This window comes from Taudactylus pleione, unplaced genomic scaffold, assembly GCF_031769625.1.
Source record: "Taudactylus pleione unplaced genomic scaffold, aTauple2 ptg000019l, whole genome shotgun sequence".
Lineage (NCBI taxonomy): Eukaryota > Metazoa > Chordata > Amphibia > Anura > Myobatrachidae > Taudactylus > Taudactylus pleione.
In genome coordinates, this window is record NW_028284421.1 from 22,248,230 (window position 1) to 22,370,489 (window position 122,260).

Sequence of the window (122,260 nt, forward strand, 5' to 3'; positions counted from 1 at the left end):
GCTTAGTAAATAGACCCCTATATGTGATCGGTGAACGGGTATCTATGTTACAAACTAGTATATGTAACCATATACAATTCAGGCGCAGAAAAAAAGTTACTAACCTAATCACCTTAAGTATAACATAAAAGCAGCTCCTTACAGCGGTAAGATCTCTCTATCCCTCCCGCTAAACATGTAACATTGAATAGTTTGGAAATACTTCACTACTGTATGATCGTGTAATGAAAGTGGAAATACAAGTGATAATCCAAACAAGGAGCGCTACACATAGAAATATAACAAATATAAACATCAATTTAATAAATAAAACATCATAATACACATAAACACACATATAATAGATGTCAAACTGATGAAGAATATAGCTAGTTCAGAAAAAATATATATTTATCCCGTAGAGGAGATCACCTCTGCAGTAGGTGTCTCCCAATGAACATCAAAGAATAAAAAATGATGTACATAAATCATGGAGTACAGTTATAATGGTAAATTGAGTCGGGGTTTAGTAAGTGCTGGAGCTGATCTATGTTGACCTGTAGAAGGTAGGAAGCAGTTTCATCCTTTGAGAACTTTACATGTTTCCCTGTTACAGAACCCATTTTGGAAGGGTTAGGAGTTGCCACCTATTGAATATGAACTACCTTTTTGCATATTGCCTCTAGTTTAAAACTATTTGTAACCATTGGGGCGTCTGACCTGGTTGTATGTGTAAACTACTTCTCCACACAACCCTGGCAAACTGACTATGAGCACAAATACAGCCGCGGACTACACTCACTCACTGACTACTGTCAGGGTCTGTCACTGAAAAGTTGCACAACTCGCGCTGAGGTGATCCAGGTAGCGCTAGAGACTGCACTGATGAGCAGAGCAGAGGATCAGCAGCCAGCACACATGGACCACACCGCATTTCCAGGTTGCACCTTGGATTTTGTACACTGGTCCATCCCGTGTGCGACCTGGCTGGGAGCCCCCCTTTCAGACTGGTGGCCTGACCCTGCTTATTGCCAGGTCAATGACGTCAACGCCATCATGTGCCAAGCTGTGAACGGGTCCTGGGTCACATCGACCCGTGTTACCCGTTTGCACTGCTCATTACCTAGGTTGAAATTTATTTCAACTGTGCCCTTTCACACTGAGCAATACCCGGGGTTGCTGCGGCAGTGTGACAGGGGTATGAGTGACAGTAGCAGTATTACTGAGCAATGTGAGCACACTGAGAGTTGATTCAGAATCGTGCACACTGCCGATGTAGGATGCTGTTGAGCGATTTTATTTCTACAGGGCATGCGTCTAAATGGCACTGCGCATACTTCCAGAGTCCGTGCTCGCAGTTGCGATTGAGATGCACAATCTCTGAAATGTGTATTGGTTGTTCCTGTGCAGGGACAGGAGGTGGCTATGTGGATGCACAGAGATGGTCCATCTTATGGGCGTGTTATAGGAGTATTGCACTGAAGTGGTTGCAAACTGAAATGCATAATCACTCACATTGGAGGAAATACACTGATGGAGAACCTGCACCTAGCATGGGGCTGGTGTGAGTTTTGATGGTGCAACCGATGATTGCATTCAAAAACGTGCCAAGCATAATTGTAGCATATGATGATGCCAGGGGCGTCTTAAGAGAGGAGGGGGCCCATGTGCACTCCCCATGCAGGGCCCCCACCTCTCTCCTTAGTGGCCGGCAGCCAACTGACGTGGGAGCATTAGCAGACTCCGGGCACTAGAGTCTGCCCGGAGTCTACTGCGCATGCGCAAAGCGCCAGAAAAATGGCTGCGGCGGCCATTTTCCGACGTTCTGTGCATGCACAGTACACTCTGGGCACTAGAGTGTGCCCGGAGTCTACTGCGCATGCGCAGAACACCGGAAAAATGTCCGCGGCAGCCATTTTCCGGTGTTCTGAGCAGCGCTGACACCCGAAGTGGGACCACGGACAGGTGAGTTTAAACTAATATGGATGCAGGGTGTGCGGTGAGGGGCCCCCCTGGACCCAGAATACCATGTGCCCCGCTCACACTGCACTCATTATAGATACGCCACTGGATGATGCTGAAAGTGGGCATGTCAGTCCTTGCACATTCAGACACACGGCTGTACACCTAGGAAGGGCTTGTATAGGTATTTGTGTGCAGACACAGACGCTGTGTATGACGCATAATCAGGCCATGAGAGATGACTCAGATTGAGAGATGGACTATAGACAAAGGAATAGTTCAGCGACTTATTATAACTTATTTGGATGTTGTTTTTTTTTCTTTCAAGTAAAAAATAAGAGATATGGTAAGAATTTACCCTTGTTATCTCTATTTCTACGAAGTCCATAGGGTTCCACAGGATACCTTGGGGTATAGGCGATGGCGGCAGCATCGGGCACCACAGAGTTAAAACTTTCAGCCTCCCAGGATGCACTTGGGTCCCTCTCCTATACACCGCCCCCTAGCCAAGGCCATCAGTTTCGTAACAAGCCATAGGCCGAAGGAGGGGAACAAAGAGAGGGAAGAAAGATCTGGAATACACAAGAATCACATTCTCACCAGAAGGAGACGGAAAAACCGGTGACCAGATTAAAGCCCATCTGCAGTACAGGTGCGACAGGGCGGGAGTCCTGTGGAACCCTATGAACTTCGTAAAAATAGCTATAAAAAGGGTAAGTTCTTACCATATCTCTTATTTTCTACTTTAGGGTCCATAGGGTATCCACAGGATACTTTGGGGATGTCCCAAAGCAGAATCCTTTTAAGGGTGGGAATGCTCCTGTGCTGGAAGGAGACTCTGCCGCCCGAAGGAAGCATCCTGAGAGGTGAAGGTATCAAATGCATAATACCTCACAAAGGTATGGACAGAAGACCACGTGGCTGCCTTGCAAAGCTGAACAGCCTAGGCACCACAGCGAACTGCCCACGAAGGACCCACAGACGGGAGTAGTGAGGTTTAAGAGGGGATGGTCCAGGAAGGCCCTCATGAATGTAAGGCTCAGAAATCTCCATGCGAATCCATCCTGCCAAAGTTTGTTTAGTGGCAGGTCAACCTTTCTTATGGAAACCATAGAGGACAAACAGGGAGTCTGATTTCCTAAAGGAACTGGTACGGTCAACATAAATCCTTAGAGCACGTACCACATCCAAAGAGGCCTCACTAGTGGAGAGGTCTGGGGAATTAAAGGTTGGTACTATGATTTTCTCATTAATGTGGAAACTAGATACCACCTTAGGTAGAAAACCAGGGTGAGTGTGAAGCCCCGCCCTGTCTCTATGCAAAATCAGAAAGGTAGGGCGACATGAGAGAGTCCCCAAATCTGACAACCTTTTGGCCGAAGCAATGGCCAGAAGAAACACAGTCTTAACTGTAAGCCATTTTAAATCCACTGAGCCCAGCGGTTCAAACGGCGGTCCTTGGAGAGCCCTCAGGACCACAGCCAAATCCCAATTAGCCACTGGTGGCATGAAGGGAGGCTGAATACAAAGTACACCTTGCATAAAGGTGTGGACATCAGGATGTGTAGCAATCCTACGCTGAAACTAGACTGACAGGGCAGAAACTTGCACCTTCAGTGAAGCAAGGCGAAGACCGTGATCTAAGCCCGCCTGAAGGAAAGCCAAAACCCTGGATATCCTAAAGACCTGAGGATCAGAACCTCTATGGTGACACCATTCAAAGAAAGTATGCCACACCCGGTGGTAAATTCTTGCAGAAGTAGGTTTCCTAGCTCTGAGCATGGTGTTAACAACAGCTGGAAAAACCCCTGGACCTCAAGAGGGCTGTGTCAACAGCCACGCTGTCAAAGACAGACGACCCAGGTCCGGGTGCCGGAAAGGACCCTGAGACAACAGGTCCGGACGTAGAGGCAACAGTATCGGAGTATCTACTGAGAGACCCCGAATATCTGAGAACCAGTGCCGTCTGGCCCACGCTGGAGCTATCAGCAGACGCGTGTCACCTTCTTGCTTGAATGTGCGACTAACTCGAGGAAGAAGGGAAACCGGAGGGAACAGTTACGCAAACCTGAAGGTCCACCTGACCGACAAAGCGTCTACCAGAAGAAGCCCTGCGTCTCTTGTTCCTCACCCATACATAGGCAGCTTGTTGTTGTGTCGGGAGGACATGAGGTCTATCTCTGGAAGGCCCACAAGTTTACCAGTTGTTGAAATACCTCCTGGTGAAGAGACCATTCCCCTGGATGCACGTCTTGACGGCTGAGAAAGTCTGCTTACCAGTTGAGGACTCCTGGTATGAACACTGCTGATATGGTAGGGAGATTGGCCTCTGCCCAAGCCAGAATGCGGGACACATCTGTCAGAGCTGCCCGGTCTGACTGTACCTACACGGACCTTCCGTGGAGGACATGTGTTACTTGTTGGAGAGCCTTGAATACTGCACGAAGTTCCAAGAGATTTATTGGAAGTGCAGATTCTGTTGGCATCCACCTTCTCCAAAAGAAGTGTGGACCAGTTACTGCTTCCCAGACTCGGAGACTGGCATCCGTCATCAGAAGGACCCAGTCCGCAATCCAAAAGGGGCGCCCCCTGTTCAGGTGAGCAGTCCGCAGCCACCAGGCTAGAGACAGATGTACCTCTGGGGAAAGCACAATTGTTTGTGTCTTTATCCGATTGGCAACCCATTCCATCTGTAGAGGATCAGCTGCTGCAGAGGTCTGGAGTGGAACTGGGTATATTCCACCATGTCGAACATCGACACCATGGAGCCCAGTAACCTCATTGCTGAGTGCACAGACACTTGTCGGCTGCGAAGGCAACTGCTTATTCTTGCCTGTAATGCAGAGATCTTGTCCTCTGTCACCAAGATCCACTGGTGTTGGGAGTCCAACAGGGCTCTGAAATGGAGCATCCCCAGTGAGGCTTTCAGTATACCAGTCAGCCGTGATTCTGCAGCACAGATATTGTTAGTTGCAGATGGCGCTGAAGGATTACTGGAGACCCTGCTAACAACAGGAGGTCGTCCAGATAGGACAAAAGGTGGACCTCCTGCATCCGCAGGTGGGCTGCCATGACCGCCATGACTTTGGTAAATACTCGAGGCGCAGTGGCCAGACCAAAGGACACCTGAAACTGGAAATGGTGGCTTAGCACGTCAAACCTGAGGAATTTCTGTTGCGCCAAGATAATAGGGATATGCAGGTAGGCATTCTGAATGCCCAAAGACACCATGAAATCCCCAGGTTCCATTGCCAATATAACGGAGGGTCTCCATCGTGAACCGAGGAACCCTCAAAGACATGTTTAGGGACTTGAGGTTGGGCCGGTAAAACCCATTGGGTTTCTGTACCAGAAAGAGATTTGAGTAATATCCCGTTCCCTGCTGGGATAATGGAACATGATGGAAGGCCTGTAGTGAAAAACTGGCTGGGAGGCCTTCGCAGAAAGAAGAGGGCGTACCCCAGAGAGACCACTTCTCTGACCCAAGTGTCCACGGTAGTCAGATACCAGCACTGGGCGAACTGAAGAAGCCGGCCTCCCACTTTGGGGTCCCCTAAGGTAAGGCCCGTCCCGACAGGCTGAAGGCTTATCGTCTGACTTGGGAGTAAGACGTCTTGTACTCCAAGCCTGCTTCTTTGGCTTGGTAGATTTCCTGGTTGCTGACTGCCTAGGAAAGGACTGCCCTTTGGACCTACCCTGGGCCCTATAGGGCCGAAAGGACGAAGCACCAGACCCTGATGGGCCCGTAGCCGATGGCAGACATGCAGACTTAGCTGCTGCCAGATTAGCCACAATTTTGTCCAAAGTAGGGCCAAATAGGACCTGTCCATTAAAGGGCAAGCATTCCAAAGCCTTTTTGGAATCTGCATCCGCTTTCCAAGAGCGCAACCATAGGGTGCGGCAAGCTGCCACGGCTGCTGAGGAGATTCTGGAAGCGAGGAGACCTATGTCTAAGGCTGCCTCATTAATATATACGTGGCTGAGAATCTGAGATTTCCCACCAACTCAGGCGACGAGTCATAGTCCAGAGACAATTCCACACTATGAGCCCAGCGCTCCATGGCTCTGGCCACCCAGCACACAGCCATAGCAGGTCTGGATGCCCCTCCAGCAAGGGAATAAATGTATTTTAGGCATATTTAAACTTTACGATCCGTGGCATCCTTTAAGGAGGCCATGGAGGGCATGGGTAAGGTAGCACTCCTCACTAGGCATGTTACATGAGAATCCACCTGCGGAGGAGTTTCCCACTTGTAAAAATAATTATCCGCAAAGGGGTATGCGACAGCCAAACGTATCTGAGGCTTGAATCTTCTACCCAGATTTCCCCACGCCTCCTGTAAATTAGCGACCAACTGACCAGATAGAGGTATACAGTGGCATCACCGTTAATATCTTTAAAGAAGGCATATTTAGGTTTGGCCACGGGGGGGTCATTATCTTCAATAACCAAGACCGCACGGGCTGCCCGTATAAGGCCTGGTATATATATTTTTGCCCTAGACTCCACCTCCTTAGTATGAAGGCGTTCCTGGTCTGAAAGGTCAAAAAATCTCACTCTCATCAGATGTCATCATCATCATGCAGAACATTCTGAGACACTACAGGCCGCAATGATGACTCCCCCTGTAACACGTCAGTTAGGTGCTGTACCGTATTGGACAGTGAACCCACACACGCAGGCTCCTGCAAGACCTGGATGGGCGAGAGCGGGAGACACTGAGGTACCACCCCTGTATGGGTGAGGACCCAACCGACTGCCATGATAACCCCATTTGGGGCAATGCAGGGGGTGTGGCCAGCTGACCCAAGCGAAACAAGGCCAGGGTGTTCCTGCACAGGCGCAGACACAGTTGTAATTGGGCGTGATATCAGAAAAAATGCCCTCCATAAACCACCAGTGTTACATCACCCTCCGCTATTAGTACATTACATGTGGTACACTTTAGCAGTAGGGGAAATTCACGTTCACTCTCAGACATGATGAGTGTAACAGAGTGTATGTGACTCCCCTCACAAATAAATACTTTTACAGTGAGGCAATGACTACCCTGCAGTACCGCTCCGCAAGGGCTTTAGCAGAGGAAGAACAGGGATAGTAAAATGGCTGACAGTCAGAAGTGAAAGTACAGGCAGACAGCGCTAGCAGTAAGTCACATACAATGCAGAAATAAATCCCTGCACTACCAGCGCTGAGATCAACTACACAGACCAGAGCCTGGTAGGAAACAGTGCTTCATACACTGACCTTAGCTTAGCTCGAAGGAGAGGTATGCGGGGGGGACCCGGACCAAACAGCCACCAGCTTCAGCGTCCAGCAGCGCTTGCACATTAGAATAAAATGGCCATCGAGGAGCAGAGAGGAGGCGGGCCCCGGGAGAGGAATGCTGAACACAGCCCGCCAGACTGCTGTGGAGAGGCACTGTGCAGTGGGGGAGGCGCCGGCTGTAAACAGGGAAGGCGCGCTCCCCTGGTATGCATTTAACCCCAGGAACGCTCAGCCGCGGCCCTCTGTCCCTGGGGCTTGTGGAAGCGCAGGTTAATACTAGGGGTGAGCGGGTTCGGATTTCTGAAATCCGAACCCCCCCGAGCCCCCCCGATCCGAGTCCGATCCGAGTCAGGCTCGACTTTTCCCGCCTGACTCGGATCTGAAATCGAGGCAAAACGTCATCATCCCGCCTTCCGAGTCTCGCGGGTTTTGGATCCTATATAAGGTACCCGCGTCGGCGCCATTTTCTCACTCGGCTGTGGACAGTGAAGAGGGAGGGTGGGAGTTAGGGCTGTGTAGTGTAGTGTAGTGCTGCTGTTGTCCACTACTTCAATGTCCATAGGGGCTGGCTGTGTTGTGCTGTGCTGCTGTTGTTAATAGGGGCTGTGTCCACTACTTCAAAGTCCATAGGGGCTGGCTGGACTGTGTTGTGCAGTCAGTTCTCCATAGGGGCTGTGTCCACTCCAAAGTCCTGTGCAGTGTCCCAGTCCTAAAGGAGTGCTGTAGTGTTGTCCAGGGGGTGCTCTGTCCATCAGGGGTGCTCCCCCCAAGTGCTAAAAAAATAATATATTTTCTGTGTTTGTGAATTGTGTGCGCAGTAGCCGCACGTGCATCAACAAAGTAGTGCCAAGCGTGCGCCTGTGTCACAAGTAAAGGGCCGGCTGGCTTGACCGTTAAAGGGTGCTGTAACCCCCGAAAGTACACTCCAGTCCAAACCAAAAAAAAATTATTTTCTGTGTTTGTGAATTGTGTGCGCAGTAGCCGCACGTGCATCAACAAAGTAGTGCCAAGCGTGCGCCTGTGTCATAAGTAAAGGGCCGGCTGGCTTGACCGTTAAGGGTGCTGTAACCCCCGAAAGTACACTCCAGTCCAAACCAAAAAAAAAATTATTTTCTGTGTTTGTGAATTGTGTGCGCAGTAGCCGCACGTGCATCAACAAAGTAGTGCCAAGCGTGCACCTGTGTCATAAGTAAAGGGCCAGCTGGCTTGACCGTTAAGGGTGCTGTAACCCCCGAAAGTACACTCCAGTCCAAACCAAAAAAAAAATTATTTTCTGTGTTTGTGAATTGTGTGCGCAGTAGCCGCACGTGCATCAACAAAGTAGTGCCAAGAGTGCGCCTGTGTCATAAGTAAAGGGCCAGCTGGCTTGACCGTTAAAGGGTGCTGTAACCCCCAAAGTACACTCCAGTCCAAACCAAAAAAAAAATTATTTTCTGTGTTTGTGAATTGTGTGCGCAGTAGCCGCACGTGCATCAACAAAGTAGTGCCAAGCGTGCGCCTGTGTCATAAGTAAAGGGCCGGCTGGCTTGACCGTTAAGGGTGCTGTAACCCCCGAGAGTACACTCCAGTCCAAACCAAAAAAAAAATTATTTTCTGTGTTTGTGAATTGTGTGCGCAGTAGCCGCACGTGCATCAACAAAGTAGTGCCAAGCGTGCGCCTGTGTCATAAGTAAAGGGCCGGCTGGCTTGACCGTTAAGGGTGCTGTAACCCCCGAGAGTACACTCCAGTCCAAACCAAAAAAAAAATTATTTTCTGTGTTTGTGAATTGTGTGCGCAGTAGCCGCACGTGCATCAACAAAGTAGTGCCAAGAGTGCGCCTGTGTCATAAGGGCCGGCTGGCTTGACCGTTAAAGGGTGCTGTAACCCCCAAAGTACACTCCAGTCCAAACCAAAAAAATATATATTTTCTGTGTTTAGCCGCACGTATATATCAAATCGATATAACATAAATGGAGGACCAAACTTTCTCCGATAAAAATAAAATAGAGAAAGATCAAGAACCACTTCCTCCTAGTGCTGAAGCTGCTGCCACTAGTCATGACATAGACGATAACATGCCATCAACGTCGTCTGCCAAGGCCGATGCCCAATGTCATAGTAGAGGGCACATACAATCCCAAATGGCAAAGTTCAGGAAAATGACCTTGAAAAAGACATTTAAATCAGCTGAAGAGAAACGTAAACTTGCCAATATGCCATTTACGACACGGAGTGGCAAGGAACGGCTAAGGTCGATCCCTAGTATGTTCATGACTAGTGGTTCAGCTTCACATGACGATGGAAGCCCTCCTCCCACTAAAAAAATCAAAAGAGTTAAGCTGGCAAAAGCACAGCGAAGAACTGTGCTTTCTAAGAAGATATCACAAATCCCCAAGGAGAGTCCAAGTGTGGTGGTGGTTGCGATGCCTGACCTTCCCAGCACTGGACGGGAAGAGGTGGCTCTTTCCACCATTTGCACGCCCCCTGCAAGTGCTGAAAGGAGCACCCACAGTCCACTTGCTGATATGCAAATTGAAGATGTCACTGTTGAAGTACAACAGGATGAGGATACTGGTGTAGCTGGCGCTGAGGAGGATGTTGGCGAGGAGGATTCTGATGGTGATGTGGTTTGTTTAAATCAGGCTCCGGGGGAGACAGTTGTTGTCCGTGGGATGAAAAAGCCCATCACGGTCATGCCTGGGCAGAAGACCAAACATTCCACCTCTTTGGTCTGGCAGTATTTCTATCCAAATCCGGACAACAACTGTCTTGCCATATGTACCATATGTAAAGGTGAAATAAGTAGGGGTAGGGACGTCAACCACCTAGGAACATCCTCCCTTATACGGCACCTGCAGCGCGTTCATAAAAAGTTACTGTCAAGTTCAGAAACTTTGGCTAAGACCGTAAGCAGTCCAGGGACACCTAAATCCCGTTGTCCTGTTGTATCCAAGCGCCTGCAAACCACACCGTCAACTCCCTCCTCGTCAATTTCCTCCTTAGTCAGGATCGGAAGTAGTCCTGCAGGCCATGTCACTGGCATGACTGACTCTCCTATCCGGGATTCCTCCGGAGGATCCTGCATTGCTACGCCTACTGCTGCCGCTGCTGCTGTTGCTGCTGCTGGGAGTCGTTCATCATCCCAGAGAGGAAGTAGGAACACCACTACTTTTACTAAACAATTGACCCTCCAACAGTCCTTAGCGAGGAGGATGAAGTACGACAGCAGTCATCCTGAAGCAAAACGTATAACTGAGGCCTTGACTGCTATGTTGGTGTTAGACGTGCGTCCGGTATCCGCCATTAGTGCAGTGGGATTTAGACAATTGATGGAGGTAGTGTGTCCCCGGTTCCAAATCCCGTCTAGATTCCACTTCACTAGGCAGGCGATACCGAGACTGTACAGAAACGTCAGAAAAAGTGTCCTCAGTGTCCTGAAAAATGCCGTTGTACACAATGTCCACTTAACCACGGACATGTGGACAAGTGGAACAGGGCAGACTAAGGACTATATGACTGTGACAGCCCACTGGGTAGATGTATCACCTTACGCAGCAACAGCAGCAGCGTCACCAGTAGCAGCATCTCAGAAACGCCAGCTCGTTACAAGGCAGGCTACGCTGTGTATCACCGGTTTCAGTAAGAGGCACACCGCCGACAACCTCTTAGAGAAACTGAGGGAAATCATCGCCCAGTGGCTTACCCCACTTAGACTCTCCTGGGGATTTGTGATATCTGACAACGCCACCAATATTGTGCGGGCATTACATCTGGGCAAATTCCAGCACGTCCCATGTTTTGCTCACACAATAAACTTGGTGGTGCAGAATTTTCTGAAAAGCGACAGGGGCGTGCAGGAGACGCTTTGGGTGGCCCGAAAAATTTCTGGCCACTTTCGCCATTCAGCGACTGCGTGCCGAAGACTGGAGCGCCAGCAAACACTCTTGAACCTGCCCCGCCATCACCTGAAGCAAGAGGTTGTGACGCGGTGGAACTCAACCCTCTATATGCTTCAGAGGATGGAGGAGCAGCAAAAGGCCATACAAGCCTATACATCCACCTATGACATAGGCAAAGGAGGGGGTATGCACCTGACTCAAGCGCAGTGGAGAATGATTTCCGTGTTGTGCAAGGTTCTCCAGCCCTTCGAACTTGCCACACGTGAAGTCAGTTCAGACACAGCCAGCTTGAGTCAGGTCATTCCCCTCATCAGGCTTTTGCAGAAGCAGCTGGAGAAAGTGAAGGAGGAGCTAAGACGGAGCGATTCCGCTCGGCATGTGGGACTTGTGGATGAAGCCCTTCATTCGCTTTGCCAGGATTCCAGGGTGGTCAATCTGTTGAAATCAGACCACTACATTTTGGCCACCGTGCTTGATCCTAGGTTTAAAGCCTATGTGGTGTCTCTCTTTCCGGCCGACACAAGCCTGCAGAGGTGCAAAGACCTGCTGGTGAACACACTGTCAGCTGAAGCGGAACGTGACACGTCAATGGCTCCTTCTTCATTTTCTCCCGCAACTGGGGCTGCCAGGAAAAAACTTAGGTATCCTAAGCAACCCGCTGGCGGTGATGCAGGGCAGGCAGGACCAAGTTTGGACATCTGGTCCGGACTGAAGGACCTGGCAACAATTTCTGACATGTCTACTGTCACTGCATATGATACTGTCACCATTGACAGAATGGTGGAGGATTACATCGGTGACAGCATCCAAGTAGGCATGTCAGACAGTCCATACCTGTACTGGCAGGAAAAAGAGGCAATTTGGAGGCCCCTGTACAAGCTGGCTCTATTTTACCTGAGTTGCCCCCCCTCCAGTGTGTACTCCGAAAGAGTGTTTAGTGCAGCCGAGAACCTTGTCAGCGAAAGGCGTAGGAGGTTGCTTCCACAGAATGTGGAGAAGATGATGTTCATCAAAATGAATTATCAGCTCTTCCAGGCAGACCAGCCTCCAGAAGGTACAGAGGGACCTGTGGTGGTGGATTCAAGTGGGGACGAGTTAATACTTTGTGAGGATGAGGATGTACACACTGAAGAGGGTGAGGAATCGGTGGATGAGGAGGATGAGGATGACATCTTGCCTCCGTAGAGCCAGTTTGTGCAGGGACACATTAATTGCCAGCTTGTTTTGTGGGGGCCCAAACGAACCAATCATTTCAGCCACAGTTGTGTGGCAGACCCTGGCGCTGAAATGATTGATTTGTTAAAGTGTGCATGTCCTGTTTATACAACATAAGGGTGGGTGGGAGGGCCCAAGGACAATTCCATCTTGCACTTCTTTTTTTTCTTTGCATTATGTACAGTTTGGGGCCTAGTTTTTCTAACTGCCATCCTGTCTGCCACTGCAGTGTCACTCCTAGATGGGTCACGTGTTTGTGCCGCCCACTCGTGTCGCTTAGCATAGTCATCCAGCTACCTCGGTGCAACCTTTTGGACATGAAAAAACTATTGTGAGGTGTGAGGTGTTCAGAATAGACTGGAAATGAGTGGAAATTAAGGTTATTGAGGTTAATAATAGCATAGGAGCAGAGAAACCAACAAATTCTGTGATTTTAGCTGTTTTTATGCTTTTAAAAAAAAAATACAGATCCAAAACACAAAACCAAGAACCCAAAACACGGAAGGGTGGTTTTGGCAAAACCAATCCAGATCCAAAACACGAAGAAAGATCCAGATCCAAAACCAAAACACAAAACACGAAAAGTGGCCGGTGCACACCCCTAGTTAATACCTGGCTGAACTCGCAAGCCAGTCCTCAAGAAGCCCCCTGCCACATCGGGCCCCGCCGCTTACCTTGTCTCCTTGGATCCGGCCACAGTCCGGGTGGTCCAGGGTCACCGCTAGCCATGACCCCAGACCCCCACCAGCATCCCCGGATCGGTACTGGCGTTCTGGTACCGGCGGGGTGAAGGAGTGACAGCGTGGACGTCTGTACAGACTGTCCATGCTGTACTGCTCTAGATGTGCAGCAACAGCTGCCTTGGAAAGATCTTCAGGGGCCTTACAGCCCCACTCTGCTACAGGTGCTCCGACTCCTTGCCGGGCACCAACGAAAACGATGGCCTTGGCTAGGGGGCGGGGTATAGGAGAGGGACCCCAGTGCATCCTGTTTTAACTCTGTGGTGCCCGATGCTGCCGCCATTCCCGATGCTGCCGCCATTGCCTATACCCCAAGGTATCCTGTGGATACCCTATGGACCCTAAAGTAGAAATCAATATACAGTAACCAATTTGATAATTAATTTTCTGTATATTTACTAACCAATTTTATAGTTCATTTGATTTTTTTATATCAATAGTAAAAATATCATAATAATGTTTTTTTCCCCCAATTCCCATCCCTACACTGAAGCTGGAGAGCTATTGCTGCAACCACGTGGTGTCTGACACGGAGACCATATTGAAAACCGTGCAGAGGATACAGCAACTTTTCCACAGCAGGTGTCAGTTTTGGGTTATTCATATATCTTAATTGTCCCCAAGTGTCCTATTCTCTTGTATGTGATCTCAACGTGTAAATCACATATACATAAAGATTTGTTCATAAATCATTGTCTCCCACACTGAGTACTACAATAGCCTCCTTACTGGTCTTCCTCCCCATACCAGAATTTCACCCCATCAACATATTTTGAATGCGGCAGCTAGACAGATTTTCCCCGCAAATCAATTTTCTACTGCTGCTTTTCTCTGTCAGTCCTTACTCGCACAATGGTTGTCTGTAGTTTTCTCAATCTGAAATAAAATACTTCTACTAACTTATAAGTTCATCCACAAAGTACAAAAATGTTCTATAAATTGAGTGCGCCCAAGGCTGCCTGGACTAGTTAACACCAAGGGTTACACACAACTCCACCAAGGTTTACACACAACTCACAACACACAATCCAAAAGTACAGACAGGACAGGCACAGAAAATATAGTCAAATACAGTCAGGTCCATAAATATTGGGACATTGACAGAATTTTCATATTTTGGCCTCTATTCACCACCACAATGGCTTTGAAATGAAACAAATAAGATGTGCTTTAACTGCAGACTTTCAGATTTAATTTGAGGGTAATTACATCCAAATCAGGTGAACGGTACAGAAATTACAACGGTTTCTATATGTGCCTCCCACTTTTTAAGGGGCCAAAAGTAATGGGACAAACTAAACAATCCTAAATCTAACTTTCACTTTTTAATACTTTGTTGCAAATCCTTTGCAGGCTATTACAGCCTGAAGTCTGGAACGCATAGACATCACCAGACGCTGGGTTTCATACCTGGTGATGCTCTGCCAGGCCTCTACTGCAAATGTCTTCAGTTCCTGCTTGTTCTTGGGGCATTTTCCCTTCAGTTTTGTCTTCATCAAGTGAAATGCATGCTCAATCGGATTTAGGTCAGGGGACTGACTTGGCTATTGCATAACATTCCACTTTTTAGCCTTAAAAAACTCCTTGGTTGCTTATGCAGTATGCTTCGGGTCATTGTCCAGCTGCACTGTGAAGCGCCGTCCAATGAGTTCTGAAGTATTTGACTGAATATGAGCATATAATATAGCCCGAAACACTTCAGAATTCATTCTGCTGCTTTTGTCAACAGACACATCATCAATAAATACAAGGGAACCAGTACCATTGGCAGCCATACATGCCCACACCATGACACTACCACCACCATGCTTCACTGATGAGGATCATGAGCAGTTCATTTCCTTCTCTTCTCTTCCCATCACTCTGGTACAAGTTGATCTTTGTCTCATCTGTCCATAGGATGTTGTTCCAGAACTGTAATGGCTTTTTTACATGTTGTTTGGCAAACTCTAATCTGGTCTTCCTGTTTTTGTGGCTCACCAATGGTTTGCATCTTGTGGTGAACCCTCTATATTCACTCTTGTGAAGTCTTCTCTTGATTGTTGACTTTGACACATATACACCTACCTCCTGGAGAGTGTTCTTGATTTGGCCAACTGTTGTGAAGGGGTTTTTCTTCACCAGGGAAATAATTATTTTGTCATCCACCACAGTTGTTTTCCGTGGTCTTCCGGGTCTTTTGGTGTTGCTGAGCTCTCCGGTGCGTTCTTTCTTTTTAAGAATGTTCCAAACAGTTGATTTGGCCACACCTAATGTTTTTGCTATCTCTCTGATGGGTTTGTTTTGATTTTTCAGCCTAATGATGGCTTGCTTCACTGATAGTGACAGCTCTTTGGATCTCATATTGAGAGTTGATAGCAACTGATTCCAAATGCAAATGTCACACCTAGAATCAACTCCAGACCTTTTACCTGCTTAATTGATAATGAAATAATGAGGGAATAGCTCACACCTGTCCATGAAATAGCTTTTGAGTTGATAGTCCCATTACTTTTGGTCCTTTAAAAAGTGGGAGGCACATATTGAAACTGTTGTAATTCCTACACCGTTCACCCGATTTGGATGTAATTACCCTCAAATTAAATCTGAAAGTCTGCGGTTAAAGCATATCTTGTTTGTTTCATTTCAAAACCATTGTGGTGGTGAATAGAGGCCAAAATCTGAAAATGATGTCAATGTCCCAATATTTATGGACCTGACTGTATATGTATATTACACAATATATCTCCACTTCTTGTTAAATTCTCTGGAAGTTCTACAACTTACATTCGGGCAATATCTTCTGAACCATCATTTATATAAAAGTAGAAGAAAAAGCAACCTAATAGTGTAATATTGTCAAATGAATGGAAATGACACTCAGTGAATGGTAAGTTATAACAAAGTAGATAATGTGTCTGCAATCCAACATTCAGTCAGGTAAGAATAATTTGGAGGGTATATCCAGCCCCTTTAGGTATTGCACTCACAGACAACATGTGATATAAAAGGCGTATCAAACTCTCTCCGCTGTAAATGGAGGTTCTTCTTCCCTCTTTATACCAGATGTCTTCATTACATGAATAGAAAATACTTCATAGTGTGACCATTTCAAACAAAAAGAAGGTAATATAATATAGAAGAATATGCAAGATATAGAGGGGTATTCAATATGGGAGCGAAAAGTCCATGCTGGACTTTTCGCTCCACATCGGAGATTTTCCTGGGATAAAGTATCAGGCGCGCGCCCGCTTTATCCCCGTATTCAATATGAAACCTATGAAAACTGGAAGCTGCGAAGTGGGATCTGCGTAAAAAAAAATGAAATTTTCCTGGAATAAATTGTAGGACCACCCTAAAGTTGTAAAAACATGGGGGATCACTATGGGTACCCCCGTTTTAGCCTGCAAATGAAAGTCGGGGATTTAAATAGCCGCAGCAGGTGTTTTTTCCCAACATTGAAGAAGTATTGCAGAAGAGCACTTAAGTTTTTTTTTTTGTTTTTTTAAGTGGTCCCATCAAATTCGGGGTACATGAAAATGGGTACTAGCATATTTTTATGTCCCTAAAGTAAGTTTTTAAAAATTCTGCAACTATGCACCTGCCGCTAATAGCCTATTCTAGAAAACACCTGCCGCATACTTGCAGAATAGCCCTGAACCTATTTCCCTATTTTTAAACAATTTTTTTTTTTCACCCCAACTTTTTAATTAATTTTTTGGGGTGTCCCTATTTTTTTTAAACTTTTTTTGACACAGTTAGTTTTAAAATGTCATTTCCAGGGGTGCAGGCTATTTTTTTTAAGCCTGCACCCCTAAACCCCAATTCAGTGGTGAAAAGTTATCCCCGTTTTTTTTCAAAGACTTTTTGAACCTGCGAAAAGTCTTTGAAATTGAATACGTAAAACCAAAACCTCCGAAAATGATGTAATTGGTGCGAAAACATTGCAAAAACAAAGTTTTCGCTCTATATTGAATACCCCTAATAATGTTTCAAGATGGCCTCTTAACAGAAGAGGTGTTTAAATTAGCTTCTAAAAAGGTCTCTGTGGTCTCCGGGGAAATCATTAAAAAAAGACCCCATTCCGGTTGAAATGAGTTGTTGCAGAGTGGACTTCTGAACAGATTACCATCTGTCCTGGTGCTGTGGTGCAGCCCAGCAACAAAACTACAGCAACATAATTTCTTCTTTTGTTTCAAAATGTCTCCCAACTCAACATCTCGCTGTGCACAAGGTCAGTGCCCACCATTCACAGTTACACTTTTTTTTCTGTAGAATACCCTCTATAATGGGAGTGTAGAAAATGGCTGCTGAAAGCCATGTTGTGTGATTTTATAAATGTGTCAGGCATTTGATAATGGTCAGACATTAGGAGGTGGTCAGACATTGCATAAGGTGTTTTTGATAGAGAGAAGCAAAGGACAAAGGGGTCGATTCAGACCCGAACGCTAGGCCGCGATCGCTCGCATCCAATAGGGGTATTCAAATTCCGCGATCGCACTGTCTGGTGTAAGGACACCCTCTATGTTTTAGAGAGCGACGGCAGATTGAGTGCAAGCCGGTATAAAGACGCCCACTTTTCTTTCTTAGCACACGTCATCTCCAGGAAGTGTATGATTAATCAGAACCATCGGAGCTGCACGCAGCGCTTGAGATAGACTTTACCCCACCGCAAGCACTGCGATCACTGCAGGCTGAAACACAACCAAGTGACGTGTACATTGACGCCTCCATGCTAATTATGCACACCCATAAAACTCAGTCTTGACGCCCAGACACACCTGTGTTTGCAGCACCACTCCCCCATTCACAAGCACCTTTCCCTGTTACCACCCACAAATGGCACTATCTGTCACTCAAAGTAGCGCTCAGTCTTTGTACTAAGAGCGCATGATTCCCAGTCGCAGTGGCTGGTTCGCGCATGTGCAGACGGGCGACTATTGGGCAAAGCGTGCGTCCGCGGCTTAGCGTCCGAGCAGTGGCGTCTTAAGAGAGGAGGGGGCCCGTGTGCACTCCCCATGTTGGGCCCCTTTCTCTCCTCCTGGTGGCCGGCAGCCGACTCTCCCCGGTGGCCGGCAGCCACTGGAGGGCTGCGGCGGCCATTTTCTGGCGTTCTGTGCATGCGCAGTAGACTCTAGGCACTAGAGTGTGCCTGCAGTCTACTGCGCATGCGCAGAATACGGGAAAAAGTGTCAGGACTGCGACTATTTCAGTACATGAAGATAGACTACTTTTGCCAACGTACCATTGTGGTCGTTGGAGGAGCTATCCTGCTTGCTGGAATGCTTCTCATTCAGGGGATAGAGTGTTAAAGTGATCATCTGTTTCCCAGGTGCCGTCAGGTTGTGGGATTCCTAGATTGCTCATTATTTCAAACCTTATATATATACAAGAGGAATAGAAAAAACTATTCCACTTGAGGGTGCGCGATATCATAGATTAACTAAGACACAGATGTAAAAAATCATTAATATTTAATAATATAATATAAAAGTACCTAGTTCTTGGCTAGGCTTGCATAAAACCATACACCACACAATTCCAATAATACATATATATATAATTATAATGGAACAATATCCTGATATATCCCCACTTAACTATTGATAAACAATAACGTGCCTAGAAACCACTAGAGCAAGCAGCCGATCATATTCTTTCACAATCTCACTCTAGGTAGCAATGCTACAATGCTGCAGGGATTGTTCATATATCCTATCCAATATCAATTGATGATCTCTTATTCATTTATGGAGAAAATATGAAAGGTCCTTTATCAAATGAGGAATAGAACCTCTTAAGTGGCTTCTTATTGTGGAAATAAACAAAAAGCAGTTCGGTATAATGGTATCAACTACTCCGATGTAATAGAGCTCTCACTGGCCGTATCCCGTTTTCAATCCGACATCAGTCTTCATCGCTGTTAGCGCAACACCCGCCATATTTTGCCAAGGAGTAATGGATATTTACTATCATTCATAAGTCATGTATCGCCCCATATGGAATAATAATGGGCGTACTCACAGTCTTGTATCAAACACTCCTGGCTGGCTCCGGTGTTTAATCTTTTTAGCGTATAGCGTGTATAAAGGGAATCGCATCCAGCATCCGAGTCTCCACGAATACCATCCGGTAACTATCCACAGATATGCCAGGGGTCAGGACTGGTCCAAACAATGTCCCTATAAATGTCCTTGACGCGTTTCTCTGCCTGATTCAAATGGCAGTTTCTTCAGAAGGTCAGTGTATGGTTTTATGCAAGCCTAGCCAAGAACTAGGTACTTTTATATTATATTATTAAATATTAATGATTTTTTACATCTGTGTCTTAGTTAATCTATGATATCGCGCACCCTCAAGTGGAATAGTTTTTTCTATTCCTCTTGTATATATATAATCTCTAACCGTTAAGTAGTAACAGATCTACTTTATTGGGGAGCAGCGTACTATAGATTATGATATTATTAACAATCTAACATCATCAGATTCATTTAATAGCGCCTGGATACTGAGTTTGTGGTTAACTCATTTTTGTTCTAAATTATTTCAAACCTGATTCCATTTGGGTCACATGTTCTGAAACTTTCTATGGATCACAGACCTCTAGTATAAAGCCTGTTACTAACTGTGTCTCAGTGTCTGTGCTTTCAGGTCTTCTCTTGGACTCCTGCCAGATCCCCGCTGTGCCTGTGGATTGCTGTGGACTTTGTTATATTCTAGATGAACTTCTGATGCCAGTTATCCGCTGCACTACGGAGCCCAGCATTCCTATTGTCTAAGTATTGCTTTTGCTCCATCATTGTGCGTTCATCATTTTGCTGCACTTTACCTGTTGTCTTTTCGTTCGTGTGGATATTGAACTCATCCGTGTTACAGTTGTCAACTGCACCATTACAGTGTCATCTCTGCATCACGGGGCTCAACCCCGCTCCGAACCCTAGCCACACCACAGGGCTCAACCCTGATACAATCTTCTCCATATTACGGGGCTCAACCCCACTCCGTACTCTAGCCAGACCACAGGGCTCAACCCTGCTACAATCCTCCACATCACGGGGCTCAACCCCACTCCGTACTCTATCTACGTTGCAGGACTCAACCCTGTTCCGGAATCCTATCGCATCACAGGGTTTAACCCTGCTTCAATCTTCTCTGCATTACAGGGCTCAACCTCGCTACGAACTCTAGCCACGCCTCAGGGCGGAACCCAGTTCTGGAATCTCATCGCCTTACATGGTTTAACCCTGCTCCATCTTCACTATACCACAAGGCTCAAGTTTGCTTCATCTCTCACTGCACTATAGGGCTCGGCCCTATCCTGGAACTATATTATTCTGCAGGGTCTGCTCTGCTCCGGATTTCCATTACTACAGGGTTCTACCCTGGCAAAGGTCCTTAATGTCATCCTGAGGTGTTAACCTCATTCTGGACTCTGGGTTCCCTACCACGTTAGTTCTTATATGTTAAAGACTGCTTATATATATTTGGGGATTCTCTCCTATGCATATTATTGCATATATGAATCTCTGTGCTGTTTGAGACTTTATATGAGACCTTGCTGATTATAATTCTTTTGTGAATAAATTCTATTTTACTTTTATCCTGTGCTACTGAGTTTCATGGAAAGGTCATTCCCAAAGACCACCCAAGTTCATTGTGCCTAGTAGGCCTGCCTCCCTCCAGGAGTCTCAAGTGTCGGCAGCCATGACAAAAAGGCTGCTGCAGCCATTTTCCAGTGTTCTGAGCAGCACTGACACCCGACGCGGGACCACGGACAGGTGAGTTTAAAATAATATGGATGCAGGGTGTGCAGTGCAGAGCCCTCCTGGACCCGGGGGCCCGTGTGCCCTGTACACACTGCACCCATTATAGATACGCCACTGCATCCGGGTCTGAATCGGGCCGAAAGTTCTCTGTGGCCAGACATACTTATTCCTGAGTAAACATTGTGTTACCTTCAGTTTACCTAGATACACACCATAAATAGTTAGTGAGATTTCCAATATTCATAATTGACAGTGCCCCCTACTGTCTATTAATATTTATGTATATTTCCAAACATGACCTTTATACTTGTTAAATGCTTATGTATGGGTTTTTCTCATAGAGAACAGCCTATATAAGATGTCATTTGTCAGTATACAAGCAGCCTATGCCTATGCTCCATGTACGAGATCCAGCTCCAAGGTGTCACTACCTACTTCCCTTTCTCGCCTCTGCACCTGTCACTACCTCCTTCCCTTTCTTGCCTCTGTGCCTGTCACTAGCTCCTTCCGTTTCTCACCTCTGCACCTGTCACTACCTCCTTCCCTTTCCCACCTCTGCACCTGTCACTACCTCCTTCCCTTTCCCGCCTCTGCACCAGTCACTACTTCCTTCCCTTTCCCGCCTCTGCACCTGTCACTACCTCCTTCCCTTTCCCGCCTCTGCAAGTGTCACTACCTCCTTCCCTTTCCCGCCTCTGCACCTGTCACTACCTCCTTCCCTTTCCCGTCTCTACACCTGTCACTACCTCCTTCCCTTTCTCGCCTCTGCACCTGAAACATGGTGAAAGAGAGACATGGGAAAAGAGAGAGACCTGAGGAAGAGAGCTAGAGATGGTGAAGAGAGAGAGAAAATAAGAGAGAGAGAAAACAGGGAAGAGAGAGAGAAAATTGGGAAGATAGAGACAAGGATATTGCCCCCTTCACTGCCCATCACACACTACATCCTGTCATTGCCCACCTCTCAGCACCCTGCACCATATCCCCTCCAGCTCTAGTGCTAGGGAGGGAGTATAATCCTGCATAAGCCATGCATGTGCTACACTGCATTTAGGTTGTAAACTGAAGAGCTTGCAATCTAGCATGATGAGAGCAATATACAGTATCCTAATGGGGACTAGTAAACCCAGAGCTATAGAAAGGAAGATCCAGGAATGCAAACAGTGCAGGAGAATGAGACTGGTCAGAAGATCTTATAATCTAGCCCAGTGGTTCACAAACTTTTTTGAATCACGGCGCCCTAGAGTATCAGCATTGTTTTCTTGGCACCCCTAAGCCAAAATTTGTTTTTGAGATATTCAGAAAAAAATGTAGTGAAGTAGTAAAGCGAAGTAAATTGTGCTACCTGTCATCCTTAGGTATGGTTATATAGTGGTGGACAGGTTTGTGCTTCTGTTTGTCCACATATTTACATTACATTGACCATAAAGAAATTGATTTGGTGCTGGACCACCAACCTGAGCACCCCGGCAAGTGTCCCGAGGCACCCCAGGGTGCCGCGGCACACAGTTTGGGAACCACTAATCTAGCCTGATGAGGACACACTACAGAGACATCAGGGGGACTGGTAGATTAAGAGCTGGGGGAAGCAAGATGCAGGAATATAAACAGTGCTGGGAGGAAGGGGTTATACATCAGCTTTACCCACAGCAATGCATGCGCTATACTGTACAGCCTGTGAGGTGCCCGAGATAACAGTTACCTGGAGGTCTCTGGGAGGAGTCTGCGTAGTCTCCGCTGCTATGCGCCCCAGGATGTGGAGTTGCTAAGGTGGGCTCCCAGTTCATCACCCATTTGTAGGCTGTGATCCGGCTAGATCCTCAGCCCGCAAGGCAGCCGGGGGTAGGGTAGAGGGAAAGGTAAGAGGTCGGTGTGAGAGAGGAGAGGAGCCTGCTTGCCTCCTTTTGTGGGAGGGACCAGCCACGGAAGCTTGGCAGGGCAGAGACCACTAATGCTATCACTGTCACTGGGGCAAGTAAAAAAAAAACCACTCCCAACAACTGTCTGAGATAGACCACAGAGCCAGTCACTCTTGCTACTGCAGATGTGTGAGGGCACAGAGAAGGAGGTGATCTGCCCCTACCTGCTATGGGAGGAGGGAGGAAACTACGCTGCTGCTGCTTGGCCCATACCAAAGACAAGTCAGCAGCCTGCTGCAGAGTGCAGAATGACCTGAAGTGCCCTAAACCGTACCGGCCTGGGGGCCCCTGCTGCCGAACTTGTAAAAACAGAGCCAGCCGCACACTCACACTCACTGCAGCTGGCTTTAGGGGCTGTCCTCCTGTGACTGATAGGCTGTGAGGAGTGTCAGGGCAACGGGCAGAGGCCATGCCTCCACACTCAGTAGCTCATTCAGACCTGTTTGCTAAGATGCATACTCTCGCTGCTGCCGATGGTATGCATTGTGCGAATGCGTATGCATCGTAATACGCATTCCTTAGCGACAGTTCACAATGCATTCACTCGCTGCACATAGAAAGCCCAGCAGAGTGAGTTAAAGGGGAAGCCGTTTGTAGGTGGTAACAGGGGCTGGCCATTAAAAACGGGACAGTGGAGGTGCAAACGCAGATGTGCCTGAGCATCTCAACATTGTTTTAGAAGTGTGCATAATTAAAAGACAGCATCATAGTGTGGCACCCCACCAATACCCTGTGTTCCTACCCACGCTGATGTGCCCCTATGAAAATGTAAAGTATTAATGTGACTCCTGCCATTGTCTAATATAGGGCATGATTTAACTGGTTTCATTAAGGTTCAGGGACTTTTTGCACTGCCCCCTCAGCGGTGGTGGACGTTAGGGGACCAGTGAGTACTGTAGCAGGCTCAAGGATTTGAACTAGGGGTGTGCACCGGCCACTTTTCGTGTTTTGTGTTTTGGTTTTGGATCTGGATCTTTCTTCGTGTTTTGGATCTGGATTGGTTTTGCCAAAACCACCCTTCCGTGTTTTGGGTTCTGGGTTTTGTGTTTTGGATCTGTATTTTTTTGAAAAAAAGCATAAAAACAGCTAAAATCACAGAATTTGTAGGTTTTTCTGCTGCTATGCTATTATTAACCTCAATAACCTTAATTTCCACTCATTTCCAGTCTATTCTGAACACCTCACACCTCACAATAGTGTTTTTATGTCCAAAAGGTTGCACCGAGGTAGCTGGATGACTATGCTAAGCGACACGAGTGGGCGGCACAAACACGTGACCCATCTAGGAGTGACACTGCAGTGGCAGACAGGATGGCAGTTAGAAAAACTAGGCCCCAAACTGTACATAATGCAAAGAAAAAAAAGAGGTGCAAGATGGAATTGTCCTTGGGCCCTCCCACCCACCCTTATGTTGTATAAACAGGACATGCACACTTTAACAAATCAATCATTTCAGCGCCAGGGTCTGCCACACAACTGTGGCTGAAATGATTGGTTCGTTTGGGCCCCCACAAAACAAGCTGGCAATTAATGTGTCCCTGCACAAACTGGCTCTACGGAGGCAAGATGTCATCCTCATCCTCCTCATCCACCGATTCCTCACCCTCTTCAGTGTGTACATCCTCATCCTCACAAAGTATTAACTCGTCCCCACTTGAATCCACCACCACAGGTCCCTCTGTACCTTCTGGAGGCTGGTCTCCCTGGAAGAGCTGATAATTCATTTTGATGAACATCATCTTCTCCACATTCTGTGGAAGCAACCTCCTACGCCTTTCGCTGACAAGGTTCCCGGCTGCACTAAACACTCTTTCGGAGTACACACTGGAGGGGGGGCAACTCAGGTAAAATAGAGCCAGTTTGTACAGGGGCCTCCAAATTGCCTCTTTTTCCTGCCAGTACAGGTATGGACTGTCTGACATGCCTACTTGGATGCTGTCACCGATGTAATTCTCCACCATTCTGTCAATGGTGACAGTATCATATGCAGTGACAGTAGACATGTCAGAAATTGTTGCCAGGTCCTTCAGTCCAGACCAGATGTCCAAACTTGGTCCTGCCTGCCCTGCATCACCGCCAGCGGGTTGCTTAGGATACCTAAGTTTTTTCCTGGCAGCCCCAGTTGCGGGAGAAAATGAAGAAGGAGCCGTTGACGTGTCACGTTCCGCTTCAGCTGACAGTGTGTTCACCAGCAGGTCTTTGCACCTCTGCAGGCTTGTGTCGGCTGGAAAGAGAGACACCACATAGGCTTTAAACCTAGGATCGAGCACGGTGGCCAAAATGTAGTGGTCTGATTTCAACAGATTGACCACCCTGGAATCCTGGCAAAGCGAATGAAGGGCTTCATCCACAAGTCCCACATGCCGAGCGGAATCGCTCCGTCTTAGCTCCTCCTTCACTTTCTCCAGCTGCTTCTGCAAAAGCCTGATGAGGGGAATGACCTGACTCAAGCTGGCAGTGTCTGAACTGACTTCACGTGTGGCAAGTTCGAAGGGCTGGAGAACCTTGCACAACACGGAAATCATTCTCCACTGCGCTTGAGTCAGGTGCATACCCCCTCCTTTGCCTATGTCATAGGTGGATGTATAGGCTTGTATGGCCTTTTGCTGCTCCTCCATCCTCTGAAGCATATAGAGGGTTGAGTTCCACCGCGTCACAACCTCTTGCTTCAGGTGATGGCGGGGCAGGTTCAAGAGTGTTTGCTGGCGCTCCAGTCTTCGGCACGCAGTCGCTGAATGGCGAAAGTGGCCAGAAATTTTTCGGGCCACCCAAAGCGTCTCCTGCACGCCCCTGTCGCTTTTCAGAAAATTCTGCACCACCAAGTTTATTGTGTGAGCAAAACATGGGATGTGCTGGAATTTGCCCAGATGTAATGCCCGCACAATATTGGTGGCGTTGTCAGATATCACAAATCCCCAGGAGAGTCTAAGTGGGGTAAGCCACTGGGCAATGATTTCCCTCAGTTTCTCTAAGAGGTTGTCGGCGGTGTGCCTCTTACTGAAACCGGTGATACACAGCGTAGCCTGCCTTGTAACGAGCTGGCGTTTCTGAGATGCTGCTACTGGTGACGCTGCTGCTGTTGCTGCGTAAGGTGATACATCTACCCAGTGGGCTGTCACAGTCATATAGTCCTTAGTCTGCCCTGTTCCACTTGTCCACATGTCCGTGGTTAAGTGGACATTGTGTACAACGGCATTTTTCAGGACACTGAGGACACTTTTTCTGACGTTTCTGTACAGTCTCGGTATCGCCTGCCTAGTGAAGTGGAATCTAGACGGGATTTGGAACCGGGGACACACTACCTCCATCAATTGTCTAAATCCCACTGCACTAATGGCGGATACCGGACGCACGTCTAGCACCAACATAGCAGTCAAGGCCTCAGTTATACGTTTTGCTTCAGGATGACTGCTGTCGTACTTCATCCTCCTCGCTAAGGACTGTTGGAGGGTCAATTGTTTAGTAAAAGTAGTGGTGTTCCTACTTCCTCTCTGGGATGATGAACGACTCCCAGCAGCAGCAACAGCAGCAGCAGGCGTAGCAATGCAGGATCCTCCGGAGGAATCCCGGATAGGAGAGTCAGTCATGCCAGTGACATGGCCTGCAGGACTACTTCCGATCCTGACTAAGGAGGAAATTGACGAGGAGGGAGTTGACGGTGTGGTTTGCAGGCGCTTGGATACAACAGGACAACGGGATTTAGGTGTCCCTGGACTGCTTACGGTCTTAGCCAAAGTTTCTGAACTTGACAGTAACTTTTTATGAACGCGCTGCAGGTGCCGTATAAGGGAGGATGTTCCTAGGTGGTTGACGTCCCTACCCCTACTTATTTCACCTTTACATATGGTACATATGGCAAGACAGTTGTTGTCCGGATTTGGATAGAAATATTGCCAGACCAAAGAGGTGGAATGTTTGGTCTTCTGCCCAGGCATGACCGTGATGGGCTTTTTCATCCCACGGACAACAACTGTCTCCCCCGGAGCCTGATTTAAACAAACCACATCACCATCAGAATCCTCCTCGCCAACTTCCTCCTCAGCGCCAGCTACACCAGTATCCTCATCCTGTTGTATTTCAACAGTGACATCTTCAATTTGCATATCAGCAAGTGGACTGTGGGTGCTCCTTTCAGCACTTGCAGGGGGCGTGCAAATGGTGGAAAGAGCCACCTCTTCCCGTCCAGTGCTGGGAAGGTCAGGCATCGCAACCACCACCACACTTGGCCTCTCCTTGGGGATTTGTGATATCTTCTTAGAAAGCACAGTTCTTCGCTGTGCTTTTGCCAGCTTAACTCTTTTGATTTTTTTAGTGGGAGGAGGGCTTCCATCGTCATGTGAAGCTGAACCACTAGTCATGAACATACTAGGGATTGACCTTAGCCGTTCCTTGCCACTCCGTGTCGTAAATGGCATATTGGCAAGTTTAAGTTTCTCTTCAGCTGATTTAAAAGTATTTTTCAAGGTCATTTTCCTGAACTTTGCCATTTGGGATTGTATGTGCCCTCTACTATGACATTGGGCATCGGCCTTGGCAGACGACGTTGATGGCATGTTATTGTCTATGTCATGACTAGTGGCAGCAGCTTCAGCACTAGGAGGAAGTGGTTCTTGATCTTTCTCTATTTTATTTTTATCGGAGAAAGTTTGGTCCTCCATTTATGTTATATCAATTTGATATATACGTGCGGCTAAACACAGAAAATAATTTTTTTTTTGGTTTGGACTGGAGTGTACTTTCGGGGGTTACAGCACCCTTAACGGTCAAGCCAGCCGGCCCTTTACTTATGACACAGGCGCACGCTTGGCACTACTTTGTTGATGCACGTGCGGCTACTGCGCACACAATTCACAAACACAGAAAATAATTTTTTTTTTGGTTTGGACTGGAGTGTACTTTCGGGGGTTACAGCACCCTTTAACGGTCAAGCCAGCCGGCCCTTTACTTATGACACAGGCGCACGCTTGGCACTACTTTGTTGATGCACGTGCGGCTACTGCGCACACAATTCACAAACACAGAAAATTTTTTTTTTGGTTTGGACTGGAGTGTACTTTCGGGGGTTACAGCACCCTTAACGGTCAAGCCAGCCGGCCCTTTACTTATGACACAGGCGCACGCTTGGCACTACTTTGTTGATGCACGTGCGGCTACTTCGCACACAATTCACAAACACAGAAAATAATTTTTTTTTTGGTTTGGACTGGAGTGTACTTTGGGGGTTACAGCACCCTTTAACGGTCAAGCCAGCCGGCCCTTTACTTATGACACAGGCGCACGCTTGGCACTACTTTGTTGATGCACGTGCGGCTACTGCGCACACATTTCACAAACACAGAAAATATTTTTTTTTTTGGTTTGGACTGGAGTGTACTTTCGGGGGTTACAGCACCCTTAACGGTCAAGCCAGCCGGCCCTTTACTTATGACACAGGCGCACGCTTGGCACTACTTTGTTGATGCACGTGCGGCTACTGCGCACACAATTCACAAACACAGAAAATAATTTTTTTTTTGGTTTGGACTGGAGTGTACTTTCGGGGGTTACAGCACCCTTAACGGTCAAGCCAGCCGGCCCTTTACTTATGACACAGGCGCACGCTTGGCACTACTTTGTTGATGCACGTGCGGCTACTGCGCACACAATTCACAAACACAGAAAATAATTTTTTTTTTGGTTTGGACTGGAGTGTACTTTGGGGGTTACAGCACCCTTTAACGGTCAAGCCAGCCGGCCCTTTACTTATGACACAGGCGCACGCTTGGCACTACTTTGTTGATGCACGTGCGGCTACTGCGCACACAATTCACAAGCACAGAAAATATTTTTTTTTTTGGTTTAGACTGGAGTGTACTTTGGGGGTTACAGCACCCTTTAACGGTCAAGCCAGCCGGCCCTTTACTTATGACACAGGCGCACGCTTGGCACTACTTTGTTGATGCACGTGCGGCTACTGCGCACACAATTCACAAACACAGAAAATAATTTTTTATTTGGTTTGGACTGGAGTGTACTTTCGGGGGTTACAGCACCCTTAACGGTCAAGCCAGCTGGCCCTTTACTTATGACACAGGCGCACGCTTGGCACTACTTTGTTGATGCACGTGCGGCTACTGCGCACACAATTCACAAACACAGAAAATAATTTTTTTTTTGGTTTGGACTGGAGTGTACTTTCGGGGGTTACAGCACCCTTTAACGGTCAAGCCAGCCGGCCCTTTACTTATGACACGGGCGCACGCTTGGCACTACTTTGTTGATGCACGTGCGGCTACTGCGCACACAATTCACAAACACAGAAAATAATTATTTTTTTGGTTTGGACTGGAGTGTACTTTGGGGGTTACAGCACCCTTTAACGGTCAAGCCAGCCGGCCCTTTACTTATGACACAGGCGCACGCTTGTCACTACTTTGTTGATGCACGTGCTGCTACTGCGCACACAATTCACAAACACAGAAAAAATATATTTTTTTTTAGCACTTGGGGGGAGCAACCCTGATGGACAGTGCACCCCCTGGACAACACTACAGCACCCCTTTAGGACTGGGACACTGCACAGGACTTTGGAGTGGACACAGCCCCTATGGAGAACTGACTGCACAACACAGTCCAGCCAGCCCCTATGGACTTTGAAGTAGTGGACACAGCCCCTATTAACAACAGCAGCACTACACTTTGAAGTAGTGGACAACAGCAGCACTACACTACACAGCCCTAACTCCCACCCTCCCTCTTCACTGTCCACAGCCGAGTGAGAAAATGGCGCCGACGCGGGTACCTTATATAGGATCCAAAACCCGCGAGACTCGGAAGGCGGGATGATGACGTTTTGCCTCGATTTCAGATCCGAGTCAGGCGGGAAAAGTCGAGCCTGACTCGGATCGGACTCGGATCGGGGGGGCTCGGGGGGGTTCGGATTTCAGAAATCCGAACCCGCTCACCCCTAATTTGAACTAGAGAAAAACAGCAGTTGGTGGCTGCACTGTGGTGAGGTAACTGCCAGTGGGAGCAGAGCTGCACGTTATGTGTTTCACCAGATTCCCAGTGGTATTTCCCAGTGACCGGGCGGCTTCTCCCGTGGCAGGCACTTGGTGGGCTGCAGAAGAAGGTATCCAATCAGTTGGGGAGAGCAATGGCTCAAGAGGACATCTTGTCAGCCCTCAGTTATCAGCTGGAGCCAGCGTTAGTGTATGGTACATGTTGGTAGTCCTGCATTACTGTCCACACAAATATTGGGGTACAATAAAACATACAGTCATCGTATTGCAGAATGTGACAAGCAAGAAGAAAGCGTGGATGAAAAGGGTGCCCGTTGTGATATCCCTTATGATGCTTTTTCTAACACATTGTACACACATTATATATATATATATATATATATATATGTATATGTGTATATATATATATATATATATATATATATATAATGACAGTATTTTTAGATTGGTGGTAAGAGAGTTTCAAGCAATAAAACACTGAATTAAAATGCAGCACATACTACCTTACAGCTGCAACTTCAGGATATTGTGTCACATTACAAACAGTATATGAGTTAAAGTGTTATACATACATCATAATTTCTTATGATACTGAAGAAATAATAAAAAAAAGGGTTGCATTAAATTAATTGGGAGATTTAAGAAAAAATTAATTTGCTGAACAAATAAACATGATGGTGCGATTCCCGAAGGCTGGCACACCTGGTTGAGCCCCAGTACCTAGTTTGCATGAGTTGGAAATTGGTTAAGCAACATTATGTACACATTGGGGAGGTTAATATTTTTTTTATCATGATAATGTTGTTGATTTTTCTATATATTAGTGAAGTGTTTCTAGAAGATTTTTCAGTGCATTAAGAAGAAATCAGATGATGCAATTTATGAGAGATATGAACTTTCTTGAGTTATGTTCAGAATGTTCAGAGGATGGACTGATAACACAGGAATATGCGGACTGTACACGTCTCGTCAGCAATTCACGAATATATGCATGCTTGTGTATATCACTATTCCTTTTATTGCAATTAAGAGTATATGGAAGTAGTTGAGAATATATAAATTAGTTGTGTGATTTGCAGAAGACGTTTTTGTCGAATGGCTTTAGCCTAGAGTGCATAGGGCCTACTCTATCCCCTTTAAAGTAGGCAAATCCTGTGTGTGATGCAGCTGCCATCTTGTTTAGTGGTTAACAATAAGAATTGTAGCTTTAAAATGTCCGTATTTAGTGTGTACAGACTAGCAGGCAGCAGGTCTCAGATTTAATAAACAAAAATAGTTAAATCAGACAGCCTTGGTCTGCAAGAAGCAGCAGCTGAAGGCTACATGGGAACAAGAATTGAAGATAACATATTATATTGTCAATATTATGATTAGGACATATAAACAATTAGGGTCTAGTACTTATGAATATTAAATAAATTAATATTCCCCATTTTTGGGTTAACTGGAGATATAGCCAAAAAGTATAGTATAAAGCTCATGAGAGAAAGAAGGAGGGGGAGCAGTCAGGGAGCACTCAGAGGAAGGAGGAGGGAGCACATAACGAGGGTGCTGGGTGCGGTTGCCGTACGTATGTATGAAATTGGCTGACTGGTATGCTACACTGGGGATCACAAATTTATTTCACAAATATTCCCTACTGCTGCTAATATAACCTAAGTGTTTTTGTTGTAACTCATTGGCAAACATACATGTATAATTACGCTGTCTTTAAGTAAAAGCATTGTCATTTATTTAGAATCTGTATTGGTGTGAATTATTTCATTATCCTTTATAGCAAGTAAGGTTTATAAATTTATTTATTTATTTATTACCAGTTATTTATATAGCGCACACACATATTCCGCAGCGCTTTACAGAGAATATTTGGCCATTCACATCAGTCCCTGCCCCAGTGGAGCTTACACTCTATATTCCCTCTATATCACATGCACATACACATACACACTAGGGTTAAATAAATCTAGAACACATTGTGTTATCAATATATATATATATACAGTATATATAGCAGCTTTCAGTCACAAAGAACAGAAATGAGAGACCAGCACACCACCTTAATTCAAAATTTGTACTCCAAAAATAGTGTAAAAAAATACAGCCATTTAGGTTTATTCAAATGTGAATGTCACACATAAATAAAGGTATCATGTAGTAATTGAGTAGCAGCCAAAATCAGAGAGTGCCGCAGAAGCAGCAATACAAAACATTCATAAAACTGATGGCAACATGTACACTCAACAGCAGCCTGGTGACAGTATGCAGATTAAAAGTATATTTGTGTATATAAAGGCACCACATACACCGCATAGCGCTAATCTTTACCTATCGATCATAAGTACCACATCCTGATTGAGCAGCTTCATTTATACTCAGCGCAGGACCATAATTTTATTTCTAACACAGTCAATGATTGGCTGTTAAGGTCATAAACACCGAAAATCGAGGTGGACTCCCCCCCCCCCACCATGCTGGAGATCCTGGACACAGCCGGTACCGAGCAGTTTACCTATGCAGGATCTCTACATCAAGAACGGCCAAGGCTTATCCTGGAGCACAGCCAGGTCAACCATATCACTAAAACCAGGACTGTGAGGCCTCCATTTGTTAATGATCGCTTTTGCAACACTATCATGACATGACAGTACCGCCCATGATCGCATTGCAACATGTGATTATAGCGGCCGGATGTATCATCTGGGACATGCAGGGACACGGGCACCGAAAGGAGCCCGTCCTTGCAATGTGCCCAGAGAGCTGCCGGCCAGTGCAGGGGTTGCTGCGCATGCACAGTCTTGCGGACTACACATGCACAGTCGCTATAGCTGGGGAGGGTTCCGGACGATCCCTCCGCCGGCTAATTATGCGCGGTGTAGCCCATAGGCTACAGCAGCTAACCCCATCTTCATGCATCGCATTCCAGATATTGGTAAATTTGGCAGCATCGCATCCCCATTGGAACCTAGGGGGGATGCGGCTGCCTGTGGTAATGGAGGGATCACAGCAGGTATCGGAGATACCTGCTGCGGTGCCTCCTTAATACATCCGGGGGATACTTAATATTTGAAGTAAACCCCCGCAAACGGGTGTTTTTGGGGATTATACCTCAAAAATACTTTGACCGGTTAAGGTGCCCATCCACTAAACGATTATGTTGAGCGATTGAACTATAACGATTGTTCAATCATTCATAAATCGTTTGCAAAAATGTCTAAAACGACCAGCGATGCGCATGCCTGCTGGTCATTTAGACATCTATCATCGTGCAAACATGCTCGTCAACCTGACGATAATATCAGGTTGAGCATGTTTGCAGATGATTGATGAGTCTGTACTGTGCAGGCTCATCACAGACTGACAAACGACTGCACGATTACAATGTTGTAATCGTGCAGTCGTTTTCATGTCTGCTAGTGGATGGGCATCTTTAGTGTGCATTGAGGACCGCGGTTTGAAATCACTGATGTACCATATATGGCCCCCATTTACTAACAAGTTTTATCACCAAAATGAGTGATAAATGTTACTGTGTATGATAAATGGTTCTCCAGCCAATCAACTCCCTACTGTCATTTTTCTAATAGTTGACATTTGGGAGCTGATTGGCTGGAGTACTATTATCATACACAGTGAAATTTATCACTGGTTTTGGTGATAAAACTCGTTAGTCACTGAGGACAATAGTCAAATGCATCAAAACTGGCACAAAGATGTGTACCTATGACTCACATCATGCAGAACTTATTTATCACTTTCATTGCTGGTGCAAAGTTTATGGCCCAAAACTACATAGCTTAGCTAACCTGTTTTCCTCAGCTGTGTATACGAACTGTACAGTGGGCAGCGCAGAATCACGGACACACCCACTTACACTATAGCCGGGAACAGCTTTGATCTTTAAACCTGCATTAGGACAAATTGGATTTATTAGCACTGCATTGAGGACGGACCATTACAGTCCGATAGGGCTCCAGTCCCGGGCACTGGATGTAGCGGAGGAGGGAGGTAGCAGCTTGCACGCAGGAGTGCACATGAATGAAGCTGCTGGGGAGGGGACAATGTTGCTGGGGAGGGGCTGGGAAGCAGTGTAGGGTTACTAAGTTTCTATCAGCTGAAGAGGGCATAGTAGTAACTTGGAGAGAGGGATGGGGGTGGGGTGACATGATGAGTACATCAAATGTTTTGTAGCCAGACCTGTGTTACTGATCCCGGACAACAAGGCTGAAAGTATGGGCACACACTGCCAGTGCCAGCACCTGGGGAGAGAGGAGAGACCCTGAGCTGGGTACACTTGTTTCACTTTGTCCATCATCAGGGCACGGCTCCCGGCACTGACCATGATCGAGGTGTACATCCCTTCTGTGGGGCACCAGGTGGTACAGCCAGACAAGACCCACACGGTGAGTGGCAGGCTGCTTCCATATAGTGCTGCTGAGATCTGCATTGTACGCGTACAGTTTATTATCATATACGCATATCCTGGTTGCTACAACTGTATGTCACACACGGACTAATATCTGGAGGCGATCAGGTGACCATTTGCCCTTTGTTTGCTTTGTCTGGACTCTGTAGTACGAAGGGCAGGCTAGCTAGCCCAACATTGGGAAGAGGCTAATGAAATGCAAAATAATGATTTAGAGTAGTTTAACCTAAATAATGTTTTCTGCTGTTGCCAAACGTGTGAGATGGTATATGTGATTAATAATAATAATAATAATAATAATAATAATAATAATAATAATAATATAGGGCTTTTCTCCAATAGTTGACTGCTGGTATGTTATACAAATGCAGCATGTGAGTTTCAGTAGCTGCTACTTATAGTACATACATATACAGTATGACATGTCGCCTGAGTCTGTTTACCCAGCGAGTTCCATAAACAAGTGAATGCTAGGCTGGCTTATTGCTATTACAGGGTAACTAGCTGTGTGTGTCTAGACTTTGAACAACGTTTGATTGTGCAATTTGTCTTGGAGTCAGTGCCTCTGAAATTCAGTACTGAACACTGATCTGCTTCATGTCAGTGTATTCTAGGGAATCGGTATGTAATGCCGGCTGTCGGGATGCCTCCTCCTGTCACAATAGCGACAGCGGTAACCCGACAGGGGTCAGGTAAGTATACTAACCCATTCTAGTACTTGTCACCCCCCCCCCCCAACTAACCCATTCTAGTACTTGTCGCCCCCCCCCCCCCCCCCTTCTTCCCTGTCATCCTTAGGGTCTGACTGCTATGTGATGGTGGATAAAGTTGAGCTTCTGCTTGTCACATATTTTATGATTGGCAGCCACCAGCACTGGTTTTGTCTATGACATTGACCATAAATCATTTTATTTGGTCCTGGACCACCAACTGGTGTCACTCCTGCAAGTGCCCAGCAGCACTCCGGGGTACCACAGCACCCAGTTTGGAAACCACTGTAGTAGTGTGCTTTACTCAGATACAAATACTACAGGGTGGCCACCTGAAGTGCCTCTGTTTTATTTTTTTTTAAATATCTTTTTATTATATCCAAAATTCACTAATTACATACATATAAAAAAATGTTACAACAAATGTATATCTTGCATCATAAAAAACAAAACAAAACATATACATGCAATATAAAACATAAATTTTGTGGAATGTTGAGTTTCTAAATTTTGTCTTTTTTACTTTTTATGGAGAGAGGGAAAGAGCCTAAAACATACCCCCCAAAAAGATATATATAGACCTTATTTATAGTTGTAAATATTATTAGACTCGGTTAATAAACCAGATGTATAATAAAACAAAATAAAAATAAAATGCAATAAAATAATAGAGAAAGTAAGGGTAAATAAACAAAAAACAGTGAAAATAAAATAAAAATAAATAGAAATAGAATGAACCATCTTACAATCATCAAAGCATACAATGATTATGTATTCTGTTAACTACTCCTCAGTGAGAATAAATCCTATAATGTGATATTATTACGTACCGATTTTAGCTGTCAAGATATTCGTCTCATCAAAGACCAAGTGGTATTGTCAAAAGCCTTCATAATACTATCGGAGGTTGTAGTAGGTAGGAAGTCTAAATATATTTCCCATTTCAAAATAAAGGTCTTGACTCCCCTTTCAATATCAAAAAGAGCAGCGCGTCTATCAAAATATATTGCATTTAGCAATTCAAATTTCAACATTTCTAAAGATGGGACTCCTTTTGATAGCCAATATTGTAAGATCAGTTTTTTTGCTAGGGTCATAATAGTCATTAATAATGGCAACAATTTATTTTTAATTAAATTTGGAGCCCAAGAGAAGAAATCTGCTAATATAAATGCTTCCCAAGAAAAAGGAAGATTGCTCTTCGTAATCTGTTGGACAAAATTATGAACTTTGGGCCTGATTCAGACCCACTCGCGAGCGGCTGTCCGCTCGCAAGTGGGTCGATGGTCTGCACTGAGCATGCGCACGACGGAGGGAGCTCCGTCGTGCGCATGCGCCAGACGCGACGAGCGAAGGACTTTCCTTCGTTCGTTGTGTCTGATCAAAGGGGGCGTGCTGTCGATGTTGATTGACAGCACGCCCCCTTTGGTGGGCGTGCCGGGGGCGTGCCTCCCTGACGGGGGCGTTCCCAAGGGAACGCCTACCGTCAGAAGCCGGCCCACTGACATCACTAGTGATGTCAGTGGGAGTGATTTTGGCTCTGATAGAGCCAAAATCACTCCGGGCCTTGCGGTTGAAAACCTCAACCGCAGGCTCCGGCTCGCAGTGGCGATGGTCACGACCATCGCGGCCATCAAACTGCACGCTCGTATAGGCTGTGGGTGGTGACCCACAGCTATACGAGCATCCAGGAGGACGCTCCATAATTATGGAGGGCGGCCCTCATTCAGAGCGTGCGCTCTGCTCAGAGCGTACGGCTCTGAATGAGGGCCTTTATACCAAAATTTCTTGATCTTAGAGCATTGCCATATATTGTGAATAAAGTTACTAGAAGATGAGGAGCATTTTGGGCAACAAGCAAACTTAGGATCTGAGGGCCTGATTCAGACCCGCTCGCGAGCGCTGAGCGCTCGCAAGCGGGTCGATGGTGCCCTAATGCACATGCGCACGATGGAAGGAGCTCCGTCGTGCGCATGCACGAGACCCGCATAGCGACAGCCAAGCTGACGCTATGGGTCTCGCACCAAAGGGGGCGTGCTGTCGATGGTGAGTGACAGCACGCCCCCTTTGGTGGGCGTGCCGGGGGCGTTGCTGTCCAGACGGAGGCGTTCCCATGGGAACGCCTACCATCTGGGGTCGGCCCCACTAACATCACTAGTGATGTCAGTGGGAGTGCTTTTGGCTCTGATAGAGCCAAAAGCGCTCCTGGGCTTGCGGCAGCGAGACCCTACCGCAGGGTCTCGTCGCAAGCCCGATGGTCGCGATGGTCTTGACCATCGCGACCATTTTTTGGCCGCTCGCATAAGCTGTGGGTGGTCACCCACAGCTATGCGAGCGCTCCATTTTTAGGTAGGAGGGCCCTGATCCAGAGCGAGCACTCTGGTCAGAGCGTCCGACTCTGAATCAGGCCCTGAGTTGGTAATTCTGCTCCATTGCACTTGGGAAAGATAGGCTCTGTTAAGAAATTTGATATGAATTTCTTGAAGTTTAGCTGATTTTAGCCACTTTAGGATCGATGGGAGTTGTTTCATGGTTCTGTTGAAAAATATATAATCAGGAAAATCTTGTGACCAAGCGGACCATACCTTACACCATAACTTATTGATATCTTGTATCAATAAATCATTATACAAATGGCAAATTTAAATTTGTGGGTGGAGGCTATAGTAAGTATTGAGTAAATAGGAGTTAGTGAGTCATGATGTAAGAGCAAGTCATATGAACCAAAATCCACTTTACTTTGGATGTAGTGCCTGACCTGCAGATACATATAAAAATGTGAATTAGGAATATTATATAGGTCCCTAAGCTGCTGAAAAGAATAAAGATTGCCCCCAGGATCAAACACGTTCTGAATGGCTGCCAATCCCTTTCGTTTCCACAGCTGGTAGAAAGAATTTGAGAGCGAGGGCACAAAATCAGGGTTACCCCATAGTGGTATGTATTTGGTTTTGCTGAAATTTTAACCGAGACTTTTATGTATAAAAGACCATGCTCTATATGTGTCCATAAATAATACATTTTGAAGAATCCCTTTTGGCAATTTAGAACGAGGTAAATGTAACAATGCTGCCGTAGCATAAGGTTTAAACAGTTCCTCTTCTAGTAGTTGATTTGTAAAATTAGCTTGGCCTAGACACCAGTCCGAGCCATATCTAAAGGCAGCCGTGCAAGAGTGTGTAAAGATATCCGGAAGACCTAGTCCCCCTTTACTTTTAGGTTGAAGTAACCGATTTCTAGCAATACTGGGTTTCTTTCGGTTCCATAAGAATCGTTGAAATGCCTTTGTACATCTAGAAGTGTCATTTTTCAATAAGAATAAGGGTAGCATTTGAAGCGGATACATCAGTTTAGGGAATAAAATATTTTTTATAATCACCGCTCTCTCCAATAAAGAAAGTGGTAGACATCCAGTGCTGTAGTTTCTGTAGAATTTTGGTTATAATTGAAGGAAAATTAGCATTATAGATTTAGTGAATTGATGATTTTATGATAATGCCTAGGTATTTTAATTTAGATGCAACCGGAAAAGCTTCATCTAAGGTTGCGTATTCTGCTAGTTGACCAGGTCTAGTTAATGGTAGAATTTCCAATTTAGTTATGTTTATTTTATACCCAGCAAATGAGCTATAGAGATTAATTTGTTGTAAAATAGCAGGGATGGGTAGAAGCGGACGTGAAACGAAAAGTAGCATGTCATCCGCATACAGTGATAACTTAAGCTCCATTGTACCCACTTTAATACCTCTAAAGTCTCCATTCAATCTAAGAGCCACTGCCAGGGGTTCTAGGATCAATGCGAATAGGAGAGGGGAGAGAGGGCAGCCTTGTCTAGTTCCACGTTCTATACAAATAGGGAGTGAGACATAGTTATTAGCTACTATTCGTGAGGATGAGCAATTGCTTAGTGCCTGAATAAGCAATATAAATTGGGAGGGAAAACCAAAATTGCGGAGTGTCTCATACAGGTGATCCCAAACCACTAAATCAAACGCTTTCTCAGCATCTAATGAAATCAGAAGCTGAGGTTCATTTTCTTTAAATTCTTCGAGACGTTGCAATACTGCCGATACTTTATGTATGTTGGATACAGCACTGCGCCCCCACACAAATCCTGTTTGATCCTGATGTAGGGATCACCCCCTTGAGTCGGTCCGCAATAATTTTTGTAAAAATTTTATAATCCACATTCAATAAGGATATGGGGCGATAAGAAGCGGGCAATATGAGATCCCTATCGGACTTCGGGAGGACTTTGATAAAAGCATCATTAAAATAAGAGGGTGGCGTATTACCTGCTAATATGGAATTGTACAGATTAGTTAAAGGTGAAACCACAGAAGTTTTAAGACCTTTATAAAATTCTCCGGTAAAACCGTCTGGACCTGGCGATTTCACCGGTTTGAGACCCTTAATAACTGACATCACTTCAGTTTCGGTAATAGGGGCGATTATAGATGTCTTTTGATCCTCTGTTAATATAGGGAGCGTTATAGAGTCCCAAAAAGTTTGTTTATTCTGTATATTTATGGATTCTTGAGAATATAGTTTTGCATAGAAATTCCGTAGGGTTTCTAGAATGGCAGGGCCTGAAGTACATAACGTGCCTGAATCATCAGTCAACTTCAAGATAGTTGAATCATTCCTATTTCCCCGCAAAAAAAATTGGACATAAGTTTACTATTCTTATTTCCATGAGCATGAAACTGATATCTATTATTATGTACTCTTTTATCTCCTATCTGCTGAATCAGTGTGTCAAATGTCAGTTTACATTCTTTGAATTTGGATTTGTGAAGGGGGGATGAGGAATGATGGAGTAATTCATATGCATTCGTCAGTTCTAGTTGTGCTGTTCTTAGTAGTTCAGACTGGCATTTTTTATTATGTGCTACAAATGAAAGAATCCTACCTCTTATCACAGCCTTTGCCGCCTGCCAATATAGATTTGGAGTCTGTTGTTGATGCTGGGAATTAACCATCTGATATTCATCCCATGCATTTTGTACTATGGCCCTCATTCAGACCCACTCGCAAGCGGGCGCACGTACGTTAGGCGTACGTACAAAAATATTCAAATTCAATGGCTCGCTCATATTTTCGTTCGCATCTAAAATTCCTCCCTAAACTCAGGCGACCCCTCCTCTAACTAACGAGCGTACGAAATAGCGAGCGTACATCCCCGAAATGGCTTGGAAGGAACGCACGCACAAGTATAAACAGGAAGTGGCCTTGTCAGATGTCGATTACCTGCTCCTTTATTCTGCCTACCTCCATCAATCGTATCATGCCAATCAATGTATCAATTAGCTTAATTGTTTGTTTTTTTCAACACAATGCAAGAAACTTTACTCTTGTCCGTGTTTGTGTTTACCCGCAGAATACGTACGGATGAAACATTCGCTTTTATTGTTCAAAAAACATGTGAACCACAATTAAACAATTGTACAATTGCTGTGGCTCCCCGCATATTTCCCTGGGTTCATTTCTTTATTTAAATTTGCTTACGCATGTCACTGCATCAAGCCTATCATAACTCTCCAGAGATTTCTGGCCCTGTCGAACACATGACTCATACACTAACCAATAAAACTGCTCCTGTTAATTTCCAAAATACATTAGCCAATCAGAAAATTTTTACACACTTTATCAAAAATGATTTTTAAGAAAAACACCATTGCCATCATGAGAGCCTCCGCATTCACCAGGCGTGAGCTGCTGGTGCTTACGGAGGTCATGGATCGCCGGATCACCAGCCAACCTCAACCCATGACCAACCGCCAGAAGCGCTCCGCGTATGCGGAGGCACGGTCCCGCCTGCGGTCCTTCGGCTCACGCCGCAACATCGGGCAGCTGGAGTGCAGGTGGTCCGACCTGCAACGGCGAACGCCCCGCTTGCTGGCATGCTTTCGCATGGAGATCCTGGAAAGTAAGTGTTATGTATTGTGGTTTTAATGTTTGTGTTTGTGGGGCAAACTGCGTGTGCATGTTTTCCTGTCTGTCCTATTTATTATTTGTACTCATATCTGCGTGTGCATGTTTTCCTGTCTGTCCTATTTATTATTTGTACTCATATCTGCGTGTGCATGTTTTCCTGTCTGTCCTATTTATTATTTGTACTCATATCTGCGTGTGCATGTTTTCCTGTCTGTCCTATTTATTATTTGTATACTCATATCTGCGTGTGCATGTTTTCCTGTCTGTCCTATTTATTATTTGTACTCATATCTGCGTGTGCATGTTTTCCTGTCTGTCTTATTTATTATTTGTACTCATATCTGCGTGTGCATGTTTTCCTGTCTGTCCTATTTATTATTTGTACTCATATCTGCGTGTGCATGTTTTCCTGTCTGTCCTATTTATTATTTGTACTCATATCTGCGTGTGCATGTTTTCCTGTCTGTCCTATTTATTATTTGTACTCATATCTGCGTGTGCATGTTTTCCTGTCTGTCCTATTTATTATTTGTACTCATATCTGCGTGTGCATGTTTTCCTGTCTGTCTTATTTATTATTTGTACTCATATCTGCGTGTGCATGTTTTCCCTCTATTTCTGATTTATTCATTCTACTGCTATTTGGCTTTTTTTTTTTTTTTTTTAGTTTTGTTGCCCGGATTTGTCCATAAACTAACCGCAATTTCTTTGTCATATTTTAGGGGGACAGCCAAGACTCCGCCGTCACCGTCCGTCCAGACGGCGCTCCCGGCCACTATCCCCAACCCCCAGCCAACACTCCACCCCAAATCTTTCCCCTATTCCCCACTCCTCCCCATCCTTCCCAGACCCTCTCCCGGAAATGTCGGGCCTCCTTCCCCTCCGTCCCACTTCCCCCTCTCCTCCACCCACCCCTCTTCCAATTACCCCCTCCCCGGAGTCCATCATAACTCCTCCCCATTCTTTGGGGAATGACGGATCCTCCGAGGAGGATCATGGAGGTATTTCCGGAGCTCCCGTTTTGGCTCCCGGTATGTTTTTTTTTTCTATTTTTTTAAAGCACAAACTGTTTGTATGTAATCATGTGTCGTGCCTTTCTTCGTGTTTTTGTGGCTTGACTTTTGGTGATTTTGAAGGTTTGCCTTTACCTCTTCCTGGTGATTTCAACATACACATATCATACCTGTGGGAATTTTTACCTAGGCCTTGTATTTTTGCCAGCCCCCCCCTTTTTTTTTTTTTTTTTCGGTTTAGGAGTGATTTGGTTGTTTTTTTTTTTTTTTTATGTGGATTCCCTATTGTTGTATTAACCCACACACTTTTCTCACCCACAGAGGAACAGAGGCGTCGGCAAGAGGTGGCGGATTGTGTGGGGCAGATGCGCCAACATGTAATCGGCATTCTGGTGGCCCTCGACCGGCTGTCAGGCCTCCTTCGGCAGTAGTTTTTTTATTTTTGGTATTTTTTCAAAATAAATTTATTCAGACAAATATACGTTGTGGCTCATTTTTTAAATCCAAAACCAAGATAGTTTAGCATGACATAAGTAGACTGTTCCTGCAAGGATTTCCCTTTTTTAAAAGTTAGATTGTGTTTTGTCTTTGTATGTCAAACAGACCCAAGAAACACATAACAGTAACAATGTCATTTCCCTTTTTGGGTGTAGAGTCAATTACATATTTCTACATTTTACAGGTTCCTAGTTGGTGCGCAAGCTGCTTAGGCCAATCTTACAAATCCCAAGGTTGAGCCAGGCTTCCTTTTGGTGTGGGTTGGGAAGCTGAAAACATATTTAAGTTTAGCTCACCTGGCGTCAGTACTGGTTTACCCCTTAGTCAAATGTAACTTGTGTTAACCTGGTTACACTTGCTGTTAACGTCCCAAAAAAGGAAGACCATTTCACTCTCCAAACATTTATTCACAACATAACAGAGAAAACAAAGTGGTCACTCCCAAAAAAAGAACACAGTGATAAATTCAAATACAACACATACCAAGAAATAATTAAATCAAAACAAAAAATCAAGAACTGGTTGATGAAGGACCATGCCAACATGATTCCACAAACATGGCGTTGCGATATGGGTTCCAGAATATATGCCCAAAAGGACCAGATCCAGGTTTGGTAAGGGTAGCAGGAAGTAGTGAGCGTTGGAGTGCCAAAGATTATGTGAACAAACAGAAGATGGTGAGAAAAAAAAAACAAAATTAGATGTTCGCAAACAAACACAAACACATTAGGTATAAACACTGTAGTTTTGTTCAAACTTACCTAAAAAATCTGGCCACCACATCATCGCGTATGGCCCCCCCACATACTGACCTTCGACCAACCTCGGGGGGGCCATCCTCAGGTAAGGCATCCTCTGGCTGCATTGGGACACCACTCCTTATGGCAATGTTGTGAAATATCCCACACAGGACCACAATTTTAGACACCATATCCGGCACATACATGAGCTCGCCACCAGAGCGGTGGAGGCATCTGAATCGGCCTTTTAAAAGGCCGATACAGCGCTCCACCACTTGCCTGGTGGCTGTAAGTGCGGAATTATACGCACTTTGTGGCCCTGGTGTGGGAGCCAAATAAGGAGTGAGCAGCCAGGACATGCAAGGGTATCCACTGTCTCCTGTGAAAAAAAATAGACCACATCAGGAACACTGTGTATCAAGCTTAACATTGTTATGTACTAAAGGTCTCCACTTACCCAGAAGCCACGCATCACCAGCTTGTAGGTTGGTTAATTTCTGCCATATCCCTGATTGCCGGATGACGAAGGAGTCATGAGCACTTCCTGGTAATTTAGCATTCAGGGACAGGATCTGGAGGGAGGCATCACATACCACCATTACATTCAGGGAGTGATAGTGTTTACGGTTTCTAAATATTGCCTCCAGCCGTGCTGGAGGCTGAAGTGGTATGTGAGTACCATCCACAACCCCTATGATGTGTGGGAAGCCAGCTATTTGTTAAAAATTGGCCTTGGCCACACTAAGGGCACCCATATCCAAAGGCATTTTAATAAAATGATGGAGGTGCTTGAAAAGTGCCTCCATCACTGCCCTCAGGATCCGGGAAAAGGAGGATTGGGAGATGCCCGCCACTATTCCCACCGTTGTTTGAAACGATCCTGAGGCACAGAAATGTAACACCGCCATAAATTGCGTCAGTGGTGGTATTGCTGTTGGACTGTCAATTTGCCGCTCAAGATCACTTTCTATTAATGAGAGAGTGTCTATGATGATTTTGGGAGGTAGACGGTAGCGTCTTAAAACCTCATCATCGGGCATTCCAAAAAGGGTGACACGTGTTCGAAATATCTGGGGCCTTGCATGCCTACGATGCCTATGCCTGGGACGAGTTTGAGGTTGGTCGTCTTCCGGGAGCAGGGCCAGAACAATTCGCCCCAGATCTACCTGAAATTCAAAGTTTACAATGTAAGGCTTTTGAGCCACCCCAAAAGTAACATAAAACAACTTAGCTTTCTGATACCATCCATAGCTGCTTACATGCCGGGGTATTGTCATGATACGTATAAACTGTAAAAAAGCCAAAAATGATACATCAAAAATTTAGAGGGTGATTTTTTGTTTGTCAAATTGTTGCAAGCCAACACATAAAATAGGCGAAACACACATTTGGCCATCGATGAAAACGACATTGCACACCGTACGTCAAATAGGGTTCAAATGGACCCCAAAAATGGAAAAGGGAAAAGCAAAACTGGTTTACATGATGAATAAGCCTCGAAAAATGCATTAATTAGTTCGCAAATGCAAGTCACTACACCAACAGTCAAAAATGCGTTAATTAGTTCGCAAATGCAAGTCACTACACAAACAGTCAAAAATGCGTTAATTAGTTCGCAAATGCAAGTCACTACACAAACAGTCAAAAATGCGTTAATTAGTTCGCAAATGCAAGTCACTACACCAACAGTCAAAAATGCGTTAATTAGTTCGCAAATGCTTGAAAAAAAATGGACTTACCCAACTCGAATATATAAGATTTCCAACAAAAAGGTCTTTGGGTCCGAAAGCCAAAACAAACTAAAAAAGATGAAATTAGTGTTTTAAAAAAAATAGCTAACCAAAAACCAGAAGTAGACACCAATTGGCCACAAATTAGACTGCACAAAACTTACCAAATCAGGAAAGGATGGGGAAAAAAAGCAAAAAAATGCGAACGGAAAACCAAAACAACTGTAGCCAAACCAAAAAAAAAACAACTCTGCCAAATCCTCCAACCGCAAACAACCAAATCCAAACAACTTAACCGCCAACAATCCAACAACCCAACCTCGACTCCACACACACCAAGCCATAAATAGTGTTTATTTTCCCGCACAAATTAAGGATGAATCATAGGGACGCACAATCAATGATGCGGCCACAAACTAAGGACGCATGTATAAATACGTCACGAAATCACATTGAATTTCTGGTTGATTTCATTCTGGAAGCAGAGACATGGCTTCAGACCAGGGAAACAATGGCCAAAAATCCGGCGGTAAGGCCTTCATGCATTTTGTCTCAATGATTCTTTTTAAACATAATATTGTGCAAGTTGTGAAGTGGCTAAATCTGCATATTTACCCAAATAGGTGAGGAGGATGACATGGAAGAGACTGCTGGCCCCAGTCAACCCGCCAAAGCTGCCAAAAAAAAAAGGCAGCCACATTTCACAAGCAAGGAGATGGAGGTTTTGATCCAGAAGTGCGTTGACATCCTGCCCCAGGCAGCCAGGAATATGAGCCAAAGCCAGAAGTGGAGAATGTGGGAGGAGGTCGCCGTTGCTGTCAATAGGGTGGGTGATTATGTCCGTCTAGCCCGGGATGTCAAACGGCGGTAAGTAAACACTTTCCCATCCTATAAACAAACCCCATTGTAAAAAAAAGGATAATGGTTCCAATTTCATTCCACAGATGGGCAGACTTCAAATATCGTCTCAAGCAAAAACTTGCCGACAGGGCTAGGCATGCAAGGGGGACAGGTGGGGGTCCCACCCCTGTGTCATTGGAGTTGACAGACTTAGAAGAGCTGGCACAGGGGTGTGTGCAGGCTGTGGAGGTGTTTGGCGTGTCCAACATGGATACGGACATGCCAGACTTTGCGGCTCCTCATGTTGGCCAAGGTAAGTCTTGTGATGTCACCAACTCTGAAATGCTATTGTGCCAATATGTAGATTCTAATGTGAGTCTTTTCGCATTTTTCCGAACAGAGACAGAGGCGGATGAGTCTGCTCCAGAGGGGAGCCTTGGCCGCAGAATTTCTGCTGGCTCTGCAGGGGAGGAACCAGTACATCCGGCTGAGGACCCTGCAGAAGCCAGTCCAGGGCGTGCCCCCTCGCAGGCAGTGGGCCTCCTCACAGAACTCAATTTTAAATCGGATTTCCATACGGAGATTCTGCAGAGGATGGACGCCAGTCTGATACGGGTGGCTGAGGCCCTGGAGCAAAATGCTGCGGCCAACGTGACCATTGCTCAGGCCCTGGCGGAAAATACCAGGGCCAACATCCGCATCGCCGATGCCCTGGAGCAGCTCGTTCGCCAGCACATGGTGGAGCCGACCTCCCTTCCTGCCGGAACATCCGGATCCTCCACCTCTGGCACAACATCAGCCAATCCTCCAAATGTGCCTAGCCCTGTGCCTAGTCCAGAGGCCACAACATCTGCCTCTGGACAGGCCAGCCCGATGGCATCCCGGACCCGGTCTGGCGCCCACCCTCACCCAGCCAAACGGGCGAGAAAACGGTGACAGCAATGGCGACTTTTCCCACACTCCTTCTGTGCTTGGCTCATATTCCTTTCTGGTCAAAACTTCCCTCTCCTTTCTTGTGAAATTTTTTTACATTTGGTATTTACGTTTATGTTACCAGTTATGGCTTTTTTTTTTTTTAAACAAATATCTTTGCCACAAAAAAAAGGCAACAAAATATTAGGCCAATTTGTTTGTGTTTAAACAATAAATTTAAAACAAAAAACTGACATTGTATTGTGACATTATTGTACAAATGGGTTACATTTAATCCTGGCCCTAAAGGCAAAAACTGACCCTCTTAAAAAAAAAAAAGGCCTCTTTAAGGAACGTTTAAAAAATCACATAGCGATGCAAATTCCACAGTAAACCAAAAAAAAGGGGAGCTAATTAAAACATGATGACATTATTGTTACAATAGGCCATAACCAACAAATTGTGGCCAAAATAAAACACCAAAAATGTACGCTAATTGATTGTGTAATCATGACATTAGCAGCTCTGATTTCCACCTGCGTCCGCTTTTGTGCTATCCCAATAAACTGCTTTCCAAACACATACCAAGCCGGTTTTCAATCCAACACTAATTACTTTACTGACCAGCCGCGATTAATCGCAGCACCATCGTTGAGTCCAGGGACGGAGGAGAAGGCCATCGCCAATGTGGTCGAGTAATCCTGACCCTAAGCTGTGCGAGCATTTTGAAGGGAAAGCGGATGTTCCAGTGACGTATGAGACGGTCCGAACACATTTGACGTTCGCATCTGCTAATGTATGTACGCCCCAAAAACGCCTCGCCATGCCTGCGTTTTTTCATCTCCACCCCCGTCAACACCCCAAAACGCCCTGTTCTGTCAATCACATTTGACATGTCACTTCCTGTACGCTATTTTAGGAACGAGAGAAAAAAAACTCGCAATCTGCCGTACGCACATGCGCAGTGTAACACCGACGCATGCGCGGTTAGTCAACATCGGAACGCAACGAGCGTACTGTTGTTAACGTGCGGCTCTGAATGAGGGCCTATGTTCCTAAATTTAGTAGAAGAGGTCATAAAAGAGGGAAAGCGACATTGTCTAAAATCCCCTAGCGGTACCAATGTGTTCACTTTAATCCATATGAGGGCATGGTCTGACAATCCTATCGTCTCTATACCAGACTCCGGTATTCTAAAAGTTAGCGTGGAAGAAGTGAGAAAATAGTCAATTCTAGTGAATGCAGAATGGGGGGCTGAGTAAAAGGTGAATTCCTTATCTATTGGGTGATTATATCGCCAAATGTCAACTAATTGGAGACGTCTAAGGAGATAATGAATACCCACTTTGCGTGTTGTAATAGGATTAGAGGCTGTAGACTGACGGTCCATATAACTAGAGGCAACAATATTTAAATCTCCTCCCAAGATTACCGTGGAGTCAAGATATGGACTCAATAAATTAGCTAGGGACACAAAGAATTGTTTGTCATAAATTGTGGGTGCATAAATATTGCAAAGTGTATAAGTTAATTCAAATATCTTAATTACCAAAAGTACAAATCGGCCCTCAGTATCTGATTGTTGGTGTAAAATAGTATAAGGTAGATTCTTCCTTATTAGAATTGCGACGCCTCTGGATTTAGAATTGTAAGACGCAAAAGTCACTACGAAGTGCCTCTGTTTAAATATAATTTAATATAACAATTTTTTTTCTTTTTGTGGCTTTATGATATATTTAAAGCTAGTAGACACCAGCAATCAGGACAAGTAAATGTGGAGACCAGTGTAAGTCTCACTGAGTAAATAATCTAGTCACATATAAATACATGGTGAATTATGTCCTATAGCATTGCTACTTGTCAAACTAGGTGCAGGTACCAATAGTCTATCATATATTATTATTATTATTGTTGTTATTATTATTATTATTATTATTATTATTATTATTATTACCAGTTATTTATATAGCACGCACATATTCAGCAGCGCTTTACAGAGAATATTGGTCCATTCACATCATTCCCTGCCCCAGTGGAGATTACAATCTAAGTACCACATGCATACACTAGGGTTAATTTTTGTTGGAACCCAATTAACCTACAGTCATTTAGCACTATCGTCCTAGGAACAGAAACAGCAAATGAATGAATAAGACACTATTTTGGCATACACATAACTTCTATTGCAGTCACATATACCATATGTTTCTTCCCTTTGGGCTAGGTTAGGTAATTGAAAAAGACGAGGACACACACTTTTTTATATTTCACCATATTGAATAAATGGGTAGGGGATATCAATATCCCACAACTTAGAACTGATCAAAGTTAGAAATATTGAGAATAAGACTGAGAAAATAGTTTGATTAAGCTCCATGATTTGCCATGTTTGGTATTGGGAAACCCTGCTGTAATTTGATTATAGAATTTTTGAGGATGGCAGATAACTACTGTCCATCTGTGGGCATCCAAAGATTCCCGGGTCACTTGGCTTGATTGCTGAACATCTGGATGTGACCCATTTAGCTACACACAAAAGGATTCCCTGGTTTAGCATGTTGGCCGTCAGGATGAGCCCACGGATGGCAAGTGCACTGAGATGGCAGATCTACATAAATAATCATTAAAACACAGGGCACTAAAACTGATCACCTACATAACAATCCAAATAGCCACATGTTGTCCACATGTGCAGGAATAACGGGCACATGTAGGGTTTACAGCTGTGCCAATATGCAAAGTTGGACGATTCGCAAAGCGCATGCAGCTCTACACCAGTAGTATGTGCCCCAGGCATGCATCTAGGATTATCACCTTTTTTTGTTTTCAGGGGCATAACCAAAACCACAGAAGGGTTCTTCTTAAATGCGTTAATAGGGTGAGTTTTGAGAGACAGATATGTGAAGAGGTTAGGCGTGTAGCTGGCAGAATATAATCAGGGGTTAATTTAACATCTGGTGAGCCAGAGACAAATATTAGGTGATAGAGGAGACAAAAACTTGGTACAGGGGTTAATTTTAACATTAGATAAAATATGCAGATATGACAAAGATGCACGGGGATTATATTGCAAGGCAGAACTAAAATAAAAAGGTTCATTTAGAGGGGATTAGCCATGCTGGCTGAGGTGACACGGCAGATGCCAGTCTATTTACTAGTAACAAATACATTTGACTTCTTAATAAGTACTAAATCTAATATATTTGATACTTTGTAATTCAATGCTTCTTTGTATGACAGAATAGTCATGTTTACAACTCTTCAATGCATGTTTCTTAATATTTTTAAAAAGCCAGGCAACATCCCAAGTCACTGACATCAATATCTACCTATAGCCTATGTTTCTATGGGGCATATTTTGTAATTATTGGGGTTTAGAACAGAGCAGGGGGTGGAACAGAGAAGGGTGGGAGTCGTAACATGGCAGAGGGGAGGGGAGGCTGGACAGATCAAGGACAAGGGCGGAACAGAACTGGGGGGAAGAAGAGCAGTGCAGGAGGTATACAATCGGGAAGCCGGCTGCCTTAATACCGGCAGCCCGCTTCCCGACTGTCATATCCCGGCGAGGGTGAAATGCCGGGCATCTAGATGTAGACGCCTGACATTTCCCCGACGCCAGGAGACCGGTGCCCGGCATCCCGATCGAAGGGATGCCGGGTGCCGCGAGCGGACAGCCACGGGGGGGAGGGTTAGGTTTAGGGCACCCGGGGGGTCTTAGGGTTAGGCACCCCCCTGGGAGGGTTAGGGTTAGGCTAGGGGGAGGGAGGGTTAGGGTTAGGCATCCCCGGGGGGGACTTACGGTTAGGCACCCCCCCGGGGAACTTAGGTTTAGGCAGCGGGGAAGGGGGGATGGTTAGGGTTAGGCACTTGGGGGGGGAGGTTAGGGTTAGGCACCCCTAAGGAGGGTTAGGGTTAGGAGGCTAGGTTAGTCAATACTTACCTATCGAAGATCGGGATATCCAGCGCTGTCGGGCTTCCGCTGCCGGGAACTCTGCTTTGGTCGGCCAGGCGGTATTTCATACCGATTCCGTGCAGGGGGAAGGTGGGATAGAACTAGGTGTGTGGGAAGGGGGTTGCACAACAGTTCAGGGGTGAGGCGGAACAGTGCAGGAGTGAAGGCAGGACGTAACAAGGGAGAAGGCAGGATAGAACCAGGGGGAGGGTTACGGAACAGGTGGGAGGCAGAACAATGCAGGGGAGAACCTGGACTGACTAAGGGAGGAGGCAGGTTGGACTAAGGGGAGGCAGAACACAGCAGGAGGGAGGTGGAACAGTGCAGAGGGGAGGCGAAATGGACCAGAGGGAGACTGGACCAAGCAAGAGGGAGGTGGCACAGCCATGTATTTGAAACTGAGGAGGCAGGTTGGCCTACATTCTGAACTCAAGACAACACCCATCCGGGATTGCTAATGCTCTGGACTCCAGACAGATCTTGAGGTTTCTGGACTGTCCAGAGAATCTCGGATGAGTGACATTTATGCTTTTGCTATTAGGTTTGATTGTAATTGAAAATAAACAACAACCTATAATGCAGATATAAAGTTCCTTCTCTTATACAAATAGGAGAAATCTACAAAATAAAACATTGCTAAAATACATCCCCAAATTATTTAATATAGACACGATCAATGAAGAAAGCACGTATCGGTTTCAGAGGGGAATCCACATAGGCAACTAGCTAGGGGCCTGCCCCCTTTCACAGTTACGCAGATGCTCTTACTGTACTCTGTCTGTCCCTGCACACCCTGTTCCTCCCCCATTCCCACCTCTCCAGTCATAAGGAGGAGCAATTATAAGATGCGACCAGGTCTGCATAGAAATTTAGGTGTACAGAACCAATTTGCATGTTGCGCATTACGCAGGCTAGTGTAAAACCAATTCTGCATCTCTGTGTAGAATAAATTCGATTATTACTGTGACTATTTGCCTTCACATGTCATGTACTGGAGTGGGTTCTGAGTCCGGAGTGCTGAGGATACACAAACCATGGGTTACTGGGCTATAAGACACATCCCATAGAAGAGTAATTAGGACACACCTCTGATGAAATCGCCAGGTTTGAAGAAACGCGTTAGAAGATCCAAGGAAGTCCTGTGGTGTCCTGTGGCACACACCGCTACATGTTTGTGGCATAAGAATAAAGTCCTTCTACAAATCTGTAGCCGCGATACGCTGGAGCGTCCCGTGGCTCTCTGTGGAAAAGATACTCCCCGCCAGCTCGAGCGACTCTGAGCCTGCAATCAATTTCTCCTACCTTGGGACACAGTTTTCATCTGAGGTAAAGGTGGCCACACACATGGCGATCTGCACACCATCAGCCGATGTGTACGATTTCCCTTGAAACTCTCCCCGGCAGCTCTGCACACGATCTCCACACAATTTGGTGTCTAATCTTCATACGCTCTCTCCTGCATCCAGATTTTCACAGTGCATCGGGTCCTTGATTGTCAGATCTGCCCGGGGACGCACATCGCATCGTGATCGTGAGTGGGGACTCATAATTTACTCAGGATTTGGCCATATTTTACACGATCTGTCGTTCCAATGTGTTGGAATCGTCCCGATCGGGTAAAATATCGCTATGTGTGTGGCCAGCAATAGCCTGCTTGCCGCGATCACAACTGGCCGGTGTGATCGCGTGCAGACGCTGCCTGGACACTGATCGTTATTAGCTGCTGAGAGTCCCGGCGCCCGCTTTAATTCTACAAGGGTAGTCAATACCAGGGGCCTCCCACGAGACAGACTGGCAGGTGAGTCTAAATACTACAAGTATATACTGGCTATACGGGAATCCTTTTTTCCAACATATAGTTTATCTTATTACAGCCGATAACACACAAGTGGCTTTAACACTCGAGACTGTATTCATCTCTCTTTGGGGATTTCTATACAAAGATTTGCCGATGCCGGTTTTCTATATGTGATTGCAATATTTGTTGTTTCCGTCAGAGCTTTTCAAATTTATCATCTAAGCCACAACTAACTGAAGGAACTCTAAATAATCACTACAAGTGCACTTTGTTGCAAACCTTGGGATATAATATGCTCGATGTTAGAATAGTGGATTCTTACACATTCTAATGTATCCGGATTACTAATTATATGTGGTTGATGCCTCAGGTGTAATAGTTACACATACATATGTTTATATACTGTATGTTTAGAATTTGTATTAGGATATATTCATTTGATACCATTGTTCTGATTTTTTTATATGTATTTTATTAAATTGTGTTTTGATATTTTTTATATATAACTGATTTATTATTTAAATTATTTTCTATCTTTGGGTAATTACTGTATATACTGAAAACCAAGCGCTGCTCTGTTTTTTTATTACACATGTCATGGTTGGATTGCAAAAAAATTCCATCAGTGATATGGTGTGCAGAAGCTTTAATAGCCACAGCCAGCATTTTGTTACTCTCAGGGGGTAGTGAAATGTATCCAGCTATAAAGTGTTTGTGCAGGAGGTGAGTATTCTCAATAGCAACACTGAATTCTATGATCTGATGTCCTGAATCCACACAAAGCAGGGTTACATTTATGGGTCTTCCAGCTGGACCCCTTTACTTTCTTATAAATGTTTCACTGTTCAGCTAGCAGAGGAAGCAGATGATTATTTACATGTACACATGTGGAAAAAAAATTGGAAAGGTGCCCCCATGTTTTATATAATACTACTGTACTGTACTATAATACTTCTAACCTGAGGAATGGTGGGGAGTTATCAAATGTTTTGTCCCATCCCTCCTGGCAGGGGTGTATCTATAATTGGTGCAGGTCCATATTTTCTAATACTTACCTCTCCAAGGTCCCGCCGCAGTAATTTTCCTGACATTTCGTGCATGAGCAGTGAGGAAATCACCAGGAAAATGGCGCATGTGGGCACAGGCTAGTGCTCTGAGTCTGCTGCTGCTGTGGTTAGCAGTCAGTCTGCTTCCGGCCACCAGGGAAGACGAGGGGGCCCCGGACGGGGAATGCACAATGGCCTCCTCCTCTCTTAATACGCCCCTGCCTCCAGGGCCAGTATTTGTGGATTGCTACTGCTTAGGTCACCATTATTACCAACTCCAGCAACCCCATCTGCCTCTGGTATTATAGAAATACTACAGACACTTAGTGATGAGAGCACTGGCCTGTTTTTCTTGTCTTTCCTAAAAGCATTTCAGAAATGATGCAACACTGCCATACAAAGAGAGGAGCCACTGTCTGGCCTGTAGGCTATGGGGCTGATTCTGAGTTGGGAGCAAAGCAAAAAAGATCAAGTACCCTTGTTGCATTGCATGTGGGGCAGATTTAAAATGTGCAGAGTGGGTATTTCCACCCTCCCACTCCACTCGTAATCTGCTACCTACCTCTTCTTTCCACCAGTTTCTTCAAATTACTGTAAGCACATTTTCTGCTCCCATTCCTCCTAGCTCTCCTCCAGGCGCCTCTCTTCCTTTGAGTATTTCTTCCTCTGTCTAAAGGTCTTACTTCCTATTGTATAACTCTGTTCTAGTCCGTACTGCCCCCCCCCCCCCCATGTCTTCATGAGTAGCAGTGGGAGAGGGATTCGGTTGAGTTACTAGATGCTAAGGATTGGTCGGACATATTGAGCCTGATACAGAGATGGACGTTTTTGCATAGTTGGACGCAGCTGCGTTGCTAAAACATGCAGGAGGCTTCCGACGGAAAAAGATAAATCCGCTGTCTGCCTCCAAAGACGCAGGATTGGATCAACATCATGACCATGTTTGCAGCATTGGTCATCTGCAGTGGCAAATTTTAAGCAACCCCCCCCTCCCAGTAAAATCCTCCAATTGAGTGAGCCAGTGCAATCCGTGACTGTACTGGCTACACTGTGACTGAAGGTGGCTTCCCATTGAAAGTGCCACCTGCCAGTCATGCACAGAACAGGCAGCCCCAGGGGGAGGTGTCTCCTTCCTCTGGGACTGCCAGTTCGGGCTGTGATTAGCAGAGTTCGGCTTCTATTGCCTTTCGGGCAGCCCTACACGGCTTCTCGGGGCTGCAAACAATGCAGTCCCCAGAAGCAGGTGTTATGTGCATGTGCTGGTGCCTGCCAGATTCATTGCGCAGGCGTCGGGACCTGGCTGACCACAGCCAGACTAGCAGCAGCGGCAGCCCCCCTCAGGTAAGAGGGCTGGAGCCGCTGCTGGTAATTTGAGTAAAGCCTAAGTTTACTCAGAATGGCCACCTTCTGCCCGCTTGCAAGGCCAGTAAATCTGTTTTGGAAGACACAGACACTGGCCTGGCCTTGGCACTCCCAGAAAACAAAAACGGGGCCAAATGTATTGACATGCTACGGCTTGGGGGCACTGCGTGCGATCTCTCAGGATTCATTCTGTGTAGTACGGTTCTTGCGCATGCCCAGTCCACCCACCATTGGAGTTGTATGTAAACCATTGCAGTGATACAAATGAAAATGCCACTGGTATTCATCAATACTTACCCCGTCTAATGCTGCCAGTGACTGTCTCCTGTGTAATGCGCATGCGTGATGGTCTATCTGCGCATGTGCGTGACACGTTCATCCGGCGTGGACCCAGCAGTGTCTAAAAGGCTTTGCTGAGGCGGGAAAGGCGGCGCTGGTCCCCATTGCCAGCAATGATGCTGTGACAGAGAGCCGTAATCTTAGATTACTGCTGTTTGTTGAATAAGGAAAGGATGACATAAAGGGGTCATGTATCGTTCATAAATGGGGCCCTGAATCATATCACATGACTGTGCATTATTTCACAATGACCGCACATCTCATGCCTGATCTACTTCCCACTGTTATTAAAATCTCATCACAAAGCCACAGCTGTATCACTCCACAAGTGTAAACAATAACATCTCTGACAGAGCCACTGCTCACTGAAAATTAGCACATCACCATCTCACAGACACATTTCTGACAGAAACATTTCAAGAAATATCAAAATTACTACATAACTCAAAGGACCTGACATCAGTCCTCACCAATGATAGAGTGGTCCCAATGATAATCTATTCAAATAACTTGAATAGGATTGACCTGAGCAGCCACTGCAGAATCCAGCAGAGAAATCAGTGAGGAGACACTGTTACTTACACTGTTATCCAGTTAAATGTATATTTATTAAAAATAAGTTAAACAGCCTATTCTGAACTATTTTTTACTCCTATTCTCTATCTGTTGCACCCTACATCAACTCCAGATAGAACTACTTTGTCAGAATAAGGGCCATTTTATAAGATCGATATACCACTCTGGCCAGTAGGGTAACCATAAAATTTCTCCCTCCTGCCAAAAAACTTCTGCCCCCCCATGGCATTTTGGTAAAATAAACAGGGCTGTTTCTGTTTCTAGGCAATTTGGCTCCCAGTGCGAACAGTTAAAAATGCACCCCCACCCCATAGACATTTTAAAAATAAAGAATTTGCACGTGCCTTAGCCTTGCTCTCCAGGGTGTAGCCTTGCAGGAAAATACTACCTTATGCCCCAGTTTTGCAACCTGCACGCCCAGACATTGGCCACCACAGGGAAAAAGAAATCCTGATTCATGCCCCTTACATTATTTGTAATTTTTCATCCTTATAGTAATGCCCCTTACACATTATGCCACACACCGTAATGCCCATTACACATTGTCACACACAGTTTATGCCCCTGACACCATTTTATGTCCCACAGTAAGGCTTTTAATTACTTTTAAGTTACCTGATCATTGTCACAGGTTTCATGCTTGTTGCCAGGGGTTTCATGCTGTGGGTTCCATGCTCACTGTCAGGGGTTTCATGCTCATAGTCAGGGGTTTCATGCAAGAAGATGCAGCTTTCTGTGTCTTCTCCCAGCGGCGGCAGAGTTTGTGGCAATTATGGGTAATGCTAGACACGCTTTGCTTCCCTGACAGACGCTAGAGGACAAGTAGGACCTATAGCCTCTGTCTCCTTCTAGGCAGCGGCCATTTTTGGAGGGACATTTTCAGCACATTCCATGCGGACGGCTAGACCACATGGAATCAGCATAAACACTGGATGCAGACGGGCGCCCCCAAGCCACCGCGGGGTCTGCAGGGGCTAATGTTACGCCACTGCTCTCCTGGGTGTCTGTTCGCACTCTGATATATGCATGCCTTGCCGACTCATGTCTCACTTATTTTTGCAGTTACATGCTTTGGCAATGGAGTTGCTTGAGATTAATAAAGCGGGTCCATTCTTGGGTCTCCTGCTTCTTATGTTAAAAACAAACAGCCCAACACGGACCAGCCCCTGTTGTCAACATCGTATTAGCCACCCCAGGCTTGCTTCTGAGGGGCTGGTCATAACAAAGGGAGAGGGGGATGTGCACTGTTCCTTTTTGTGCTATTTTTAATAGGAAGAAGCCTTTATAACTCATGTTTTATTATACAAGGTCCCAAAGAGCGTAGGGATCAAATAGGGAATTATCACATCCTAAATGCAGGCCTCAGTATATACACAAATGTAGCACAAATGTTACATTGATCTCATCATGTACTATAGGGGAATAGAGACATTTGCCATAACACTGCTGTTGGAGGTGATCACACATATTTAGTAACACAAGGTGACTGAACTGGTTAACAGAAAATAAGACCTTGGTGAATGTGTTGTGTTTGCACCACCATCAGAGCCAGGATCTTCTGATCCCATTTTCTAGGCATGGGGCTCATTTAATAAAATTTTTTTTCCTTTTTGTTATCCAGACAAGCAGAGTTTCAGAAGACAAGGTTTATTATGTTCTGCACTGTTAAACACCACAATGCTTTCCTGTGTTGTATTAAGATTTATTTATGGAGGGCTGGAGCCCCATACTGCAGACAGTCATGTCCATTGGTGCCTGGTAGCAAGTTGGAGAGATATGGCTTTCCCATTCATTTCCTAGACTCGCACTCACTGCATTCCATTGCATGCCAGCCAGCACATGAGATGTCTGACCCTTCTTTGATGTCTATGGATTTCTCTTCCATGAGATTGAACATGTAATACAAACAGATGGGAAATTAGAGACATGCTAAATACTTTACTCAGATCACAATTCAGGTTTCTATGTGTCCAGACAGGGAAATTTGGGCCAGGACCACTTTGGCCTACAGGAAACAAATGACTGAGATTCAATCAGTTTATGACATCAGTTTATGGGTTCTCAGTGGTATTTTGCTGGTTTGTGTTCATATTGGTCTGGCAAAGGCTGAGGCTGAGCATATATACTGTATGTTACCATTAACTGTAACAAGGTATAAAACTAACCTGTGTACATTAGTATCCTAATCTACATGTGATTGGAGTGGAATTGCCCCATAATAATTTACATGCAGAATTTTTATTTGCCCCAGGACCATTTTCATAGTGTAGTTCCTGCACTCACTGAGCCCTTACACCCATGGTCACTCACAATTAACAATCTTGTAGAACAAAGTGAATAGTATTTTTTTTTAAGGTTACAAAGTTGCAGCACAGTTGGTGTAAAGGTTAGCATTACTACCTCACAGTACTGAGGTCTTGGGTTTGATTTCCACTACAGCCCTAACTTTGTGGAGTTTGTATTTTCTCCCCATGCCTGCGTGGGTTTCCTCTGAGTACTCCAATCTCCTTCTACATTTCAAAAATATATAGGTAAGTTACCTGACTACTCACAAAAAAAATTACGTTTGTGTGTGTGTACATATGGTAAGGAATATAGATTGTAAGCTCCACTGGGGCAGGGACTCGTGAATGTCGAAATATTCCCTGTAAAGTGCTGGAATTTGTATGCACTATATACACTAAATAACTGGTAATAAGGGTCTTCCCAAATTGTGTCCAACCGTGCATGATTTATGGGTGGGTGTTGAATGACAACTGCAAATTATTTAAATGTAGATGTTGTCATATTGGAAATAGAGGAAGATTATAATAAATTATATTTATATAACTCATATGCTCGTTTTTGTTTGTTTTGCATTTGTTCTTAGAATGTGGTAGGTATTGTCTTCTATTTGTAGGAATATTGCTATGAGCATACTAGTCCAGTTTAGACTAGATTACATGCCGCAGGTGTCTTCATGTGTCATCACATTGCACATTATTTATACTATTCTTCTAAAGAATAAAAAGGTAGTTTGGAACTGTGCATAGCCTTGTAGTATTCACTACTTTCTGCGAGTTCCTAATTTGTATAACTAGGTACAGATTCATTTAGCCATGAGGTTCTGAAGTGAGATGACATCCTTAACACTGCATGTTTTTCTCCTGGCCATAGATGTGCAAGCAAGAGTAAGCAATGTTTTACCTACCATAATGCCAGTTATGTACCACAGATGCAGATTGCAGTATCTATGCTCCTTTGACAAAGAGATGGACACAGGGAAACCATCTGATGCAAGTGGCCAATGTTTTCCCTCTGTGCATGCTTCGGAGCCCGTTGGTTACCGTACAGAGATGCAGATCAAAATTGCATGTTGATCCATGCAATTTCGATGGGCATTTCCAGGTGGTAACTAGGGGTGTGGCTACCAGAGGCAACTGTGTTTAAAGATGCGGTTGCACTATTACCGATGTCCATGTTCAATCGGACATTGTGCACCTGCTGTAGGGCAGGTGCAATGTCCGATGATGTGGTCATTGGTGTGCCCATTGTGTGTCTCAACAGGACGCCCACCTGCCATGGTATTAGAATAAAGACACGGTAGCATCCACCTCTGAATCACCACCTCAATATCCTTGCTGCAAGTTCTGTTCCATGAAATACAACTATGATTATCATAGAGATCAATTATGCTTTTTTAAAGTTGTGTTTGAACTGCAATGGGGCAATGCGGTGGGGCAATGCAGATTGTTCTTAAATATGCACACACCCTACAAGGATCAGATACTACTAATACCTGTGTAGTGCTTTTGTTTGCTTTGCATGCACTGAAAGTACAGGTTGAGTCTCCCATATCCAAATATTCCGAAATACAGAATTTTTTTAGCATGACTGAGATAGTGAAACCTTTTGCTTTTTGAAGTTTCAATGTACACAAACTTTGTTTAGGCACAAAATTATGAAAAATAAAGTATAAAATTACCTTCAGGCTGTGTGTATAAGGTGTATATGAAACATAAATGAATTTGATGTATGTACACAAACATCGTTTGAGCCACAAAATTATTGAAAATATTGAATAAAATTACCTGCAGGCTGTGTGTATAAGGTGTATATAACACATAAATGCATTCTGTGTTTAGATTTGGGTCCCATTCCAAATATAATTCATTATGGTATCCAAATATTCCAAAATACGGAATATTCCGATATCCAATATACCCCTGGTCCCAAGCATTTTGGATATGGGAGACTCATATAGTAAAAAAATGTGTGTGTGTGTGTGTATATATACATGTCTGTATATGTACACACACCAACTGTGGCCCGTGGCTTTGCCCGCATTGAAGTTGCATAGGCACCTGATCGCAGGCCACGTGACCTGCAGCATTACACCGACCTTGACCCACCACTCGCCCCAAAGTCATGTGAACCTGCAAACACCAGCTATGCCTTTTCCCCACCACTCACCCCAAGGCCATGCAGCCCACAATTGGGTTTTTGTTTAGGTATCCGGACTATAGATAGACAGTTAAAAGGTCGACAATGTCTAGATACAGGTTAGGCACTTACAGGAGGGTTAGGATTAGGCACTTACCCTGAAAGTTAGGCATTGCCACTTTCACCGACAGTTAGGGTTAGGCACCAGGATCGAGGGTTAAGGGTTAGGCACTTACCCGAGGGTTAGTACTAGAAGAGATGATTAGGATCAGGCACCTACACCGACAGTTAGGTTTAGGCACCAGGAGGGAGGGTTAGGGTGAACCTTTTGACCCTGTATACCATTTGTACCTGTTGACCTTCTTCCATGTCGATCTTTAGTGTATCAACATTTTGTCCCTGTAAACCTATTGCCTGTCTAACATCTGGGGGTATATTTACTAAGGTGTGGGTGTATAGAAGTGGAGATGTTGCCCATAGCCACCAATCAAATTCTACTTAACATTTATCTAGCACCTTTTATAGAAGATAATAGCTAGAGTCTGGTTGCTATGGGCAACATCTCCACTTCTAAAAACCTGCACTTTAGTAAATATACCCTGCGGTGTCTATCTAGACATCGTCGACCACTTAACTATCTTTTATACCATAACCTTTTGTTTACTACCTACTCCCATTTAGTATGGGCACAATGATATATAGCCTATTCTATTCCCTGATATATACTAGATTGAATAGTGAAGGTTTTATCGAAATTGGTTCGGTAGTTGTATGTATGTATGTATGTATGTATGTATAATTTTTTTTTGTTCCCATGCAGATTGTTGTATTTTGCTAGCACATTATAATTGTTCAGTCAATTTTCATAATTTGAATTCTTTATGTACAGTGGGAAAACTCTGCAGAATACCTGCATGAAATTTGGATGAAAACCTGAAATGTAAGAATGAGCTCTATATAAGCTGCAAATCTTGTCAATCATCACTTTAAAAAAGGCACTTGTAACAGATGTTTGTGTGTTGTATGTTTTGTATCACACTTTAGAAAAAAAACAAAACACAACTTGTTGTTAACTGGTTACCACTAATTATAACAAATCTACTATCGAAGTTACTTTTATATCTGGAAAATGCTTGTACTTGGTTTACAGTTTTTCCATATCACGGTTACATGCTGTTTATTAAAGGTAATATACTTTCTTATTTGTTTGAAAACATATAATACTAATAAGGGCCATTGTACCAGTGGTGTAAGTTCATCCCAGATGCCCGGAGGCAAGTTATAATTTGGTGCCCCCCCCGTCACAGCTGCTGATATTGTAAAGTAGCATTTTCACACCCAGATTTTAGGCATGCAGCATATCATTTTAATCAGCAAAGCTGCATGTGCGTCCTATTCGCATCGCACCATGTCACTCTGCGCTCACATGTATACATGATAGATGTATCTGTATGCATTAGTCACAGATAAGATAGTGACTTGTATGGTGCAATTAGCATGAGGCTCAGAGTCCTCCTGGCAAAATCCACCTGATGTGGGATGGGGAGCCCTCCTGATACACCTGATGAAGGGGTAAACCACCTAATGTGGTGGCTTTGAGGACTGAGTTTAAGTCAATATACTATAAGACTGCCACTGTGGTGGGACTACAAATCACAAAATGCCCAGTCTACTGCCTATTGCATCACATGCTGGGAAGTTGCTCCATCAAAGATCTGTCCCTCAGACTCAGTCGCTAGTGCCCCAGGCCCCCCGTCTTCCATGCCCTCTTACCCGCAGCTCCATTTGGTGCATCCTTGTTGACATCCAGCTTCTGGAAGAAGATCTGCAGCCGCACTTAATGCTTGGGCCAGCCACTCAGGACTCTGCTGCACGGGTCCGTGGCTAGGGCTGCTGTCAGGGAGGAGTGGGACGGGGAGTTGTGGGTGAGAAGGGCCACAATGACTATTGCACGGGTCCGCGGCTAGGACTGCCACCAGGAAGGAGTAGGATGGAGATTTGAAGGTGAGGGCTGCTGCATGGGTCCGCTGCTAGGGTTAGAGCTGCCACCAGGGAGGAGTGAGACGGAGAGTTGTGGGGGGCGCCGGATATGTCATCCTGACAAAAAAAGCTGCTGAGGGGCAGCGACGCCAATGAGTAGGGGCAGGCTATAGATAGATGGAGGTGGCAGCTGATGGTCTGAAACGAAGATCTCCACTAATGTATGGTTATGGTAGCTTCTCAGGTGCCGGGAAAAGGTGCCATGTAGTGGGCAACCGACATGGTACACTCCCTGTGCATATTTACAGCCCTAAGTGGGGTGAAAATATTGTGGGCAATGGAGGAGGTGCCCCTTCAGTGCTGGCGCCTCCATTGTCTCCTATAGTTATGCCCCTGCATTGTACTAAAATAAAATAAGAATTCAATATATCTCAAAACAATTAGAATTCATTTTAGTTACATTTAAATCTCGTGTTGATAGCACCATCGCTTCATTAAGCTTAATACATCTTGGAAGGAGAGGGATTAATTGGCATTTTGAATGCAGTGTGTAGTACCGCTTTTACACTAATGTCCTTGGTTTAACACTGTATTTGGAACAAGGTTCCAAACTGGTTCAGTCCCGGGACATACCGCTGCGCTGAGTCGGGTTATTCCCGGGTCGGCACCTACCACACTTCACACAGGTGCAGCAGAACTGGTCTGTTGGCACGTGGAGATGATAACATCTCCGAGCGCAGGAAAATGCGTAACTCTCCATCCTGTAAACAGGACTCGGGTTGGACGACCCGGGTTACCCGTTTACACTGCAGGGTTACACGGGTCGTTACCATGTTAAACCCTGCAAACTACCAGGGTTGGATTGCAGGATCACTCATCCTGGGAATCCAACTCTGGCCCCTTTTACATCTAGCAGCAACCCAGGTTAACCTGGCAATAACCCGGGTTTTAGCTGTGGTGTAAAAGGGGTATTACTCGAGAGAAGAGTAGTTGACAAGATCAACAATCCAAATTTGTATCTAAAAGATCGTGAGGCACTGAGGTCACTTCCAAAAGCAATTAGAATACACAGACCGCATTGTAGTGTTTTTTTTTTTCTATAAATCTAGTATTGCTTTTTAAAGAGGGGTTCTGGTAAGCCTCAGAGATTTACTAAATAGACAGCTGGTGTACAATCAGCTTTAGCTTCCTATTGGATATTTTGATTCTCATAAAAGTCTGGGGAAAATCTAAAAATCCTGTCTGTTTAGAAACAGAGGATTTAGGTGTGGAGAACATTGTTCATTTACAGACAGAAGAAAGAGACAGCCCCAGTTCACACCTGTCACATGGTCTGATCACATGTCAAAAACATGGACAGGAAAAAATATATATATATATATATTATTTTTTATGTATATAAATGATCCTATGATCCAGCTAGTTGCTTTGCAGTGATTTTTTATGTCTGTATGGTCTTGACATGTCTTTCATTGCATTTCCTTTTTCATTGAGTGGGCTTTAGGGGTCCACCCACCATGTTCATATTAGCTGCCTTTTACATGCATTACAGCCTACACTCTATAAGATAACATGGAAGATAATGATAATTGCATCCAGCATACATGGAAACAAATGTTGCACTGTATCTTGTCAGGTAGAAAATTAAAGATGTGCTAGTAATCTCCAACCCACTTGGATGGGGGGGGCTGTCGCTGCCGGAGTAGAGGAGGAGACAGTCCCATCCAGCCGGGTCCCGGTGCCTGCGCATCAACTGCAGCCCCTAGAAGCCTGGTAGGGTATGGGAGTGGTTTCCCACTGGAAGCACATACTCTGCTATTCACAGCCTGGACTGGTAGTCCTAGGGGGAGAAAACTCCTCCCCTGGCACTGTGGACCTCATTCAGAGTCGGTCGAAGCGGCCGCACGGGAAAAGGGGCCGTATACGCAAATGATTCCCTTGCAAGTTGCGTCCCTAAGTTCGGATCGGTAGCTGGCCAACCAAGGGGAGGAAGCGGCCGGAAGACAAAAAAAATACGCCTCCTTCTCGTACGCATTGCAGTTGTCCAATGTGCAAACACAAATTCCGGCATCAACCACTCCATCTATTTTTACTGGCTCAGCAATGTTCTTGTACCCTCATGCTTGGCCAGTGCAGGTTTAGATAGGTATTGCGTAATATATCTCCCACCTACCCTGACCCCTCGCTTGTAGACTTCCTTTCCTGAAGTCATAAATTGTCATATAGGCACAATGCAAGTAACCTAAAAGCAACCCAGAAGATTGTTGTTGCAATATGAGTACCAGGAGTCCCATAGTAGTTTTATATTTCTCAATTGTTTCATGTAAGAGACTGGTGATATACTCCATAGAAGCAGTGTGCCAAACCCTTTTGATAGTGGCACATGGAGATGGTTGCACTGGTTTCTTCCAGTCACTAGCTATTTGGAGTTTCGCAGAATTAAAAATGTGACTGCTTAAAGTGTCTGTGGAGTTATTGGGGTAGATGCCGCTATAACGCTTCCCGCTTCGCCTCTTTACCGAGGCGAAGCAGGAAGCACTACCAATGAGATGTATAAACATCTCATCGGCCGGCGAGGGGGAGCGTTAACTCCCCCCTCCGGCGCTACCCGCTAGAGACAGCAGCGCATCAGCCTAGTGCTGATGTGCTGTGTCTCTGTCCTGGCCGGCTCCACTGAGCATGCGCGGGATCTCGCAAGTATCGCGAGATCCCCGCGTGGAGCCCTGGAGCCGGTAGCCGCCACAGTAGGGACAGCGCTGTCCCTGCTGTGGGGATAGGCTAGCGCCAGACTGTAGCTGTCGATAACGACAGCTACAGCCGGCCGAACGGTCAGACAATCTGACCGTTCGTACATAGCCCAGGCTATCAGCGCTGCTATCTTGTAGATAGCAGCGCCGATAATAACAGGGGCGCATAGCGCCCCTGTCATTTACCGCCAAGACCCCCGATCATACATCGGGGAGAAGCGGTATCAGCGCACATAACGTGCGCTGATACCGTTTCTGGGCTTCTTACATCTACCCCATTGAGAGATCTAAGTGTCTGGGACAGATGAGGGGGGCTAGTGAATAGCATTGGCTACTACATTATACAGAGAGCAAGAAAGTATGGCGAAAGGGACCCTTTTAACAAACATGAAACCAGCATAAGTTGGATGTTTGAGTGAATATGGAGTGTAGTTTCGATGTGCACATATACCACCGGTATATGTTTTGTAAGCATTTTCCTTTACTGCTGCACTAATGGCTGATTTAGTAACTCTTTGCTGCATAAGTGACTATCCTTCTTTTACACAATGCTATGGTAAAGCATTTATGTTATGTTTTGTTTTGTTCTCTTTATGGCATTTACAGTTAGAGAGGAGATAGCTTGGTGCTTTTCTCTGACACTTGACTATATCTAATATAGGTGGTTTCTAACGCTTCCAATTAAGTTCAAAGAAAGAAAAATATATAAGTTGCGCTGCTGTTACTATGTAGTTCAATATACTTAATTAATCCACATAACAAACTTCTCTGAATCATAAAAACATTTAATATACATACAATAATAAAAATTACATATTGTCATAAAAGTATCTCTCTATGGAGAATATCATTCAACAAGATGTTGCAATTCCTGTGACAGCTCTTACAACTCGAATGGATGTATCTATAAATTGGTGCAATTGAATTCAAATGCTCACCACTTGATACTTCAGATGTTTTTGATATCCAATGTATTTAACTTGCGTATCAGCGTTTTGATGGTACTTGTAGTGCACCGGAGCTCCTTTTATTGTTGATAATTAGGAAAAAAGCACTGATTATATCACCATAGATCCACCTAGAGAGCACTTCACACGATGATGTGATGAACAATAAATATCCCCCCTCAATTGAGTATCCAATGCATAAGCATGTGTGTCAGTGTTTGGTTGGGATCTGTGGTGCGTCGGAGCTCCCTTGTAGAATGGGTATGAAGCGCTGGATGTAGTAAGAGGGATTACCGGAACAACACTCCACACAGTGATGGCACCTCGTAGTAACAGGGCAGAGTAGCGGCTGAAAGCAAGACACGTACCCGGCCGACACTGCGGTCTAACAGCGGCCTCGTGTCTCCGCTGGTGATGCAAATTCCACCGTACTCCCCGACGTCCTGACTGCCAGCCGGCTGCGCACTGAATTGGACCTACACCTCTCTGTGCGTATAGGCTTCAAAGTTGCGGTGGGTAGTAATCAGTAGCAGAAAGTCCACTCCAAGCTGCAACGGCACTGGTCACAGTGTAATAAGAACCCCTTTGACGCGTTTCGCTCCCCTCTTGGAGCTTTTTCTTAAAAAGCTCCAAGAGGGGAGCGAAACGAGTTTTGCAGCGCTGTCGATTGTGTAGGAGATATTGTTTTATCATTTTGATATTGAAATATATATATATATCCATTTAACTTTAATTTAACTTTGTTTTTTCTGCAATACTGCAATTATGATATACGGAGCGCCAGGTGTGAACTGAATATTTCAGTCTTTCTGTCAAGCCACTGTTCTTGTTGCCAATTAAGTTCAAAGCAAAATTGTACAGGCTTCTGACATTATAAGGTGTTTTAGACTATGGAAGTTTACTTTTTATATTGTCAATTTATTTGTTGTTTGTAGCTTAAAGTGTTTATAAGTTTTTATACAATACAAAAAGGGTGAGTGGGAGACACCAATAAAGAAGTGGGGGGAAGTCAGTTGGGGGCCTCCATGATGTATATGATCATCCAGATTTTGATAGCAGTGTGTAAATTGGTAGGTCCAATATAAGAGCATTACAAGTTACAGGCAAGGACTGCCTGGTAAAGTCTAGCACCCTCAAGAAACTCATAACTCATCAAATATTTAACTCTGGTAGCACTGTGAAAAAAAGGCTTGATGCGCTTGAAGATACCTTTAAAAAAAACAAAAAAAACCTGTTTGGTTATTTTGTGCATGTTTCCACTTCATGTGGTCAAATGTGGATAGTGCAAAATATATATATATTTTTTTTTTAAAAATGATTTTATTGAAGTCATCAGATACAATACAGTACACAAGTACATTTATCACGAAAATATGTCACATTTACAATGTAAGAACAACAGCATAATGAGAGGAAAAAAAAAAGGGGGACAGCCCTCAATACATTTAACTTGTGATTTTGAGATAGTGACTTCACCACTATTTTCTCTTTTTACCAATTAATAGAAAAGCAAACAGGAAAATATTGTAATGATTTCAACCATAATGAAGAAAATAGGAGAAAAAGTAGAAAACAAGTAATGTGGAGGGGAGAAAGAGAAAAGAAAAAGAGATAGAGGTGGGGATAGTAAGATGGGAAGGGGATATGAGCCATGCACTCCCGGCCCCAAGCCAACGTTTTTTTTAAGTACAAATTATTGGGGGATCCTGTAGAAGCAGTCTAGTTTCATACCGATTTGTTGACTTGAAACATTGTTGTATTTGTCTTTTAATCTCAGAATTTAGAGAATCAATAAAGCTTTCCCAGATTGAGAAGAATTGCTCTGTTTTCTTTTCCTTGTTAAGAGAGGAGTCAACCCAATCCATTTTGAAAATATAAAATAATTTCTCTTTGAACTTGGCTAATGAAGGAGGGGTAGGATGAATCCATTGTTGCAGGATACATTTTTTAGCTACAGCTGAAATAATCAGTAATAGTTTTTTTATTTTTTAAATTTTAATGTGATAAGATAAGGGCAGTAGACATGGATTTTACCATAGGGGAACATCATTTTGTTTGGGAAATAGAGGATTCAAGCAGATGAGTTTGTTTTGACAAAGCTTTATTAGTAGCTAATATAGATGGGTAATGTTAGGGCTACTCACACAAACTGTTCATTTTGTAGACGAAAATTTTGACTAAAAGTAATCGTCAGCGACATCTTTTTGAGGACTAAATTGTAACGATAATTAAAATATAAACATTTTAATAACAAAATGTCAAAATTGACACTGGTTCTATCAAACTTAAGGCATTCATTTTTATAAACACAAATAAAAAACATATAATAGTGGCGCTATAAGTCTACACAATCCTGCTTGAAAGAGATGCAACCTAGCAAAAAAAGTTTAAGAAAAAATACTTGAATGACTATAAATTGCTACTAGACACTTATCAGTAGTCTAAAATTTAAAATCCATGCACATGCTACAATCTTGATACAATGTAATGATAAAATTGCTATTCAGATAGAATCAATGTTAGCTCCTTTGTAGCTGGCAATAGAATAACAGTAAATATACATTTTACCTCATTAGGTCTAGTAATTATATTCGGGTGACTGGAATGGATGAGATGAAACCGCTGGGGATATGGTATTAGCTGAAAATGTTTTTGATGGAATATAGGCCCTGATTCAGAGCTGGACGCTCTAACAGCGCTCGCTCTGAATCAGGACCGTCCCTCTTACTTTTTGGAGCGGCCTCCTGGCCGCTCGCATAGCTGTGGGTGACCACCCACAGCTATAGAGAGCGGCCAAAATGATGGTCGCGATGGTCAAGACCATCGCGACCATCAGGCTTGCGACGAGACCCTTGTGGTAGGGTCTCGTCTGCCGCAAGCCCTGGAGTGCTTTTGGCTCTATCTATCATCACTAGTGATGTCAGTGGGGCCGGCCCCAGACGGTAGGCGTTCCCATGGGACCGCCTCCGTCCGGGCAGCCATGCCCCCGGCACGCCCACCAAAGGGGGCGTGCTGTTAATCACCATCAACAGCACGCCCCCTTTGGTGCGAGACCATAGCCGCCGTTATTCGGGTCTCGCACATGCGCACAACAGAGTCACCTCCGTCGTGCGCATGCGCACTTGGGCAACATCGACCCGCTTGCGAGCGGGTCTGAATCAGGCCCACAGTCCCCTATGGAAATATACAACTTTGTGAGTAAGACAGCGGTAGTGGGGTGGGCTAAGCAATGATATAAAGATTATCAGCGGTGTATAGATAAATATTGCTCACACTCATAAAAGACTGTGATTAAAATGCCGTTTTGAGAATCGAGTAAAACCGAACCCGCTCATCCCTACTTTAAAGTTTAAACCAACTACAATTTGAAAATAGTGAAGACTAAAACTACATGTAAATCCTTTTCAAAATGAACATTGCTCAGACCCCCTCATACATTAGATGGAAATGAGGCTAAAATTTCTTCTAATATGCAGGGGTGTATCTAGGGATCCAAGCGCCCCTTGCAATGTAATGTACTAGCGCCCCCCTACCCCCCTTATGCAGTGCCCCCAGTAGTAATCCCCCCTATGTTGCATTGCCCCCAGTAGTAGTCCTCCCTATACAGTGCCCCCAGTAGTAATCCCCCCTATGCTGCATTGCCCCTAGTAGTCCCCCCTATACAGTGCCCCCAGTAGTAGTCCCCCCTATACAGTGCCCCCAGTAATAGTACCCAGTAGTAGTCCCCCCCTATACATTGCACCCAGTAGTAGCCCCCCTATACAGTACCCCCAGTTGTAGACCCCCCTATACAGTGCCCCCAGTAGTGGCCACCCCTCCCTAAATTGCAACCAGTAGTGGCCACCCCAATACAGTAGCGAGCACCCCCCCCCATAAAGTGCACCCAGTAGGGGACACCCCCTGTTTCAGTGCCCCCCCCATGCCAGGCTTACACACATAAAGAACAAAAAAAAATTCAACTTACCTGGTCCCCGCTCCTGACGCGACCGCCGCTGTCCGAGTCCCGGCCGCTTTTCTCCTGCATGGGAGAGACGTCATGACATATGACGCCTCTCCCATCACATGCTGTGGGGGGGACCCGGAACACGGAGCTCATGAGTGAGCTCCAGCTGGCTCCCTCCGCGGACGACGCAGCAGCAAATGAGAGTCTGTCTGACTCTCATTAGCTGGCTGCTATTACAAACACACAGCCACCGCTGGCAGTGTGTGTTTGTAATTGGTGTAGGGCAGACCGCTATCACTGCGGTCTGCCCTACACTTGTGGTGCCCGGGGGACTTGTCCACCCCTTGCTACTAGTGGCACTGCCGGGCAGTGCCCCCCCTTTGGTTGGCGCCCCTGGCAGGTGCCATCCTGGCCAATGGGTAGATACGCCCCTGCTAATATGGCTGCTTCCACTACTAATTCATGGTTTGCCGATTGTGGATAAAACCACTTTCTGATGGTTAAAATAAAGTGTGCTGCCAAGAAATTGAGGCATTATTCAGCCTAAAAAAAAACTTAGTACGTCTTTGGAGAGGGGGGTTCTTGGTACTCAGTAACCTTCCTGTGTATGCTTATATAATGGATTACTGTGAGTGCTGGTCCTGTGTATGTCTGATGTATTACATACACTGCACAATTTATGGCTGGTCCTACTGCAGCATCTAACAGCTTGCTGTGATCACTGGCCCTGTATATGTCTGACATATTACATACACTGCACTTTGTATGAGACAGAGTATAGCTTGTTAAGTGCTAATTATGCCCTCATCATGAGCTGGTCACACTCACTCTAAAATCAAGTATTTGGGAAAAACCCTATTGAAATCCTGCATTTGGCCATGGGACTGACCTCTTTCTACATAGTAACTAATGTAGGCCATACATCTACGGCCCTTCCCGTTCTGTTGTTCTGACTCCAACCATGGATTGGCTGACACCGATGATCGGCGATCCGACATAAAATCAGGAAATTCAACATGTGAAAGAATTTCCAATTTGATGATTCCGACTAGTGGCGGCTCCAGAGGTGAGGCTGCAGCGTAGTCCAAAATTCAAATAGGGCAGCTACACCAACTGCCCTTCCGAACACTACCAAACATCACCAGCCAGGACTTATTGGCAGTTGGTGTGGCTCCCCTATACCTCTGGAGCCAACCACTGATCCCGACTATATATCCGGGTCAAGATCAGGGAATCGAGATTGATCAATATCCCCGACAGAATGGGGAATTGCGGCAATCTGTTGCAGATGTATGGCCCCTTAACTGTCCTAATATCCAGGGAGAGATCTAGTTCCTAACATTTTTGCCTTTGGACATATTTAACACTATTTGTCAATACTAGCTAATTATTCAAAACAATTCTATTCATTCTGTGCATGGAATGCAATGATATCTGCTTTTTATTTTCTGGTTTGCTCTAATGCTGGGTACACACTGACAGATACATTGGCCGATCAATTGATCGGCCAATATATCTGCTGCCCGTTGGCCAGTGTGTACCCGCGATATGTCGGTGAACGGCGTCGTTCACCGACATATCACATTGGCTTTGCTGCACAGCCGATGGACAGATACGTCTGCAGAAATACTTGTCCATTGGCAAGTGTGTACGGGCGATCTGCAGACCACCCGTACACACACACCGCGGCAGCCGGGACCTGAGGGCACAAGCAGATGATGGCCGTTCAATGTGTATGAACGACCATCATCTCACGGCCGTAACTAGGGTAGTGTGACCAGTGCCATGGCACAGGGCACTGCAGGGCAGGGGGCGCTGTTTGGGCCTGTCAATTTTCCTGTTTATTATTATTCTCACTTGTAGCTTCCTCATCATTTATCCCCAGCATCTCCTGGTCTCCTATAACTTCCCTGGCCCTTCCCCATGAGGCCATGGCCCTTTTTCAGGTACACTATCTTATATCCCTATTTAAAAAATGGGAGGGCGCCAATGCTCTCTCTGGCACAGGGCACCAAAAAGTCTAGTTACGGCTCTGCATCATCTTTTTGCACACACATGTAATTAGATATGCATTCCTGTCATTTACACACCCTGCGGTGTAACTTTTGCCTGCAGTGTATCCAGATGTCTCCTATACTCTGTAGTATGTTTCAAAGCTTGAAAACATATCTTTGAACAAATACAATAGTTAATACATTCAACTGTGCTATTCTCTTTCTTCGCAGGTCTTCAGAGTGGATGTCTTATTCAATGGCCGCAGACATACACTGGACAGACGATATAGTGAATTTCATGCACTCCATAAGCTGGTAATTACCTTTTCCATTATACCTGTTTGTACAGTGGTAACAAGCATAATATTTATGCATTTATTATCACTTATTTATATAGCGCACACATATTCTGCAGCGCTGTACAAAGAATACTAGAAATGCTGTGTGTGTATGAGGGAATCCGCATGATGTTTCTTGTGTTTATGAAATAGGTAGAGCACCAGCACACTGTAATCCAACAAGGAGTTATCATGTATTACCAATAACGATCCATTAGAAACCATGAGAATTGTACAATGCAGTTGGATATGCACAAAGGTATAAAGTGCACTTGGAAGGTGCAAAGGAGACGTATTGAACACCAAAGTGAGCCTTCCAACCGGGATGCAGTCAATAAGCCGGCGGTTCGAAATGCTGACCGCCAGCTTCCCGGCTCTCAAATCTCGCCAGGGGACTAATAACAGGCGGCGAATTCCCGACGCCTGTCATTATACCTACGCCGGAAGCCCGACGTCCGGCATACTGAATGAAGGTAAGCCAGGCGGGGGGTGTGGACAGCCGCGAGGGGGGGGGGTTAGGTTAGGGTCTCCTGGGGGGGACTTAGGCTTGGGCACCCCACGGGAGGGTTAGGCTAGGGAAAGGGGGGGTTAGGGTTAGGCACCCCCGGGGGGAGGTTAGGATCAGGCCCCCCCCCCCCCCCGGGAGACTTAGGTTTAGGCTGCGGGGACGGGGGGGGGGAGTTAGGTATAGGCACTTAGGGGGAGGGGGGTTAGGGTTAGGCACTAGGGGGGAGGTTAGGGTTAGGCACCCCTAAGGGAGGGTTAGGCACCCCTAAGGGAGAGTTAGGGGGGGTAAAGGGAAAGCGATAGCAAAAAAAACTTACCTTGTCGGATCTTCATCTTCATCTTCAAACTTCCGGCGTCTGTATTAAGTCCGCCGGGCTCACATCCGTCGGTATTTAATACCGATTCCTTCCAACCACCCCAGAGTTGTTGCTGCAGATCTCCTAACATGAAATATGGCCAAGAGGGACATCCAGGATCTGTGTAAACAGTTGTGTCTATAGGATATGCATGCCCCTGTATATCGTCATATATGAATTACCATAAAACAATGATTTATATATAGATACAGCAGTGGCAAATGCAGGATTTCTAAAGGGGGGTTTCCAAATGCTTGATTTTACGAGTATGGACAGTCCATGAAGAGGGCATAATTAACATTTATCCTGCTGTAATATTCATCATACAAAGTGTTTTGAACTTTTCAGTGTCATAATTCCAGCATATAAAGGATCAGTGATCACACTAAGACAATAAATGCAGCACTAGGGCCATCCTCTCTGAGCTGGATGTGGGCTCCATTCCAGAGTCTGGGGGAGCAGCAGAAGAACCTAGCACTGCCCTGGACATATATGTACATATTGGTCTCGTTATGCACTGGATAGTGTATTATTATATGGTATTAATAATTAACCCTATTGATGGTCTATAGCAGTGCATCCCTAACAGTGTATGTTTTCTAGATCTCCTAGTTGATGCTCAGGTGTATTTATTACTGGCTGACACATTCTAAAAGATCCACAGGGTGTGCTAATTATTTCATTTGTGATACTTAGAAGAACATGCAGCATTAGTAATATTCTACTATACTACTATTTCTATTGTGGTCATGGTGTGGGCTGGGGAGGGGGGTTTCCAGGGTACTGGAACCCCCCTTGCATTTGCCTATGTACAAAGCAGTTGATACACTGAATTTTAAAGTCAGACACTTTTGCCTGTTAAGTAGGTGTATATAACCATATAGATATAAACACAGAGAGGCAAAACAGGGAATGCTTGTAAGCTAAGAAACGCTGGGAGAATCGGGCCTAAAGCTGGTAACGGACTGCTACATACAAATCAGAGTATGTGGCCTTTAATGACATGGAAGTATTGTAGTGAAATCAGTAGGATTATTATTGAGCATGGCATAAAAGGTGATTGGATGTATTTTGTGGTCATTCTCCAACCACAAATATAGGCCAACATGAATCAGATGTGATCTGGCTGCTCGACCCAAGAGCTGATTGATTGGATACCTGACGTGTGTGGCCAAATAAATTTAATTGCACAGATCTTGGGTGGAGGAGGGATACCTGAGTGGGACTTGGCACCTGAAGTGGGACCTTAATGCCTCCTACAAATTGCACAGTTGGTATGTAGGTGCATGTAGAAAAGACATGTCCACATATTTTCTTTTAGTTAGATACTTTAACTACATGTCTGTATTAATAAAGGGTCAGTCTTTGAATATAAAGGCTATATACTGTCACATCGGAAAAAAAACTAACGTAAAAACATTTTACTCCTGCAATACTTAATACTTTCTTTTTGTTCCCACAAGTAAGAGAAGGGATTGGCACATCAGCTCGAGCTCTGGGTTCACCTATGAATTACCGCACAATGTTCTGTAGGCTTTTATGCTTTATATATGAGCTAAGTTCCTGGCATTTTGACTTTCAATTCCCATAGAACCTGTGAGTGTCCTGTTTCTCCTTTATGTGTAGCTGTCATTGTACTTCTGATAAACACTTTGTATATTGCTGTATTATGTTCCATTTGTGAACAATACTAATAAGATGATATGTGGAAGTAACATTTTAGGTTACACTTTCGTTTTAGTTTCCATGGTGTGATGTGTATCTGAAATATACGCAGTGACTGTAAAAACAAAACCCCAACGTTTCCTTAATGTTCTGTGAAATAAAACTGTCCCACAAGTTGTCACTATCGTTAACAGTCAGTAAATACATTCAAAGACCACTTTTATATATGGACAGGAGGCATACATACAGGTAAATTGACTTTTCACTTGCCTTGTATTCTGAATTAATTCACTGGTCCTCAAACCTACCTTCAGATCCCACCAAAGTGATTGTTTCCTGGGCCTCCTCCCAGCAACACAGCAGTATGTCTTATTATGATTGAACACCTGGAGCCTGTTGAAAAGACTTAGGGGTCTAGTTACTAAGCCTTGGATGGAGATAAAGTACCAGCCAATCTAGAGCCAACAAATGGCACAATTTATGTATATAATATATATATATATATATATATATATATATAATATACTTCCCATGGAAGCCTGGCACTCTGGATGATTGGACCAACGGAGGGGTGCCTTCCTAAACGCATGTAGTCATCTCGCGTCCCACTCCAAGAACGAGGCGGCTCGTTCTTGGAGTGGGACGTGAGATGACTATATATGTATGTGTATGTGTGTTAATGCGTACAGTAATAATTCCAGTAAGAGTATAGTGGGTTTGGGTGAAACTATATAAAGTGCAACAGTGAAGATAAATAAACATATAAATAAATAATTTATTCTATGAAGATAAAAGACAATTTGCATAGAAAGTAATAACATGATAAAATACAGTAATAAATGATTCGAAACAATGTGGACATATAGGAAATAATAGTATGAAAATAAAAACATGAAGACAAGTAATGGATAAAAGGAGGAAAACAGCTTATCTGAGTAAAAAAGGAGTCAAAGTTCATGGGGTAAGAGACTGCTACTCTCAACGTGTTTTGTCCAGAGACTTCTTCAAGGGGATACTGTTCAAGTAGACACCCCTCCTGATCAGTATCCCCTTGAAGAAGTCTCTGGATGAAACACGTTGGGGGTAGCAGTCTCTTACCCAATGAACTTTGACTCCTTTTTTACTCAGATAAGCTATTTTCCAGTTTGCAAAAACAGTATTCTTATAAATCTTCGGCAAATAAGCACCTTTAGCTCATGTTTATTGACTTAAGGCTGACTCCCATTATTTTAGGGCAATAGTTGCATAAGTGAACATAGGCCCTGATTCAGAGCCGTTCGCTATTTGCGGTCGTTCGTTTAAAAACAAGGGGTGGCTATTCAAATGATCCATACGCACATTGAAGTCTGTTCACACCTCTAAGTCTGAACGAGCGAGCAAAACATACGCTCGTTTATTTGTTAAAAACGCCCCCTGGCCGCTCACACCATACGTCATGTCCGCTATTTATTAGATTAATCGAGTACATCGACCAGCGTATGAACTGCTCGCTATTCTTGTGGTTGGTGTTTGCTACCACAAATTTGCGAGCAGTTCTGGCTATAAAATAACCCAGTGACGTGGACAATGACGCTGCTGTTTTAAATATACACACCCATAAAACGCCCGTTTTGACCTTTAAGCACGCCTGCGTTCGGATCTCCACTCCCCATTTTCAAGCACCTTCCCCTGTTACCACCCACATACGCCTCATTCTGTCACTCAAAATAGCAGGCACTCGCTATATAGCGTACAAACAATTTTCGGCCGCACTGACTGGTTCGCGCATGCGTACTAAAAACCGTACGCATGCGCAGATGTGCAAACATCGCTCGGAACGAGCGTACTGCCGCTAACGAGCGGCTCTGAATGAGGGCCATAGACTGTTGATTCAATCTGACATTTTGATAGATCAACTATTGTGTATCTTGGCGACGTATCAACATATTGTTTTCAATATATATATATATATATATATATATATATATATATATGTGTGTATGTTGTTCTTCTGTCAGTTGTCCTGATTTCTGGTGGACAAAAAGGGGGTGAAGCCTGACAGACTGAGGCTGAGCAGTGTATTTACAATCTGGCTGCATTTACAAACTGCAGATTTGAGCTCAAAATTTAAAGCAGCAGTAATATTAAGCGCAAAGCTAAGTGCATTTTGCACTAAATATTAGAGCCACTCTAAATTCTGTGCTCAAGCCTGCCAAAGAGCCATGGCTTACAAAAGCTGCCGCTTTGTAAATATACCAATGGAAATGCCAGGTTTTAGTGAATGGTGTTGTTGTTGTTGTTTAGGCAAATTTTGTCCCAACTTTCAGATCTGGAAAGTTGGGAGTTATGGTCATCGGTACACTTTTATATAGTTATTGGTAATACAAAGATTTTTTTATTTTATTTTTTTAAATCGTAATCCCTGATTTTCTGTACTATTCTCCCATCCTTCTATGCATGCTGCATAGTATAGATTCATGGCAGTCATCCGAGACTGTTTTACACAGATATGGGCACACATAGCAATGCAGCACAGCGCTGTGTGACTATAATTACTATTATTAGTATTATTAATATTATCATGACTTTGGTGCAGAAGTACATACTTAGTGCTACATCTGAATTTCAAATTAGCAAAGGTATTGAGCAATAGTAAAATATCAGTTATCTCACTTCATATTTATTGTGAATATTTTGGATCTGCTCTTATTACTTTGAAATGACCGAAGGGTTGAATTACATTTTCTCCATTCATATTAGTTGTATTTAAGCAAGGATATGCTATAGATGTTTTGTCTTCTTTGTTGGGAGACTGTTTACTTTAGTCACATGACCCTGAGTCTGCTATTTAACAGCTACAAAGCAAATGCTATTTACCCCAGTGGTTGGACTATGTGGTAACAATTCTCTATTTTGTCTGCACAGCTGAAAAAGATTTGCAAGGTCCCAGATTTTCCATCCAAACGAGTTCCAAACTGGATGTCCAAGGTCCGGGAGCAGCGGCGACAAGGACTGGAGGCATACATACAGGTAAGCTGACTTTTCACTTGCCCTGTATTCTGAATTAATTCTCTGGTGGATCCTGAAGTTAAGTTTGAGGATCAAAGTGCCTGTTTCCTGGGCCTCCTCCCAGCAATACAGCAGTATGTCTTATGGTGACTGAGCATGCTATAAAGCAGTAATTCTGTGCCCTGAAACAATATTCTTGTAACTGTAGTTGACTAATTCACCTGGAGACTTATGGGTCTATTTACCAAATCTTGGATGGAGATAAAATTTGAACGGAGATAAAGTACCAGCCAATCAGCTCCTAACTGCCATGTCACAGGCTGTTTTAAAAATGACAGTTAGGAGCTGGTTGGCTGGTACCTTATCTCCGTTCACTTTATCTCCATCCAATGTTTAATACACTGACCCCTGAATCTCTCAAAAAACTGTATTGAAAATGTATTGTACTGTAGCAATGAAAAATCCACCTTCTGGGGCTTAGTGTGCAGGGTTCGGGCAGTTAATTGAATTGGGTAGCATGTTGAACTAGCTGCGGGTAAAGCCTGTGCCTAATTGATTCCCCCCTTAGTGTTGACATTGCAGTGCAGCCCAGTGAAAGGTATTTTTCTCTCTTACTAGTAATTTCTAACGGAGTCAGGCTGCAGTGTATTTCATTAAACTAAAGGTGGCAATACTGTGGCCTGTCCTTCCAGTCACCCCAAGCTCACTGTGCAGTTTGGTTGTGCACCTGGGTGAATCAGGCAATAGTAAAAAATGGACATTAGATCTAAAATGGATGGACTGCGAATAACTGAAATCCATTAACTGCTCAGGCATCAGAATGGCTAGGCCCAGGCATCCGCATAAAACAGTGTGGATTACAGTAACAAACACATGTAATTCTTATGCTGTCTGTATTCACTAATTACTGTGTTATGCATCATTGTGAGGGGAAGTTGCTTCCTACTTGAAAGTGATTCATGAAGTACTGTTCTCACAGATGTGGAAGAGGCAAGTACAGTAAGGGAACTGAAAGGTTTGGGATTGAGAAAAAATATATATATTATCACTCAGTATGAAGTAACAGAAATAAAAAAAAAATACTATGAAACATAATTTTTTGCCATAAAACCCACATGCATTGTCTTAGGGAGAAGAGAGGACACATTGTTTTTAAAAAATATTATACAAGACAAGATATTATAGCAACATTCACTTTTGCCGCACACAAGACATTTGCTTTTTGGGTGGAACAAGAAAACTTTATCTGCGGTCACCTTTCATGTTTTCTATGCCATCCTATCAGGCAGTGCAGGTCTGTCTGCTGCCATTAGATATAAGGGAACATGAAACTAGACAGTTGTTTTATGCTGTATGAGGATGACACATCGATGTCCGGAACATATTGCACTGTAATAACAGTGACAGCACCACCCCAATAGCAGCCTATACATTCATGGTGCCTGGCAGCATGCAGCTATAAAGGTACAAAAAGGGCCTGATACAGAGGTGCCCACTAACTGCACTCAGGACTGATATGTACGCAGTTGGTCAATGTTGGAAACACTGCGCATGTATCTACGTGGTTACCGCTCAGGCATCTACGTGGTTACCGCGCAGGCATCTACGTGGTTACCGCGCAGGCATCTACGTGGTTACCGCGCAGGCATCTCCGTGGTTACCGCCCAGGCATCTCCGTGGTTACCGCCCAGGCATCTCCGTGGTTACCGCCCAGGCATCTCCGTGGTTACCGCCCAGGCATCTCCGTGGTTACCGCGCAGGCATCTCCGTGGTTACCGCGCAGGCATCTCCGTGGTTACCGCAGAGGCATCTATATGGTTACCGTGCAGGCATCTACCTCTTCAAAGGGAACAGCATCTGAATCCTGTGTATAAAGAGATGGCAAAGAATTTCAGAACATTATAGTAAGTATATATAAAACTATTACATATACACAGATGGAAAATGTGTATTCTGTGTGTTTGCATAAAGATTTGCTGCATAGCTATCAGTAGCATAACAGACCTACCAATGGGACCTTTCTTACAGTGAGATTTATGAAATAATGTAGTTAGATTATTTGTAGGGCACCATTGTGACAAGGGGCCTGTAGGGCGCCATTGTGACCAGGGGCTGCTGAAGCAGGTGAGATGCAATCTTGGCAATATGTAGAATTACACACTACAAGCTGATTCCGCTCAGTAAGGCATGAAGCTCTGCTGTAACTTTACACCAACCTTTTATTCCAGTGAAAATTGAAGGACATGGTGATGTTTGCTGTGACAAAATGAATATTTATCTGTTCTGCCTGGTTTGGTGCCAAAAGAAAAGAAGAGACAAAAGAAATATGCCCATGTTCAACTGTACCCATATTATACATGGTACTAGCTGCATGGCAATATTAATTCCATATACGAAAACAAAACGGACAATTCTTGTCTAATAACCAGCAATGTATGTATCTATCAAAATTAAACCATGAGGAATTTGTTCATAATTTGATCAGAACATTTAAGCTTGCAGACCAGGGGCCAGGGCTCCTCATTTTCCTGCACTATCACATGAGCTTCAAACCTCATTAAATTGCAGTTAAAATTAACTCGTCTTCCAAAAGAAAACAGACAATAACTTGGATGTCTTCAGTAAATTGCAGAAATTCTTATATCATCCAAAAGTAGATAGATGCCCCTTAATTCATGTTTAAACAGCTATCTATCATTAGTTCAGATGTATGCAGCATAGAGGTGTGCTACGCTTCATACATTCATTCAGTTAGTGTGATAATTATACTATACACAGAAGTGTTTCGCCGATTGTGAAGAGCTGCAGTTACTATGCTCCATCACAAGTCCTGCCCATTTTTGGTGATGTCACGCATGGACTTACCCACTACTTTCAGAAGTGGATACATCCCTTTCTCAAAGTTGGATCCTTTACACCTTCTCCTCTTCCTCCAGAAAACGGATTGATGTTACAGGGTTTTTTTCTCACGACCAGTTGACATGTGGAAAAATATATCCATATATCAATATTTCAGGAGGTCAATTCCAATCTTAGTTCATAGACAAGGAGATCAAAATCCCCAAATACCCTGTGACACGCCAGCGTACCCCACTCACAGCAGAAATATGATGTGTGTTCCTCAAGAGGTTTCTTTTAAAGATCCCATCACCCGGAAATTACAGAGAGATAGAACAGCAGTATCCTGCGTACCGTAACTCACATCAACACATGCAGAAACACCATATAAAGGTTTCTTTGGTGGGAAAACATAGCAAGCGTACCGAAACTCACAGTAAGAACAGTGATTAACCACTCATAATGGTTTCTTTTCTCTGTATCCGTCAATGTAGAATAGACTCCCAAAAATTGCAATCAGGGGATACCAGATTAAAAAATTTATTACCAACAAACTTATGGAACTTTATGAAGAATTATAGATTTTTTCGGGACAATATTTGGAAATGAAGATCTGAACAATACACGCTGAATTTATACAACTGCTCCACGACATGAAATGAGACATCGGCGTCATAGTCTATAATTATAGGTTTTGGCTAACTATTCAGTTGTTCTTCCGTGATGACTATTGTGTTTCTATAATGTGTCTTATTTTTGATTTATGTTATGTAATGTTCAGTCTTCATTTCCGGGTGTGCCACTTACAAAGTTATGCTTGCGTTCCATCGCTAAGCAACAGGGTATTTCCGCTCCCGGCGGTAAGCGTCGCGTCACTTCCGTTTGACATGTGACGCGACTCTGCTTCTATGAGGAGTGTAGGCTACGTGCTATCCGGCTGCTTCCAGTGCACAGTGTGCGCAAACAGCTTGATTACCTGACATGTGAGTTTGGCACACTCGGATTGGCTTCCATTTAGGGGGTTTGCCTCACGAGATAACGTGATTGGCGGATGTTTGTTTAAATAATGGTCTGTATTACACTTCCTTACATGTCTTGAAAAAGGCTCTCATATGAGCCGAAACGCGCGTCGACTAAGGAGTGTTTTCTTCAGATCCCCTGTGGTGAGGTATGTCTCTATAAGCTTTGGGTTCTTTTTGGACTATCGCCCAAATCCTTGTTTATGACATTACCCACGTTATCCACAAGGGAGATCATTTGCCATTTTTATCTATTTATTTTTATTTTTCTATTTGTTGCTATTTTTTCGCATGTGATTTATTGTACTATTTATGGATTAACTTTTTGGTGCTGTGGAACTAAGTTTGTTGGTAATAAATTTTTTAATCTGGTATCCCCTGATTGCAATTTTTGGGAGTCTATTCTACATTGACGGATACAGAGAAAAGAAACCATTATGAGTGGTTAATCACTGTTCTTACTGTGAGTTTCGGTACGCTTGCTATGTTTTCCCACCAAATAAACCTTTATATGGTGTTTCTGCATGTGTTGATGTGAGTTACGGTACGCAGGATACTGCTGTTCTATCTCTCTGTAATTTCCGGGTGATGGGATCTTTAAAAGAAACCTCTTGAGGAACACACATCATATTTCTGCTGTGAGTGGGGTACGCTGGCGTGTCACAGGGTATTTGGGGATTTTGATCTCCTTGTCTATGAACTAAGATTGGAATTGACCTCCTGAAATATTGATATATGGATATATTTTTCCACATGTCAACTGGTCGTGAGAAAAAAACCCTGTAACATCAATCCGTTTTCTGGAGGAAGAGGAGAAGGTGTAAAGGATCCAACTTTGAGAAAGGGATGTATCCACTTCTAAATATATTTATATAGCGCCCAGGTGTAGTTCTTTTTTGATTTTTGTGTATAAGATTGTCTATGTGTGAGTGTGGTGACACTCACTATCATTGAGAACTCCCATTATTGGCGACTGTGCGCAGACTGGGTAGAAACTTTTTTATTATATTATATATTACCCACTACTTTGTCTATCTCTGGAACAGTTGTAATATGGCAAAGATCTTAAATGTTGACATCTATTTTGTTGTAGGGGGTGTTGTGGTTCAACCAAGAAGTCCCAAAAGAGTTGTTAGATTTTCTGAAACTGAAACATTTCACACAAAGCAAAAAGAACTGCAGCTTGGAGTGAGTATATACGTATATAACCTATTGGTGTGATCAGATATTATATTGTTTAGAGTAGGTTAAGGAAATCATGAATATTTACTGAAAAGTTATCTACCATGTCATGTTGTTAGTCTTGAGAGTGTAGAATCTATATTATTGTCCCAAAGGAAACCGCCAGCCTTTCAAGCTGCCATGTAGACAAGAAGCTCTAGGATCTTCTGTGTGATTGGTTATTGCAAAGTGGAATAAACATGAAATCTTTATATATTATAATGAAGTTTTCCAGCTATTTGTATGTAGAACGTCGTGCTAAGGTTACCCTCTGCTATGACAGTGTCATTATGTGTCATAATGACACATACCAATTACCTAAAGTTATCAACAAATGTGCTTTCCTGTTAGCAGCAGACTTGGTTTTACCACGTTTATCTGTTTACGTCTAATACTTACAAATAATTTACAATCAGACTTGAACATATACACTGTCGCAATTTACAGAGCAAAGCAACAAACCGTATGATGGCATCACCCAATCAGATAAAACCGAGGGGGCAACTCAATTACCGTTGATTGATATGAGGTGCCCGAGTTCTGATTATTTCTATGGCACCTCGGGTCCACCAACACTGCAGATTTGTCTTTGCACCCCATAGAGGTTGCTGTACCATAGATCTAGGGGATGAGTGCAGTTGAATGTTGCAACTATTCATTCCCCAGGAATTGAATGCAGGCTTTAGATTGTAGAAATGGTGCAAAATAATTTAAAATGCTTATTTATTAACTAAACAACTGTTTTGTATAATATTTTGTGAACAAAACATACAAAATAGATCCAAAGTGTGTATAACACATATATCATTTCTAACATTGGCTAGATGGGATGCAGTCAGGAAGCCGTCGGTTGAAATGCCGACCGCCGGCTTCCCGACTGTGCAATCCCGACAGAGGACCAATGATAGGCGTCAAAATCCTGACGCCTATCATTATCCCTATGCTGGGAGCCCGACGCCTGGCATACCGAATGAAGGTAAGCGATGGTGATGGGCACGGACATCCGCTTTTGGGAGGGTTCGGTTAGGGGCTCTCAGGGGGGACTTAGGGTTAGACACCCCCCCGGGAGGGTTAGGCACTCACGGGAGGCACCCCCAGGGGGAGGTCAGGGTTAGGCACCCCCCCCCGGGAGGGTTAGGTTTAGGCTGCGGGGATGGGGGGGTTAGGTTTAGGCACTTACGGGGGGTTAGAGATAGTCACTAGGGTGGAGGTTAGGATTAGAAGGTTAGTGAAACTTACATTAATTACCTGTCGGACCTTCACTGCTGCCGGTCTTCCGGCGTCGGGATTTGAACCGCCGGACATAGGTATTCATACCGATCCTAGCTAAATACCCTGGAAACTAGAGTGCATCTAGCCTTTACGTCTTGCAGCTTTTAGGCTGGGCATACTGAGTGATCACCAATCCATGTCACCCTCAGAGTGGCACGCTGCACAAGAGGCTTGTTTACTTCAAACACAGTGACATCAGGATTATGATCTGCCAAAGGTGGCTTAGTTTATACAGAGGACATGGTACAACTGTCCCCCTAAACGTCAAATAGTTTTAGTTGAGGTTAGGTACTAGTTGCAGGAGAGAGCGAGAGTTAGGTAATCCATTACAGAGAGGATATATCTAGTTTTTATTTTTAATCCATAATAAGTGCATGAAGTTGAAGTATTCCTACATAAATGCCTCTCACATTGAGTATTAAAATAACTATGTTACTTTATTGGATTTATATCTACAAAAATATATTTAATGTGTATAGTGGATTTTATAACCGAGAGTCCGAGAACATGCAAACTCAGCCAGTGTACGAGAGTCCGAGAACATGCAAACTCAGCCAGTGTACTAGAGTCTGAGAACATGCAAACTCAGCCAGTGTACTAGAGTCCGAGAACATGCAAACTCAGCCAGTGTACTAGAGTCCGAGAACATGCAAACTCAGCCAGTGTACTAGAGTCCGAGAACATGCAAACTCAGCCAGTGTACTAGAGTCCGAGAACATGCAAACTCAGCCAGTGTACTAGAGTCCGAGAACATGCAAACTCAGCCAGTGTACTAGAGTCCGAGAACATGCAAACTCAGCCAGTGTACTAGAGTCTGAGAACATGCAAACTCAGCCAGTGTACTAGAGTCTGAGAACATGCAAACTCGCATGTTTTTAGACTCAAAATACTCTTACAATTTAAACTTATCCAGATGTTTTCCCATTTTGTAGATAAAACTCAAACAATCTGAGAGGTTACTGCTAAACTCACATTTTCTAAACTCTCATCCTATTATATTTGTCCCTAAGTGTTTTCCTGTATGAACTATACAAAAAGGCTAGTAATTAATGCCCTGTAAATTTTCTTTCCAACAGGTCCTTGACAGATATCGCTCTGGAAGGAAACAGGTACAGTATATTCTATTTCCTGCTCTCCATGGCACACCAGTTTTTTTTCCCCACGATGACCTCAGTGTTTCACATTTATTTATTTATTTTAAGCCATTTAACACTTGTAGAGTAAGTGCTCTTCAACTAATGCAAACAAGGTGCATCGTTTTCTCTCCTTCATATAATACATACTACTTTGTGTTTATGACTTCTATCCCACCCGTTTCCACACATAACTGTAGAAATCCTGCAAACATGAGGACATGTTCATCATGTCGACACTGACAAAATGTCGACATGGTGATAATGTTGTCAAGAAGTATTTAGTCTAACCCTAATGCTAATGTCATGATGTCGTCATCTAACATGTCAGCATCTAACATGCGACATTCTGATGTCAACATTATGAGGAGGTACTTGAGGACTGGAGATGAGAACCACTGATCTAGACCAGTGTTTCACAATTTCAGTCCTCCAGGAATCCTAACTGCATGTATTCCAGGAGCAAATTATTAATCACAAGTGAAATAATTAGTTCCACTTGTCGATATTTTAAAAAGTGTCAGTCAGCAATTATGTTTTTATAGATATGCATCTTTTCACTTTAAGCCATAAAACAATTAAAAACACATAAAATAAACAAAGTTTGTTAAATCTCCTATAATTTAGCAGATGAAAAATCCCAGACAGCTGAATTTACATATAAAGAGGTCCCTCAGTTGCCTTTATTAGTTAGGTCGCCCAACTCTGAACTCGGGTTCTACTTTGTGCCTTTTCCCCACCAGGTGGGGATTCATCTGCAAAATAATTGCTCCATCTAGTGGTCAAATATATAATTTCAACCTACAAATAGCTATGGGAGAAAAATCTTGAAGTTAAGGATACAAACAACAGCAACAACAAAAAAACAGTAGATTACACAATGGAGTATAATTGTTTAAGAATAGAAAAGGGTACCTATATATAAATGTATATTCTATAGTAACATGAACTCAAGCATGCAAATGTCAAACCTGTTTAGAAGCCCTTGGTCTGGAAATAATCTGTTTTACAATGTTTCCATTTTTTTTATTGACTCCTTTAATCTTTGTGTTTGATCTCCAATCCTCAAATTCCTGCTGGCAACCCATGTTATTTATAATATATTTAAAATATAATGTTGTTCCAGTATGAAAAGTGTGAATGTGTGGGGAGGAGGCAGGGTGTATAGAGATATCCAGGTCAGGGTGAGTGTTTAACAATGAGTAGCTCCCTCTAAAGTATATTTTTCTTAGCTCTCATCCCCCTCATCTCAGCTAGCAAAACAAAGGGGAATAAAATAATATGTTAGAAAGGGTTTAATGACCCCTTCTCTTCGTTACCAACACCACGGAGAAGAGAGACACAGGACTGGCTCTGCTGTAATACTGAGGTCCCAGCCATGGGGCCACACAGTTTTGCTAATTGTATTTTGTTTGTATTTAATTTCTTAAATGTCCAGTGAACCCCATATCTTAATGCCTGTACAGCAAAACTGACAGTTTATTTTGTGTCATGTTTTATAGAGGGTGTAAATATCTGTGTAATGCCTGTTACCATTGAATTTACTGCTGTAAATAGTGCATTTCTTTCCTCCCCAGTTCTCAATTGGCACACAAAGCAGTAGTAGGATTTTATAAGGACCTGTACATTTTTCCTCCTGATACAGGTAAGATATCTCACCGTACTAAGACAGTAGCACACTGCCCCTGCCCTATTACAAATCACTTATGGATCAATCAATCTCAAGTGATCCCATTTTTATTTTCTGGTTGCATGTCCATTTAAGTTATCACCCCTGTATGCCAAACCACAAAATCTTTCTGTTACTCGCTTCCTTTTGGAAAGGAGGACTGCAATTTTCATGTTTGTAGGTGTTTACACAAATGTAAGTATCTTGGGACTGGGAAGGTGTCTAGATCTATTTTTGGGCACACATTACATTATCTAACTTTTTATTGATTAAACAAGGGGGGTCAATCAAACCATAATAATTGTTAAATTATGACTTCAGGGTGCCACTATCCCAGCTTGGAAATATCAGTTTTTTTTTTTTTTTGTGGGAGTCTCTCTCTCTCCCCCTTTTAGCGGCTCCCCGCTAAAGCAGCTTGCTCTGTGCCTTCCCCACCCATGGACCGTAGTGTCCCGCGGGTGAGAAAAGTTGTGGTGACCGATCTCCTCTAGTTGAATAGATGCCGTGAGGGGAGAGTTTGGGGGAAGCCTGCCCGACCTCTATCGATTCTATCTTATTATTATTATTATCCTTTATTTATATGGCGCCACAAGTGTTCTGCAGCGCCTTCCATAGTACATAAAACTAATAAGTGAACAAGAAACAAGTAACTTACAGTACATTACAGTTCTGAACAAGGACATGATTTATATACATTGCTGCAATAGCGATTAAAACACTCACAATAAGCAGCAGGGAGTTGGCAGTCACGTGTTAGGTCCCCTTATGGGGAGTAGAGAGTAGAAAGAAATGTAAAGAGAAGCACATGAGGGAAGAGGTCCCTGCTCGTGAGAGCTTACATTCTAAAGGGGAGGGGCAGACAGACAGGCGTGACACAGAAGGGGAAGATAGGAAGGAAAGAGCATGAAGTGGGTTAGGATGAGAGCTGGAAGGTCTTGATGAAGTAGTTGGTCTTGAGAGCCTGTTTGAAGATTTGTAGAGAGGTGGAGAGTCTGATATGGAGAGAATTCCAGAGGTAGGGAGCAGCACGGGCAAATCTTGGAGGCGGGAGTGGGAGGAAGTAATCAGTTGGCAAGAGAGGCGGCATGCATTTGTTGAGCGAAGTGGACGGCTGGAGTGTGAAGGGAGAGAAGATCAGAAATTTATGTGGGAGAGGATGTGGTGAGGGCTTTGTAGACGAGTGTAAGAACCTTGCATTGGCATCTGAAGGGGAAGGGGAGCCAGTGTAGGTCTTCAAGGAGAGGGGAAGCAGATGTAGAACATTTAGAGAGGAAGATGAGCTAAGCAGTAGCATTGAGGACTGATTGTAGTGGAGAGAGGTGGGAGACTGGGAGGCCAGCTAGGAGAAGGTTACAGTAGTCCAATCAGGAGATGATCAGCGAATGGATGAGGGTTTTAGTGGCATCCTTGGTGAGGAAGGGTCTAATCCTGGAGATATTTTTTAGGAGGAAATGGCAGGACTGCGAGAGGTGCTGAATGTGTGGTTTAAAGGAGAGGGAGGAGCCTAGAATAACTCAAAGACAGCACACTTTGGGGCTAGAGGAGATAGTTGTGCCATCAATAGATAATTAAATTGTGGGAAGTGAGGTATGGAAGAGGGAGGGAAGATGATCAGCTCAGTCTTAGACATGAAAATATATAATAAACTATCAATTAACATGGTGTTATATAGAGGTTCTTAGTACATGTTTGGCCAAAGATGTTTGCCCACCTACCATGTCTTTGGCCAAACATGTACTAAGAACCTCTATATAACACCATGTTAATTGATAGTTTATTATATATTTTTGATATTTATTATTCTTCGTACTTAGAGTGTGCATCAGTTTCCCCCCCTTTTTTCTGCAACAGTCTTAGACATGTTAAGTTTAAGAAGGCGATGGGACATCCATGATGAGATAGCAGAGAGACAGTTGGAGATACGGGTAAGTAGCGAGGGGGAGAGGTCAGGAGTGGAAAGGTAAATTTGAGTATCATCAGCATAGAGATGATATTGGAGGTCAAAAGAGTTAATGAGTTTACCTAAAGAGGAGGTATATAGGGAGAACCTTGGGGAACTCCTACTGTTAGAGGAAGTGGGGGGGAGAGGAGACATGAGAGGAGACAGAGAAGGAACGATCAGAGAAGCAGGAGGACAGCCAGGAGAGGGCAGTGTCACGTAGACCAAAAGAGTGAAGGGTTTGTAGGAGGAGAAAGTGGTCTACAGTGTCAAATGCAGCAGAGAGATCAAGGAAAATGAGCAGAGAGTAGTGGCCCTGGGATTTGGCAGCAAGGAGGTAATTGCTGACTTTTGTGAGAGCAGTTTCAGTGGAGTGGAGAGAACGGAAGCCAGATTGAAATGAGTCAATGAGAGAGTGGGAGGAAAGAAAGGTGGCAAGGCGGTTGTAAACAATACGCTCAAGGAGTTTGGAAGCAAAAGGGAGAAGAGAGATGGGTCGGTAGTTGGAGAGTATGTTAGGATCAAGGGTAGTTTTTTTTAAGAATGGGGGAGACAAGGGCATGTTTGAATGCAGAAGGGACAGTGCCAGATGATAGGGAGAGATTGAGGAGGTGGGCAAGATGGGAACAGGCAGAAGGAGGCAGGTAACAGAGGAGACGGGAACGTATAGCGTCAAGAGGGGAAGTGGAAGAAGGGGTGGACCGGATGAGGGCCATGACTTCCTCTCCAGAAACAGGAGAGAAGGATGTCAGAGTTTGTGAGACAGAAGGAGAGGAGTGGTCAGGGAAAGGAGGGGCAGGAGTGTTGAGGGTCTGATGGGATATGATGTCCTCACGTATTAAGTCAATTTTAGATGTAAAGTAGGTGGCAAATTCAAGGGCAGAGAGTGAGGAGGGGAAAGGCAGAGGAGGGAGTTGAAAGTGGCAAAGAGACGCTGGGGGTTTGAGGACTGGGAGGAGATGAGGTTCTTGAAATATGATTGTTTGGAGAGGAACAGGGCAGCACTGTAGAATGAGAAAATGGAGGAAGTCAGGGGTAAATTTACTAAAGTGAGAGTTTTTACAAGTGAGTTTTAAAAGTGATGTTGCCCATAGCAACCAATCAGATTCCACTTAACATTTAACTAGCACCTTCTAGAAGATAACAGCTAGAATCTGATTGGTTGCTATGGGCAACATCACTTTTAAAACTCACTTCTAAAAACTCTCACTTTAGTAAATTTACCCGTTAGAGCGTGATTTCCTCCACTGTCGCTCGGCAATTCTTGAACACTTTTGCAGGTATCTGGTGCATTTGGAATGCCAGGGTTGTGGTGTGGATCTGCGAGAATGAGTAGTTATTACTGGAGCAACAGAGTCAAGAGCAGAAGTAAGGGGGGCATTGTACAGGGAAGTGGCTTGTTCAGGACAGGAGAGAGAAGGGATAGGTGATAGAAGCGAGTCCAGCAGGGAGGACAAAGCAACAGTGTCAATAGCCTCAATGTTAAGCTTAGTAATGGTAGCCTTAGGAGGTAAAGGAGGGGAAGGGAGAGAGTGATAAGTTAAAAGAGAGAAGGTGATGGTCAAAGAGGGAGAATGGGGAATTGGAGTAATCAGAAATATCATAACGGAGAATAAAGACCAGGTCAAGTGAGTGCTCACTCACATAGGAGGGTGATGAGGTCCATTGGGCAAGACCAAATGTTAAGGTGAGGGTAAGGAGTTTAGCAGCAGAGGATTCTGTGGGAATGTCAATAGGAATATTAAAATCACATAGGATAATGGAGGGAAGATCTGATTAGAGAAAGTGAGGGAGCCAGGAAGTGAAGTTGTCAAGGATTTTAGAGGGAGAGCCAGGGGGACGGTAAATGACAGCTACTCTGAGGTTTACTGGGTGGAAGAGGTGTATAGCATGAACCTCGAATGTGGGGAATGTAAGGGATGGGTCAGAGGGTATTAGCTGGTAGGAATAACTGGTGGATAGAAGGACCCCAACACCACCACCATGGCGACCCCCAGGGCAGGGGGTATGGGAGGTAAGGCCCCCAGAGGAGAGAGCAGCAGGAGAAGTGGTGTCAGGGGGTGATATCCAGGTTTCAGTAATGGCTATGAGATGTAGGGAGTTGGAGATGAAAAGGTCATGGGTGGGGACCAGTTTATTACAGACTGACCTGGCATTCCAGAGGGCACAGGATAGAGAGATAGCGTTTGTGGGGGAGATGTGAATAAGATTATCAGGGTTGCTGTAGTGTAGGGGAGAGATTAATTTGGGGGACCGATATGAATAGAGTTTAGTGATGGTGAAAGAACAGTGTTGGTAAATATGTATGCAGATTAACAAGTTTGTTATTGAGTGGATTAAAAGTGGGGATCTAATGTGTGCAGAAAATGAATAATAACCTGGAATGTTAGAAGATAAAGGATGTGAGGCTAGGCAAGAGAGCTAAGATAAAATGCAGCATTTCCAAGTGGAAAGGGGCAAACTGACAAACCTGACTAGCAAAAGTACAGTATGCATTGAAATATACAGTGCATCTGGAAAGTATTCACAACGTTTCACTTTCTCCACATTTTGTTATGTTACAGTCTTATTCCAAAATGGAATAAATTCATTTTTGCCCTCAAAATTCTACGCACAATACCCCATAATGACAATGTGTAAAAAGTTTTTTTTAGATTTTTGCAAATGTAATTAAAAAAACAACTAAGAAATCACATGTACATAAGTATTCACAACCTTTGCTCAATACTTTGTTGATGCACCTTTGGCAACAATTACAGCCTCAAGTCTTTTTGAATATGATGCCACAAGCTTGGCACACCTATCTTTGGGCAGTTTCGCCCATTCCTCTTTGCAGCACCTCTCAAATCCATCAGGTTGGATGGGAAGCGTCGGTGCACAGCCATTTTCAGATCTCTCCAGATGTCTTCAATTGGATTCAAGTCTGGGCTCTGGCTGGGCCACTCACGGACATTCACAGAGTTGTCCTGAAGCTACTCCTTTGATATCTTGGCTGTGTGCTTAGGGTCGATGTCCTGCTGAAAGATGAACCGTCGCCCCAGTCTGAGGTCAAGAGCGCTCTGGAGCAGGCTTTCATCCAGGATGTCTCTGTACATTGCTGCATTCATTTTTCCCTCTATCCTGACTAGTCTCCCAGCTCCTGCCGCTGCAAAAAATTCCCACAGCATGATGCCACCACCATGCTTCACTGTAAGGATGGTATTGGCCTGGTGATGAGCGTAGCCTGGTTTCCTCCAAACATACTGCCTGGCATTCACGCCAAAGAGTTCAATCTTTGTCTCTCATGGTCTGAGAGTCCTTCAGGTGCATTTTGGCAAACTCCAGGTGGGCTGCCATGTGCTTTTTACTAAGGAGTGGCTTCCGTCTGGCCACTCTACTATACAAGCCTGATTGGTGGATTGCTGCAGAGATGGTTGTCCTTCTGGAAGGTTCTCCTTTCTCCACAGAGGAATGCTGTATCTCTGACAAAGTGACCATCGGGTTCTTGGTCACCTCCCTGACTAGGGCCCTTCTCCCCCGATCGCTCAGTTTAGATGGCGGCCAACTCTAGAAAGAGTCCTGGTGGTTCCAAACTTCTTCCATTTACGGATGATGGAGGCCACTGTGCTCATTGGGACCTTCAGAGCAGCAAATATTTTTCTGTACCCTTTCCCAGATTTGTGCCTCGAGACAATCCTGTGTCAGAGGTCTACAGACAATTCCTTGGACTTCATGCTTGGTTTGTGCTCTGACATGCACTGACAAGTGTGGGACCTTATATAGACAGGTGTATGCCTTTCAAAATTATGTCCAATCAACTGAATTTAACACAGGTGGACTCCAATTAAGCTGTAGGAACATCTTAAGGATGATCAGTGGAAACAGGATGCACCTGAGCTCAATTTTGAGCTTCGTGGCAAAGGCCGTGAATATTTATGTACAAGTGATTTCTAAAGCTGCATACACACACAACGATTTAGTAAATGAACGATTTTAGTAAACTATCTTCATTCATTTTTCAAGGGAAAAATTAATGAAAATCGTTTACTAAAATCATTCATTTACTAAATGTAATGAACGATTTTTTTGAACTAAACTATTTTTGCATATTCCCTTACTGAAAATCGTCGAGTTGGTCAGTCTGACTGAACTACAAACGTGAACGCGCATGAACGATAATCGTTCATCGTTTTAACTCAGAAAGTGAACGATTTTTTGAACGATAAACAATATCATTATCGATAATCATTCAAAAACTCGTTGTGGGCGTGTATGCACATTTAGTGGTTTTTTTTCTTTTTTTTATTAAATTTGCAAAAATCTCAAAAAAACTTTTTACACGTTGTCATTATGGGGTATTGTTGAATTTATTCCATTTTAAAATAAGGCTGTAACATAACAAAATGTGGAAAAAGTGAAGCGTTGTGAATACTTTCCGGATGCACTGTATGTAAAACTCAGCACTAAGCTATTTTGGAAATTTGAAGTTTGAGACTGAGCCTAAAATTAAATACATATTTTTATATACATGTTTTTTTCATTATTTTTTTAATTGAAACTTGCATTTTCTAGAATTGAATGTAATAATTTTTTCAACAGTAATAAAAAAAAAAAGTTAGGTCTGGAGGATGTGGCTTGGAGCCAAACAAGATGGACACAAGTATACTTTAGGATTACCTGTAAAAGGGTACACTTATCCCCCGTATGCACTTTGCAGCCATCCGCTGGCTGTGACGGAGTCTTTGGTCTGAGCTTCACCTAACTCTACATCAAGCTGCGAGTCAGAGATGCCATCTCCCTAGTGGATAGGCTGTCTCTTTACCCGGACTGTCTCTGACCGCTTTTAGTGCAGATCATCATTGTATACTCACCTACAACAAGACTCCTGGTTGTCTCTTTTCTTGCGAGTTAGGGGTTTTCCTCTCTCCAGCCACATGCATGTGTCTACTGTAGTGATCCCGTGACCGTGCTGCTCTCCACGTCACCTAAACACTACCTCAACACTACCTGGCTGCACTTCTCTGATGTGCTGCTCCAGCATACACCCTTCCTTACCTAGCTGGTTCAGATTGCCACTCACTGGGAACCGAAGTGGGTGTTGTACACTACTGCTGTCCCCTCTGGGTGACTCTTACACTCAACTGCCTTCTAGCTAGGGATGGTCATCGGAAGCCGATGGCTAGCAACCATCGATTTTCCCAATTCGATGTACTTTTTCCATCAAATTGCGGGTATTAGATGGATGCAGCTTTCCGATGCATGACAGCTTCTATGCAGCTGCAGACAACCTGAAGTGGTGTCTACAGCTCAGCATATGTGCGCACATTATAATCATTGATGATTATACTATTGGCTGGTTTAAATGTGATGGCTAGTGACCATCACATAGCTAGATTTGATGTTGGAAGCCCAGTAACCATTCAATGCCGGGTTTCCGATGTCCATTCAAACTTCTAGCCCTGTCTGTCTTGTCCTATGCTAGCTGCCCAGTGCTTCCCTACCCATGCAGCTTCCCATCAGTAGACTCACTTATGCCTCTCCTCCTACCTGCTCTGGCTACACATACCTCAGAAATTGCACCGCACTCCATAGGTAAAACTCCTAGCTTTTTAACGAGGAAAGACCAGTAAGAGAACACCAAGAAATATTCAGCAAAATCTAGAGACTCCACCACTCAAGCAGCATTCAAACAAATCTCTGTCTCTGTACTCTCCCAGACTACACCTTTGGCTGTACCACTTTCTTTACCACCACTGTTCTCTCAGGACTCCTTACCAGATGCACCTCCTCAAACCGTGTTACCGAAATCTGACTGTGGAGATCTGGGGAACAGGATCTAAAACCCTGCAAACTAAGTAGAACCTCCTTACACTACCTACTATACAAGACCTGCAGACCTTAGAAGCCCACATCCACGAGGCGGTTCATGTCCAAATATCATCATTGCAAAATTATCTCATGCAATAGCAGACTGCGTTGTCACATGAGTTCTTACAAAAATGTAATTGAGTTATTGAACAATCTCCCAGATTATGTTTTTGATGGGGCACATAAAGCCCTCAAACTACGAGGCCTCCAGGCAGAGAAACCGCAACATTATTTTCAGACTCTACTTTAAAGTCGAGCAAGCTATCCTTCAAAAGGCCCATTGTGTAGACTAAATAGATTTAAAAGGTAACAAGGTACAAATATTCCAAGACCTATCTCTGAATACCCTTCAGCAGTGTCGGATCCTCCACCCACTTACAGATGAACTTTAGAAACATAACATTACATTTTGCTGGGATTTTCCCCAGTGTCCATGTCATACATAGTGGCAGGTTGCTTACCCTCAATGAATATGGAGACCTTCCATTTTTTTTGCGACAATCTGAGCATCCCATAGGTCCAAATCCCAGACTGGTGGTCTCTCTCCCCAATTCCAAAATCTTAACCATTGATAAGAGCAGAATGGCAAACTGTACGTAGGAGTAGAATATGACAGAGCTCTGGAAAAGGTGCTAGGTGCCAAGAACTGTGTAATTTGCTAAATGTTTCGCCCTACATCAGTTACTATGCCATATCCTTATTCATTACTCTTTGGGTATTAGTTACCCATCCACCTTTGTTGACTGTTTGAAGATACCTTTATTTGCTAGTCCCTTATTTTACTTTACACCGAAGAAGTTTCCCTTTCAGTATATTGCTTTTGTAGCAATTTACTTTTCCTTGATGGCAGTGACAGTCCTGCTACAAGTTGTATTAACTATGGCTGTTTACAACCCCTCTCTGATGCCTACTCATCCAATTATATTCCCCTTTTATTAATGTTTGAGTTTAGTGTTTTCCTTGACACTTTGTTCTTTTTAACCGATAGTATTCAGTATACCAGACTCGTTATATGTAGAGTCGAAATTTACCCAAGTTGTGAAGACAATTTTTGTAGCCCATCACCTACTTTCCTATCACCTCTATATCCTAACTCTGTTGTACACATGTTGCCCCATGGGACAGTTGCCCTTTCTCCATAGCCCAAGATGCAGATTGTTGTCATATCACTTATTTTATCTGTATGTGATATTGATCCTTTATACAGTAGACTCACTTAGAAGGCAGTGTCTGCCTTTTTTTTAATCATTATTTAACTACTACTCTAAAAACAAATTTGGGGTGTAGCTTGTAGCAATGTTGTTATCTAAAGACCATAAAATGACTGATATAACGGATACCTCTATTGGTGATGGTAGAAGTCTGTTGCTTAAGCCCTGATTTCTCATCAAAGGTTTTCCTTAGTGAACCTTTATGCCCGTAACCAGGGTCAACCCACATTTATAATCCAGGTCCTATAGCGTTGCAGGGAGATGATTGAGGGCACTGTGATATTAGGTGGAAACCTTATTTGGGCTTACTTGATCCACATACTGACTCATCGTTGGGGGTTTATCTGATGGAACATATTGACTCATCCTTGGGGGTTTATCTGATGGACTCTCATAGAGTTAGAAAATGTTTCCATGACAACCAGCTGGTGAATGTTTGGAAGATTCTCCACTCTAGTGAGTGGGTTTACAATTTTTACTTCCATCCCCAATACAGTTATTCCCACATGGTTTATCAGCCATAGACATTTGGACATGGTGTTAGATGCTCAGTTAGATCATTTTACTAACTCTCACAATATGCCTATTTATCTTTCGTTGGTCCTGGTCGAACACCTCCTTAAGCAATAGACTTGGAAATTAATTGAACCAATTATACAAGATGCCTCGTGTAGGGCCCTGTTGGAAGCAACTTTGAATGATTAATCTCTTTTATACCACTTTCAGACAGGAAAAAGCAGAAATCCTGGCTTTTACGTGGCATTTGCGTGCCGGGTTGTTTTGCCGTCCCTGATTGTACCCCCCTTCAGACAGAAGAGCAAATTATCGGGTTAAACATTTCATCCCGGTAATTTGCCGATTAGCAGAGGTATTTCTTCTGTCTGAAGGGGTCAACCTGGGTCGAAATTCCCAGGTCTCCGACCCTGGTAAATTCCTGGGGCGAAGTCCCGGGATTTTCGACTGGGGTTGACCCTTTCAGACAGAAAAAGGACCTGTGTTGATCAGCAAATTACAGGGTTGAAATGTTTGACCTGGTAATTTGTTTTTCTGTCTGAAAGGGGTATTAATGACAATGCGGAAACATCTAAATGAACTCTCTGGGCTATCCATAAATGAGTATACAACGGGGTACTTTTTTTTTTTTTTAAAGAAACAATGGGAAAAATGCAAAGAGGCAATTTAATAGAAATGTGATCTTTAAACTAAACACAGAGACCCTCTTCCATGATACTTTGGCTGAGCTACACGCCGCTAGATTGGATTTAAATAGGCTTCTATCTAATACCCCTTTTACACCAGAGCAAAAACCTGGGTTTTTGCTGGGTCTACCCAGGTCGCAGCTCAGTGTAAAAGGGTCTCTGAAATATAACCCAGGTCAAGTGACCCAGCAATCCAACCCAGGTAGCTACCAGGGTTGGACCCAGGATGGACCCGGGTAATGGTGCAGTGTAAACGGTGCGACCCGGGTTATCCGACCTGGGTCATGCCTAAAATTAGCTGATTGGTGGTTGTGGAGCAGTCACCTCCCACTTTTTATGACCTCACAGGTTTAGCAGGGCAGACCTGAGTTCAGTGTGAACAGGGCTAACCTGGGAGTAACCCAGATCGAAGGTGCAGTGTAAATGGGTCTGACCAGGGTTGGAACCATGTCCAAAAACCCAGGTCGGATCTGGGTTTTTGGTGGAAAAGAGGTATTACAGAACAAAATTGTCATTCAGACGATGCAGGAACAAATTCTTCCTATGGGGGGGAACAAACTGGGAAAACTTTTGGCACGTGCTCTTAGGTCACAAAAGTCTTTGTGATTTATTAATGCTGTGAAAGATTTTGAAAAAAGCCAACTAAACCATACAGACCAGCAAATTGCCAACATTTTCTACATGTATTACTTTCATTTATACAACTTGAAAGAGAGCTACAAAAATAAAGTCCATTTACATCTGCAGAATTAGAGGATGCCATCAAGTCCTCTCAATCTGGCAAGATCCCCTGCCCAGACAGACTGGGTACCCTCATGTTGCAGGCTTTTAACAAAATATCTAAAGACAGTTATTTTTTATCCCAAGCCTTGGCAGCCCACATAACTGTGACTCCTAAAGAGGCTAAGGAGGACTCATCCTTGTGATCCAGCTATCGCCTCATGTCCCTACATAGAACCTCTATATACCCCTGCCTATACCTTCTAATATCCTACCTATAAACCTCTAAGGATGACGCTAATTTGCGTACGCAGTCATACAGTAAATAAAGACTTCAGACCTGGAATCTGTGGCTCCAAAGCACAAGTATTATTCAAGCAAAAGTACAGTCAGTTACATGCTATTGATCCAGACACAATTCGGCGCAAAGGAATTATACAGACCCAAGTACAGTATACATACGCAGCGCTTCCAGACCAGATGTTAGGCATCAGCAAGAAACCCCTCGTCAATCAGCATTCAGCATGAAGACTAAAAGCCCAGTGTTGGAGCACACATATTTATACCCCCCAGGAATAAACGTTTGTTGCTGATGCCATTGGTTCCCAAGGGGGATACATCTGTTACAGAGCGTTTAACAGGCTGATTCAAATAGACCCAACCTAGCCTCTAACAACTGGGGGTCTCTGGATTCCCGCCTCATGCAACATCCTAACAGTTGTTCATATTATATACATTTTGTTGCTTGAAGTCTCTGCGGTCCATAAGTTGAGAATCAATGATGCGATCTCCACACCGACGATACCGGAATACTGTGGAAAGAGTACGCATCAGTACAAAACCAAACACGGCTTACTTAGCATGTATAAAACCTTAGTTACCAAATAATCTTTATTTCACAGCATTTATACTAAATGAACGCACTTAAATCTTATCCCTTAAAGCTTATGGAACCTTATAAGTGAATATGTAATGTGTGAGTATACAGGGTTTGATATAAAGACGCTAGTTAACTGGGTACAGATGCGTGCGCATTTAGCTACTAAACAGCGTTTTCATATAGGATCTTATGCATTTGCTAATATGCGATTAGTTAACAGCGCAATTGTGCGTATTAATGTGTATGAGAAATGATGAAAGATGCAATCGCATGGTGCTAATAGTAATATCGCCATATGTACTTAATTGTGAGTTTATCTAAAATGGCGCTTGGGGGGCCATTCGCATAATGGCGTCTTGCGATCTCATTTCCAAGATGGCGTCTTGCGGCCAGTCGCAAGATGGCGTCGCCGCGATTCAATTTTAAACTGATCTTGTCTCAGCCAATTATCCAGCTTCGACACTGGTTATAAACTTATTTGCCAAATAGGCAACCTAGGTTTAAACATTAAATTCTATAAAAGGCACAATCATCAAGGAGGGTTACAGCTAACTTCAACAGCTACCATCATATCATTGTACTTATTAACCAGGAGGGACAATTCTAAACAATGGGTGGCAGCTGAGGGTTCTGATCTACCAATTCCTATATTGCCTTGGCTCCTGAAAATATCCCATTCGACTATAAGTCCAATTTTGGATTTCCAGTGAAGACTTTGGTTGTATAATGCCATCTCTTCCACTTTCTCTCCCTGCACTCCTATGCTGAATTCCACCTGGTCTCCAACCAGGGTTGTTTGATTGTTTGACCCGGGCAGTGATTCTGCTTGTCTGGCCAGCTGTTGTCCTGTAGTTGGTTGTATTATTTACTGGAAAAACAGAAATTCCATCTCCTGAATGATAGATACTCCCAAGCCTGCCACTATATACTTACTAAAGGCAGACAAGGTATCTGATGGAGACAGCTGTCTCAATTTGAAATTATGTGTATACTAATCAGGCCCGCCCAATACATACAATCTCCGGTACATTTAAAAAAAAAAAATAAAAATAAAATGTCCTCTTGGAAGAACTATACAATTTTGCTAATTTCTCTTTGGAATGGGACTGAGACTTGGGGAGGTGGAATGGTCAATTGTCATTGTCTAAATTGTATCAGACATCACATGGTTGCTACTTCTGTAGCAGAGATTCGTTATAAGACTCGCTGGTATGCCTGCCCTGTATCCATTCATTAATATGACCCCACAGTTTTTTTTCAATCTGCTGGCTATGTAACAGATCTAGGGGTACTCTGTTCCTTATATTGGGGATTGTGATGCTCTAAGGTAATTTAGATGGAGGTGATTAGGCTGTCCGTTCAACACAGATTAGTTGCCATAAATGGATGTACTTGGTGTGCAACAATATGTAGGTAGGTGTACGAGTCAAAATAACATCCACATGAATGCCAAGACCCAAGGTTTCCCAGCAGAACATTGCCCAGAGCATCAGACTGCCCTGCGGCTTGCCTTCTTCCCACAGTGCATCCTGGTGCTATCTCTTCCTCTGGGTAAAAGACGCACACGCACCGACTGTTCACATGATGTAAAAAAATTGTGATGCATCAGACTGGGTCACCTTCTTCCATTGCTCCATGGTCCAGTTCTGACGCTTCTGTGCCCATTGTAGGCACTTTTGGCACAGTGGTCTGCATGGACACTATGAAAGGTGTCAGAACAAACCGTGTATGGCAGTTTGCTGCATAGCCACAGACCAGTCAATCATAGCCAGCATGAACTTTTTCATTTTGTGCTACAGCAGCTCTTCTGTGGGATAGAACCAGACTGCCTAGCACTTGCTCCCCATGCACATCAATAAACCCCCGTCGCTGGTTCATCCTAGTACCACTTTTGGTCGGTACATACAACTGCATACCAGAAACACCCCACAAACCTGCCATTGGGGAGATGCTCTGATCTAGTTGTTTAGCCATCACAATTTGTAACTTGTCAAAGTCCCTCCATCCTTTATGCTTGCCCATTTTTCCTGCTTCCAACACATCAACTACAAGAACTGACTGTTCACTTGTTGTCTACTATATACCACCACTTGACAGGTGTCATTATAATGAGATGTTATTCATTTCGCCTGCCAGTGGTTTAAATGTTAGGTGTATATGGTACACACCTCCCACCCCTATCAGCCATAACAATAAAACCAGCATATGTATAAAAATTTGGGTAATTTGTTACAAATAGCTGGCCCAATATTGCATTATCCAAGACTTTGTATGGCACATTCTTTTAGGACACATTAGCTTAGTATTATATACCTTGAGACTTGTGCCAAAAACATTTTTTTTTCTTATTTTGATGAACAGAGATATTTGGCCCTAGAATAGGAAAAATTTGAGAAAATTTTCCCCTACGAAAAATACATGAAACCTGACATTTCTTTCCAAACTAAGATAGTGATACCCTGAAAAGTAATAATTTCACATTTTTGTTATGATTTGGTCCCATTTTTTAGTCAGTAAAAAGTACAATATTATATAATCAATGTGTGACTGAAATGTAGCCCAGACTTTGGTGAGAACTATGGTTTTTGTCCTAGCGCACCGGCACCTCCCAGTCCTGAGATAGAGATGTGTCCTTACACATCGATGCTGCTGTCACGCTAGAAAGCCCCTCTCGGTGCACCAGGTCCAGTGAGGCTCTGCTAGCCTCTGCAGTGTCGCAATTGGGCTAGGACACACCAGCAGACTCTGCTGAGTAATGTGATATGCAACAGTTGTATATCTTTGTCCGGTGAAGGTCGCCATAGACTCAGATTCAAACGTTCGTCAGATCAGTTCTACAATTTCCCTTGAAAATTCTTCCCTTCAGATACAGGACGATTTGTATTTAAAATGCAACTATTTCACATAAGACCATATGATTTGATCAATCACATAATGTGTGCCAATTCCTACGCGATCAGTTGAGATCTCTCTGCAAAACCATCTGATCTGTGATCCAACTAGACGAGGGCGGCGGGGACGCGCATCGGGGTTGCAGAAGACTCAAAATACAACTATTTTCATAAAAGATTGGTCTGTCCAACCTGTAGAAACTGCCCAAATCGTGTGATCAATCGTCCCGTGTATGGGCAGCAAGAGTCTTTAAATCTATATACGAAGTGTTACAATGTAGCTGCCACAGCTTTCTTCATTCCAAGTTCTGTTGTATATCTGTGGGCAAATGAGTCTGTATATAAAACACAAGTGTTGCATATTAAATTAATTAGCAGAGTATTTTGGTGTGTCCTAGTCGCTTAGACGCTTTTTCAGCAACAAAAAGATGATGCAAAAAAGACGGCCAATGCTAGCATAGTCCCATGTGCTGCATGGCGTATTCAGGATAGATGGATGAGGACACATCTGTAGATATAAATTTGACCATTCACTTGGATTGACCCTTGTAGCACAATTGTGCCATTCTCTAGCACATGACCAAACCACTCTAAAATAGGTCATGTCTGAACAATAAGCCATTACAAATAGTTAATCACATCTAGATTTTAGCATTATGACAATTAGAAGCATCACTTGTGAAATACCTAGTAGTGTCAACATTACGCCATTGCTGACATTAGCTGCACAACCTGGAAGGGACTCCTAGCACCAGAATTGAAACTGTAAAGTTCTAAATTGAATGTCCAATGCCTATAGGACCAGTGAGTGACCTGAGTGGTAGTGTATGTTATTTGTAATCACTTGGGATTCTTATGTATATCCATTACTGCATTGCATTGTCATACTAGTGTCACTTGAATGTGACCAGCCACTCTACAGCATATTAAAAGTGTATTATTGACACACTACCTCACTTGATTTCTCTTTGCTTTATATCAGATATGCTTGAAGATATTGTGTTGGAAGGAGTTCTCCAAGGACTATACCAGAAGAATCATAAGGACACACCTACAATCAAACAAACATTCCCACCAAACAGACAATTGCAGTGACAGCGGTAGAGAGCCGCCACAGGAATTATTCCATGTGGTGGTTAGTATTTCTATCGGCACAATGGACCTCCATGATGTCTTTTGTATGGGATAAACGTGTTTGGAGGAAATGTTCATCAAGTATCTCATTGCTAAAAAAGTCTCAGTTGGTGCAGGAGTAAAACCACGTGTGGGTGCCTCAAGAGTGATAGGACATGTATACAGGAGACTACAACAGACACTAACATTCCGCTAATGCAGGATACCATTCCTGAACAGTGTGTACACTAACGTATGGACCATTATTGTGGACAAAATCTCCCTCATGAATCCTCCAGAACAGATATGGAGTTACAATGGAACTATCAAGATTTGCAGACTGTGCAGTGAACATGGTGTAGAAGGCTGTCACCAGTACTAACAAATGCTACACTAAACCATCAAATCTGGAGATGTTTTTTTTTCTAGGAAAGAATGACTGCTGGCCTACAGAGAGCTAGGTGTCTGTAAAATGATAAACTTAATCAGATGACTGGAATAAGGCTGCATAAGACCTTGTTCTGAGCGTTGATAGCTGATATAGTCACACACACCTGGTTACTATCACATCAAGATATGGAAGTAGTATTAGCATAGCCAGCATTTTCATTTATGGCACAGCAGAATACCAAGTCAGCCATGGGAGATTATGTTTCACAGGCTGAAAAATTCCTTTATCCTCCTTTTGGGTACCAATTCTAAAAATAATGTTACATCCCAAATGAATGATTTAGAGTACAAACATTGGAGCTGCTCTGTGTAAAGTAGGATGAAGGAGACCTAAACCACACACTTATTGAGGAGAGCTCTTGTGAGTGTCAGGTTACCAATACGCTGCATGTACCCCTGATAAACAAAACATATAGCATACAGTGGTGTCATATAGCCATCTATGCATGAAGTCTTGGACATTTCTTTCCTAATTCAATACAGGTTGAGCAAATTCATAATATCTGATTGTATCTGTTAGGGTGTAGACTTCTGTGCATATACACAAGTACTATAATACTGTTTCACAATGCTGCTAAGCCTATTTTGGCACTTTGAACTCAACACATTCTGGCTTCAATATCAGCAATTTCTCTCTGCAGTCAACTTTCTTAAAATAAATAAATGTCTTCGTGATCAATGGTGTTTCCTGAAAAAACTAAGTGACTCTGGGATGATAGGTTGAAGATATTTCTGCAACCAGTAACAGAAGAATTAGCAATGTTTGGCTACTGTATACAGCCAAACAGCATCGTGCATATTTAAATTTGCCACGATGTATCCATTACTTACTATACTAAAAATAAAAATTGACAATTCTCTGAATTGCTGCAGGTCTCGTCATAAGAATGGTTACCATTCTCATTTATATACTAAAGTGGGAAAATTGGTGAAACATATAACATATTACCTTTCCTGCCTCTATGTTACATAAATTTTATATGTTCTGCGATGATTGATCACAAGACAAATAAGAACAGCTTCCATAGTTGGAAGTGGGGACTATTTTCAGAAAACAGTAATGTGTGTAATCTATATATGTGTAGTACACACACTTCATGATGCTTTCATAGTTTGGCAACACAAGTACAAATCCATAAAGTTTCTCCCAAAAATGAATCGCCTAATTCTCCTAAGTATAGGCATACTAAATAAGTGTGCTTTATGCAAGTATGATGCAGGTGTAGTGTTTAGAGAGATGGGGAGATACTTGTTCCCACCCTAATATAAATAATATATATTTATTAATCAATCAGATGAGCCAGAGTCAGCTCTCCACCTAGATTCAAGGTAATCAGGATTGAACAGTCCAGGTTACACAATAATTGAGAGGTGGGGAAGATCTGAAAAAGATGATCTCTGCAAATACAGAATAAAATGCACGAGGACATAACTGTAAAACAGGATTTTGGTACTTACCGTTAAATCCATTTCTCCGATTCCACAGGGGACACTGGAGCTTCATGACAGTGGGGTATAGACGGTGGGTTGAGTTGAGCCTGGCACTTTAAAAATCTACAAGTGTGACTGGCTCCTCCCCCTCTATGCCCCATCAACCCCAGTTTTAAAGAACTGAGCCCGAGAGGAGACGGAGAACAGACTGAAGAACAGAGAAGGAGAACAGGAAAAGAAACATCCAACATACTGACACACTGCAAGAACACAGCAGGCTGCAGTGATAAACAGTCACACAATAAAACAGACAAAACTGCAACAGAACTGAAGCAGAACAAACAACTGAGAACAGGCAAGAAGCACTGGGTGGGCGTCCAGTGTCCCCTGTGGAATCGGAGAAATGGATTTAACGGTAAGTACCAAAATCCTGTTTTCTCCTTCATCCACTAGGGGACACTGGAGCTTCATGACAGTGGGGACGTCCCAAAGCTACCCTCCTGGGGGGGAGAGTGCTGAACGCCCTGCAAGACACTACGACCAAAATTTGAAGCAGAAGCCGCAAAAGTGTCAAATCTGTAGAAACGTACAAAAGTATGAACCGAAGACCACGTCGCTGCCCTACAAAGCTGTGAAGCCGAGACACCTCTACGTGCCGCCCAAGAAGTACCCACACGCCGATTAGCATCATAAAGGACGAATAGAGCCTCTGATTTACGTAGCCCCTCAGTACGGGACACATAAATGCGAAGTGCCCGAACCACATCCAAGGAGTGAGAATCCCCAGAAGAGTCCGACAACGCTGGCACTACAATCGGCTGATTCAGATGAAAACCCGAGACCACCTTGGGCAAAAAGGAAGGCCGGGTACGAAGTTCCGCCCGATCTTCGTGAAAAATCAAGTAAGGGGAACGGCAGGACAAGGCTCCAAGTTCCGACACACGTCTGGCCGAAGCCAGGGCCAATAAAAGGATCATCTTCCAAGTCAAATACTTCAATTCCACCTCCTGCAAAGGCTCAAAGGTGGATGACTGAAGAAAAGATAAAACAAGATTCAGGTCCCAAGGAGCCGTGGGTGGCACAAAGGGGGGCTGAATTCTAAGAACCCCTTGAAAAAAGGTCTGAACCTCCGGAATCAGAGCTAGGCGACGCTGGAAAAAAATAGAAAGAGCAGAAATCTGCACTTTAAGCGATCCCAAGCGTAACCCCGCATCGAGGCCTTTTTGAAGAAAAAGAAGAAGACGTGGTAAATGAAAAGAGGAAGTGGAGGATCCACGACCTTCACACCAGGAGATATAAGCCCTCCAAATGCGATGATAATGCGCTGATGTTACCGGTTTTCTAGCCCTAAGCATGGTAGGAATGACCGACCTAGGAACTCCATGGCTTCTTAGGATGGCGGTCTCAATAGCCACGCCGTTAAACGAAGCCGCCGTAAATCCGGGTACACACATGGACCCTGTTGTAGAAGGTCCGATCGTAGCGGAAGATGCCAAGGTTCGTCTGCCAGAAGGAATAAAAGATCGGAGTACCAAACCCGACGAGGCCAATCCGGAGCCACTAGGATGACGGTGGACGACTCTCGTTTGATCCGCTTGAGAATCCGAGGGAGGAGCGGAAACGGTGGGAACAGGTACACAAGGCTGTACGGCCAAGGGATCAGTAAAGCATCCGCTCCCACCGCTGCCGGATCCATGGTCCTGGAGCAGTAAAGGGGTAGTTGATGATTTATCCGAGATGCCATCAGGTCTATCTGTGGCTTCCCCCATCTGCAAACCAGTTGATGAAAGACCTCGGGATGAAGGGACCACTCCCCGGGATGAAGATCCTGACGACTGAGGTAGTCCGCTTCCCAGTTGTCGACCCCCGGAATAAACACTGCTGAAATGACCTCTACGTGTCTTTCTGCCCACAGAAGGATGCGACTGGCTTCTCTCATTGCCATCCGACTGCGGGTTCCCCCTTGGCGATTTATGTATGCCACTGCCGTGGCGTTGTCTGATTGTATCCGAACCGGAAGTCCTCGTAACAGAGGAGCAGTCTGTATCAAAGCTCTGTAGACTGCCCGCAGTTCGAGAACATTGATTGGTAAGAGGGACTCCTGCTGCGACCAAAGCCCCTGGAAGTGATTGTCCAGAACCACCGCTCCCCATCCGCGGAGGCTGGCGTCCGTGGTGACCAAGGTCCAATTCCAAATTCCGAAGCGGCGACCCGCTAACAGATGCTCCGTCCGAAGCCACCAGAGCAAGGATATGCGGGTCCGGGGAGACAGACGCACCAGCCGATGCATCTGTAGGTGGGACCCGGACCACTGAGACAGAAGATCCAGTTGAAATATTCTGGAGTGAAATCTGCCGAATTGGATGGCCTCGAAGGAAGCCACCATTTTCCCCAGGAGACGTATGCAAAGATGCACAGATACTTTCCTGGGTCTGAGCACTAGACGAACCAGCTCCTGTATGGCTATGGCCTTGTCCCTTGGCAAGAATATACGAAGCAGAACAGTGTCTAGAATCATTCCTAGGAACTGAAGTCTCTGGGACGGCATCAACTGAGACTTCTGGAAGTTCACAATCCATCCATGTTGAATGAGAATCTGATGTGTAAGGGACACTTGGTGTAAAAGGACTTCTGCCGTCGGAGCCTTGATGAGTAAATCGTCTAGGTACGGAACTATCGTCACCCCCCGAGAGCGCAAGTGAGACACCATGACGGCCATCACTTTGGTGAATACCCTGGGAGCTGACGAGAGACCGAATGGCAGGGCCTGAAACTGGAAATGAGCTTCCCTGATGGCAAATCTGAGGAAAGCCTGGTGAGGAACCCAAATTGGGACATGCAGATAGGCGTCCTTGATATCTATCGACACCAGAAACTCTTCTGCCTCTAGTCCTGCAATGACAGAATGGAGAGATTCCATCTTGAACCTGTGAAATGAAAGATACTGGTTCAATGATTTCAGATTCAAAATGGGTCTGACTGACCCATCTGGTTTCGGAACCACAAAAAGGTTTGAGTAAAACCCTTGTTGCCTTTGCGCAGTGGGAACCGCCACAAGGACCTCGGCCAGCAAAAGTTTCTCGATCGCTTGACGCAAAATTAGTTGCTTCAAGGGATCGACGGGCAAACCTGTTGTAAAATAACGTCGAGGAGGAGTGAAAGCGAACTCGATCTTGTACCCCTGAGATACCAGATTTCGAACCCAAGTGTCTGGAGAAGTCCGTCTCCAAACCTCCGAGAAACGCTGGAGGCGTGCCCCCACCTTCGGATTTCCGAGATGGGATGGGAGCCCGTCATGCCACAGGCTTGTCTGCTGGCTTGGGATCTGGACGGCGGCCAATATTTGCTTGACGTCCTCTAGTACGGCCTCCTCGCCCCGCTGAAGACGAACCTCGCGATCGTCCCTGAAATCTTGCCGATGCTCGAAAGGAACGAAAGGAAGGTCCCCTAAACGAGCGACGCGGAGGAGGTGCTGATGAAGGTAGAAAAGTACTCTTACCTCCAGTGGCCAGCGAAATCCATTTGTCCAGCTCTGGACCAAATAAAATATCGCCTGTGAAAGGAAGAGCTTCCACTGCTCTTTTTGACTCCGCATCCGCTTGCCAGGCACGAAGCCAAAGTGCCCGGCGAGCAGAGACCGCCGAAGCAGAAATCCTAGCGCCTACCTGGCCGATATCTCTGGAGGCGTCTCCTAAGTATACAGCAGACTCCTGAATATGTTCTGCCAAGGTAATCAGATCTGCTCGCAGAGTGCTGGATCTAAGACCCTCAGTCAATTGTTCCGCCCACTTTTCCACAGCCTTGTTGACCCAAGATCCTACCAAGGCCGGGCGGAGAAGTGCACCTGCGGCCGTATAAATGGATTTCAAAGTGGTTTCTAATCTCCGCTCTGAGGTTTCCTTCAATGTAGTAGCTCCTGGAACAGGTAACGTGGTCTTCTTTGACAACCGAGAAACCGAAGAATCCACAGGTGGCGGGGTCTCCCACCTCTTCCTATTTTCCGCAGGAAATGGGTAAAGAGAGAAGAAACGCTAAGGAATCTGGAATTTACGGTCCGGATTCTGCCAGGCTGCCGTCATCTGTTCATCCAACTGGAGAGAAACAGGGAATGTGACGGCCATCTTCTGTGACCTGGCAAATAAGGAGTCTTCTAACGATTCTGGAGCTTCCTGGCCAGAAATCTTAAGAACTTCCCTTACCGCTAGAATGAGTGCGTCAATACCTTGCAATGCCTCAGGTTCTTGTGAGTAAGTCTCTACGTCTGATTCGTCCAGCATCTCCCCTTCCTCCTGAGACGAGTGATCCGCTGCCGAATCCTCATCCGACTGGAGAACGGCCGGAAGAGCCCTCTTTTTAGATGAGCGACTTACCGTAGCTTCAGGAGCTTTAGACGCAGAACCCATCGCTTGAGCAAGGCTATTCACCGAGCGGACTAAATTCTGAGCCCACGCTGGTTCTGCTAGAAAAGAAGGGTGAGATGTGCCAGGTAGATCTCTGGCAGACTCCCGTTCCCTACGGGAAGCGGCTAATTCAGAAGAAAGGTCCGCCATGACCCCGGCCAAACTATTTATGAAGGAGGGAGTGACAGACTGCGTGTTAGCACTGTCTGCTTCACATGTCTCGCACAGGGAAGACCCTTCGGAGCGAGCATGGGTAAACTTCTTCCTGCACTTAGTGCAGGCAAACAGCTTTTGTGATGCAGTTTTTTCTGTCCTGGATGTCATCATGTACTCACAGACAAGCACCACATACAATTCAGGAATGCAGAAGAAGTATAGGGAGAAGCAGAATTACAATAATAATGCTACTCAAGTATGGGAGCAGACAGAGCAATAAGGGAGGAGCAGAATTTCAATAATAATGCTACTCAAATTGCATGCAGAGCAGTATAAGAGGAGCAGAATTTCAAGAAAATGCAACTCAGTAACAGGGGCAGACAGGAGCAATCAATAGGACCAGAAAGTAGTTAAAACCACCCTCTGTATTTACAGACCCCCTGTAGATGCTCTCATCTGCTCCTCTCCCCCTCCGCTCAGTGCCTGCAGTCTGAGGCGCCACTCCCGTTCAGAGCGCGCCAAACTAGCCCAGGCAGTGAAGGAGGAAGAGGAGGGACCCATAAGCTCCTCCCCTAATGGCCGCCGCTTTGTATGCGCGCGGCATACACTTATACAGTGGGACGTTCTGTCCCCGCACTAACAGCGGGGGCAAGCGGCACGACCGCCCCAGTGATAACCGTGCCGGTGCCTTTTACACAAGCACCGGCACGCAGAGGCAGGACCGCTGTGAGCGCGCCTACCTAACAGCCAGCGCCGGTGTTCTATCACAACACCAGCGTGGCAACTGACAACGGGGCTGACAGCCGCTCGCTGTTTTCAGACCCAGCAGTTATTTTCACCTCTCCTGCTAGTCAGGAGAGGTGTGTTACTCACCGGGCTGCTGCGGCCAGAGCGCTGGGCAGTGAGGGGAGAGCGGGGACCCGGACACAAGCCAGTGGTAGCTGCGGCGGGACCTGCTGAGTCTGATGACTCCTAACTGCCTAAAGCAGCCTCCCCTCCATAGGGTGACCGGACACAGGCTGCAGTAGCCGTGTGGTCCCCTCTCTGGCGGCTCCCACGATGCAGGCAGACTGTCACAGCTAACAGTCTGCCTGTCCTCTTGCTTGATTCTTTTACAAATCATATAAAAATTAATATAAGGGCTGGAGACAGCCCCTGTGCACCGGCTCTACTCGGGCACATTCTAAAAACTGGGGTTGATGGGGCATAGAGGGGGAGGAGCCAGTCACACTTGTAGATTTTTAAAGTGCCAGGCTCAACTCAACCCACCGTCTATACCCCACTGTCATGAAGCTCCAGTGTCCCCTAGTGGATGAAGGAGAAATACTGTTTGCAGTAATTTAATGGCCAACAACTAGCAGCCAGATCTCACTCATACGAAAGGCTCAACCTCTATTTCAAGCAGACATTAACCATGGCTGGGACTAAAAGGTGCCAACTGGAAGTTTTGCGACTCATAATCATTGGTAATTGTATTGAAATCTGTTGCAAAAAAAATATTTAGAGAAGAAAAGAAAACCTTTGCATCAGTTTTATAGAAACCATTTATTCAGTTAATTGTACACATTACTTATGATTCCCCCCAGTTTGGACATATTAAACAATAAGTGGGTGGAATGTGTAAGTCAATTTACTGTATGTTCCAATGGATTGCCACTTGTTTTGGTCACTTTTAATCAGTTCTGAGCTACACAGAAGGCCCTGTATAAGTTGCAAAGAGCTCTTTGCCAGTCAATATGGAACAAAAGGCAACTGGTTAAATAGATTTTCAAGCTCTGATTTATCCAGTGATGAAAGAGCATTTCCTGGCTGAGCGGGCATAGCCATTTTACTCTTTAGCAATTCCAAATGGCTTATCCACATCAATTGTTCCACAGTCCACAATTACCACATCTTTAAGAGGCTTGTCTCGTCCATCTGTCTTGGTAGATTCAATTTTTCTCACCACATCCTGAAATAGAATCGAGAAGTTACATTAAAAAAAACCCCAAAAACTAAATCTGGGTACACATCCAACAGATATCGAGTGATCTGCAGATGACGGTTGTTCATACACACTGACCAACCATTATCTGTCATCTGGCCGCAGGTCTAGCTGGCCAGGGGGGCGTATCGCACCTTCCTCCCTGTGGCCTCTGCAGAGATATTGGGCATCGGCTGTGCAGCACAGCCGACGCAATATACGCCTGAACATAGTCGTTCGGACATATCGCTGGTGTACACTGGTCAACGCACACAAGATATATTGGCCAATATCTGCCAGTGTGTAGCCAACATTAGAGTTCATATCACCAACACTGTGTAATAGCATAGTAACCTGACTACCCATTACTGTGGATTTTGTGTAAAGTAGTTAAATACTTATATCATGCCCTGTGCACAGTGACCCATATTGTTCACCTCCGCTGGTAACATTACAGCATGTACCTATTCTAGATTTTCAAATGGGAAAAAACCCTTACTACCAGCTATGTTGCTTAAAAAGATAAAAGCTATCCCCTTGTTTGCTACAGTGTTTCCCCGATAAGACCTACCCCGAAAATAAGCCCTAACAAAATCCCCATTTTGTCCGGTCCCTGCGCTACACTAAAATGCCCCCAGCTCCACCCCCCACATGAAATGGAAGCCACTGTTCAAGACTTAACAGTGGCATACAATCACAGCTGCAGCGTCTCACTCTCTCACAGTGAGCGCGCGGCAGCTGGCGTGCGTGGCAGCGTCATTGACAGCAGCACCATGGAGGAGGAGAGAAGAGAAAGAGGAAAAAAAAATAAAAGGTAAGTAAAGCAGGACTGAGGGCATGATGGGGATTAAAAACAGGACTGAGGGAATGTTAATTAAAATAAGCCCTACCCCGAAAATAAGCCTTATGGAGTTTTTTTGACCAAAAGTCATCGCGTTAATGGCCGCACTGTACGGCAGCATGGATTTGCAGAATTTTGTTCTGCGAATTCCGGCTCAGAGCGGGCCGCAAAAGGTGCGAGGCGCCGGTGCGTTGCCAGTGTTTTAACGCCGTTGCAACAGCAACTCGCACCCCTCGCAGCTAATTGGGTTGACCCCAATGAATGCAGATTTTTTTTTTTTAAAGCTGGAAAATGTCAATCTTCAAATTTTCTAAAAAGAATGAGAATTCAAAGAGTTGAACTGTCCAGAGACTGTGTGGGTAAGCACCAGGATAAATTGTAGTACAGCCTGCAGCAGCACTTGTTACATGGTCACTCTTCAGCTTCTGGGAAGGAAAGGCTGATGCACCTTAGAGGAATCCAAGTTCGGAGAAGCTAGTGCTACACTCTTCTCATACATTCTGTTCTTTACACCTTCAAAACATTTTATATTCATTGTCTAACAATTTCACCACATATAATACACATGTATATAGTATTACATGATGTTATAGTAAATAGGATCAGCACATAAATATCTTAAACTGTATCATGTGCCCTCTTCACACATTACCTTATCTATACAATGGAATCAGGAGGAACAATCAGAATGTAAATTTTGTGGATACCTTAAGAATGGCCACTGCTAGTTACACTGGGTGCTGACTGGAAGTGGCAGAGAGGTTTCATTTTTATTATAGGATGAACTAAATGTATATGCAGTTATTGGCATGTCAGACTAAACTGGCTGCTGTACTTTCCAAATCATATGTAGACATTTATAAATACCACTAACAAGAATCTGTAAATACAGATGACCATATCCAGTCTTACCTCTCCTTCCAAGATTTTACCAAACACCACATGTCTCCCATCGAGCCAGGACGTTTTAACGGTGGTGATGAAAAACTGTGAACCGTTTGTGTCCTTGCCAGCGTTGGCCATGCTCACCCACAGAGGACCATAGTGCTTCAGTTTAAAGTTCTCATCAGGGAACTTATCTCCATAGATGCTTTTACCTGGATTAAAGGAAAGGTGAAATAAGAGAAAACAGGTTATACGATTACCTTTACAAATATTCATTTGATAACAGATGCCTCACACAATCAAGATGACATTCTCCCGCTTCGGTACTTGTAGTCCAGTGTTTAACCACTAGTGTGCCGCAAGTGATTGTCAAGTGTGCCGCGGTGATCAGCTGAACGCACTGGTACTGTCGTTTGTTTTTATTCCTGAGGAGGCCAATGTTAGTGTGCATTATTCCTGAGGAGGCCAATGTTAGTGTGCTTTATTCCTGAGGAGGCCAATGTTAGTGTGCTTTATTCCTGAGGAGGCCAATGTTAGTGTGCTTTATTCCTGAGGAGGCCAATGTTAGTGTGCTTTATTCCTGAGGAGGCCAATGTTAGTGTGCTTTATTCCTGAGGAGGCCAATGTTAGTGTGCTTTATTCCTGAGGAGGCCAATGTTAGTGTGCTTTATTCCTGAGGAGGCCAATGTTAGTGTGCTTTATTCCTGAGGAGGCCAATGTTAGTGTGTTTTATTCCTGAGGAGGCCAATGTAGTGTGTTTTATTCCTGAGGAGGCCAATGTAGTGTGTTTTATTCCTGAGGAGGCCAATGTAGTGTGTTTTATTCCTGAGGAGGCCAATGTAGTGTGTTTTATTCCTGAGGAGGCCAATGTAGTGTGTTTTATTCCTGAGGAGGCCAATGTAGTGTGTTTTATTCCTGAGGAGGCCAATGTTAGTGTGCTTTATTCCTGAGGAGGCCAATGTTAGTGTGCTTTATTCCTGAGGAGGCCAATGTTAGTGTGTTTTATTCATGAGGAGGCCAATGTAGTGTGTTTTATTCCTGAGGAGGCCAATGTAGTGTGTTTTATTCCTGAGGAGGCCAATGTAGTGTGCTTTATTCCTGTGGAGGCAAATGTGTGTTTATTTTTTAATGTGGGAGTCAATGTGTATGTTTTTTTCCTTGGTCATGCCTTCCACAATGCTGGATGGTGTGCCTTGGCAATTTTAAAATCTTGTGTACTGTGCCTAGAGTTGAAAATCACTGTTGAAGTCTACAGCAGTCGTTCTCAAACTCTGCCCTTAAGTTTCCCCAGTCAGTCATGTTTTTAGGATTTCTGTCTGTGGAAGCAGGTGAGATCATTACTGACCCAGCTAAATAAATTAGCTCATCTGTGCATGATTGAAGAAATCCACAAAACAGGACCTGTTGGGGAAACTTGAGGACTGGAGTTGAGAACGCCTGGTCTATGAGACTGATGGCTACATTTGTAGTACCAAGGAATTTTACACCAAGAAAAAAACAAGGGCTCTAAAAATAATATTAGGAAACAAGCACCTAGGCATGCAAACATCATGAGCTTATTTTTCTATGCTTGAAAAGTGAAAAAAGCCCTCCTAATAGCCTGGAAGACACAATCTGTCCTCTTGTTGGGTCATGTAAAAGATTAAGTTCTAGAGCAATATAAATGCAGCAGCACATTTATGTTTGAAATATAAAACCTGAGACTTTATGTCTATTTCATGTAGTCTATTTCATGTTGCTGTTATAGGATACAAAGTAAATGGATGAGGGGGCAATTAACCAGATGCAGACTATGGTGTAAATTTACTAAAGTGAGAGTTTGTAGAAGTGAAGATGTTGCCCATAGCAACCAAATCAGATTCTAGCCATTATCTTCTAGAAGGTGCTCCACTTCTAAAAACTCTCACTTTAGTAAATATACCCCTACATCCTACGAATATGTTCAATATTTGAAATATTTCCAGCAGTCCTGGAGTGAAAAACATTTGTAGAGATTACCAGCAACAAATGTTGGCTTACATTAAACCTCTATTAGAAATAGAGGAAGATGCTCAATATACTCAAGAGGCGGCACTCATTAAGACTTTAATATACTTGCATTCCCTTTTTATTTTGTTTTGATTGAAGATTTCTAACTACTAATTAGCACTGCACACATACAAGCGCATGCACACTAGTGTGACAGTTTGCATCATGCTGGGTCCCAGTGGCAAAGGTAGACTAAGAGTGTGCCACTGCACAAATATACCCCCAAGGCCAACGAAAAAAGTACTAACCTCCAGTACCATCACCCCTTGTGAAATCCCCACCCTGAATCATGAAGTCCTTTATCACACGGTGGAACTTGCTGCCTTTATAGCCAAACCCTTTCTGAAAAGAGGAAAGTAGTTAGAGGCTTTGCCACCATTCCAAATGTCCCACAAGGGTCTCATTCATGACTCACCTCTCCGGTTGCCAGTGCAACAAAGTTCTCAGTAGTCTTGGGAACAGTTTTGCCAAAAAGGCCAATCACTACACGCCCGGCAGATTCATCTCCAATGTTAATGTCAAAGAACACCTGTAGATAGGGTCAAGTAAACAGGTCAGTTTTGCAGAAAAATGATTGTACTTAATGGGGTGGAATTCAATTGAATGCAATGTAATATAGCACCGGGAAAGAGACCAAAGCTATTCAATTGGTCGGGCTGTAAGCCTTCGACTAAAGGATTTATGCTTGTGTCCTCCTAAGGTGTAAGCAGAAATCCAACTAAACTAGTGCCGCAATGCTGGTTCTTGTGGTGTACGCCAACATCATCGTGCCCAGCACTTAAGTCTGAAAAGGTTGTTTAGCGCGAATATGGCATTAGGCATAGTAAACAGTATCTCCCGACTTGAGTGCCGGGCGCGATGCAGACAACAGAATAGCTCTTCCAACATTAATTCCAATTGAATTCCCCCCAATATATTGTTGTCTAACTTTAGATCCTGTTATTTAGTTCCTCATGGGAGCTCTTGGTGCCTCAATTATGGTTGATATACGCCACAGCACAGTCTGACTAATATCACCGGACTAGAATAATAACACCAATTCTATCATATTTATGGGAAGATTTGCGGCCACAATTGGAGCAAATTACCAGTGCATTTCAAGGATAAGAATTTTAATTCATGATGAAATATACAGATTAGGATGAGCAGAAAAAGCAAAAAAAAAAAATAAAAAAATTAATGATCAGGAGAAAAATAAAATGAAACCACAAAATTTTAGTCATGCTGCACTGAAACTATATGTCCATCCTGCGGGTTATTCTGTTATTATTATTTTTACCATGCCCAACAGGACAATACAGAGGATGAAAACATCTAACTGTTATAGGACAACTAGAACAGGGGGTGGGTGCATGTAGTGCCTCACAATGGCGTTACAAAAAATAAAAAACTTCTTAGTTTCTTTATACCCTATTTTTTTTTTTTTAATTTCCTCTTTTATCCTATAGGGGACACTTAACTTTGTGGATGCTCCCCAAAGCTACCCCATAAAGATGGATATGCTGACAAGTTGAGATGCGCAGCGCCCTGTGCCCACAACTAGCATCTCTTGTAGCAAAAACATTGAACTTTTAAACTTAAAATACACACAAGGACCAGGTGGCTCCCAGATACCTGCTCCACCAAGGCCCCATGCTAAGCCACCTATGAGGTAGGAGGCACTCCATCACCAGGTAGAATGTGCCTTCATGCTGACCAAAACAGGATACCCGAACACAATGTAAACCCATTGTATTAGCAAATTAACGCAATCGCTCGTTCATAACGAACAAAAATGTTAACAAAACTTGTGGAGAGATCTTTCTCTCAAGACTGATCTCGGCACAATGCTTGAAACACCATTTCCTGATTTAAGTGCAAATTAGATACCACATTAGGCTGAAAAGAGGGTTTTGTCCACAGAACAGAACAATGCTCCTGGGAAAAAAAAAAAGGATATGAAGATCTGGAGCATTAATTGAGAGTGGATTGTAGAACACATTCTCACAGACCATCAAATGTCAAGTTTCTGAACTTGGATAGATTATTGCACAAATGTCTGTTCGTACACTATTGTTGCAGTATTAAATATTGCAATTCCCAAGTCGCCCCTGCACAATTACATTCCATTATCACTAGCGCTTGGGGTAGAGGGTGCAGGAGATACCTTCTCATACTGGCAGCTTGTGGACAGGGGGGTGGTGGTACACCCCAGTGCCACTAGATACAATGTAGCCAACGAAAAGGAGAGTTATGGTAAAACTTACCTTCGTGAAATCTTTCTTTGAAGTCCATAGGGTCCTCAGGGAGACGGAGTACCGGACACCAACAGCAAAGCTTTTCAATCCCAGTACGTTCCAGTCCTTCCCCCCCCATATACCCCGCCCACAGCCTGCTGGCACCAGTTTTGTTAACAAGCCCAAGCCAGGAGCAGGACAGGAGAGAAGGAAGACTGGGACACTGAGGAATCACATTCTCATGCAGAGAAGGAGACAAGTGACCAAGAGGAGAAGCCCATAGAAGCCAGGTGTGTCAGTGCGGGTGCCCTGTGGACTTCAGAAAAAGTTAACCAAGGGAAGTTACCATAACTCCTTTTCTTCAGGGTCCATAGGGCTCCACAGGGAGACATTAGGGATGTCCCAAAGCAGTTGTTTAAGGGCGGGAATGCTCCTGAGCTGATAAGAGAACCCTACGCCCGAAGGAAGCATCCTGAGGGGCAAATGTATCAAAGGCATAAAACTTTAGAAAGGTGTGGACAGAAGACCAGGTGACCACCTTGCATAGCTGTTCAGCTGAGGCGCCATGCTGGGCTGCCCACTAGAGACCCACAGAGCGAGTAGAATGAGCAGAGACCATTTTGCGTGTAAGCCTGTGAGATAAGTCATGCGAATCCATCTGGCCAGAGTCTGTTAGCTGGCCATCCCCTCTTATGGAATCCATATAGGATGAAGAGGGATTCTGTTTTCCTGATGGAAGTAGTATGGTTCACTAAGATCTTCAGAGCACGGAGCACATCCAAACAGGCCTCACCTGCTGAGGAGTCTGGTGAATTAAAGGCCGGAACCACAACTCCATTCAGATGGAAGCGAGAAACCACCTTGGGAAGGAAGCCTAGGCGTGTTCGAAGAACAGCCCTGTCCTAACGAAATATTAAAAGGGGGAGCGACAGGAAAGAGACCCTAAATCAGATACCCTACAGGTAGACGCTATATCCAGAAAAAAGTCTTCGCAGTGAGCCATTTGACATCCACTGATTCCAGGGGTTCGAATGGAGGTTCCTGAAGTGCTTTGAGCACCACTGACAAATCCCATGGAGCCACAGGAGGGACAAAGGGAGGTGGTATACGTAGAACACTTTGTATGAAGGTGTGAACATCCGGTATAGGATCAATTCTGTGCTGAAACCAGATAGACAAAGCAGAGACCTGCACTTTGAGAGATGCTAGGCGGAGGACTAAGTCTAGTCCAGCCTGAAAAAAAAGGCAAGAATACGAGAAACTTTAAAGACTTGAGGGTCATAGTTTCTTGGAGCACACCATTGGAAATATGTATGCCATATTCTGTGGTAAATCCTGGCTGAGGCCGGTTTACGTGCTCAGAGCATGGTCTGGACCACAGAGCTGGAGAAACCCTTAGCCATTAGGAGGCATGTCTCAAGAGCCACGCCGTTAAAGGACAAACGGGCCAGGTCCGGATGTAGACTTGGACCCTGAGACAACAGGGTCCAAGGAAGTGGAAGTTGCAGAGAAAAGTCTATGGAGAGCCTTTGAAGATTGGAGTATCAATGACGCCTGTGCCCCCCCTCCTGTCTGAACTTCTGAAACACTCGAGGAAGCCGGGATATTGCAGGGAAGAGATACGCCAACTGGAAGTTCAATTTTAAGACAATGCGTCTACGAAGGCAGCACCGGGGTCCTTTGTTCTGGCTCCATAAAATGGAAGTTTGTGGTTGTGTCTTGAGGCCATGAGATCCATTTCTGGAAGACCCCATTTGACCACCAGAAGGTGAAAGACTTTTGGATGTAGAGACCATTATCCTGCATGCACGTTGAGAAGCGGATTTCCTTAGCCATCACAATTGAGGCTCCCTGGGATGAGCACTGAGGAGATGGCTGGGAGACTGTGTTGGGCCCATGCGAGAATGCAGGACACTTCTGTCATTGCTGACTGACTTTCGGTACCCCCTTGGTGATTGAGGTAGCCACAGCCATGGTGTTGTCGGACTGTACTTGTACTGGCCTGTTTTTCAGAATGTTGTAAGCCAGAGTGAGAGCTCTGTAGATGGCTTAAAGTTCCAAGACGTTGATTGGCAACACTGCCTCGACTGCGGACCATCGGCCCTGGAAGGAGTGCTGGCTGGTTAATGCGCCCCACCCTCAGAGGATTGCGTCTGTGGTGAGGAGAGCCCAGTCCGGGATCCAAATGGGACGACCCTTGTACAAATGGGAAGTCTGTAGCCACCAGGCTAGGGACAGATGAACCTTTGGGGGGGAGGCTCAGCATCTGGGATCTGAAAAGGGGTAGCCCGTTCCACCTGGCGAGGATCAGGTGTTGTAGTCGCCAGGAGTGAAACTGGGCAAATTCCACCATGTCAAAGGTGGACACCATTGATCCCAATGTCTGCATTGCAGAGTGAATTGACATCCAGCGATTGTGGAGCAGTCTCCGTAGCCTGTGCTGCAGTGCTGAATCTTGTCCAATGTTAGGAAGATTCTCTGAACTCAGAGTCCAGGAGGGCTCCCAAATGTACCATCCTTTGAGAGGGCGTCAGGGAAGACTTTTTCCAGTTGTTCAGCTAACCGTGGATTTGTCAAAAGCCAGATAGCCACTCCCAGGGGGACTTTGGGTTAAGCACCGCGCCGGGAGTGTTCGGCTACAGGGAGGAGGGGGAGGAGAGGCGGACTGGGGTGATAGGTTTAGGGCACCACCCAGGGAGGTGGGTTACCCTACTTACCACCTCCTGTTGGGATCTTGAAACTTCGGCTTCCAGCGTCGGTATGAGAACTGACGGCATCAGTATTTCATACAGATTCCCTTCAGATGGCTACTTTTCAGCAACGCATACTAAAAAGTCTATTAGATGTTACTCCTACACCAGATTTTACATTCTTGCCCCAAACTTATTTAATGTTATATTATTTCCACATAGAATTTTCTTCAGAACACAACACCCACTGTCTCAACAATGACTATGCTTAGCAGAATGAACACTGCAAATTATCTAGGAGTGAGATTTTAGGGTTCATTCACACTATGATATACCCTTAATCAGCATTTTAAGGGTACACTACCTCTTCCATTCTGACTATAGCACACCCTAAAGACAACTTCAAGCACTGCCAACATGGCAATGTGAACAAGTCCTTAACCAAAATTCGCCATTCATCACTGGGAGCAGCATTAATAGCAGTGTATGGCAAAGGCTTGATAAATAAAACGAAATGCAAGTAGAGAGTCAAGCATCGATAAATTGTGTATGGTTTATGTCAATCTTACATTAAACGCAAGTCGCAGAAGGATTCTGGATAGGAATATCTGTGAGAATGGCAAGGAGATCTCAATGTGATCAATGAAAACTCAAGTACCATACATCATATTTAAAGCAAACATCTCAAATTTCCCAGCATAGCCTGCTTTCTCCAGAATTTACATCCCCACAGTTTGCATTACACCCAAATTAGTAGAACATGCTGAAATAGGTCCCCGATGTGGTCTTACCAGATTTGTGGCCCAACAATAAGTACAGGGTGGATATTACATATTCCCAGTTGGTGGGAAGACTTTTGCACAGGTAAAACCATCTGCAATGGAGTGGGGCAATTTCCTGATCCCCAGATACCGGGCATCAGTGAAATAGATGCCCCAACCCCAGCACCAGGGGATCGACAATTTCCCCCATACATCTCAGATGTATGGGGGCCTTTTACAGCTACATAAATGGGGACAGAGTGGGGCAGGCTCAGTACTGCACTGTGGCCAAGATTATGGAATGATATCTAGTGACTTTCTAAAAGCATTGCCCAAAATACTTAAAATATTATATAGGTTGCCTAGGACCCAGCTGACATCAGGCACAAGCGGACCACATGGCACACCTGGTTGCAGCGTCCCCAGCCATTGGGTGAGACCAGTGCGGCTTAAGCACGAATCAAGGGAGCACCTCACCTATTAAGCCACTATTACTGTAGTTAGGAGGTATCGGGATATTACATATATATTTATATAATGTAGCGATATATGACCCGTGCCTTGTACCCGTGAGAACCTCACTGTGTATACAGCCACAGCCCGAGCTGCCCATTGTTACAGCAGATGTCTCACGTAGGGACAACGAGGCCACTAGCAGGGGACGCGGGTGTAGGAGGGGACCAGCAGCAGCGGGCACGGGTGGTACGAGGCACCGGTATGCTGCCATAGACGTGAAGCGAATGTGAATGTCGGGTCCCTGTGTCTCAGCCGCAAATTACCTTGGCAGTGACCTTAGGGCCCTTCTTCTTCTCATCGGCCTCGGAGGCGCTGGGGAAGAGCAGGAAGATGACGGAGCCCGCGATCAGGGCAGCGGCAAAGAGCAGCTTCATGTTTCTCTCCAGCAGCCGCAGCATGAAAGACGGAGAGCACGGGCCGGGGCGCGGGAGAGATGGAGCACAGCCGGCGTGACGTCACCACGGCGCGGACCCTACCACTCTGCTCCAAACATTGGGGGGGGGGAGGTGAGGAGAGGTGGTATTCAGCCTAGTGAGTAGTGAGTGACACTTTACACTATGTGACTAGACGCGTGTATAGCAGGTACAGCCGGCAGTGATGGTGTGATTGGGGATACACATATGTAGGCAATTTAGAACGGTGGACTCGTCCCATCAAAGGGCTCAGTCCACGCTCGGTGGAGCAGCCCGGCGGTAGCCGGAGGGGAATGATAGTCGTCGTTTCTATGCTCAGAGCCCCTTCTGCAGTGGATTATAGCATCAGCTATAGGATATGGCAGCGCTCAGAGGCGGTTTTTATTGTTCCATTTTTTATTTTTAAAAAGGGTACTTGGACGATACCATTCACCGACCACCCCTATAGTATGTGCCACGTTTAAGAGTTTGGCATTGGCTGCCTTGTATAACCAATCATAGGCAGACATGACAGAATCCGCGGCCTATGGTGTGTGAGGGAGTATACAGACTCAAGATAGTGGAAACCAGTGCCGGCGCCGAGGCTGTGACGTAGAGATAGCGCCTGGGACTGGGAGACTTGTGGCAAACCTCCTACACAAGAGGACAATGTGCCCATAGCAGCTCCTCAGCTTCTAGCTATCCTTTTTTTTATGGTAGTGTCTAGATGCTCTTCCCGAAGAGGACCCTGACGTCATCAGCTACTGCCCAACATCATTCCCTACCATCTACGTGGACAGAGGGGAAATCTATATAGTTATAGCAAATGAAGTGAGCTTGCGAGGGGATCCTTAGCATGAAGAGGAAAATAAGCTAGACCACAGGTTCTCAAACTCGGTCCTCAGGACCCCAAACAGTGCATGTTTTCCAGGTCTCCTCATAGAATCACAAGTGAAATAATTAGCTCCACTTGTGGACCTTTTAAAATGTGTCAGTGAGTAATGAATTCACCTGTGTAGCTGTTGGGTGACCTGCAAAATATGACCTGTGTGTGGTCCTGAGGACCGAGTTTGAGAACCACTGAGCTAGACCATCCTTTTATAGCATGTT

At 44.4% G+C, this 122,260-nt stretch overlaps 2 protein-coding genes across 3 annotated transcripts; one reads left to right on the forward strand and one right to left on the reverse strand.

Annotated features, from left to right (window-relative positions):
- Positions 1 to 33,835: 33,835 nt before the first annotated feature.
- SNX22 (sorting nexin 22) lies at positions 33,836 to 103,715 on the forward strand. Of its 2 annotated transcripts, XM_088443716.1 has the most exons (7): positions 33,836 to 34,106; positions 71,847 to 71,930; positions 77,386 to 77,490; positions 82,420 to 82,514; positions 84,896 to 84,928; positions 86,530 to 86,597; positions 102,291 to 103,714. In XM_088443716.1, exons 1-7 carry the CDS (start codon positions 34,044 to 34,046, stop codon positions 102,401 to 102,403), a joined length of 561 nt encoding a protein of 186 aa, XP_088299842.1. In that variant the 5' UTR covers positions 33,836 to 34,043; the 3' UTR covers positions 102,404 to 103,714. The 2 variants fall into 2 exon arrangements, with proteins under 2 accessions (XP_088299842.1, XP_088299844.1); XM_088443718.1 differs by lacking the exon at positions 71,847 to 71,930 and having other exon boundaries at positions 102,291 to 103,715.
- Positions 103,716 to 110,384: 6,669 nt separating this feature from the next.
- PPIB (peptidylprolyl isomerase B) lies at positions 110,385 to 121,364 on the reverse strand. Its single transcript, XM_088446017.1, has 5 exons — positions 121,022 to 121,364; positions 114,991 to 115,104; positions 114,824 to 114,917; positions 112,575 to 112,759; positions 110,385 to 110,809 (listed from the first exon to the last, which is right to left on the reverse strand). Exons 1-5 carry the CDS (start codon positions 121,154 to 121,156, stop codon positions 110,687 to 110,689), a joined length of 651 nt encoding a protein of 216 aa, XP_088302143.1. The 5' UTR covers positions 121,157 to 121,364; the 3' UTR covers positions 110,385 to 110,686.
- Between the last annotated feature and the right edge of the window lie 896 nt (positions 121,365 to 122,260).

What these genes read in the sequence shown, in the direction of transcription:
- SNX22 (XM_088443716.1), top strand. Translation starts at nt 34,044, where the DNA reads ATGATCGAGGTGTACATCCCTTCTGTGGGGCACCAGGTGGTACAGCCA. An exon ending in TTCATGCACTCCATAAGCTG is followed by an intron (nt 71,931 to 77,385) that starts GTAATTACCTTT and finishes TTGTCTGCACAG; the next exon opens with CTGAAAAAGATTTGCAAGGT. An exon ending in CATTTTTCCTCCTGATACAG is followed by an intron (nt 86,598 to 102,290) that starts GTAAGATATCTC and finishes GCTTTATATCAG; the next exon opens with ATATGCTTGAAGATATTGTG.
- PPIB (XM_088446017.1), bottom strand. Translation starts at nt 121,156, where the DNA reads ATGCTGCGGCTGCTGGAGAGAAACATGAAGCTGCTCTTTGCCGCTGCC. An exon ending in GCCCTAAGGTCACTGCCAAG is followed by an intron (nt 115,105 to 121,021) that starts GTAATTTGCGGC and finishes CCCTATCTACAG; the next exon opens with GTGTTCTTTGACATTAACAT. An exon ending in TTGCACTGGCAACCGGAGAG is followed by an intron (nt 114,918 to 114,990) that starts GTGAGTCATGAA and finishes TCCTCTTTTCAG; the next exon opens with AAAGGGTTTGGCTATAAAGG.